This window comes from Stigmatopora nigra, chromosome 4 (assembly GCF_051989575.1).
Source record: "Stigmatopora nigra isolate UIUO_SnigA chromosome 4, RoL_Snig_1.1, whole genome shotgun sequence".
NCBI classification, from domain to species: Eukaryota; Metazoa; Chordata; class Actinopteri; order Syngnathiformes; family Syngnathidae; genus Stigmatopora; species Stigmatopora nigra.
The window spans coordinates 3,245,224-3,367,119 of record NC_135511.1 but is presented as its reverse complement, the minus strand read 5'-3'; the positions used below and the strand labels follow the sequence as shown (position 1 = coordinate 3,367,119).

The window sequence follows — 121,896 nt, the reverse complement described above, 5'->3', positions numbered from 1 at the left end:
TGATGCTCCTGCAATTGAATTGGGATGAGTGTCACGACTCATTGTCTTTTTTTTTTTTTTTTTTTACGAAGGGACCATTTGCTAAAAATAATATTGTGAATAGGAATGTATACTTGGAAAGAGCTATATATTTGTAAATATTGATCTTATAAATGCTTGTTTTCATAAACATCTAGTGATGCACAAATGGTTACCTTAGCTCATACACTGCCACTGACAGCAAGTGAGATCAGATTCATCGATAGTATGAAGGCTGCAAAGGTAGATCATGTTTTAGAGAATGATTGTATGGTTTGCTGATGGATTTAAAGCACATCTGGATGATTTTGATTTGTTTTTTTGCTTCACACATTTAATGGCATTTTTGAGCATTCAGACGTGCATTTTTCAATACTACAGAACAACAAACTGGATGTACAGTTTTGTCCTTCAAGAGAAAAGGAGTTTTGCGACACAGTTGAGCGTGAGAGGAGCCGTAATGGGGAAATCTACGGGGCCACTGGACGCAGTGCATGTGTTCCAAGCGCACAAAGATATAAAGCGCAAGATTCTCGCGCACAGTACCACAAACTGCACGACAGGATTCTGGACAATATTATTTGCCAGAAGTTTCGGGAATAGAAGAAAACTACATGCAGTCTTCTCCATCTTAACGCAGAGACATATTACACTTTTCGATCTGCCTAACCCAAAGAAAATAACTGATTGTATGTATGCCACGGACGATTTTACAGGAAAATCTCATTGACTTCAGAAAAATCTGAGTGAGCGCATAGGGCGGCATTAGTGGGATTGACAGTGACCATCCCCGTGTCCACTTCTTCTGTCGAACGGACATTTTCAGCCCGAAACAGAATCAAAACTTATGCCAGAAGTACAACAGAACAGACTCGACTGTCAGCATTAGCTTTGATGGCAATAGAAAATAACTTCTTGATGGACCTGAAACACACGTGTAATCTGTACCACAAAGTAATTGAAGTCTTCTTGAGAAAGGAGTATGGATTTTGTGTATAAATAAAAATATTTTTGGGTGAGTAAAATATGTCTATTTCCCTAAATAATATTTAAATTTTTCAGGTTATTATTGATTCTTTTTCATGTGTTGCAGCTGTCGCTGCATTAAATGTTTTATAGCCATAACATACTGGGTGGATTGATTCACACACAGCACTACTGAAGGCCTAAGTGTGAAATGCACGGCCCGTCACTGTCAATAAGGCAATACAACACAAAACATTGTGTGTGTGTGCGTGTGTTTGTCTTTATGTGTGTGTGGGGGGGGGTGGATATGTAGGTACGTCCATGGAGACAATGCAGGGTTGGACTGATTAAATGTCTGGCCTGAAAAAAGTCTTCAAGTACCGCTCTGGTTAAGTGCAAAAATCACCCGCCGTTGCGTCACACACACACACGCACACAAAAAAATCTCCGACGCAAGATGGCCGCGCGTTCCTTACGTCGACGACTCTACTTTACCCATCTAGCATTATATGTGTAGTACCGTCTACACGCGGCTGGAGTGTAGAAGATTGAATATCGGTGACCGGATTTTGGTTGACATCAGCTTTGTATTGGACTGCCCTCGATGGCCACAGTCATGCAGGACCGAAGCTAGCCACGACCTTGCTGGATCATATCGCAGCATCACCTGTAGTGAGTCGGACCTGAGAAGATCGCTTCTATTACGAGGATGGCGGACAAGAATTTACCCAGTCCTCGGTCAGCCTTGTCCGAGAGCCACGGCGGTTCCTCGGACGAGAACGGCCACCGACAACGCGAAGACAGCCCGGACGAGACGCTGTCGCCTACATCGGTGATTTACTTTAAAGAAGCGTTGAGTACTGCTAACATTAGGTTCGGAAAGCATACGAACTCGTCGCTGTCCCCCACGTCGACGCGCAAATATGACTTCCACATAGAGAGGGTCGACTCCAAACGGAAAAGTGAGTACTTTGTCGGTGTTTTTTTCCCAAATTAGACACTTTTTTAAAATTGCACATCGGCTTGACTTGCGGTCACCTGATTGGGTGTGGCTAAAATATTAGGTCGCTAAACCGCCAAACATTTGATAAACTTCTAAAACAAAATAAAAAGTCTGTTTTTATTTGCGTGTGCGTTTCACTTAAATTATTGTTATTATTCATAATTTGGAGAAAACGACACCGCTGACACCGCTACAGACAAATGTCAACAAGTTTTGTTTGTCACGTGATTGTCCTGTGGTTGACTTCCTGTTTTTTTTTTTTTTTTTGCATTTTTTTTTTACCTTTGCCTAATTAAACCGCGTTAATCTACGTTTTATCAGGATTATAAAACAAAAAGTGTTTATAGCTTTCCACTTTCAAAATTGTACAGTTAAATCTGATTTGAATTCGGGAAACATTTTGCTTGTTCATCATAGGGGTTCATAAGTATCAATGCTGAAATCTTGTGGCTGGATATGGTATTGGAGTTATCTGATTGCACTACTACCTGCCCCAGATGTTTAATCGTCCTGGAGTACATTTGATTTTGCACTATTAAGTATTGGTAATAGAGAATGTTTTTAAAGTTATTTTTGATTTATATTTGATTTTTAATTGGGGTATTCCTAAATAATTTACTGTAAATTTTGTTACAATTCTAGGATCGGGCATATTTATTTTTTTGGTAAAAAAAAGGCCACCCATGGAAAAACACTGAATTTGAATGATTCACATTCAGTGTTTTTCCATGGGTGGCCTTTTTTTAACCAAAAAATAAATATGCCAGATCCTACAACTGTGACAAAATTTACAGTAAATGATTTAGGAATGCCCCTATTAAAAATCAAAGCAAAAGCCTTTATTGTCATCATACACAGCTGCGTATAATAAAATTGGTGGTGCTAAGTGTTTTCCCAGTACTAGAACATAAGTAAAATAAAATTATAAAGCGTCACATTCTGTTAAGGTAAATTCTAAGATATTGCACATTTTTATTGTACACCCCAAAGTTATTGCACAGAAGGGACTGTGTGTCATACTAATGCAAGTTCAGCGTCCTGATGGCTGTGGGAAAAAAACTGTCCTTAAGTCTATTTGTCCATGCTTTGTGAGACATGTAGCGTCTGCCGGGGGGCAGCAGCTGGAACAGGTTGTGAGCAGGGTGCTATGGGTCACTGACTCAATGTTCTCGGTTGCTGAGGTATCGAGGGCTGGGAATGTCTTCCAGTGAGAGCAGAGAGCAGCCGATGATGGGTTGCCATTGGAGAGCGTGTCAGAAGAGAGCAGGAACTACAACAACTTCAACACCTGCCTCGCGTGCAACTACCAGCTGCCATGCAGCTGCAAAGTCTCCAGACCCCCCCTCTCCATCAAGGAAGGGGGTCAAGCTTCAAGCAAGCAGCCAATGATCTTCTGGACAGTGTTCATCACTCTCTGCATGGCCAAGTTGTTCCTCCTGTGTACCCTCAGGAAATGTAGTCGTTTTTGGGCCTTCTTCACCACTGTCGTGGTGTTGGTAGAATGCCATTTCTGATGCAACCTACACATGCGGGAATTGAACCAGGCCACAATGGTGGCAGCATGCATAGACCGCTGTGTCACTGTCAAGTTCTTCTCTACTTCCTTCCTTTTGCCCCAAACTTGAAAAGGGGCCCCAGTCTTCTTACAGTAAGAACAACTCAAATCCTTCCAGTTTACAATTTTATTGAAGTTTTCTGGTGATAGGAAATGATTAGCTGGTGGTAAGAAAGAATATGGTTAAAAACCTTAAAAAAGGGGGAAAAAAGAAGCATGTGACATCATTCAAGTGAAAGGAAAGCACAAAGAATGCAACTTATGGTTGTTGGAAACAAACTAAGCATCAATCAGCTGGCATCTAAGTGGTACCTATATTGGATCCTACCAGTTGTGTATGATTGGGTCTGAGGGGTATTTCTGGTTCCTTGGTTGCCTGTCTTGTCCTTCAAGGCTGGACTACTGAGCTTATATACTGGTCATGACCTATGACCTCAGGCAGGAAGTGAGGAGAGTTTGTTCTTATTTGGGGTTTTCTGCCCCCTGTTGGTCTGGAGGGTGAGGGCAGACGTATCTTCTGCATAGTTGACTTGACAGTCACCATTGGGTTTGCCAAAACTAACGAGGTAGTGACCAAAAACCCAGAAATGGCCAATGACCAGAGAAGCGACCCAGGCATTCCCTAAGTTCAATCATAAAACTTCTAAAATATACTAATAGCGACTCTGCTATTCCCCAAAATGATCAAGAAATTGGTGAAAATCAACAAGTGAACTCTAAGTACTCAGGATTAAATAGAAAGTAATGCCAAATTGGGCGGCCTGGTGGCTGGGTGGTTAGGGCGTCAAGCTCACATTGGGAGACCTCGACTCAAATCCTGGTCGGTCCACCCGTGTAGAATTTGCATGTTTCCTCCCACATTCCAAAGACATGCATGTTTGGCTGTTTGGACACTCTAAATTGCCCCTAGGTATGAGTGTGAGCATGAATGGTCGTTCGTCTCCTTGTGCCCTGCGATTTGCTGGCCGCCAATTCTGGGTTGCCCCCGCCTCTGGCCCGAAGTCAGCTGGGATAGGCTCCAGCACCTACCTCGACCCTATTGAGGATAAAGCATTTCAGAAAATGTGATAACCCAAAATTAACTAATAACTTGCCATAAACAACGATGTTATTTCAATTCAGAGTACTGGCTTTCAATGTTCATCCTTCAGTGCCATTGGTGGAAGTAGATGTCATTCGCCATCGATAAACATCAATGGCAGCCAGTGAGTTCAAGCTGTCGAAACGCCTCAGTCCTACATCACATCCACTACCACTTGATCGGTCTATAATTTAGCCCTTTTTGGGATTTTCCAACGTCTCCATTAGACATGGGGTGAGAAGCTCAGTCATCTGGGAGGGGCCACTTTGTAGAGCTGCTGTTCCTTCACAAGACTAGCCTGATGAGGTGGCTCGGGCATCTGATATCTCCTGGATGGGTCCTTTGTGGGGTGTTACAGGCAGGTCGACCCGGGAGGGTCCACTCCAAAGAGCTGGATGAAGTGGCTGGGGAGAGCATGGTGAGCTGGGGAGCATTCCCGCTGCAAGTCGCTGCCCTCGTGACCTGACCTCGGGATAACCAGGAGAAAGAAACAGTACTTTGGTAATGAGTGGGAGGAATCATTCATCCTTACCCCTCCCTTCTCCCCTCTCCCTCTCTCTCACTCTCTCACACCAACTGGTCACGTGACTCACCGCGCTGTCTGCTATGCCTGCTACAACGGTCGGCCATCTTGGTCAACACCCAGTGTGCATCCAGGCACCACCAGTTTGAGAATAGGGTGCAGGGAAATGCTTTTTTATTCTTCTTTGCCTTAAAATCCCTCCACTGCACAAAAGGGAAGACAAGGGTGGGAAAGGCGGTGGAGGAGTGAGCAAGAACATTGCAGCGTGACTGGGAGGAGGACCGACACCTGCTCCAGGCATCCTTTTTGTCCCCTGCTCGGGAATTTCGGGGGAGGAACCCTTAGCTGTCTTTTTTCTTTTTGCCAAGTCATCTTAGTCATCATGTCGGATTTGACGCCCCAGAGTGAGACACCAACACCCACCACCGACAAGATCACGCAGGCTGCTCGGGAAACCATTTATCTGTGCAACTTCCGTGTGTCAGTGGATGGCGAGTGGCTGTGCCTCCGCGAGCTCAATGACATCTCCCTCACGCCGGATCCTGAACCGGCCCAAGAAGGTAGGACAGTGAGCGGCCTCTGGATACCGTCGTCAAAAACAATCATGAGTCTGCACTTGAGGATGCGCTGCTTGTTGATGCTGGCCACGCCTTCCCAACAATCACCCGAATTAAAGTGTTTTTTTAACTCTTTGCCATGGCACAGTGTCGTGATGCAGTAGCATCTGCAAATGTCACAATCCACCAAAAACTGTATTTTTCTTTAGAAAATTCATTTCCGATGGCAAAAATGCAAATTTCCTAAATACTACTCGTCCTGCAGTTTTTGTCCCATTCACATAATCCACACATTATAGTATCCAGGCATACAAAGGTTACCAAGCCAGTTTTAGGCAAAACAATGTACAAACTCACCAAAATTTGACCAATATTTCTCAATACATTTTTATGGTCCAATGAAAAATTGTTTTTACTCCTTTTGTTTGTCAACTCAGACAAAATAATCTTCATTAGTGATGAGAGAATGTTCTCAAATCATCAGCGAGTGACTCAAAATAAAAGGGAAGTTAGTTGGAGTGGCCCCAAAATCAATATAAGGTGACCACGAAAAACCCTAAAATATGACTGAAGGAATACAATATTGAAATGAAAGTGACCCTAAAATTACCATAAAGTGATCAACAGCAAGTCATCTTGGAATGCTCCAAAATCATCATAAAGTTACCCCAAATCACCAGGAAGTCTCTCACAAATGTCTTCAAATCATAATGGGCATTTATATCGTAATTACCCATATCATTTTTTTCTGAACCGCATTATCCTCATTAGGGTGGGTGGGGGGGGGGGGGGTGTGGGGACGGGGGGGTTGTTGGCTGGAGTAATATTTCTCAACTGACTCTAGGCCAGAGGCAGGGGACATCCTGAGTTGGTGGCTGGCCGATCACAGGGCACAGAGACAAACAACCATTCACGCTCATACTCATGCTTAGGGCCAATTTAGAATGTCCAATCACCCTACCATGCATGTTTGTGGGAGGAAACCGGAGTACCCGGAGTAAACCCACGCAGGCCCACGGAAAACATGCAAACTCCACACAAATGTACATGACCTGGATTCTAACTCAAAACCCCAGCGCTGTGAGGCCGACGCGCTAACCACTCACCTCACCGGGCTGCCAGATAATTATCCAAAATGTACAATTAGTGAAAGGCCCAACATGAAGAGGAATTCCCCCTTAATCAACAGGAAGTTACCTGTACATAAGCACCATGAAATTAACAAGAAAGTGCCCCAAAATTAACTCTTTGACAAACCTTAACTGGAATAGGCATCTAATTCATTTAAACTGGGAGGACTGTTAGTGAATGTCCAACTGTCATTGCTGAGAGAGAGCAAAGCATCCACTAGCATTTCACAGGAAAAATGCTAATGCTAAAAATGTTAATATTTATATCGGAATGAATTGTGTTGTCTATGCTCTGTATGGATCATATGTGTTGCTATTTTCAATCACCTGCATGCGTTACGGTAGTATGGTAGGCAAGGGAACCAATTGGCCTACTATTGAGTGGAAATATGGACCACTAGACTAGGCCGATTAATGACACACAACAGCAGGGGTCTCCAACTCTAGTCCTTGAGGGGCCCTATCCAGTTTCTTTTTCATATCTCCCTCCTCTACCACACCTGAATCAAATGATCTACAAACTAGCAAGCTGTCCAGGAGCTTGATCACGATCCTGATTATTTGATTCAGGTGTGTTGGTGGAGGGAGACATGGAAAACAGGCTGGATAGGGTCCCTCGAGAACCGGAGTTGGAGACCCCTAGAGCACTACGGGCAATTTGCAATCCAAAAACATAGCAAATCATTGCTAATTAGGCGCCAACTGCTGTCCAAAATGTGTGTTGCATAAAACCAAACACTAGTGGTTTAGTCAGCCTTAATTATACTCACTTCCCTTATGAAAAAAACTAAAATTAAATGAACGGCGCACAAGACTAGTCACTTGTCAGAACTTTTAACTAGGTTGAGTCACAATGTACTCGTGTTACCGAATCAAACGCGGAAGTAGGATGCAGAAGCCAAAGGGAATTTCAAAACATTTAAATGGGAAATGTAAAACATTTCCGAAATGGTTGCTTAAAAAAATTCAAATTACATTTTTTTTTCTTGAGTTTGGGAAGTTGCGTTACTTTTCTGGGTAAATTCCGGAGTAGTTGGCAGCTCCGTGTTAATGATGGGCATGGTGAAGGTCAATAAAAAGTTTTATATCGATTTGCCAATATATACACTCATTGTACCGCACCAATCAGCAGATTTGCATTGTCCTTTGTAGATCCCAAGGACCCCATCACCATTGAGAGGCTGAACCTAATGAACATGGCCAAGCTGAGCATCAAGGGCCTTATCGAGTCAGCGCTCAATCTGGGTCGCACGCTAGACTCAGACTACGCCCCTCTACAGCAGTTTTTCGTGGTCATGGAGCACTGCCTCAAGCATGGCTTGAAAGGTAACCACGACTACATTTACGTCATTTTTTCTATCCTATAGACACCCCGTCCATTTGGACCAAGAAGGGTTGGTAGGCATCGAACAATCCAAATGGAGGGGATGTCTATTACCATGTATGGCAGATGCTTCTGCGGGAAATTATTCTTATATCCTTTTTCAGCAAAGAAGACCTTCCTGGGTCAGAACAAGTCATTCTGGGGAGCCTTGGAGCTGGTGGAGAAATTGACGCCCGAAGCCGGCGAGATCACAGCCAGCGTCAAAGACCTGCCTGGCCTCAAGTCAGTCCGAATTCCACCATTCCCAAATATTGGAGATCGCAAGTTCTATATTTTTTAAACATCAGCGATTTATAATAACCCCACATGAGTTATTATTATGAGTTATGTTGAACACAAACAAGTGAATTAAATTTTTGGCCATGTAACCTTTGATCTCCTGGCACCGAAATCTTATCACCTCTTGTGTTTTTTATTACAACCATATTAATCTGCTTTTTTATTCTTTTTCCTAAACATACAGACAAATAAAACAACACATTTGCGGACTCTGTCAACACATCCAATGTCAATGGAAATAATGGACATCCAATATATTAAATTAGCTTTTATTTTAAATAATTTGCGATTAGAAAATGTGAATTTGAATATAAAAGTAAAAAACAAAACAAAAAACAAATCATCTTATTTGATGGACCTTGTGCACATTTGATAATAATCTGGTTATTTGCTCTTGAATTATCAAGAATGCAAACAAATTTTGGCCCTCTGACCTTAGACCTCATGACGAAAAAATTTAATTACCACTTCCGTTAAATATTAAAAACATATCAAAACATTTCACTCGTTATCTTAAACATACCAACAGGTGAGGGCAGGGGTCGGGAACCATTTTGATAGAAAGAGCCATACTCAATTCATATTTTTTAAATGTTGATGCTTGAGATCCATGCTCCGAATTTTAGTCAACATACATGAAAATGTCTGCCTTTTTTAGTGACTTCACCACTTTTAATGTACAAAAAGTGTTTGAGTCATTTTGTCAACATTATTACGTTTTTGCTAATCAATGGATATCAATTAGAATATCCACGCACAAGAGTGTAATGGGAAAAAAATAATAATATAAGGTGCTAGAGGGAGTGTCAATGCCATCATACCAATGTAACGGTCCTATTCCTGCGCTTTCTCCCCAGAAGTTTTCATAGTTTACCTCATAGGTTAGCGAAGAGCCACATGCACCCATCAAAAGAGCCATATGTGGCTCTTGAGCCATAGGTTCCCTACCGCAGGTTCTCTACCCCTGGGTTAGAGGATTATTAACTCAGCACCCTGATGACACTAGATGTACAATCATGTAATTTATGAATTTGAAAAAATAAATACAATTCTTATTTGGACTGAAGAATACTCAAATTAATACATAAACTCCACATAATACCTACACCTATGATGAATAGTTCCATTTTCTTGTCTGATTTCACTGAATAATCTTGAATTCTGAACGGCAGGACACCTTTAGGACGAGGCCGCGCTTGGTTACGTCTGGCTTTGATGCAGAAGAAGTTGTCCGACTACATGAAAACCATAATCAACAGGAAGGACCTTCTGAGGTTCGGACCATGCAACCGAGTCACCTTCTTCTCACCAAAACACGGCACATAAGTCATTTTTGTACATTTTTGCAGTGAATTCTATGAGCCCAACGCACTAATGATGGAGGAGGAGGGCGCTGTCATCGCCGGCCTGCTGGTGGGGCTCAACGTCATCGACGCCAACCTATGCATGAAAGGAGAAGACCTGGACTCGCAGGTCGGCGTCATTGATTTCTCAATGTACCTCAAAGACGGCGGCCCCAGTAGCAAGAGTGCGGAAGGGTGAGCTTGCGCATCAACCAATCAAAAATGTAAAACTCAGAAAGCGTCACATTACCTCTTTGTCCGTCAGCGACGGTCAGATCACCGCCATACTTGATCAGAAGAATTACGTTGAGGAACTCAACAGACATTTGAGGTTTGTCGCACTGTGTTAACTCGCTCACTGCTAGTCCAGATTGTGTTTTTGTAGTTAGTCAAAGAACACATTCATTAAAAACAGCTAATGACTGTTACAGTCATACCTTGAGATACGAACTTAATGCGTTCCGGGACTGAGCTTCTACGCCAATTTACCCGTATCTCAAGTCAAGGTTTCCCATGGCAATAAATTTAATGAACTTAAATACAAATTAATTCATTCCCACCTTCTGGAAAAAAAACAAACCCACAAAAACTGGATATTACAATGGAAAGACATTTTTATTGGTAGTAATTCACCATCTACTAACAGAGTAACAAATAACTAGTGGTTGTGATTTTTAATAATAAAATGCTACAATACAACGGAGAGAGTGAGAGAGATGCGGTTAGAAAGACAGTGGGCTGAAATCATAAGCAGCCTCTCGCTGTCTCGTATGCTCGTATCTCAAAATTTGTCTCGTATCTCAAGGTAAATATTTGCTCGTAATTTTACTCGTATCTCAAGTTCTTCATATGTCGGGGCACTGGTATGTCAAGGTATCACTGCATTAATACATGTTTTATTTCACTAACAACTCTTGACTCCAATCGATTTGGACAGGGAGTCCTGATGGAGTCCCAGTCCAAACAGATTGGATGTTTGTCACCATCAATGGCAGCCAAAAAGTTGCATCAAAAAGGGTACAAATAATTAAGTGTGTTTCCACGTGTAGTGCTTCAGTAAATAATCTCCAGGCCAAAGTGGATGCGTTGGAGAAGTCCAACACGAAGCTCACGGAAGAGGTGAGAATGGAAAAAATGTTTCGGTCTAATAATGTAGCGAGCGTCACATCCTGTTTATTTTTGGGTAATTTTCCATGGGTTTTGGTTGAATTCCGTGTCACTTCCTGTTATTTAATTTTGGATTATTTCCGGGTTGTTTGTTCTTTATTTTGGTTTGGTTCCCTGTCAATTCTTGAGTTAAGGTCACTTCAAATTGACTTTGTTCACTTCCCATTGAGGTCACCTTCTCCTGGTTTTTCGGCATTTTGTGGTCACTTTCTGCTTATTTTGGTTAAATTCCAAGTAATTACTTATTGATTTTATGTCTCTTCTGGTTCCCTTCCCCATTTGATTTTGAGGGATTTTATGGATATTAAATTCTGGTTCTGGCTCCTATCAATTTGATTTTTGGGGGAAATCACTAGTATTGAATTGAGTACCCTATCAAAGTATAACTGTAATATTCAATAAGGTGCTCAAGACACACATTCATCAAACCAATTAAAATAATTTATTTTATATATAACCAAGTAAAATAATATATGCAAGTCTCATCTCTTCTCAATTCCGGAACCGCTTTATCCTTACTAGGATCGCAGGGGGTACTGGAGTCTATCCCAGCTGACTTCGGGCCAGAGGCGGAGGACACCCCGAATTTGTGGCCAGCCAATCGCAGGGCACAAGGAGACAAACAACCATTCATGCTCACTCTCATACCTAGGGGCAATTTAGAGTGTCCAATTAGCCTGAATTTATAAATGAAATCTATGATGAACAATTATCTGGTGCTCGCCTATTGAAGGCGTGCCTTCTCATTCGTAAAATATGTTACTGTGACATCATCATCCAAGGACCAAAAACATAGCAATTGTGTTATTTCTTTATTGCTCAGCTGGCCGTGGCCAACAACCGGATCATCACCCTCCAAGAAGATGTGGAGCGGGTGAAAGAGGAGAGTTCCTTTCAGCTGGAGTCCAACAGGAAGGTGAATAAAAGTCTGGTACTCTGCGATCATCTTGCTGCACTGCCTTCATTGCCCTTTTCCGACCTCTTAGGCTCTCCGAAGCGAATCGGGGGAAGGGCCGGCACTGGGCGAAACACGCAAGCAACTCAAGGAGGAGACGCTGCTCCGACTGGTAATCTTCTTGCCGTAAGCCAAGACAGATAAAATAGTAAAGGACATTACTTTTTCCTCTTTTAGGACGTGGAGAAGGAGTTGGAGGTACAGATTGGCATGAAGCAGGAGATGGAGCTGTCCATGAAGATGCTAGAGAAGGATGTGTGCGAGAAACAGGACGCACTGGCCGAATTGCGGCAGCAGCTCGATGACCTGCGTCTCATCAACCAGCAGCTCAGCCACAAGTCGCAGGTAATACAAAATACGCAAAATGTCAAACTAAATATATACATTTTTTTTCTTTTTTACATTTAAAAAAAAACAAAAACATTTTCAGGTTTCTCCCAGTGCTTTGCTAATCTAGCATACTGAATTACCAGATAAACATGTGTTAGAAAATAATTATTTCAAAAGTTTACCAAAAAGAAATCTCCATTTGGAAAACAATTTGGATTTTTTTCCCACTGGACCATCAAGAATATATTGAGAAATGTTTGTCAGAGTTTGGCTCAATTGTACCCTTTGACATTTAATGGCCACTGTGTTTTCATGTCCGTGCCTATGACACTAGGGGAAGGTAAAATGCAGACTTCTGACAGTCGTTAAAGATGTACAGTGGTACCTGGAGATATGAACGTTCCGGGATTGAGCTCGTATGTCGTAATGAGCATTTCCCATTGAAATTAACTAAAAACAAATTAATTTGTTCCAACCCTCTGGGAAAAAAAACCCCAAAACAGGATATTGGATTGGAAAGACATTTTTATTTGATCTAATTCGCCATCTATTAACAAAATAATAAATAACTTGTGGTTTAATAGTACTAAAATGTGTTTAATAGCACTAACATTAGATGGATTTCGTGGAGAGAGAGAGAGAGACAGACAGACAGACAGACTTTTTGCACGGCAACGCGCTCGTAACAACATAAACAAATTAAATGAACTTGGATTACGATGCAGACACACACAAAAATAAAATCAATATTACCTTACACTAAACTGAATTATGATTTTGTTTTGCATTTTTTTATACCCGTCTTCTCCTGGGTTGGCTCTATTTGCCCCGCCTTCACCCTGCCTTGCAGATGCAACCTCTTGAGGGTTGTTTGCTTTTGTCTTCCCTTCAAAATATTCCAAAGATGATGCACACAAATATCCACATAACAGGATAACGCACGACCACTTACCAACTTGCCCGGGAAGTAGTACTCCTTTCGTATTAGCGTACAAGCTCCGCCATTCGCACTGACTGACGGGATCTTTTTCGTAACTCGAGTTGCACCTGAACCTGAAACGTTCATACCTAGACGCATTCGTAAGTAGAGGTATGGCTGTATTATTTGTTGTTTTTCCACACATAGAATATTGCAGTCGAGGATTTGGGCCACTGCAGAAAAAAAGCCGGTTTGATGAAGGGTAGTGCGAAGAAAAGGCGTATGATGACAATTGATATTAAGCGCACAATAATTGATAAACATGAGTAGTGTACGCGTGACTGAGCTGGCTCGCCGATACGCATGGAGAAGCAGGTAGTTCGCCTCAAAAGCCGCGGTGGAATATATTAACCTCCTTGCCTTGGTTATTACACAAGAAAGTTTAAATGTAGTGTATCGTAAGATTAAAACTTCTTTGAGTGTGTGTGTATAGGAATCTATTTATTTAAGTTAAATTTAAAGTTTATGTTACGTTACGAGTGCATCCGTCAAATCTCTCTTTCTCTCCCTCCCATCCGCGAACTCCGGGTTCGATTTAATAATTCCTCATTTTATTATTGAACATCGTAACCACTCGATATTTTGTACTCTGTTAGTGGATGGTGAATTACAAACAACAAAATATTGTTTTTCCATTGTAATATCCTCTTTTGGGTGTTTTTTTTCAATGGGAGGGAACACATTAATTTGTATTTAGTTAATTTCTATGGGAAACAGTGATTTGAGATACAAGTAAATTGATATCCGGGCTCAGTCCCGGAACGCATTAAGATCATATCTCAAGGTATGACTGTACCAATTTTTAGTCACAAATTATGTGTTATACACGGGTGTTCATTATACTCAAATAAATATGGTATATGTCAGTGTTTTATTTCTGACTTCTGCCATCTTAACTAATTGCCTGCCATTGACAAGAATAGGTAGAAAGAGTGGCTGTGAAGCACTATTTTTCAGTGCCATTGACGGCACTGGACCAATCCATTTTGACCGGCCCATTCCAAGTCAATTGGACATTCGGTACCGTACGCAGCGTGTTAACAAGTGTATCTTTTTTTGTCAGAGCGCTGACAGCAGCTCCAAGCAGAAGAGCGATGCTGTGGCTCGCCTGGAGGACAAAATCAGCCAAATGTCCAGTACCATCAGACAGCTGGAGAACAGGTGAGCCCCTATCAACCATACCTTTGCAATGCCGGTGTCATATCTTTTCACTAAAAAATCTGATTGTTTTTTTTCTCCGACATCTCTTTTTTTTCCATCAACTTAAATTTTTTGGGGGGGTTTGGGGGACTTGCATTTTTGACCGATGCGGTTAGCGAGAAACATTTGGTGAAGCAGGCCAGAAACCTCAACTCGGCTGCGGAGAAAATCCTCCAGCTGCAGCAGTAACGCGCTAATCTAACCCCTCCACCCTTTCCCCTACCTTCGAGTAGAGCGGACTCACTGCGGGAAATACTTTGTGCTTCTGGTCAGACGCGCTCATCGTTGCCCCCTATGTCGGAGACGCACTCCGAATTTGGGAATTTAAAGCTGTATGTCAACATTCGTCCATGTAAGTGTTAGGCTAATAAAAACAGCGACTGAAAACAGATTTTTGGTGAGTTTTGACAATCTGATTTCAAAAAAACAAAACAAAAAATCCTTCAGTGCCATTGACAATGATTGATGCCCATTCATGTAGTTTCAAATTCTTTGAATGTGTTTATTACTAGGAGGCGTCCAATACTTTCAAAGTGGGAGGTTGGCAACGAATAAATGTTAAACCCTTCCACTTCAAATGGATTTATCACGTAGTGCTGTCAATGGCAGGCAATCGATTAACTTTTTTTGACACTCATTAAAATATTTGGAAATTTCAAAATAAAATTACTTTAGATAGTTTTCAATTCAACAAATCTATAGGATGTGGCCCAAAATCAACAGGAATGACAATGTCAACAGAACGTGACATAGAAATGTCAAAATGAATCGGATGTTTCAAAATATCAATGGGAAGTGGCTAATGTCAACAGGAAATGATGAAAAAAATGCCCCTTAATCAATAGTGACCAGAAAGCAACAGTTAGTGAATAATAAATGCTCACAAATTAATAGGAAGTGAGCCACTGTGAACAGGAACTAACCTAGAAATTCCCCAAAACCAACAGAAAGTGACCAGATATTAATACAAAGTGACCTAAAATGCTCCCAAAATAATAGGTCACCCATAAATGCCACATAATTTAGTGTGCCAGACTCTACTGGAAAGGGCCCATAAATGCCCCAAAATTATTAGGAAGTGACCTGAATGTTAATTCCCTGCCAGAACATTGCACTTTACATCGATTATTACATCTAATGCCGTCAGTGGCAGCCAATGAGAGGAAAGAATACACTTTTTTTTAAGTTCCCATACACGTGTCCACACAACATATCCATTTCAATTTTCGGTTTCTTCAGTTCTTTGCATTCGTTTTCATTTTTTTAAATTTGTTTTTAATTTCAAAGTTGTTTTTGCATCCTTCCATTGCAATTTTCCACCCCTGCCACAAAAAAACTCAGATGTAAGCAGGCTGAACGGGAAAAAGAAGTGGCATTGGAGGCCAACCGCCTCTTTAAGCGCGAATTTGGAGACAAGATTGAAAGTCTGGAGGTCGAGCTGGAGCAACTTCGGAAACGCAGGTGAGCGCCCATAGTTTAAAATGAGACAATTAAAAGAAAAAAAAAAACAATTTAATGCCGCCTCAACCACAACCAGGACCGAAGCTGTGGCAGAGCAGCGAATGGATCGCCACCTTGCCGTCGTTGAGCCACGGCAAGACCTCCCCCAAGTACAGCGAGGGCTTGCACTCGAATAGGCTGGACGGTGATCCGTCCGGCGCGGGTTGTTAATGAGGCTTTCGTGTCGTAGCCTCGCCCGGGATCACCGGCGACCACCCGAGAGCGGCAAGCAATGGCGGAGGACCAAAGTGGCCTCGATTCCAGCTTGTATGTACTTTGAATTGGGTGGTGGACATTTGGAACTATTCTAAATCGAGTAATTCCTGTTTGTCTCCTTTAAGGTCCCTTGGCAACTCTGATGATGTAGCGGTAAGAAACTTTTTGTTGTTTTCTGTATAAAATGTATACATTTCACCGAAATCAAGGCGCACAGAAGAAATGTACTCCACTAAAAATTGACAAAACTTCCCCACATTTTCAATGGCCCCATTATTTTCTAACTCCCACAAAACTCGCGTCCATTCACTCTGATTGACGTTTAATCCTCGACCTGCATTGGTGGTCAATTGTTAATAAATAAATAAAAAGTGACCTGTGAATTCCACCAAATCATCAGAAAGTGACCCCTCTAAGTGCCTTTAAATCAACAGGAAGAGGCCTGCAAATTCCCCATAATCAACTGGAAAAGATACAAAATGTGATTCTGTAATACCACACAATCATCAGAAAGTGAACTATCAGTGCCCCAAAATCAAACAGGAAGTGACAATTGAACAGAAAATAACAATGACCTGTTTTTAAATCAAAAGGATGTGATCCAAAATGTAGAAGTGACCCGTAAGTATACTAAACTCGTCAAACAAAATTAACTCATTGCAACAATAGATGTCCAATTATATTAAACCCTTAATCGTCATGTTTCAGTGCCCATGGACGCTTGTTCATTAGCCATCCTCTTAGTCAAAATAGATTGATCATCCAGCAGCATTAATGGGTTGGCATAAAATGGCATGTAATCTTTGTTTATGCCCAGGACGAGTCTTTTGAGAACATCAGTGATGCTTCCCTATGCAGCATGTGCCAGCAGGAAGCCTCTCTTGTCAAGACAAAGGTACCACTTGGATTATTGGCAAAAAATGTCCAATCTATCTAAACAAGCGAGGTCATCGGAGCAGATTGGAAAAAGCATAGCCGTTTGTTCCTTTTTCAGAGACAGTGCAAGAAGTGTAGCGGCGTCTTTTGTGAGGGCTGCGTCGCCAACGAGCTGCCGCTGCCGTCGTCCATCTTGCCAGCAGCTGTCTGTGCTGCCTGTTACACACTCCTTCTACAGCAATATGCCTCTACGTCATCGGTGTAGACTGAAGCGAGTGACAAAATGTTTTCCTGACACAACTGGAAATGCAAGGGGGCTTGTTTTGGGAGATCTTCGTGTCACGAGACGAAAAATGTAGTATAATCAACATAAAAATCGAACTTCTAATAAACGAGCCCAACTTGACAAAAAACCTTTTGTCAACAAAGACATTCATTTTCAATGCCACATTCAACACCCTCAAAAGTTTTCATTCACTCCTTTTGATTTTCAACATGCACCTGCAAAACAAAAACCTTTTGTTTTGATTGGTTGTTAAGAATTGATAGGTTCACCAATAGGTATTCCCAAATGCGCTCACAAATAAAACAGACATCTGACTCAAAACCGGTGTCTTGCGAAATAATCGATCCTGACTCGTCCTCGTCCTAGATCATTCTGCCATCCGCTGCCTCACTCGCATTTTATTTACATAACATTTTACAACATGCATCTCAGTTCTCAAAACAATTAAAGGTCTGCCGAATCTCCCCGAGAGAGCTCGTGTGAGCCAGTAATGAAGAAGTCGATGTTTCTCATAAAAATTGAAAGTCCTCCACATCTTCCCAAGGAAGTTTTGATGTGAACCACTTTCAGAAGTCCAGCTGCAGAAGGGAGTGACCTTCCCGTTGTTGATCATGGTTGCAAACAGATGTACAAAAAAATACCTTTTTTATTGTTAATAAGCTAAGCAACGCATTCTTCATTGTAAGCAAATATATAATAATGTAACATTAATAAACCTAAATAAAGCAAAGCATTCTTCATTGCAAGCCAAATATATAATAATATAACATTAATAACCCTAACAAGAATTCACTCCTTGGGCAGAATCAAACTTGCTTTATTTTGGGATGCAGTACATGGGGTGGATAAAACTGCATTTGTGTCAGCCAACATCTAGAAAAATATATTTTGGTATTAGGACGGAAATGCAACATTAGGGTTTGGGAGGAGGGCGGGGCAATCTTACCGCGTTTGGAATCTTTTTCACATTTGGTTTTCAGGAACTGAATTCAGGAAGAGCTCAAGATATCTTTCACCTAAAATAGGGACATCCATGCATTAAGTTGCTTTCCAAAAGGTGCTTGATTGACTGTACATAAGAGACTCACCTATGTACATTCGGTCTTTGGACATGGCTGCCACGGCATCCTGATGTCTGGCAAAGTAAATGTCGGCCTCGCCGCTAGGCCGGCCGTCAGGTCCCAGCTCCAGGCGGATCTTGGACACCGCCAGCGGGTTGAAAAACTGCCAATAACACTGTTTTACACAAAACGAGGGAAAGCAATAAGATGCATAAATCCATTACCTTGACGATGTCCTCTCCAGAGACGTGGAAAGGAAGTCCTCTCACGTGGATGTGGTGGGAAAGGTCGCGGACTTTGGGGGTTGAAACTGAACCACCGGCATACATGGAGCACAAAATCCGTATGTCAATGGGAGTTTGTTGAAAACGTCCATTAAGCATTTTAAACCTTTCAATTGGTGCCACCGTCCCATGTCACTTAATGCAAATTTACTTCTTGAAAAATATGCAGATTTTTTCTGCTAATAATTTAAAAAAAAGATGTATATTCAATTATTTTATCTTCATTAAACTTAAAAATCCACATTGAAACTCATAAGCAGAAACCACTCTTGCTACTAGGACTCAGGAATAAAGTAGATACTACTTGAAAGCCATCTGTCCGCAATGTTGCTTTCTTGCTTTTGGTATTTTGGCGCTTAAAGGGTTAAATAATATGTTTACCACGGTGCTAAATGTCCAATCCATTTGAAAATTTATTTTTTTTATGAACACTTTCAGTGCCAGTGATGATGGACATCTCGTGTCTTTAAATGCTACTAAATCTAAATGAATTTATTATTATAAAAGACATCTCATGCATGCCAACTCTCCCACTTCAAAAGAATGGATTGAACGCCAACTCATGATAAACCAATTTAAAGAATTTATATTTCCAATGCCATGTGATTGACATCAGCATCCTAATTGACTTTTTGTTATGACCTGTTATGAACAGTCATTCGCTGCCACCATCCCACAGTTCAAATGGATTGGATGTCCACTACTCCTCCTATTAATAACTTAATTTAAGTTCACAACAGAAAGAGAAAATAGCTGATAACAATCCATTGATGGTGCTAGAAATCCAATCCATTTGGCCTCCATCAGCATCCAAATTTTTGGTTAAATCCTGTAAATACAGTCTTCCCTCAATTATCGTGACTTCCCTTATCGTGAATTGACAGTAGCTCCAACAAGGTTAAGAACCACCGCTTTAGAACATTGTTACGCTCTACTGGGCTCTCGTTCTATCTTATATTATGACAATAATAAGCATTCAATTCAATTCAATTGGCTCTTTCACAACATTAATAAATCATTTCCTTATACGTTTCTCACATTTTTGTGTTTCCTCACATCTTTCATGCAAAATTGGGACACTGTCCTACTATAAAGGGCTTAGTTGGTAGTTGTGTAAGGACCGTGGAACAAAGTAGAGAATTTACATATAATGTACATCACTACTTACAAAATGTTCAAGTTACGAAAAAATTGCTGGAACCAATTTACTTCGTAAGTAGAGGTACGACTGTAAATAACTGAACTTTGTCAGGGGCCCGGAAAAAAAAATATGGTAGATCGCGAAAAAGTTGGCTCCTTGAAAAGTAGATTTTTGAGAAAAAAAAGTTTGAGCACCCCTGATCTTGTGCTTTCAATGGCAGCTTTGTCATCATGGTAATCTCATTCACTTGAACCCAGTACAATGACCAAGAAAAAAGACAAAGTTCCCCTCAAAGAATTAAAGTCTAACCAGGGCTGCTTCTCTTCACGCTTGTTGTGTCGTTTGCTCGGGAAGAAATCCTCCAGTTGGAATCAATCTCTCGACTGCTGCTGGGAAATACTTCAATGTATCTGGCATGGGTAGAAAAAAAATGACGGTAAATCAATGTTTATGTTGCATGTGTAAAAAAAAAATGGTCTGACCTGTTTCCTATGAGATCTCTGTCTCGGCGTAAAGCTTCATCAGCTGCTTCCTGCGTGGAAAACCACACAAAGGCCTCCCCGGTTCTTCTCCCTCTGTTATTGAGCACCATGGTGATGCCTTTCTCCACAATCTCCAAACCTGATAAACAAAACAAGTGGTTACTGGCAATATTCCCTCTAAGATGCTGGCAAGAGTTTTCTGATTTTGTAGAAAAGGGGCACCCTGACAAGCTGGCAAGTGGTCGCGCGTTATCGTATTGTGAGGACATTTGTGCACGTCATTTTCGAAGCATTTTGAAGGCAAGGCAAAACCAAACAACCCTTGATGCGTTCCTTTTAAAAACTCCCGCTAAAAGTCCGGGTGGAGTCAACCCCGAGAAGGAAGATAGAACAAATTAAAACAAAAGTAGAATTAAGATTTGTGTAAAGTCACATTATACATATGTTTGAGTGTGTCTGTAGATATTAATCCAAGTTTATTTGAATTTGTTTGTTCTGTTACGAGTGTGTTGCTTTCCATCCCCGAGAAGGAAGTGTGTTGTGTGAGTGTGTTGCGAGTGTGTTGCTTTCCTTCCCTGAGAAGGAAGATAGAACAAATTAAAACAAAACTAGAATTAAGATTTGTGTAAAGTCACATTATACATATGTTTGAGTGTGTCTGTAGATATTAATCCAAGTTTATTTGAATTTGTTTGTTCTGTTACGAGTGTGTTGCCGTGGAAAGCCCCCCCCCCTCTCTCTGCCTGTCTATCTCTCCCCTCCGTGAAATCCGTCCAATTTTAATATACTACTATGAAACACATTTTAGTACTACTAAACCACTACATAGTGATGCGTTACTTTTTTAATATATGGTGAATTAAAAGAAATAAAATATTCTTCCAATCCACTATCGTGTTTTTGGTGTTTTTTCGGAGGGTTGGAACAAATTGATTAGTTTTTAGTTCATTTCAATGGCAAACGTTCATTCGAGTTACAAGAATATCGACATACGAGCACAATCCCAGAACGAATTAAGCTCGTATTTTAAGGTACCACTGTATATAATTATTTTTTTCTTAAATTTTTTTTCCCATGAACTCATGGACGAGTAGGTAGTACGCACGACTCACAGTTCAGAGTTCGAGGGCACCTGATGGGTTAGGACTTTACTGTGTGGAGTTTGCATGTTCTACCCGGGCCTGCGTGGGTTTCTTCTGTGTACTCTGGTTTCCTCCTACACCCCAAAACCATGCAGGGGAGGGTGGTTGAACTCGCAATAGTGTCCCTAGTTATGAATGTGAGCGTGAATGGTTGTCCGTCTCCTTGTGCCCTGCGATTGGCTGCCCACCAAGCCAGGGTGTACCCTGCCTGCTGCCCATAGTTGGCTGGGATAGTCTGCACTACCCCCACGAACCTTGTGAGGATAAAAGGAATGGAAAATAAGTGACTAATTTGGTATCATTGTTTTTTATCTTTCTTGGCTTTAGGACTTTTCACTTTTTAATTGAGGATAAGCAGAACGGAAAATGAGTGAATAGTTTGTAGATTTTTTTTTTCAATTAAATTACTATATCTTTTAATTAAAATTGTTTTCATATACTTACTTGGTCCTTCAATGGATAATGTATATTTGTTAAATGTAAATTCATGTTGTTTTTGAAGGAAAAAAAACCCTTTCATATCCCTGGCATCTGAACATTAAAATAAATTGCAAAATGAAAAAAACGTGTTACCATTTTTTGCACTGGCCTTCAATTGAACAACAATATCATTACCAGAAAAGAAGCGCACAATCTCATCCTCGGTGCATGTGAAAGGAAGACCGCGGATTCGGACCACCCTGGTGTCGGCGGGGTGCAATGCCGCTTTCTTCAGGATTTCCTCAGCCTCGCTGTTTGTCACCTCATACACTGAAATGGCAGAAGAGGAAAAGCATGAGGCAAAGAGTCTTAAAAAAAATTAAAAAAATAAAAAATAAAAAAACATCACTATATTATTCCAAACCTTCCACGTAGCGAGGTCCGAGGTACTGCCGATGCTTCTCCAGCGCTTTGCCGACATCCTCCTCGTGCTCCATTTCCACAAAAGCACGTCCGGACGGCCTTCCCTGGTGGTCGACCGTCAGATGCACTCCTGACACGCCGTCACGGATGCGACAATCTAGAGACACAGGGGTTAAGTGGCTTAACGAATGTATGCTCCACGACGCGTTACTAAAGCTGTTTTTACAAATGTATTTCGCGATATATTGCGATATTACATTGCAAAGTTGATCACACTGGTCCTGTGTGGTCAGAGAGGTTGACTGTATGCCCAGACATATGAAAACATTGAGGAAACATTGCCCATAATTGAATCGAATCATGACCTGTTAATCTTGATACGAATCGTATTGCCAGATATGAGGCAATGCAAACCTCAATGTGTTACTCTCACCTGAGAAAAAGTGCAGCAGTTCCTGAGCTGTGCACGACCACGGAAGGCCTTTCACCTGTACAATGTACACCTCCTTCTTTTGGGTGGTCGGTGTCTCAGGTTGGTAGGCTGGGAGAGGAGGATATACTTCCTCACATGACGCCTTCAAAAGAATGAGGAGTAACAAAATTAAAAATAAATCCAGCATCACATTTCAAACTAAAATTTGATTTGAAAGAAAAAAAAAGAACAGAGCTTTCATGTTTGTGAGCAAAATGACATGAACTAAGCTTATTGGTCAAATAAATATTGCTGTTAAAGACCAGTGGTTATCTTTCATCGCTTCAATGGGAAATTTGCAAGATCAGGTCACACTGATACTAAACCCTTGGTCAAAGGTTTTGACTCTCACAAAACAGAATGGTGAAAAATCTCAAAATTTAAAACCGTGCGAGTATCATTTGATGTGACAAGTGTTGTTAAAGTAAGTTAAGTATAAATGTTGTAAGTGACCTGCTCAGGGGGGTGATGCGAGGTATCCATAACAGCAGAATGCCAAGTTATGAGTCCGTTACTATCACTTATTTAGGTTTTTTGCCGAGTAAACGCACTTTATGGAGAAGCACTACCAATTTCATCATGCGCAGTTTCTGAGTGCGATGACAAGTAGGCTTTCGTTGTTGAGGATGACGACAGGGCCTATGTCAGATTATTATTATGTTTAATAGGGAGCCACTGAACTGGCCCCAATTTAGACAATTGACAGCTTGAGCTCTGGCAGCTGGGGGTAGACTTAGAAAAATAATATTAAAAAAAAACAAAAAATAAATAATTTAAAAAAAAAGGAACATATGCATATATTTTATTTATTAGTTAAATTGTCCATAGGAAAATACATACCACACCATTATACTTTGATGTTAAAAAGGTCACACAAAATATCATTTTGAGTGATTGAAGACCCACAAATACATGTCCAGCAGTATAATTGTATTTATTATACTTCGATATTTATTAGGGGTGGCCCGTCTGGCTGAGTGGCCGGCGCGTCGGCCTCACAGTGGGAGACCTCGGTTCAAATCCATGTCGATCCACCAGTGTGGAGTTTGCATCTACTCTCCGGGCCTGCGTGGGTTTTTCCGGGCACCCCGGTTTCCTCCCACATTCCAAAGACGTGCATGGTAGGCTGATAGGACACTCTAAATTGCCGACGAGTGTGAGCGTGCATGGTTTTGTTTTCTTGTGCCCTGTATTTGGCTGGCCACCAATTCAAGGTGTCCCCCACCTCTGGCCCCAAGTCAGCTGGAATGGTCTCCAGCACCCCCTAATACCCTGGTGGGATAAAGTGGTTCAGAAAATGAGATGAGATATTTATTAGATACTTTTTGGAAGACAATTTAAAATAATTAAAAATGACTGATTTAAATATTAAAAACGACTTACTTTGAAATGAACTTAAGGAAGAAGGTAAACCTGACTGCGTACCGTTATTTGATTTTTTCTTTTTTAATCTTTGGTTGCTCATTGCCAGTAATATTAGAAATTGTTTAAAATGCTGCTGCATTCATATTAACCACACCATAACTATGATGTGTTACTACTTAGGACTCTAAGAAGTGAAAAAACACGTTAACGAACTTCCAACCATTCATTAAGGTTTAACTTGATTGATGATTTAGCGCATTCGCTGCCAATGACGGCAGCAGACGTCCAATCAAATTATAATGCCGTTAAGCAGCCCCGAGCAGTCTGAATGGATTTTATGTCTATCACCATCAATGGGATTAAGACAAAATGTTCTAAAAATCGATCGATCTAGCGTCTATAGCTGTCTATTTCAGTGAATAAATTAACAACTGACTGGAAACAGGTGATGCTTACGCTGTAGTAAACAGGTTACACTGACTCACCTTACTGCACAGGCTACGCTTGCTAGTTGTAGAAAGGGCAGAGTACCGTAGACGACAGAATGCCTGAGGAACTTGACCGACAGTTGTCCCGGTCGCGGTGAAGATCCACGAGGGTCGTGATAATAGAACACACTTGGTGCTCATGCGGGTTTGGTGACTAAGCGTCAGGCAACGTTGGAAGAACGCCATCACAGACCTACTACTTGCACACATTCTCGCTATCCTCGACTCAACAAAGCTCGTTTCGGGATTTTAAAACGACTCGGGTGTCAAATTTATACCCGATTTTTTGACGTCCAGCGGAAGATGGACTAAAAAAAATAGCAGACCGGAACTATTCACATGGGTCAAATAATCAAGGACGATACACACACGCGACGATCCTGGTGGTGTGTAGTTGATAAATACTTTGATTTCCGGTTTAAGATTCAAAATAAGACACATTTTATCCTAATGTTAAAACATATGTAGGTTTGAGTACTCATATTCCATCGATTAGATATGGTTTTCTTATTTTGATATTTACATTGTTTTTGTACTGTAAAAGTATTTCAAAAGATAAGATTAATAATAGTATTTGCTTTTATTGTGTACTTGAAGCACACAGAGAAGTGACGAACCACTCAGACGCTTGTCAATGTTTTGTAATGTCTCGGGTGTAAATATCATATTATGACGCTGGATTTCATATTCTTGCTATTAGTCAGAAATGACAGGAATTGTAATTTAGTAGCCATTTTACGCCATAGCCATTCGACAATCATCAAATTATAATCAACTGAACGTGCATTTTGATATAGCTATAGATTTCAAAGTGTTTTTTGTTTTTATTTTTCATGTGTTTTATCGAGAAAAAACATTAATTTCACAACCATCTCATTTTTATGATAAACCAGAACTTATGATGCCTTCATCTGTGCATAGTAAAAATAAAAATATTTTTAAATATATAATGACACTGTGCAAAAATTCAATGTGTATGGAAGAAGCCATAAATAATAAAATGCCGTTTAGAAGTCCCGGAATACACTTTGAATATTGGCAGTTGTTTCTCTACAGTAACTTTTATTATTTATTGCGCTAATCGAAACGATAATATTAAAGTAGTTTCAAGAAGAACTTCACCTCCCATGTTGCTTATCGGCTGATTGAGCTTGTTGCCTTTTGAGTTACGTTTGGGCTGGACACTTTCTCATCTGGCAACCCAAGGAGCGTCACAAGGCGGGACATTCAAAACTCCTGCGACGAACGCGTCGATTTTATCATTTTCCTCTTTCCATGTTAATATAATAGAAGTGTACGTTCTCTCAAATTAAGAGATATGGACGACGGGGACCCTGCCACCGTAAAAAGCAGAAAAGGTCAGAAACTTGCTTTAATTTCTAGACAATATCATTTTGAGGATTTATTAAAATTGTAATGCTAAGTATGCTAACCCGGAACACGGTAGTACTGAACGATACAACTTCGAAGAAAAGTCTCATTTCCATGGTTATACTATTCACTATTATGAATTTAACCGCCAATTTTAGTATAAAAAAAGAAACACTTGCGCTTGAAATTGATCATTTCTATCTGTTAAAACGGACTTAGGAGCTGAACTAGCTACATAATGGGTGTGTATACATGCATGTCTGATTGACAATGTATGAGGTAGATGACAAATACTACCTTATGTCTGTTTTAACAGATAGAAATGATACATTTTAAGTTCGATTGTTTCTTTTTTTCTTAAAATTGTGTATGTGTGCGTGCGTGTATTTGTGTGTATTTGTATGTCTTTGTATGTATTTGTACAGCTCTGAATTTCCAGTGGCATTGAGGTGTTAGTCATTCTGCTGCGTTTTGTTCACAGCTCGTCCCATGGCTGAATGATTCCAAAAAAGACTTAGCAGAAAGAAGCCATTTATATACTTCCTTTATCAATCAACCCGGAATGACAGCAAGCACACTAATTCAGTGAACTATATATACCAGCATGCACCGCGCACTACTTCTACGGGAAATAGAGTCGGCAGCTGCTTGCCGTATAGTTGCGAGACCTGTTGCAGCTCAATAATGATCCATATATACGGCGCAGGGTCAGCTTTTGATAAAAAAGGCTCTTAGGTGTGTCTTATAGTGCTGAAAATACAGTTAAAAAATAAGCCCAAAAATTAATTAATTAAAAAAATGAAAAAAAATATATTTTTAAAACAATCCCAGAAAATAAATTAATTTGGAAAATAGGTTTAATAAAAATAATTATAAAAACAACCCCCCAAAAATTACTTTTAAACATGTTTTAGTAATATTAAACCACTAGTTATGTGTTACTTTGTTAATAGATGGCAAATACATACAAACAAAATAAAACATTTTTTCCAATCCAATATCCTGTTTTTGGTGTTTTTTCAGAGGTTTGGAACAAATTAATTTTTGTTTTTAGTTGCTTTCAATGGGTAACGTTCGTTTGAATTACGATAACTTACTTATTTTTAAGGTGAAAGCAATAAGCTTATGTACGTACGGCACTAAAGGCCTAAAAGTCCCTCCATTTTGTCGTTCAGTACAGAGAAGACGTGCAAAGGAGTCTTTACTTTTTATTACTGATTTTGTTTCAATAGCGTAGCGAGGTTAGTTGGTGGAATACGACTGTCCGAATTGCCTTGCAATATCAGTCAATATGTCGTATGTTTGGACAGTCATTTGCATATCAAAGGGTTTGGTAACTAGAAAATGTTGTACCTATAGGCATTCCTACGTAGAGGTAAAGTTTCGCTATTTTCATTTATCTATCACGCATTCCGCAGTACAAATGGTAGGGGAAACATATTAAACAATGTGATGATAAACTAAAATGCCATTGATCTTTTTTTACACAGAGCTACGCAAGGAGAAGTTGATGGAATACTTGACAAATAAAGCCAAAAACGTCTCCAAGTAGGATGCTACATAATTTTTTGGTTGGAAGGTCCCGTATTGATCCAAATATAAGACGATGTTTTTTTGCATTGAAATTAGAACAAAAAAGTATCAGACGCCTTAAAAGCTGGCCTAGAATTTGCACCTTTAATGGCTTTAAAGGTCTTTAACCCTTTGATGGTTAATTGAATTAAATGCCTTTATTGTCATTATACAAGTATAATTAGATGTAAATCTTCACCATGAAGTGCACAAATAAATAATAACTAAGTAATAATTAAATAAGTAGTCAACACCAATAAGTAGTCAACACCAATAAGTAGTCAACACCAATAAGTAGTCAACACAAATAAGTAGTCAACACCAATAAGTAGTCAACACCAATAAGTAGTCAACACAAATAAGTAGTCAACACCAATAAGTAGTCAACACCAATAAGTAGTCAACACCAATAAGTAGTCAACACCAATAAGTAGTCAACACCAATAAGTAGTCAACACCAATAAGTAGTCAACACAAATAAGTAGTCAACACAAATAAGTAGTCAACACAAATAAGTAGTCAACACAAATAAGTAGTCAACACAAATAAGTAGTCAACACAAATAAGTAGTCAACACAAATAAGTAGTCAACACAAATAAGTAGTCAACACAAATAAGTAGTCAACACAAATAAGTAGTCAACGCAAATAAGTAGTCAACGCAAATAAGTAGTCAACGCGAATTAGCCGTCAACGCGAATTAGCCGTCAACGCGAATTAGCCGTCAACGCGAATTAGCCGTCAACGCGAATTAGCCGTCAACGTGAATTAGCCGTCAACGTGAATTAGCCGTCAACGTGAATTAGCCGTCAACGTGAATTAGCCGTCAACGTGAATTAGCCGTCAACGTGAATTAGCCGTCAACGTGAATTAGCCGTCAACGTGAATATGCCGTCAACGTGAATACGCCGTCAACGTGAAAACGCCGTCAACGTGAAAACGGCGTCAACGTGAAAACGGCGTCAACGTGAAAACGCCGTCAACGTGAATACGCCGTCAACGTGACTACGCCGTCAACGTGAATAAGTCGTCAACGTGAATAAGTCGTCAACGTTAATACGCCGTCAACGTTAATACGCCGTCAACGTGAATAAATCGTCAACGTGAATAAGTCGTCAACGTGAATAAGTCGTCAACGTGAATAAGTCGTCAATGTGAATAAGTGGTCAACGTGAATAAGTCGTCAATGTGAATAAGTGGTCACATAGATAAGTAGTCAGGTACAAAATTTGACTGAGGTGGTTAGCAGTCTATGGAGTTTCAGTGCATGTACAAGATAAGAAAATAGTGTAGATTAGGTCCTCCTAGGTGGAGAAGTCGTGTTGATGCAGTTATTTTTTTTTTTAAATCACAGTAGATTAGTTTATTCACATTTCAAATACCAGAACCCATTCATTTACAAATTTGATTGCGTTTTAGTTTGCATTAAATGTTCTTTCTGTCACATTTATCGTTATAATCATTTGTTTCAAATGTAGTTTCATTATTTTGTGTATAAAAATAGAATTTGGTGTTCGAAAAGTCTTTTTTCAAACGTGAGTCTTGAAAAAGAGGGGGTCGTCTTATATTCTGGCCAATACAGTACTTTTTGGGGGGGGGGGAATGAAATATTACTCTCCACAAGGGCTGCTCTCTGGCTACTCTTGTTGAAATTAAAACATTTGTACTCCACAGGCCAAATGTCAGCAAGGATCCAAGGAGGAAACCAGAAACTACAAGGCCTTCTGCACTCCAGGTGTGTCTCACAAATGAAAACAAAATGATTTGGATTATTTCATTCACATTTGGAAGTGGTCAGACTCTTATCTGAGGAAATAAGATTCCATGTAGTATTTAAAAACAATAGTCATGTTATGTTGTTGGAAAGGTTCCGTATTTTACTCACTTTACGACGCAACTTAAATTGTTGGCCTATTTTAAAACTTTCCATATAGTACAGTAAGTTCAATAAGTATTTGCACAGCCTGCTATATTGCAAGTTCTCTCACGAATAAATCATGGAGGGGTCAAAAATTTACATCATAGGTTTATTTGAGAGAGATAATCCAAAAAGCAAAGTCCAGGAATCACAATGTATAATCTTTAAATATGATTTTGTGTTATACAGTTGCAAATAATTAGTATTTGAATACTTGTCTATCAGATAGAATTCTGACCGTCAAAGAGCTTTTAGTCCACTTTTAAAAGTCCCCCTCCACTCCATGTATTATCCTGAATCAGAAGCACTTGTTTGAGGTTTACGTACATGCATAACGACACCTGTCCAACCCACATAATCAGTTAGACTCAAAGTTGTAACCTGGCTAAGACCTGTCCATTTCACCAATGATGTGCTTTTTGTATTATAAGTATTACCTGGTTGAAATCAACTGATTACATAGTAAAATGTGTCCTCTTTTTTGGTTTGAATGAAAACCTTCAGTCCAGTGGTTCTTAGCTCTGTTGGATCCGCCAAACCCCACCAGTTTCATATGCGCATTCACTGAACTCCACCAGTTTTATGTGCGCATTCACTGATTCAAGGATTATAGATTAGTTGATTGCGATCATCTGCTGCTTCTTTCAGCAGATTTCCTCATTGGCCTAACAGTCTGCACTGTTTCAGTTGAGAGGAAATCCTGCACCCTCTTGGCCATTTCTGGAATCAGTTTGACACCTGTGCACTAGATGGAGCTGCGCTAAAGGGAATGTTATACCATGATTTATCGATATTGATTCATATAAAAGTATTTTGCGTGCGCCTTATAGTGTGGAAAATGGTGTTTTCAAAAAAAAAACTCTTGAGCAATGCTTACATCTGGTGGCAGAAATTTACATTGCGGGAACTGGTCCATATATGGCAATGATGATAGACATGTAAAATGTTTTCTATTGTTTTGGCCATATATATGTTCCAGCACTAGCCCAAATTTTTTTTGTTGTCATAAATCAGCGTCATAGATGGCGCTGGACGTCTAATACACTTTAACATTCAAAGAATGATCACAATCACAGTCAACAAATAAAATAGGTGCCCTATAAATATGTATTTACTTAAATAACTTGTTTTACTTGCAGACTGTCAAAGGCAAAGAAAATATAGCTCCTGTCATCAGGTTTCATCAGGAAACTAAAAAAGTTAAACCCTTGGATCCTCTCAACAAGAAAAATCCTAACCGAAAAGTGCTTTCCGTTGCGAACAAAGAGAAGTTTCAATCGAACTGTTGTCAGCCCGCGCAGAAGAAAAAGCCATCTTGGACCGGAGCTTCCACAGTTTCTTCTTTGAAGGCGACCAGTCGTTTGAAAAAGCTACCAAATGTCTCTACCCAGCCTGTTGGAAAAACGGTTTCTGTTGCAAAGTCCTCAAGGGTTACATTTAATCCACCGCAGGTCAAGACATATTCAGCCAGGCTGAGTCTATGTCCTGTGGTCACCACTAGGACTGGGCTCATTCCTGCCATGCTCCGACCGAGGGTCACCAGACCTCTCCCGGCAGCAGATGCCAGAGTCGCCCCTTCGAGAGCTACCATTCAGTCTTCCAAGGCCACATTGAAGAAAATTCCACCACAGAGACCGACTGTACCGCAAGTGCCGCAACCTGTCCTTATTAAACAGCTACTTCGTAAAGGCCGATCCGAATCAACTGTGACCGCCACGTCGCTTCGTGACAAAGCGGCCAGCCAGCCGTTGAAGCCAACTGTACAGAACTCTCGAGTTGTTTTGAGTAGGATGCAAAAAACAGCCAGTGCTAAGACTGTTGATGTTCTTACGAAAAAAAACAACGTCCCCGTAGGGAAGCAAATGCCATCAAGGACTGCGGTCACTGTCAAAGGTCAAGCTAGGTTAAAGACCAACCTGCCAACAGCGAGCACTGCTGAGCAAGAAGAGCGAATGTAAGCTTTGATCATTGAACTTATTTTTTTTTTCACTTGATGCCTCTCCCAATCGAAACATATTGGACCTCTAGCCTGTCAATGGCAACCAATAAATTCTGTTATATATAAGCGCATCAATTTTGGTTCACATTTATCCTTAGGAAAAAACTGCAGGAATGGCGGGAAGCTAAGGGCATTTCCTACAAGCGTCCTTCCACGCTGGTGAAACCAACAAGCCGACACACTGCCGCTGGACCGGGACCATCCTGTGCAACCCTGAGGTCCCAGAAGGACTCTCGGTCGTTCATCTGTGATGTGGACAGCTGTCTGGCTGACTGCATCAAGCTGCTCACTAAGGTATAGTACATGGGTACTCGGACATTTGGTCGCCTGGACGTTTGGTCACTTGGATGTTTGGTCGCCGGACTTTTGGTCGCCGGACTTTTGGTCACCAGACGTTTTGTCGTCCGGACGTTGGGTCCCCGTTGGTGCCCGGTCTTTTGGTCGCCAGTCAAATGGTGACAGAGAATCAGTACTGTTGAAAACAAGAGTGTAATATCTAAATATCTACTGTTGATTCATGAGAGCGAGAGGTTAATATCTAATTACTGTTGAAACCAGATCTCAAAATTATATTCACAAGAGTTTAATATCTAAATATCTACTGTTGATTCATGACAGAGAGAGTTTAATATCTAAGTGCCATGACCTCCTGGCTTGGTCGCATCACAAAATTTTGATCATATCTCGGGCGAATTATTCGATCGAAATTTTCGTCGTAAGACAAGAATGTCGCTTGGCGAGGCGGTCTTATCACAAGGTTCGACTGTATATATGTGCTTACCGTGGCGGGCCGTCAGGGTCTTCAAGGCCTTCTCTGCTGGCCTAAGAAATATATGAATCATATATTTTGTCCATCAATACATTATCAAATAATTCCAAATTGTCTGTTAGCTTCCTTTCATTGCTTTTCCCCTGAATGCACTACTTTCAGACGTGTGTTTTCATATTGAAGCATTTAACCAATCACATTTCAGCCATTATTTGCTGCCAATCGATTTAAATTTTCGTTGTAAGACAAGAATGTTGTATGACGAGCAGTCGTATGACGAGGTATGACTATTTGATGTCTATCAGCATAAATCGCACTGAAAGAGTTAAGGACTAATTTGAAAAAATGTCGATGGCACATCATCAGGGTTGTCAAGCAGCGGAGGTGAGGAACATTCTATCTCGGTTGCCGCCCATCTCCCAGAAATTTGCCCAATTCTGGGTTTGTCAGCTTCGCCTGATGGAGCTTGAAGGCAACCTGGACGTTCTGCCCGTCTTTGAGGAGGCTGTACGCGCCACGGTGGAGGTCAGTGTTAATCCTTAGTTAAAGTGAAAAGTGTATTTTTGTTTGTACTTGGCTAAAAAATGTGCTTCTGCTTACTTATGCAGCCAGTGGATGAGATTCGTGCGGTGGTCTTTGAAATCCTGAAGAAAAGAGACACCCAAGGTAGCCTATATGTTCAAATTTATGAACTAAGCAATCTTTTCTTTAATTTGAGTTAAATGTATGATAAGGGACAGCACATATTAATGAACATATTTACAGTCATGCTTCTATTTATGAATGACTCTCGGTGCGACATTTTTAGGCTACAAAAATATTTAGATGCAAATGAGTGAGTCGAGATACAAAAAAGACCCAAGTTTCAGACCCCCCCCCCCAAAAGTAAATGCATTTCCTTTGTTATTTTATTTTGAAAATATTGTCGCGTATGCATTGATTCTCACTTTAGAGACCTTTAGTGGGCTCTCATTTCATCTCTCGCTCTCACTCTCTCGTGTAATGACAATAAAAGCATTCAATTCAATTGGCTATCTCACAACAACCACTATCCATGTTTCAAGATTCTCTTTTACCTCTCCATCTCGACTAATGCTTCCCTCATTAATGATTGCAAGTCCCCTGTAAGCGATTAAAAACCGCACAAATGCAACACGACACATTTTCGCGCGCTCACACTAATTTATAGAGTTTTAATTAATTTTGCATGATGTTTGGTCACTTTTTTGCAGCTTGCGTGGAAGGTGTAACAGAAATAGGTGCACAAACAGAGGTCGGTGAGGACAAGTCCCAGATGACAGTCCTCATCACCGGGGAGACTGGAACCTCGTCCAGTGTGAAGTACAAGATCACAGCCACTCCAGGGTGGGTTCTCGATCTAATCTGCCAGTTGAAACGATTTGATGAAATCATAATAACACCATGCCTCTGTTCCCGTAGAAGGCCCTCGACCCAGCAGCGTGAGCCAATGCTCGTTGACGGACACGAGGTGCGCTTCTTCACGCCAGTGCGGCGCTCAGTGCGCATCGAGAGCACCTCACGCCGCTACCCAACCGGTCTGAGAGAGCACGACCAGTGTGTGGCAAGCTTTGCTGAGCTTCTGGACATTGAAAAAGAAGAGGAGGAGGCGGGACGCGACACCATTTATGTCTACAGGGAGAATGAAGCGCTCAAAGACAAGGTTGTCGTCCGGGTGGTGACGGAGGAGGATGCCTAGCAATTAGGTGTGTGTCAGGACGTGTGGTGTGGCAGTTTGTAAACAAGAGAAATTGATTTAAAAAATCATAATAATAATAACACTGGTTGAAGGCAATAGACATCAGCAATAAAATGCCGTCCTCGGTATAGGCAATGCTGTGCAATCGTAACTTTTCAAGAACAAATTTCCAACCGTTTGTTGTATGGGTTAGGGTTAGATGGCTGCCATAATAAACATTCCTTGTCACCCTTCCCAAGATGATGATAACCGTTCAGCACAAACGTTCCTTCAGGCCATCTGCCAAGTTCAAATTACTATTTGGATGTCTACTAACTATATACCGTATTTTCACACCTATAGGAGGCACCACCTGAAAGGGTGCCATCTCAGTTGTTAGTGTATTTTCTGTTTTTTTGTCTATAGAAAAGGCGGTCGTTTCAAAGGACGCGCTGCAATGGTTGTGCTATCATGACACACGTTAGCATACATGCATGTTAGCGTGTGTTTTTTAAAAAGGCAACAGGAGCAAAACTGAGTTTGTTTGTTTTTTCTTCATGTAATGTGTATTCACAAAAATACAAGTATTCAAACCTCTATAAATAAAATCAGTCCTCATCTTCTGTATCCGACATAGAATTCAGCCAAGTGGGCGAGTTTGCCAACATTGTTGGGTGTCATCTCAATGTTAGGGTCAGCTTTGTCGCTGTGGGGTTTCGTAATAGTGATTCCAGCCTTGACGAAAGCTCAAACTAAAGTGCTTGCGGGTACTCAGGCATCGACAATCCACTCCGAATCGTCACGTAACTCGTGCGACGCTGCCTGCCCCTCTTTGTATGGAGGGTTTAAAGCGCTACACGGAAGTCAACTGCCTTGTCACTTGTCCCGGATGTTTTGAATGGATTTACCGTAATGCTTGGAATATGTGGGGAGGCTATTCTTAGGGCGAATGTTATTGTAGATTGAATGCAATAAGTAGCATGTCGACAAGAAATAAAACCAGCCAGTCAAGCTGTCAGGGCCATACACAATTTTGAAGTTAGTGCATAAACAAGATGCAACAAGGGCATTTATTCACGGCCAAACTCACTCAGAACAGTACGTGACAGAAGAAAAAAGTAGTTGTAACAATAAGTACTATAGTGATAGAAGAAAAAAATAGTTATTACAGGAAATTGTAATCCTACTCCAGAAAATTTACACCAGCATAGAAAACATTGAGATTAATCTTTGAATTAGGGTTCTCGGCAAATCATTTTGAATATGCCCTTGTTATTCGAAATGAATGCTATCTTTAACGCCTGAGTTTGAAAAACATGTACACACACACACACGACTGGGGGTGCAACGTCGTTCGGCTAGCTATCCGGTTGGCTAATTAGTCGTTCGGCTAACTGTACGTTTGGCCAGATGCCCCCTCGGCGAGATGGCCCTCGCCCACGTCAGTCGGTGTTATGGCTGGCAGCCTGGACACACTATGTAGGAGGTGTGTGCTTTCTTTTCTTTACAGGTATCTGCAGCTGTGGCTCCACCCTTGTGACAGAGCCCTGCCCAGGCCAACACAGCTGTAATTAATTCCCCAATCATCCCTCCTGCCCTTATTTAAACCCTTTTCAGTTGTCAGTTCACTCCTTGCCCTGGCCTTTGCCCTTGTCCTTGATGTCTTGCTGAGTTGCAGGCTTGTGAGTATGTTACTCCCTGTTATATTTTGTATGTGTTGTTAATGATTTTGGGTTGCCTAGGGGGACTTGAGATAAGTTTAGACACCTTTGGGTATACATATAGTTTGTGCATTTAGACACAGTTATTCCCCTGTCTAGATTATATTACATCAGTTTAACAGTGGCATCCTTCGGTCTTATTTCCTGTATTTTTGTGGGTGTTCATTTGGACACCTGTCTGGGAGGGGTTTTTACCGTGTTTATTTGAGGGTGCCACTTTAATATCTCGTGCTTCCCCTATGTTATCCCGTAGTCTGTTTTAATGACTTTTAAATGACTGAAGGCTACTTGCAGTGTTTGTCCGACCTCATCTTTACCAGAACCTGTCTGCTGTGATAGTTGCGACTCCCTGGTATATCATACGCCAGGGGGAGTCGTAACAAGTGGGGGCTCGTCCGGGAGATCATTAAGATCTGTTATCACAGCAGCAGTTTGGTCATTGGTGGTGCGGACTGCATGTGATGTAGGCCGGTGAAGGCTGGGCAAGCAGTGTTGAGGTAGGCACATTTAATAGCTATCATTCAGTCTAGTGTAGTGCTGTAACTAGCAGGATGGACTTTGATGCGGTAGAGTTCCTTTTTTAACTTGGCACTGTAGATCAGGTTGACCAATGTACGTGGAGAGATCTGTTAGGTCTTGCCGCTCATCTAGGGTTCACTCTGTCCAGGACTACCAGGCTAGCTGAATTGAAGCAGGAGGTTATCCATATATTAATAGCAGCGCAGTACTTAGAAGCCACAGGAGGAGCATCTGCGGGTGTTTCCTCTCAGTCCCTGGTCAATTCTGAGGAATCAGGCAGGATGGAGAAAGATGAGGTAGGTAGGTATGGTGTCACCTTGAATGTAAAGGCTCTAGTTATAAATCCCAGGGCTTGTTTAAAAGGAAAACCAGAGGGATATGGTGCTGTTTGGAGCAGGAAAATTTAGAAAGGGAAAAATTGGAGCAAGAGTGGTTTGAAAAGGAAAAGGCATTCGAAGAAGAAAGAAATAAAATAGCACAAGGCAAGAAGAAAATGCCCGCCACGGAGATCAGCCTGCAGAAAGAACCCCAAGTTCCGGTGCCGAGGCCACGCAAAGTACTCCTGTCGCCACTGGGGCCACCAGTCGCACCCGTGCCGAAGCCACTAACCAGGCTTCCGGTGCCGGCCGGCCTTCCAGGCACAGTTCTTCCTAGCACCGTTCTGGCCTGCGACTGCCCGCCCAGAAGTGGTAGCAATGCTCCGGCGCCCCTGGATGATGGTGCCGGCGACTGCAAGAGCGGCAAAGCTCTGGCACCCCTGGACGAGGGAGTTGGCGAGCCTCCGAGCAACCAGGGTAAGGTGCCTGACCGTTCTAAAATTCTAGTGTCTCCTAAAGGAAGGGGGCTTGGCCAAGACTCAAAGGACCGGCGCGGAAGCCCGCCAGATCGGCCATGGCTCATCGGCCGGCGCGGACGCCCGCCAGACCGGCTATGCCTTGTCACCGGCCGGCGTGGACGCCCGCCGGACCGACCACTTCCTCTTCTCATTTCTGGCTGGCGTGGACGCCCGCCAGATAGGCCACGGCTCATCACCGGCCGGCGCGGACGCCCGCCAGACCGGCCACGCCTTGTCACCGGTTGGCGCGGACGCCCACCGGACCGACCACTTCCTTGTCTCGTCACTGGCCGGCGCAGAAAAGGGACGCTGGCGCAGAAAAAGACGCTGGTGCAAAAGAGCGCGCATTAAAGCACGCCCGCACAAAAGAAGTCGCAGAAAAGCACGCTGGCGCAGAAGAGGACGATGGTGCAGAAATGGAAATAGGCAAAAAAAAGAGGGCGCATTAAAGCACGCCCGCACAAAAGTTGGCGCAGTAAAGCACACTGGCGCAGAAGAGGAAATCGGCGCAAAAAAATGGAAGCCGGCGCAGAAGAAATTATGTATGATGCCCTATCTCGGGATTAGGAGAGTTTTAACAGGAGTGTATTGATTGATTGAGGCAGGTTGGTGGTTCGATTTCGTCAACAGGTTGACTCTTGAGGGGGGAGGTGTTACGGCTGGCAGCCTGGACACACACTATGTAGGAGGTGTGTGCTTTCTTTTCTTTACAGGTATCTGCAGCTGTGGCTCCACCCTTGTGACAGAGCCCTGCCCAGGCCAACACAGCTGTAATTAATTCCCCAATCATCCCTCCTGCCCTTATTTAAACCCTTTTCAGTTGTTAGTTCACCCCTTGCCCTGGCCTTTGCCCTTGTCCTTGATCCTTGCTGAGTTGCAGGCTTGTGAGTATGTTACTCCCTGTTATATTTTGTATGTGTTGTTAATGATTTTGGGTTGCATAGGGGGACTTGAGATAAGTTTAGACACCTTTGGGTATACATATAGTTTGTGCATTTAGACACTGTTATTCCCCTGTCTAGATTATATTACATCAGTTTAACAGTGGCATCCTTTGGTCTTATTTCCTGTATTTTTGTGGGTGTTCATTTGGACACCTGTCTAGGAGTGGGTTTTACCGTGTTTATATGAGGGTGCCACTTTAATATCTCGTGCTTCCCCTATGTTATCTTGTAGTCTGTTTTATTGACTTTATTGTAAATAAAAATAACTGAAGGCTACTTGCAATGTGTGTCCGAACTCATCTTTGACCAAACCTGTCTGCTGTGATAGTTTCGACTCCCTGGTATATCATACCCCAGGGGGAGTCGTAACAGTCGGCTAAACATCTTTAGGCAACTCGACCGACCACGCTGAGTCAGGTAAGATCTTTAGCCCGAGCTCAAAGCCGACCCGACCTGAAATTCGAGTCTGGCCTAAAATGTCAATCATTACTTCGGGTTTGGGCCGGGCTTCTCTAGCTGATTTTTTTTTTATATACTAAAATGATGCGTGGTCTTACTTGCTTTTTTATTTTTAATGTGTTTATGAAAATGTATACTAAACATTGTTATCAAATAAATAATTTGGAATAAAACAGATAGTGTTGTAATGTAATTGCAATTGGAGGATGAGGCGCAGATCCAAAGGATGCTCTGGGCACGTCACAAGAACCCCGCCCTCTTAATAACCTTCCCCCTCCGCAATATGGAGAAGCAAGAATATAAGGATAAGGAAAGAGGAGAACTGAAAAGACAAACACGCACAGTTTTGGAAAATTCAAATTGATTTTTGAATATGTGAAATGTACTCTCTTTAAAACAGCCAAGCTGCTATGCTTCTTTTGTAACCAAAGGAATTGTCCACTAACACCGCCTACTTTTGTGTCACCACCTACTTTTCTGTCACATGATCTTGTTTTAATAAAACCTGTTGATGTAGAAGAGGGGGTCGGAGACCACCACAGAGAGCACAGGGAGATTGACCGGGCTCTGTCTGTTTCTCTCCGTGTTCCCCCTTAAAATCTCACTCCATCTGTCTTGGTGTGCTTACTTGTGTTCGACCGTGTTGAATGTTCAGCGTGGACCTGACAGAACATGCGACAGAAACTCGCATTGTGTTCGCTGAATGTAGTCAATATGGTGCTTCACTTTAATACAAAAAGAGGTTGGAATCATTAAACATAAAACATGTATAAATGTTTATACAGTCTTGTGTAACTTAGATTTCGTAACAAATTTATGATCAAATTAGAGTCTCCAATCAGCCTACCATGCATGTCTTTATAATGTGGGAGTAAAGTATCCAGAGAAAACCTATGCAGGCCCGGGGAGAACATGCAAACTGCACACAGGTGGATTGACCTATATTTGAACCTAGGTCCCCCACTACGAGGCCGACACGCTAACCACTCAATCACCGGGCCACCCAAACATGAGAGTAAAATTATACATATAACAATGAAATACATTTTTAAATTATTTAACAAAAAACATTTCAGAACTATATGTACTGACCAAAGAAAACAAACTGGTGTATGTTGGGCTGTGTATTTGGCTGCGAGTTAATCAGTCTGACCCTCAGGTTATATAGAAATCTAATCTAATCGTTTGTCTTCTCCATCAACACTGGGTTGTTACTCTTGTAAATTGACATCAACAGCACGATACAATGACAAGAAGAACAAATCTTGTGAAATTTGTTAACCAGCATTTTAGATTGATTTATGATCATGTTGTTGTTCAGTATTGGATGGCTCATAAACATTGTACTATTGTTATAAACTCTCCCAGTTCAAATGGATTTGACATCTATTGCCGTCAATGGTGGCTCATGCTTTTTGGGGTAGTCAGTTGTCCATTTATCCTGTCCGGACTTCCTTCTTTCTGTCCGAGCAGTTATTAGCTGTAAATTATTACCCTTTCCAAATGATGTCCTCTAAGTAAATTGTCAGTACAGTTTTTCAGGTCACAAAACCCCTTTATATGCTAATGACTGTTCCAACATACAAAACCAGATCCAAGTTACGAAATTCCCATAAAGATAAATGCATTTGCAGTGTCCATTATTTTATTTTGAAATTTTCCAGATAATAATCGGACATAGGCTTTGTCGTCATAATTGTCGTAATTGCCATCATACCCAGAAACTGCATATGATGAAATTGGTAGTGCCTCTCCATAAGGTGCGTTTTCTCGGCAAAATACCCAAATATGTGATAATTTGGACTTGTAATTTGGCATTCTGCAGGAATCTCAATTGTTTTGACCTGGACTTCGCACCAGGTAGTGATACCGCTTCCTCGGATCCGGAGGATTAGAATTGTTTTGACTTCTGACACTGTGGGGTGAAGGATCATAGTATTCTTTTTTTAACTTAAAGAAAAAACAGTTAGTGTTGTCTGTTTACTTTATTCTTTACATCTGTATTTGTTCATATCACAATTGTATTCACTTCATATTTCCTGTTAAAAGATTGAGTAGAAAAATCTTAGTAAAATTATCTACTTATAAAATGGGTGGATATTTTATTTTGATTTAAAAAAATATGAATTAAAACATGATTTACTTTTGAGTGTCACATAAAATGATGTAGTGGGCCAGGTCTGATCCACCATCCTTGAGTTTAAAGCCTGTGCCTTAAAGCCTTAGTATTATTTTATTTAAGGAAATTGAATGATTTAATTTGTATTCCTTTTTCAGTATTTTTTAATACTAAAAGAGGGAAAATCCCAATTTTCTTCTTTTATATATTTTTTGTTTGATCGCTGTCAATCTTTCAAGTTCCTGTGGATTGGTCAAATGCAAATACGTCATTCAAACTCCTTTTTGAGTTTGAGACAATATAGAAATGTTCCCATACAATTATGCTTTATCCTCTGTAAAGAATGTCAAATATTAGTGTGCATTATATCAAAAACAATAAATGTACCTATCATTGCTGTTTTTTGTTTGCACATATACAATTTATTTTTTTCAACATGCGAGAGCAGGTGGCTGAAAAGAGGCTGGTTCCTTTTAATTCACATGAGTGATCCTCTAAATTTCATTTAAATGGTCAGATTAACAAACCACCGAGAGGGTGGGAGGGGCTACATTGAAGTGGGAGTGTACGTATGAGCGGGGGGAGGGGGACTTCTTATTTGATGGAGAGGTGAGCATATGGGCCTAGAATATGTAAATTGTTGGACAGAACAAAGAGACAGCCCAAGGGTTGGCTATTGTCTGGTGTTCACCTCATTAATAATCCTGTTATTTTTTTTGCATTTGTTGACCCATTACCAATCTGAATAATCTATCAAATATTGTTATGCAATATGAATGGTTTTATATCATGTTTAAATATGCCACAAAGTAATACATTTTTAATTTGGATAAAAATTACACTATTACAACTGCGACTGTATTTATTTTAAATTGACATTAAATTGACTGTCTTCTAATGTATTCCAGTGATTCTTTTGCCTGATTCCTGAGGGAGAGGTTTTGGATCGATTCCCACTCGGTGACGGTGTAAATGGTTGGTGAAACTAAAATTGCAGTTTTATTTTCTGATGAATTCTCGTGTTTAAAATAATTCTGGCCAGCTAGCTTTGCCAAAAAAATTTAACTGCGTTAACAAGTCTGTTTATGCCGATAGTTATGATAGACATGTAAAATGTCAAAAGTTTGATATCATTCCGGCGATATATATCGTCATGTCGTATATAGTAATTTCTTGCATATAAGCCGTATTTGTAACAAAAAAAAGATGGCTGAATCAAGAGTACGGTTTATATGCACACAAAACTTACAGCGTTGCTATACTGTTTTTCAGCAGTTGATGTCGGTAAATCAACTTCTATTATTTGTTGTTATTTTCTGTTTTGCAGTTAGAAAACCACCATTACTGGATTAATTAATAACTATAATAATAACCGATATTGACCCAAGTAATATGTTTTTTCATTCATACACTATTTCAAAAATACTTTGTGTGATGGTTTATTTTAAGATTTTCCCTTCAAAGTAACACATTAGTCCTCCCTATTAAAACCATTAATATGGAGGTAAAAATTGTGAAACGGGGCTGCTTTTACACGAGAAATTGTGAAAGTCAATGATTTTAAGGCAATTTTAAGTGTGCAGTCTATACGCAGGGTGGGGTGGCTTATATGCGAGAAAATATGTTAATAAAATATGAGGGAATGAGCGCCCCTTCCTTCAATGAGTTAGCCCAGGTCAAAAAAAATCTTCAGTGGAGACAACGTGTCCTGTCATTGTTATGCGGGACTGCTAAGAGCTTTTCCGTGGTGTTGTCTTCACCCCTCCCAAACTCTCATGTCATGCCAACACCCCCCTTTGCTCTCTCCTCCTCTTCCCCCTCCTCCACCTTTCTTTCCCCTCCCCTATCCCTCGGTGGGATATAAGAGCATTTTCTCCCCAATGCCTCTTTCACGCACAATCTGTGTGTTTTCTGGGACAGGGACACTCCACGGGATTATTTGACTATCCTCACCTGACTACCAAGGAGCTCTTTTTCTCTCTGGGGTTTTTAATTTTACGGTAAATGAGGCCCATTGACTTATTAGGCATGTTGTTTTATGTTAGGAAAGTAAAAATGATTTGCGTTTTAAAAATATTTTCCTGTCTTTTGTGTAATTCACTTTGATACAGTAAATCTCTGTGGCTATTATGCTCAAAGTAGAGTTGTTTGTAGGCGACTGTATTCACATTGTATTTTTTTTTTTTTACCAATTAGCATTTTCTCCGAATAAATCTTATTTTGAATTTTTCCACTATTTTTATTCAATGTTAAAGGATTTATTAAATTGTGATTTTAAAGATGTTAGAGGGTGAATTATTTTCTTATCAAGGAACCTTAAATTTTCATTGGATATTTTGTTTTTTAATTGGTTATTTTAGATATTTCCCAATCTGAAATGAATATATATCATTTAATGTTTACTGTAATTTATAATCATAATTAATTAATTTATGTATATTCTGAACTGCTATATCCTCATTAGGGTTGCAGGTTGTTATTATAATTCAATTAAAATTTATATGTAGTATTATTACTGTATTGCCGTAAAAATGTTTGGGATTTTATATTTGGCACTCAATCAGAACATATTATTGTTCATTTTAAAGAAATTCTAGATGCATTTAAAAAATAGTTTAGTTTATTATTAGAATCTAGACTGTTTATTTCACAGTGTTTGTATTTGAGAATTTGTGTTTAATTATTTTCTTTCATTGATTAATTTTCTCAACCGCTTATCCCCACAAAAGTCGCGTGGGGTGCTGGAGCCTATCCCAGCTAACCACAGGCACCAATCAGGGCAACCTGAATCGGTGGCCGGCCAATTGCAGGGCACAAGTACATGGACAACCATTCGCTCTCACACTCATCTAGGGGCAATTTACCGGGTTCAACCAGCCTTCCCTGCATGGTTTTGGGATGTGGGAGGAAACCACAGTGCACAGAGAAAATCCACGCAAACCCGGGGAGAACACACAATCTTACACAGTGCCATGCAAATCTTCATTTTATTTGTTTTGCCTTGATGAGTAAAGCATACTCTGCTTTTCCTTAGCACTTCTCAACCTAAGGAAAACCATGAGCACCAACTACAATGTCACTCTGTCTGGCCCCGCCCCCTGGGGCTTCAGACTACAAGGTGGGAAAGACTTCAATTTGCCCCTGACCATCTCTAGGGTAAGGAAGAAATCTGCTTCCCTTTGATTCAAGCCAATGAGTTAGAAGTACATACCGTGCATACAGAATGGGCCCGAACCATAAACGGAGTTTGCCTGTTTATTTTTATCAAAGTGGATGCAATTCAAAACAACTCCCATACTACAGAGGCTCTATCAAATGTCTAAAATTGGCAGCAAGCAGGCCGATGGCAACGCGAGACCGATGGTGAACAAGCCGCGGGGCCCTCTTTGGGTTGCTGCGTTGTGTTGTTATTACTTTGGATGTGTTACTTTTCCCACTAACTCAACCCATGTGACTTTTTAGAGAGTTTTTGACCACATTCATGTGTTTGCGTTTTTGGAGGTGTGTGGCATAAAAGCAGGAGGCAGTTATTAATTGGCAACTGACTTGGCCAATAAATCGGCAATTATTTTCATAGGCTTTTGGTTTCCAATTACGGTGAAAGATGACCAGTCCAGTCCGATTGGATTGAGCTGCTGACGTTGTCAATGGCAATGAAACATTGATCATTCAAAAATAGCCATCCCAATTTAACCCTCTCAGGGACAGTGGTCACTACATTGGACAAATATTAAAAGTTGACACCCGATGGGCCTCAATATTGGTGTGTATATTTGTGAGATTTGGGTGATAAAAAGTTATCAAAACAGTGAGTTTTCACTAATGGTGGTGGGCTTTAGGAGGGGTGGAGTCAAAGTTAAATGTAGGTTTGGCAACGTGCCAAACTCACTGAATAGTTAACAACGCCCAGGGCCAACTTTCAATTGATTTCCGATCGTCTGTGAAAATGCCCCCGAAGGGCCAATAAGCTCAAGGAATAAGGTGACATGACCACAGTGGCCGAAAAAGTGACGTTCCTATGCTAAAGGTGTAGCATGCCATTGCAGCATGAATGAATCTACCGTGTGTTTTACCAAGAAAGAAGAAGTGAACATTGGGAAGATGGCCCCAATATCCTTTTCCAAGGACCCTAAGGGAGTGGTAACCACAATGATTAAAAAAATGAAACAGCATTATGAGGAATTTGCGCCGTAGATACGGCCATGAAGCTTCCATGACGAGACATCTGCAGGTGATTTTCAACATGGCACATAGTTTGCAACAAAGGTTCCAGGAGATTGATGGCAACAAGGTCAGCGGCATTCTATAAAAGCATGTTTGTACAAGAAAAGATACAGCGGTCGCCATGTTTCTTGTGCGCCGAAATCCTCTAGAAAGAAGCTCCTCCTGTTGCCCCCACACTGCCTCGGGAAGATTCCATCAACGAGCCAATGACTCTCGAATCTGAGGAAGAGGACTTGAAATAAAGCTCACAATATTTTTTTTTTATTCAGTGAAGAGGAACTATTTTCGCTGTGAGTATTTACAGATTATTTTTAGATATTAATACATTACAGTCTTTTCCTATGCCTATAACTCTAATCTTTAATAAATACAAAACTTCTTGATAATTGTACTTGTGTACTTGTATTTTTGTATTGGCGCAAAAAGGTTTTAGTATGGAATGTAGTAAAGATAGGGATGATCTTACTTTGCGGTTTTTCGATTATAACAGCAGTGTCTGGTTTAAATCATCCACGATGTTCGAGGGATTACTGTAGTCAATGTAGACAATGGTCATGCTATGTTTTGATATCCATGTTCACGGGTTGTTGCTTTTTGCCGTTGGCTACAAATTGTTCATCAAAAACAGGAAGTACTTTGGTCTGGCTCTTAGAAGTACATACAAACATTAATTTTTGCATATATGTTCCCATCAGTCCATCAAATTTTTGCTGTGTGTTAGGTACAAAAAACAGCTCCCCAACAGCCCCTCTAAAGTTTTAAAATGGCGTTCCCTTTACTGATTTTTCAACATAGAGCTAAGAAAAGAATTCATGCTGAGCCACAAACTCCACAAAAATGTCTCTGGTACAAGTCCCAAACCAGACAGAAAGTCAGACATCTTGGACTGAAGTTGGAAACATGAGCGATTTTTGGCCATTTCTGCACATTTGAAAAAATGAGTTCTTGAGACTTTTACCGATTGGACCGGGACAACCATTCACACTCATACTCATCATACCTATCCTGCATATTTTGGAGGAAAACCATACAACCCCTGAGAGAACATTCAAACTCTACACATTAAAGATCGACCTGGGATCGAGGCCACAGAACTCTGAGCCCGACGTGCTAAACACTCGTTCACCGGACCTCTATATGTTTAGGTTGCGCAGTGAGGTTCTTTGAATGGTTTCATCATTTCACAGTTCAGTTTTTACAGCCACACCCACCCACTAGTGAAAAGAGTGCCCAATTTTGGTCCTCAAGGCCCCCTGTCCAGTCTGTTTTCCATGTCTCCCTCCACCAACACACCTGAGTAAAAATAATCAACTCATCATAAAACTGTCTAGAAATTATAACGATGCTGGTTATTTGATTCAGATGTATTAGTGGGGGGAGGCATTGAAAACAGACTAGATAGGGGCCCTCGAGGGCCGGAGTTTGGCACCCCTGCATTTCAGTCTAGGCCAGAGATGCCCATCCTTCCACAAATTCGTCACAAGGCAATGACCAAAAATATTCCTAAGTTCCATGAGCAGTATGTGTGCCAAAATAGAGGATATTTTTGCATCGATAAGAAAACGGTATGTTGTGTGTGTATTAATACATGATATATTCATTCATGGCTCCCCGATAGTGCAGTGCTTCCTCCACCTGACTTTGGTGCGGGCAGTGAGGGTTTGATTCCCACTCGGTGGCACTGTGATTGGCTAACAACCAATTTGGGGTGTCCCCCACTAGCTCCCCTCGGTTGGCTGGAATAGGCTCTGCCACCCCCAGCAACTCTTATGAGTATAACGGTGGATGAATGAATTAATCTAAAATCTTATTCTCCATATTAGTGTAAGCTTGTGCGGCAAAAGGATGCGGCACTCCGTGCAATGTAGACATTTATTTTTGTGTTTTGGTTCCACGTGGAAGATCATAACTCAATTTCCTCGCATAGAAAATCTGTTTAAAGTTAATTGAAAATACTGATGTACGATATAACTAGTGATCTTCCGATACAATACTCAGGATCGGTGGCCTATACAAATTTTTTTGGAGTATCGGACAGTAGAAAATTTGGTCCAAACATCCCATTCAATCCAGTAGTCTCGTGTGTTTTCATTACGACAGTGCTTTTTGGATGTGTAAATCAAGCCACTGAGACAAAGTCCTACATCTCATTAGAAACTAATAACAGTAACAGATCATTGTGTACTATCGTAAACAAAGCCTTTTTTTAGTGATTTCTCATTTACCGGTTAAATTATATTTTGTATTGTATTTAATACTGTAAAAATATGAGCATCGGTTTGGTATCAGCAAATATTAATTTGAGAAAAATCATATTGATCAGAAGTAAAAAAGTTAGTAGTGGGACATCCCCATATATGATACTATATTCTTTCATTTTCTGAACCGCTAATCCGTATCACTAAAATTTTGTAAAACTTTCTATTGATATTTTACGTGTCTGTCATCATTCCTCACTACAGTACACATAATAGAGACTCAGTAGTATACTTTTGAAGCATTTTGTAACGTTTTTTCCTCTGTCTAGAACCAAGACACAAGCTAATAGGTCATGTAAGCATATTGTAATATAAACCAGAGCACTTCTTATCTGCAGACTGAGGGCGGACAGTAACGAGCATAGGATGTTACACCCTGCGTTGCCAAATAAATGAGCTCCTGAACGCAAATAGAAGTCATCAGGATTTCATTCCTTCGCGAGGGTGGCTTTACTCTACCTTAGCTTTGCAAACCGTTCAAAATTAATCATTCTGCGTTTTAATTACTTTTAGAGTATATTTAAAAAAATACAAATAAAAAAGAAAAACGGGGCTGAGAAAAGGGCCCTGACCATTTAGTGTCACATTTTCCAAATACACACAACTCTGAAAGCAGGAATGGGATTAAGTCCTTTATTGCCATTGACGGCGATAGACCTAGTGACAATCTACTTCAAATTCACAACAGAAACATGAAAATAAGTCACGTAATTGGACGCTTATCATCATCAAACACTGAAAGAGTAAAATATTGGCCGTTGCTTTGAACAAAGCAGCATCTCGAGATGATGACGTCAAGGGAGGGAGTAAAATAAAGAGGGTGCCCTACTTATATATACTAACTATGTGTATATTTTACTATTAATGCTGTCCAGCTTGTATATTGTATCATATTAGCTTGAGCCCTTTGTGAAGAGATATACCTGATAACTGAAAAGAAAGATTTAATGATAAGCGGTACGGATAATGAATGAATGAATATTGAAATTCCATTTGCTGCTACTTTTGAATATGTTATTGCTTTGTGTGCATGCAGTTTTGTAAACTTTAATTTGTGCATTTGTTGTGAAAACTTAGTTTTATTACTTTCCTGGGTTGTTCACTTATTGTATTTCTGTGTATTTTAATATGGTGGAATTTGGAGATCAGGAAGATTACTGTATTTATTTGTGTATAACGTACAGAATGTTGTACCAAAAAACTGAAGCCAAATTCGGGTTTGCGTTATACTCGAATCCCCTCGGCAGCCGTTATAATGGGAAACGTACAAACTGTCTTTTGTCCGCCCGATGGGGTGCGAGAGTCCGTTCTATGGGCCAGTGCTCACACTTAAAAAAAATAACTCAAGAAGAATGGAAACATTGTTTGGTGAGTCTGATAATGATGAATCAGACATAGAAAATGTTATTATATTATGATGATCAATTAGACTTTTAGGATTTAAAATTGTAAATTCCATTTGAGAATTGTCTTCATACTGGTTTGTCTTACCAGATTTTCATACCATATGTTGTAATTATATATTTTGTCATAGTGTGTTCAGCATTTTCCAGTTACCAGCACCTGTGCAATCCTTTCTGTGAGCTGAGAAAAAGTGGGAAAAAAACAAATTATTACACAAATTATGAGTGCCCGTTATACATGTGTACTCGAATAAATATGGCAGTGTTCGTAGTTAATACTAATAGCTATTCCAATAAATGTGACGAACATGATCAAGCTTGTACTCAAACAATTAAAACTCAGTTTAAATGAGTTTTAAAGGAGTTCATTTTCCTTTCCATGTATGGATAAGGAGTGTAAGACAACCATTGAAAATAGTAATGAGACAGTCAACAGTCATTGCAAAGCAAGACTTACATGGTGTTTCTTTAAACACTATAAACTAGTTTGTTTCCGTATCCCACCCCATAAATCGCCCGTCACCATTTTACAGCCAGTTTTAATGTTCTTGCCCTTAGAAAGACTATGCCTGTTTAGCTGGGGATGGAAAACTTGTCAATTGGGTGGTATTGGAAGGAGTGTTAACCTTTCATAAGTTCTGATTCAGTTAACCTTTTTTAGAGCAATTGACTATTTTTATCATAAAAATGTAATAATATTAATTATTATGATATAATTATGTTAATATTCCTGATTATTGATCCTTATTTATTCATCCTCCAAGTAACTCAACCTCAAGTGGGTTGCAGGCATGTTTTATAGGATTATTTTTTTCAATTAGTAAATATGTTTATAAGATAATATGTTACAAGACAATAAAATTTACAAGAAAATCTGGGGACTCTTTGTTCTACTGGGTGGTAAACTCCTGCAAGTCATTTTATGTTGATTTTGGGGCTTTACTTAAATCTCTTTTTGTTGATTTTCGGCCATTTCCTTGCAAATTCCTGATCATTTTGGGTCAATTCCTGCTATGTAGGTTCAATTCACTTCCTGTTGATTTTAATGCATTTCCGGGCCGCTTTTTTTCAAATTTGGCATCATTTTCAGAGGTCTTTCTGTTCTGTTTTTATTTGTCACTTCCTTTTTTTGTATTTTTAATTGGGGGGGGTGGGGGTTGTACCCTTGTACCATACATGGTAGGCTGATTGGACACTCTAAATTGCCCATAGGTATGTGTGTGAGAGTGAATGGTTGTCCGTCTCCTTGTGCCCTGCAATTGGCTGGCCAGCAGTTCAGGGTGTCCCCTGCCTCTGGCCCGGAGTTAGCTGGGATAGGCTCCAGCCCCAAAAATGAGGATAAAGCGGTTTAGAAAATGAGATGAGATAAACTAAATCAACATTGTAAACATGTTTTGGTTTGATCTGTTTTATTTAAATGAGGCCATTACATAATTTTTTTGCCCTTCATCACATTCTTCAAATTGTGCTCACTTTATTTCTGCAGCTCAGCGATGGCGGGAAAGCAGCCAAAGGCGGCATCGCTATTGGAGACATGGTTCTGTCCATTGACGGCGTTGCCACCGAGGGAATGAACCACCTTGAAGCCCAGAATAAGATCAAGAACTGCACAGGCAACCTCCGCCTCAGCCTCCAGAAGTACGTTGCCAATTTAGTTTTTATAAGTCATCTCAAAAACTGAATTAGCTGATATTTTCCAATTGATGTCAGCCCTCCCATTTCATATAGATTGGACATATATTATAGACGATGGCACTGGAAGAGTTAAATCTTTCACAAAGCCTGACAGCAGGTGCCTGAACAAAGTACAACTGCTAATGGAGGGAAAAATAAAACACATGGCGCGCATATGTGGAATTAATGGTATACAATGCTTCTCTTATAACCACTGCTCAACAACTTTAACGTTTCAATAATAAAATCCACAGTTTGGCGGCCATTCTACTGAAAAAATGCAGTCTTTTAAAGGCTAATAGGATGTACCTTTTTAGTATTAATGGCAACTTTTCTTTTTTGTTTTTATTTGAGTTTACTTACCTCTGACTCACACTAGAAACATTTCCATGAAACACATTCCGTATGGCAATTAAACTTGATAATTACATTTAATACTCATGAAAAATTGTTGTGGTTCCACATTTTCATTGGGCTACTTAGCAAGCAGCATTTAAAAAAAGTATTTATATATATTACTTCCAAGGAAATGAACACTGATTTTGATTTAACATACTTTGCAAAGAAGTTTTTTGTAGGGAGGTGTTTCAATCACATCATCACTGTGCGATGAGGATTCTTTGTGGCTACAATTGGTAGACCTGTCACATACGTCTCATGAGGTGGCTTGGGGTTGATAGTGCGCTTTTACTAAAACGACAGGCCCTGATAATAACAAATGAACAGAAACTGAAACACATCCACATATATTTGATCTGGAAAGGCAAGCACTAAATCGGTTTAGCAACTCCGGTCCTCAAGGGCACCGATCCAGTCTATGTTCCATCAGAAAAATCATGATCTTTATTAGACTTCTGGACAGCTTATTGATGAGTTGATCATTTGATTCAAGAGTAGTATAGGAGGGAGGTATAGAAAACAGACTGGATTGGGGCCTTCAAAGACCAAAACTGGTGACCCCTGCACTAAATGATCATGCTTCAGTGCAATAAATTATAAAAAAAATACTGCAAACCAATACAATAAAATATAATTATAAGGTTAGGGAGAGATCTACTCCTCCACTTTATTTTGGTTGAAAATATAAAACAATTTTCAGTGATTTAAGATTAGTGTTTTAAAGGGAAAATATTTAAATTTAAAACAAAGGAGGCCTCACAGCCCTGGGGTCCGAGGTTCAAATCAAGGTCACGTCCACCTGTGTGAGTTTGCATGTTCTCCCCGGGCTTGCGTGGGTTTCTTCCAGGTACTCTGGTTTCCTCCCACATTCCAAAAATATGCATGGTAAGCTGATTGAACACTCTAAATTGCCCCTAGGTATGAGTGTGAGTGCGCATGTTTGTCCGTCTCCTTGTGCCCTGCAATTGGCTGGCCACCAGTTCAGGATGTCCGCTGCCTCTGGCCCGGAGTCAGCTGGGATAGGCTCTAGCACCCCCACGACCATAATAAGGATAAAGGTGCCCAGAATATGATATGAAGAACATTACAAAAGCAACAACCAAAAATTAAAAAGGTACAGAGTGTCAGCTAACCTGTTGTGCCAGTCGGAATGTTCCACATAGCCACTACTTCAGTATTTAAAAAATGGAAAGCTATAATTGTGACTGTTTTAATGAGAGGAACCTTGAAAAACGATATAGCTGCTCATTGGACAATGGCTCTTCTCATCACCTACTACTGCACATCCAGCCACAGTTTGAATTATTGGTCCGGAATAGATAAAAGCATGTTTTTTTTGAAGTTCTTCAATACTCCGAGAAAATTGAGTATTTCTGACAAAACTTCAGAAATGGACCAAAGTACAAGAACTGCCTATTGTCACGTCTGCATCTGATTGATATCTCCCTGAATCGGCTTGGACCACAGAAGGTTCAGAGCGAGTTGGACGACTTGTGGTTGCCAAACATGCATGATGAATCAGGCTGGGTTGTTTGGTCTGCAATGTATTCTCTCAGCTCCTTCTCGTTAGAATGAATTAGATGCTTAGTTCCATCAATGGCAGTCAGTTACTTGGATTGGATTGGATTGGACAACTTTATTCATCCCGTATTCGGGAAATTACATTGTGGCAGTAGCAAGACAATCAGACATTTGCAGTATTTGTAATCACGTACTTCGCCCAGTTTTCACGGTTTGATATTTTTATAAATATGCTGTTGTCTAAACACAATGAAGTTATCTGTGACTGTTAATGGCTTATGCACGAAAGCTGGCATAACATGAATGTGTGGCTCCAGCTTTCAAACTAACAGCTGACAATCTTATTTTAGTGCAAAAAGTTGGCATGGAGACTTCCCGAGTGAGGGGTTCTGTTTGGGAAGTTGATGAAGGCTGGAGGTGTACGCTTTCATTTTGTTGACATTGTGTTCTTGGAATAGAGACGTCGAGATCCCTGGGTTTGCGTTTGAAGCTCATTCGTCCAAGCCTAATCGTGTTGCCATTTGTGGCAGTCATGTGCGTCATGCACGTGGAATGAAGATGCTGCCTGAAAACCTAACCTCATTGAAATTTAAATCTGTGACCAAAAATTGTATAGAATTAGTTAAAAAAAAACTCAAGCAACAGAAAATGGAAACAAAAAAATAATTATGAATCACTTTGTTTTCAATTACCATGTTTTCTTGCATATTATCCACCTCAGTGTATAAGCCATACAGTGAAAATTACCTAAAAAATTTGAATTTTACATTTTCTCTCCTATAAGACGCCCCCTGATTCACCATTTTCAGGTTCATGATTTTAATAGGAAGTACAATAGTGTTACTTTGAAGGGAATTCTGAAGAAAAATCCTCGTACGTGGTATTTCTGAGATACTGTATGAATTGAAAGGATCGTCTGCTGGATTGCACATTGTTTGGGTCAATATCATAAAGAAGATTACATGCCTGTCTTTCCAAATGCAAAATATCAAATTATTCAATTTCAAAAAATAATTAGGTCTATCTTGACGAGACCTGATGCTTTTTAATGACAGATATTACAATTTTCTTCCCAGAAGTTTAAGATGTTGTGGTGGCCATATTGTTTTTTATGTCAAAAAATCTCGATTATTTCGATGGTTCGTTCATATTGCTGCAATAGTTTTCAGTTCTGAACAAGAAATAAAAAGAAAAAAATTTACAGCAGAAAAAGTAAGACACTTGAGCACTGCTGACATGGTAAACACTGCAAACACATGTAGTATCAAGGTTACTCGCGTCTGGTCTTGATGAACGGTAAAAAGTAAGATGGGGGCGCCCTGCGCAAGCAATGGCAAGCACAAGTAAGTGATTTTTATCACAATTTATGCAGGATACATTTTTTTCCCTTGAATTTCATTCATAGACAATAAAATAAATTTTGTTTAGCGTTTTATCTGTTCAACTTTGCTTTATTTTGAACTAAATGATCATATTGGGTGCATTGTCCTGCGTTATGCCGTTTCGTCTTTGTCACCTTGCAGTTTCATGCATGTCACGTCTAATTTGTGTGCTTATAAGCAAGCCGGATCCTGATTCAGACATAATTTTTTTGATGCTACAAATACAAGAGAAAATATGGTAGTCAATTATTGGCAGTTGGCTAGTCCAATTGTACAGGAATACAAATATTAAGGCTATCGCTCAGCCAGTGAGCCTTTTTCTTTGGCTGCAATTGCCTACGCAGCTGCTGTGGTCACTTAGCCTCTGCGCTGGCTTGTCACTGATGTTCCACGGCCAAAGCTCCTCACCTGTTCGTGTCTTTCATGAAGCCATAGTTTTTGCCAAAGATCATTTAAAACTCCCATCGCCTGCGTATTGGTCGGTACTATCCTAATACCAGGAGAATGCCGCCATATTTAGACGCACCTGTTGCCGCCTGTCTTTGGGAATAGCTCCATTTTGCTGAGTACTAGTGGCATGGTAAATTGTATATCGTCATTACCGTATTTTTGGACGATAAGGCACTACGTTTTTCCTCTGCTTTGAACTCTTATAAATGGGTTTTTACAGGCCAATGATCTCTATGTTTTTGGTAGGGATTTTAAAAGTATCCAAGTATCGAGCAATATAGAAATGTGGAATCTGGATACCATAGTTAATTGCAAAAGTACACGACAACAGCTCACCAGAAATTTGCTGTCATTGACTATTTTTGATAGTAATGCAGGATATTTTTGCAATTTCCCTGTTAGCAGATGGTCTGCTCTTGCCGTGCTAGACATCTAATCCATTTGAAATAGAAGGGCTGGCAATGAATGACAAATGTTTGATTCACTTCAGAATTTCAATTTAGTTGTTTAGACCCACACATTCTAATGGACTGGACGTGTCCTATTGATGAACTTATTTAGTGGAAGGGTGCATTTGTCCAGAGGAAGAATAAATTAGATTGTTTTTTTTTTCCTATTATACCTCATTGGCTGCCATTGATGGAGCTAGACATCCAAGCCATTTGGAGTTAGAGGGTTACCAGTGAATAAACATCCATGTGTTGCCACTCTCCCTCTTCAAATGAATTGGACACCTAATAGTGATAAACTAGTTGGTGGCAGGTTACATTTCGTCCAAAGGAGGAACACAAGAAAGATGTTGTAGGTCTCTTTTAAGTGAATAAACACAAAAATATTCACTACACTGATGCTAATGCTCAAATATTACTTAGATCGTTGCCTCCTGGGTTAATAATAACTGAAAAAAAGCTTGACAAGGTTTTGACCTGTTTTTCAGGTCATCAAAATGAATGATCACATTACCTAATAATAAGAAATGCCCTTAAGCCTGTAAAATATTTGATTAATAGCATGGGTTAGCGCTTGTCATCCAGTTTGGCATGCTCCACAAACATATTAAAGTATTTTAGATTTCATTGGCAACAATGTTCCTGCGGAACTTTTTTTTTTTGCCGAACATAGGCCTTGTATGGATTATGCACTGATATTGACAAAGACGTAGTGGAATGGTATTTTAACCCATTCCCTGACAATGGCAGCAGTAGACATCCAATTTATTCATTCACCTTCCGTACCGCTTCTCTCAACGGTTGCTGGAACCAATCCCTGCACCCTAGATTGGTCGCTAGTCAGCCATAGGGCACACAGAAGTGGGGCGAGTGAACCCATATACCATCAAGTTGCTCCTGTCCAATTTGTTTGAACTAATATGCTTTATGCTAATTTAACTCATATCATCTCATCTCATTTTCTGAACCGCTTTATCCTCATTAGGGTCGCAGGGTTTGCTGGAGCCTATCCCAGCTAACTCCGGGCCAAAGGCAGGGGACACCCTGAATTGGTGACCAGCCAATCGCAGGGCACAAGGAGACGAACAACCATTCACTCTCACACTCATACCTAGGGGCAATTTAGAGTGTCCAGGCATGATTTTGGAATTTTGGAGGAAACCCACGCAGGCCCGGGGAGAACATGCAAACTCCGCACAGATAGACGTGATCTGGATTTGAACCCAGGACCCCAGAGCTGTAAGGCCGACGCGTTAACCACTCACCACACCGTGCCGTCCTATGCTAATTTATGAAAAGTAAATTCAATTGAGTTGAGCCTGATTTTATCTATCATTAGTGTTAAATATATATATATATATATATATATATATATATATATATATATATATATATATATATATATATATATATATATATATATATATATATATATATATATATATATATATATATATATATATATATATATATATATATATATATATATATATATATATATATATATATATATATATATCGATATATATATATATATATATATATATATATATATATATATATATATATATATATATATATATATATATATATATATATATATATATATATATATATATATATATATATATATATATATATATATATATATATATATATATATATATATATATATATACATTTCATTCTGATCCCAATACTTTGATGATAGCACATTTTTGAAGACATTTGCAAAATATTTGTTTTCATTTTGTGAACCACTTTATCCACATAATCACTCGCGCGAGGTGCTGGAGGCTATCCCTGCTGACTTTGGGCCAGGGGCAAGGGACACCCTGTATCAGTGGGCAGCCGATAGCAGGGCACAAGGGCAATTTTAAAATGTCCAATCAGCCTTCAATGCTTCTTTTTGGGATGTGGCAGGAAAATGGAGTACTCAGAGAAAACCCACACAGGCTCAGGGAGAATATGCAAATTCAACACAGGTGAACCCAGTACCCCAGAGCTGTAAGGCCGACGCGCAAACCACTCATCCGCCGGGCCACACATTCATTGATATTATTTATGACATTTTATTATTACCAAATCATTTATGTGTAGTAGACATACACCTGCTAATGGCAGGTGTGATACTGGTGTGTGCCCATAGCGAGCAAAAATGATGTTGCTCACACTGGTTGATGTATGTGTGTGTGTCTGTGTGTATGTATATATATACAGAGGTACCTCGACTTACGATCGTAATTAGTTCCGAGACTGTGATCGTATGACAAGCATATCGTAACTCAAGTGGACGTTTCTGATTGAAATGAATTGAAAACAAATTAATTCGTTCCAACCCTCTGAAAAAAACACCAAAAACAGGATATTGGATTCGAAAATAGTTTTTTTCTTTTAATTTGCCATATATTGACAAAGTAATAAATAACGAGTGGTTCAATAGTAATAAAATGTATTTAACAGATGTAAAATTAGACGCATTTCGTGGAGGGGAGAGACAATGACACACACGGAGGTGGAGGTGGGGGCTGTTCCACGGCAACAACGCACTCGTAAACCAACAAACAAATTTAAATTAACTTGGATAACTATATAGAGACACTGAACTTTTAATGTAACTTCACACAAAATTGAATTCTAATTTTGTTTTAATCTTTATTTACCTTAGTTCTACGGGTTGACCCCACCCGGACGTTTTGCCGGATTTCAGCGGTGTAGGGCACATTTTCATATGCTTAATTTATTTTAAAACATTAATAAATCATTTCCTTACAATTCTCTCTGATTTTGTGTTTCCTCACATCTTTCCCGCAAAATTGGGACACATTTTGACCTCTTTTAAAGGATTTAGTTGGTAGTTGTGTGTGGACCATGGAACAAAGTAGAGAATTTACATTTAAAGTACACCTCTACTTACAAAATGTTCAAGTTAGTTCTGGAACCAATTAATTTTGTAAGTAGATGTACAACTGTACTCCTATGCCACCATCTTCTACCTATAGGTATTATTATAGATCTTGTCTTTTCCTTCAAAATTATTTGATAATTGGAGTTAATGGGGTAATATTTTCCCCTCCTGAAGCAATATGCTCCAACTGCGGCCCACGGCATTCGCTTTGTTGCCTTCCGTGCCCCCGCTTTGAAGGACCAAGAGACAGGGACTTGGGTTAGGGGTTAGGGCAACAGGAGTTTGTTTGAGGTTAGGGAATAAATGGTTCGGTTTAGGGTTGGGGTTAAGGAAAACACGTTTGGAAAGAGAGATGGTTGAGTTTAGGATTGGCGCTAGGGTAAAGATTAGGGCACAGATGGCCCCAAAGGATCGCAGGGATTTTCCTCTTAAGGCAGTGATTTTCCTCTTAAGGCAGTGATTTTAAACTTCCATAGAACCTTAAATGCAAAAAAAGAATTAATTGAGCAGGATAGCTGCATTTTTGTTAAATGCTAGGAACTCTCACCCTCTTCCTCACGTTTAGCGGTCTACACACCCTCTTTTGAATGATGGAACTAACCCATGGAGATTTTAACACGCCTTTTTATTCACACACAAAATAAATTACACTTAGTGGTGAAGCACACGTGGCAATGATTGGTCCTCTGGCATCCTTTCCACGTCACGTTGGTCTCTCTGCTATAAATTAACGTACAGCTAAACAAATTCTTTCGAGGTCAAAAAGGAGAAAACATTACTCAATCTCGAGTACATGTGAACTATTGTAAAATCTTCTTAATGAGCTTGTTGAAAAGTATAGAGGTATCGACTTTTAAATGTACAACACAAAAGTATTTATCCCCCATCTATTTTTAAAAATTTTTTTTACAGAACCACAGGACATTTTATTTTGAAGATAGTAATGGAAAATATTTGTTGCATTTTTCTTGTTAACTCATTGTCTGTCAAGTTAACTGTCCATCAATTTTTGGACAAATCAACACAGTGATTTTAGAAAAAGACTGAAAGACATAAAGCAAATTCATATTTAAGCTTGTTTTATTTTATATATTTAGTTTAAAAAAAACTAGCATTATTCAGTAGGGGAAAAATTTGGTATTATGACAACAGCAATGAGTTGCTTCTGAAACATGACTGCTGTTAGATTGGTCTTTCACAAACCTGTGACATTCCACCACTTCATGAAACATTTCCCGAACTCAGTCACCCACGATTTTATGATAGGGACATGTTTGGGTGTGACCATGTGTTTTTTTTATTTTTATTTTTTAAATTCCATACTGTTTGAATTGACTACACACAAAAAATAAAGTTCCTTACAAAATCGGCAATTTTTGCAAAATTTTCACAAACACTGAAGGTTTGTTTACACGATAATGGTAACAAGGGGAAACATTATCATTTTGTCATTTATATATGTATTTATTAATCAAAGTACAATTATTACCTTTAAATAAATATGATATAATGGTGCTGTTTTTAAGCATGTTCATAAGATAGTTTACACCCTAGAACTTTAGTCCAAAGCTGCTATGTGTAAGGGTGAAAAAGTGGACGCGATAGCGAAGGAGACAAGGCGACACAGACAGGCGTGACATTCATAACTCTTGAACCCCCAATGGAAATATGTACCGAGGTCTTCTGCTATGCGCCACACTGAGAAAGGCTTTACTGAATGCTTGGAGATTTTTCTGCGTGAACTGTGGAGTAACTGTTAATTTGATCCTCGGGTCTATAAGTGGGAAATACACAGGTTTTTATTCCTACGTTGTTTACTAGTTTTAGCATCACAGATTGACTGTACTTGACAACCATTACCCTTTAATTATTTTGTTTTGTAATTAAGATTATTTTATTAAGATTTAAATCATTTAAAGAAAACAGCTGTCCTGCTAAATATATATTTACTATTTATTTTTTTTAATATATATTTTGAAATTTATTATTTAACTCTTACGGTCCTGAGCCTTGTGTGTGTCTCAACGTTGTGTGCAATACACAAAAAGTGCAACATAAACTTTGAGGAAAAATTCTTTTAAAGACAAACCATGTTTGCTGCATTTTTTGTTTGGTCTTCCATGGTGGCATGTGTTCATCCGTTATCTCCATGACAACTGGCAGTAGCTCAACCATTGAGATGTGCAGGATTTTGTATTTTCATCGTCATACTACTATGCTCGTTGTTTACAAAGCAGTTGTGGCAGGGTAACTATCTGCGTCTGCATATTCTTAAAAAGAACTCTACCAAAAGACCTTTTCCTTAGCGGATTAAAGGGTTGAATCCAGGTTGGTCCTCCTGTGTGGTGTTTGCATGTTCTGCGTGGGTTTTCTCCCACATTCCAAAAACATGGTAGGCTGGTTGCACACTCTAAATTGCCCCCTATGTATGAGTTTGAGCGTAAATGGTTGTCCTTCTTGTGCCCTCCGATTGGCTTGCAACCAATTCAGGGTGTCCCCCATCACGTGTCCAAAGTTGGCTAGGATAGGCTCCAGGAGCCCCCGTGACTCTTGTGAGGATGAGCGGTCCACAAAATGGATGAAGGAATTGTCAAATAGGAAATAGCGCTTCCCTTTTAACCTCAATATGCGAGACATGCTTTTGTTGTTTCGGAATACAAGACAATTCTGTTTTTCAAGGAATGGTTGTCAGCCTGAACTACAGTCGCGCTTCATCGTCTGTCCTGATCACATTACCTTTAAGGAGCTTTAACAGATGGAAAAAATAACTTGCCTGCATTCAAAATAGGTCATGTTCTGGCTGTAATGTATGGAATCACTAATATTATGTTGGCCATTCGATATGCTGTAATGTGTTTAGGCCAGTTAAACATGGCATGTAGGAAACCGAACGATCTTGTAACTATATATTTATATATATATATATATATATATATATATATATATATATATATATATATATATATATATATATATATATATATATATATATATATATATATATATATATATATATATATATATATATATATATATATATATATATATATATATATATATATATATATATATATATATATATATATATATATATATATATATATATATATATATATATATATATATATATATATATATATATATATATATATCTCGATGTGCGTATATGGATAAATGTATATATGTTTTGGTTGAGCATTCGGCCTTAAGTGGCATCGACCATATTGCAGAGTAAAGAGTATCACATTGACGTACTAAAAATAGATGATTTCAGGAGTATGTTGGAGGACACTTTAGAATTGGCTCCTCATGTTTTTATAGTCTGGCACTTAGCGAGCTCAGCTTGAATTGATGGCATTTTTCCCTCACAGGGTCACCAGTGCTTCCAAGGCTCCACCAGTGGCACCGAAGGTAGGATCGTAAGATGATTTTTTACTAAGACTAGGGCATGCCAGGTGATTTTCAGACTTTTCAAATGTTAGATAATAAGTCTGGAAATGATTCACCTGGACTCTCGGCGATTGCCGCTCATAATTTTGGATGGAGTGCATTGTAAAATGTGTTTTAAGTTATTTGAATCAATACCACTTGCATGATGCGGAATGCATATAGTTTTGTTTATCATGTAATAATTCTGGACAAGGGCTGCCAGGATGACTCGTTGATTAGCAAAAAGAATCAACAACCAATTTGAAAATTTATACATACGTTTTTCATCACATACAGTCATGGCCAAAAGTTTTGAGAATGACACGAATGTTACATTTTCACAAAGTCTTTTTTTCAGGGTTTTTATGAAAAGCTTTTATTGAGAATTACATGCAATAGGTCAATATTTGCAGTGTTTACCTTGCTTTTTCAAGACCTCTGCAATTCTCCCTGCCATGCTGTCAACTTCTGAACCAAATCCTGACTGATGGCCGTCCATTCTTTCATGGTCAATTCTTGGAATTTGTCAGGATTTGTGATTAAGAATGTCTTTTCAAATCAAATCAATTCAAAAGCCTTTATTGTCATCATACACAGCTGCGTATATAACAAAATTGGTGGTGCTACTCCACAAAGTGTGTTTTCCCACTAAAAAACTAAAAAACAAATAGTAATATAAAGGTATAAAAAGTCACATCCTGTCTTGGTGAATTCTAAAATATTGCACAGTCTAAGATATTGCACATTGTTATTGCACAGAAGGGATTGTGTGTTGTGCTAACGCAAGTTCAGAGTTCTAATGGCTGTGGGGAAAAAAAACGGTCCTTGAGTCTATTTGTCCGTACTCTTTGAGACCTGTAGCGCCTGCTAGGGCAGGAGCTGGAACAGGTTGTGAGCAGGGTGGTATTGGTCCCTGAAAATGTTCCTGGCTCTGCTGAGGTAGCGAGGGCTGGCATTCGTGACTATACAGGAAGGGCAGAGAGCAGCCGATGATCTTCTGGGCAGTGTTGATCACTCTCTGCATGGCTGTTCTGTCTGCTGCCGTGCTTCCAGCGTACCATACTGTAATGCAGTATGCCAGGATGCTCTCCACAGTGGCTCAATAGAAGGTTACCAGAAGCTTCGTGTCCAAGTTGTTCGTCCTGAGTACCCTCAGGAAATAGAGTTGTTTCTGGGCCTTCTTCACCGCTGCTGTGGCTTTGCTTGACCTGGAGAGCTTGTCCCTGATGTGGACCCCCAGGAATTTGAAGAACTGGACCCTGTCTACACATACTCCATTTATTAAGAGTGGGGCCAGATCTGTGCTGTGTTTGCGAAAGTCCAGAATTATTTCTTTAGTTTTTGTGGTGTTCAGTGTGAGATTGTTCACCGAGCACCACGAAGACACTTTGTTGACCTCATCTATTTAAGCAGACTCGTCCCCCCCTAAGATGAGTCCGACCACAGTGGTGTCATCGCCAAATTTGATGATGGAGTTAGACCGGTGGTTGGTGTACAGTCGTTTGTGTATAGGGAGTACAAAAGAGGAATCCGTACACAGCCTTGAGAGGAGTCAGTGCTCAGTGTAATGGAGGAAGAGAGTTGGCGACCAAGTCTAACAGTTTGTGGTCGGTTAGTTAAGACAATCTTAATCCAGTAGCAGGTAGAAGAGGAAAGTCCAAGGTGGGATAGTTCGTCAGCCAGAATGTCCGGTATTATAGTGTTGAAGGCTGAGCTATAGTCAATGAAAAGCATCCTCACGTAGTTCCCATGGTGCTCCAGGTGGCTCAGTGCTGTGTGTAGAGCTACAGTGATGGTGTCCTCAGTGGACCTATTTGCTCCATAGGCAAACTGGTGAGGTTCAACTGAGGGAGGGATTGTATCCCTGATATGGCGGGTGACCAACTTTTCAATGCACTTCATGATCACAGGCATAAGTTCAACAGGCCTATAATTATTCAGGCTGTCAATGATTGGCTTTTTAGGGACAGGGATAATGATGGCAAATTTCCGGGAGGTTGGGATGATGGAGTGTTGCAGGGAACAATTGAAGATCTTTGTGAAAACACCAGTCAGCTGGTCAGCACAGGCTTTGAGCCCCTTCCCAGGTACTCCGTCAGAGCCAGCAGCCTTCCTGGTGTTCACAGTCTGCAGTACTTGTCTCACTTCATGTTCCTGAAGCTCCAGTGTACTGCTGCAGGGTGGTGGTGGGTGTTGAGACTGGGTCTGATTTGTCAGTCTCACAGCGGGCAAAGAAACGGTTCAGTTCCTCTGCTAGTGAGGCATATGCGTTAACAGACACTTTAGTGTCATTGTAATTGGTAATATGTCGTATTCCCTGCCACCTCTTCTTTGGGTTATTTCCTGTAAAGTGCTCCTCAATTTTCAGTGTATATGCTGCCTTGGCCTTTTTAATTTTTCTCTTCAGATCTGCTCTGGTGGGGCTGTACTGTACCCTGTCCCCTGACCTGAAGGCAGTCTTACGGCATTTGATGAGTGCCTCTTTCTCATTGGTCATCTAGGGTTTTTGGGTAGGAAAAATCCATATCCGTGACTTTGTCCGTGCATTTTTTGATGTAGGTAAGTACAGTGTCCGTGTAGTCCTGGAGGTTTTGGTGTTCCAAAAGTTCCCAAATGGTGCGGGAAAAACAGTCATGCAGCTAAGAAAGGGCGTCCTCGGGTAATGTTTTTATTATCTTTATTTGTGGCCTTGTTAGCCTCCGGAGTGGGGTGTATGCGGGGGTGAGAGACAGGCAGAGATGGTCTGATCCAGCAAGGTGAGGGAGGGGTGTGGCTCTATAAGCATGTTTGATATCAGCATAAACATGGTCTAGACCAGGGGTGTCAAACATACGGCCCGCGGGCCAGATCCGGCCCATCTGGTGGTTTGGTATGGGCCGGGGAAGAAAGATGCATTGTATAAAAAAATATTTCTTTAAAATATGTAGTTATTTTATTATCCGCTAGGGGGCGCAGTGCTTTAGTACGTGCAGAACACGTCAATTGACATTTATTTATGTTATGTTATTTTCTTGTTCATAATATATTGTTCATAATGTAAAAGGAAAAATCTGTTAATAAACATTTTGATAATTTACTGATTCTTTGCACTAATTATTAGTATTAGTGACTAATACAAAGGAAAAAAGTGGGCTTATTGCTAGTTCTATGTAATTTTGCAATGAGTTTACTGGTCCGGCCCGCTTGATCTCAAATTAAGCTGTATTCGGCCCGCAGACCAAAGGGAGTTTGACACCCCTGGTCTAGACTCTCTAGAGTCTGATGTGACACTTTATGTACTGGATAAACTGAGGCAAAACAGTCTTTAAACATGCATTGTTGAAGTCACCAGCGTCAATAAAGACTCCATCGAGGTGGTCAAGCTGCTGTTTGTTTACAGCCGCTAGCAGCAGGCTAAGTGCCGTGCTAACATTAGCATCCGGTGGGATTTAGACAGCCATTGCAATGACAATCCTTAGCTCTCTAGGTAGATGGAAGGGCCTGCATCGTAATGCCAAGAGCTCTAAATCCGGGTAGCAGTGAGTGTTAATGATCCTACTGTTGCAGCACCATTCATTGTGTATGTACACGCAAAGTCCCCCACCCCCTTCTATTTTCCCTGCTAATTCTTTCGAACGATCATTTCGGAATAGCGTCCGGCTAGCTAGCGATACCCCGGCGTCGGGGATTTGCAGGTGTAGCCACGTTTCCGTGGTGAAAATGATGTTGCAGTTCCTGACAAAGGTGTTGGTAGCAAGCTGAAGTTCCAAATCCTCCATTTTGTGGGTGATGGATTCTTGCATAGTCAATTCTTGGAGTTTGTCAGAATTTATGATTAAGAATGCCTTTTCCATCCTTATGGAGCAACTTGCCATAAAGCATAGGTCATAACAAAATGGTTTAGGTAACAAAAAAAATAGGATTTAGGGCCCTTGGGCAGGAAACTCTCCAGGTTAATGGGATTAATGTATTTCTCAAAAAAATCTTTTGATACTTGTGAAATGTGTGTAATTGCATTTCATGATACCTTAGAAACATCTGGCAAACACCTGTAAAACCTGAAGGAACTCACTTTGTGAAAATGTAATATTTGTCTCATTCTCAAAACTTTTGGCCATGACTGTAGTTTTGGCAGACAAAAGTTAATCTATGAGAGCTATTACCATAATTAATATGTCAATAATATGCAAACCTATTATTTGGCTAATCACAAAAACAATCAGTGATTGATCGGTTATCAAAGGAAATCAGTGGCATCCCTATCCTAGCAAGTGTTATGCGTGTGCTATGCTGTGTGTATGTGCATGCCAGGTGAACCAATGTGACATCATAAATCCTGTGCACCTCCCCGGACATTATGGAAGCGGCAGCTCCGAGGCCTCCGCCTTTATCTCGTCCCCCATGTCCACCTACACCCCCCCTGGTGCCCTTTCCCCACCGTGGCCGTCCAAGTACAATACAGCCAATCGCCTCTACTCGGCAGAGAATGCCTGTGAAGTGGCCGAGGGCCAACGGCGAAGCTTAGTTGACGGTCAAGGTGAACATGCTTTCAATGGGTGAGTGCTAGACAAAAACACTTCAATCAATCATGAGGCAGAAATTGAGGGCAGGCGGTGTGCATGGAAAATGCATGCTGGTGTTTTTCAATTAAACATCTTGTATTAGGGCCAAAAAAAAGAAAGGAAATGGGCCTGCGATCTAAGAATAAAAGTTGTCTGAAATGGGGACCTGGAAAAAATTAAAACGGAATGTACTAATGAAATTATGTAAAAAAGAAGAATGGCATTCAAATGTTGCTGTCTTTTATAATTGAATATCTATTCCATTACCAAACAATCTGGGAACACACTTTGACATCACAACCATTCTAACTTTGTTCTTGAACAATATACTATATATATAACATATAGCATATGTCTTATTATTCCGACTATTCTGCCTGTATTCTTTCAGGCCTTTTTTCATCTTTTTTTGTGGCCCTAATGCACCACCATATTCAGTCTTGACTGTGACCATCTGAATTTGATAGTTTTATGGTGTTTGCATGATTCCTTTTTTCAAACTGTTTTGACCATTTTACTTGATCTCCTTTTCAATCTTCTTCCCACTTCTCTTCAGATGACAGGAGCTCCTCTGCTCACAAAGTTAGTTCCAAAATGCATGTCCAGTACATGGTTGTTGTTACAAGCACCTTTTTTGAGTATGCATTCATTTAACAATACCGTATTTCATCTAAATGGGGGGCCATCACTTAGGCACTGACTCTTGGGTCAGTGGTTTGAATGCCAATCTTAGGCAAGCTATTCAACCGAATACACACGGTATGTCGATAATCTGATATTTCACCACTTTGCAACTTCTACATTCGCAGCTTCAGTACATCGCATATTTTATATTAAGCATAAAAAAGTACAGAAAATGTCAAAATTCACACTGAAATTGCAACGGAAAGTTGGAAGTTGAAAAATGGCGAAGGTCAGAGCTTTGCTTCTTCTTCAGCGCTGAATTGGGTGGCAATTGGTGCCAAAGAAGAACTTTACAGTATAAGAATGACGTGCCGAAAAAGAAGAATTTCACCACATAAGAAGAATGACGTTATGAATATTATAAAAGGGCAAGTAGTAGAAAATCTTGCCTTGTCCTGTTTTGAAGCGAGTGAATTTCCCATTGTGCACATTATCTGGATATGGCAAAAGCTAAGCCTTTCCAGCTTTGTTTGCATTTCGAATTGCCATCTAAAACGCCTCCTAAGCGTCCACCACCGCCTCCCTATTGCAGACCAGGGACTTAGGGTGAAAAGCGTAGACACAGCAAGCCGAGAGGTGGCGCAGGCGTGTCGCTTCGAGTGTTCCGTCGGTCAATGATGCGGCGGTGCCTGCCGCCGGCGAGCGAGGTCTTCCCCGTGACCCGGCCCCGGCCAGAACAGGCAGCACCACACTAAATCGAAGAAGAGTTCCTAAACATAACTGAAGAGAATGGTTATATTCCAGATCATTTTTTGGGGAGGAAGATCCCTGGCTGGACATTCTTTTTCAAAGATGAACTGAAAGTCCCAGGGTTCACATGGATCCGCTGACGCTCATGCTGACGTTAGCTATCTTACATTTCATGGTGCTAACAAACAATTGCAAGGCCGGCTAGTTAGCCTAACCTACATTACACTGTCTTAACAAACCACTTGTAAAACCACTTTGTCCACATGGCTCGACATGAACAAACAATTATTAAGCCAGTTGGCAGGTCTAACCCACAAGAGGCACCACTGTAGTCTGTTGAGCATTAATGGCACACCTATAGAAAGCCTTGTGGTGATTATTTGCTAGAATACGGCATTCAATCAGTGGTGTGCTATCAGGGCCTTCAAGCCCTTCTCTGCTGGCCTAAGAAATATCTGAATCACAGACTGATGTTAATTATATTTTGTCCAGGCTCTGCTGCATTAAACAAGCATCATTAAGAGTGTTGCTTTAACCAATCAGAATTTGATTTGGTGACACCAAGGTCGTCTTCTCGTAGGCGTAGAGATACGTCATTGCTTTCACCAACTATGATTGGATAGGGATAGAGTGGACTAGCCAGGGACTACCAAACTGTATCTGGAGCGAGCTGCACAAGCAGATATATTGTTGTGTTGATTTAATAGCGTTTTTGTTAACCCGAAATGGCTGAAGGAGAAGAAATAGATTTTTTTTTTGCACATTTACTGTCAAAGCCATTTTCAAGAAGAAAAAAAGCTGGACATTATTAAGAAAGGTCGGAAACCTCCAAAGCAAGCAACCCTGTCACAACCGGGAACGAATATTTTCAGCACTAAATCCAATAAATACATTTGCCAGAAATACGACAGGATAGGCTCAACGTTCAGCATTAGCTTCGATGGCGATAGAAAAAAAGGAGCATGGATATTGTGTACAGGTAAAAATGATTTTTGGTCAGTAAAATATGGCTATTGATAGGTTCATTAATAATTACCCATCTTTGTAATTATCAATAACTGTAGGGAGACATCTTATTCAATTATTGACATTTAATTAAATAGATTGGATCACGCATAAGAACCTTAAGGGAAGATACATCTTCAAAAGTATCCTCCCGAACAGTATTTCGCGTACGGCTCTAAGGCATTTGGATAAAAACAATCACGCCTTCATTTGACCTAACAATCATATAACAATTACATAAAGAAGCCCAAAGTGCGTCACGAGTGTTATGGAAGTGGCAGATATGCCGAGTCCTTGCTGCCTCCCGATCAACAGCCCTGAGAGCCCGATACTGGGTGAGATGTAGCATAAACAATCCTTGGATAAGAAGTCCACGTGAGAGTGGACCAGGCGGCTGTCTATGACCTCGAGCCGAACAATAGAAAGAATGATTTAATGATTTAACAAAGAAATGAATTACTACACATATATGTATAATAGTAATGCAGAATAAACCCAACAGCTATATTCCTAAATAATATATCAATTGTATGAGGTTATTATTATTATGTTTTTTTATGTGCCGCAAGCTGTAGCTGCAGTAGAGGTTTTATAGCCATAGAATATTTTTTGAGGGTTGTATTGATTCCGACAGCTGAAGGCGTCACTAGGAAATTCACGGACCGCCGTTGCGTTTAATATAAATGGGTGCATTTTTTTTCTTAAATCAATTTAAATGAAACATATAGTGCGTAGTATGGTAAGACTTGATATAATGAAAGTCTCAGTCACATGTTAGCCTACCCCTCTCACATACTGTGGTAAGCATATCTGTCAGTCCACTCTAATAATGAGAATGTGTTAAGATGGCCTCTTAAATCAATTCAACAGACTTCAAGTGAGTGCACTTCAGGATGATTTATGAACCTTCTCAATGTTTTCTATTGATTATATCCCGGGGGCAGCAATGTTAGGAGGACTAAGTGGGCCAGAATTAAATAAATAAGTATATAAATACATCATCATTTAATTAGAAACTAGCCCAGTTAATGTAAAAAAGAACAAATATAATTATTCACTTTAACTATTTAATTCCTGGACTTAATTTCATGGACACATGTTGCAGCCCACCCTGTGGTTGTTTGGCCATCGATTAAGGGTGTCCCCTGCCTTGTCCCCATAGGTGGCTGGGATAGGCTCCAGCACCCCCATGACCCCTTTGAGGATCAGCGGTTTGGAAAATGAATCAATGAATAAACGTTGGAGAACTTCATGAATTTATTTCAACTGTCAAACTCACCCAGCAAATTCAGTGGGTGGGACTAACACTTGATTGGTTACCCAGCACATGAAGCCAAGATGGAGAGTCGAGATGAATTCACGCCAAAAACGTCAATAAAATCCTCTGCTTTGCATACTATGTTCTACATGGAATAAGTCCCGCCCATTGACTTTGACAGATAAAATAAAGTAATGAAGTGCTGCAAATTAATTCGTTTTCAACACCTCTTATCCTTTTCAGGGTCATTGGGTGCTGGAGTTTATCCCAGCTGACTGCGGGCGAAATCCTAAAAGTTGGGGCCCATATAGAGAATGAAAACCATTTATACTTACAGTCACAGCCAGGGTGAAAATCCCCCCCCTTGCAGTCAGGTGAAATTAATTATTTATGACACATTTATAAGTAAATTTATAAGTTAAGTACTTATTTAAAGATGGATTTACATATTTCAAATGTCCCATTTGATCCTCCATGATAGCAAGACTGAAAATTCACCCGTGTTCCTTTGATTATTTCTTTTTTGAAATCAATTTTATCTGCCATCCATTCTTTAATGTATTCATTCATTTTCATGCATTTTTGATATTTTTATATTAGATGTGTTTGCTCATTCCTGAGATTTTTTTTAAACTAAATACCTGTTCAACCTTTCAGTCATTTACATAGTTATGTACATTTTATTAAATGGGTGTCAAAATTAGCTTAATTGTTGACTGATTTTACACACTGGAATTCTTCAGCAGCAATTAAGTACAGTACACATGACAGTGTCCCTATTTTTAGTTTTCTGTTTCTGTAGTGGTCTAAAATGTGGCACAATTGCTATTATTTTTCTTTGTGTTGTTACTTTGACTGCAAAGTCTTTGTTGAAAATACTAATTTCCAACCATTTTGCATAGATAAAATGCTAAGTGATCCTTGTACTATTTTTCTGTGCACCACTCTAAATTATAATTTACAAGAATTAACATGAAAGGGTTTAAAAAAATATATTTTTTTAACGTGCAGTAGTTTTCAGAACACTACTAAACAAAGCAGGTTTACCTAATTTAAAGCCCCAAATGTAATTTCTGTGCTTTTGGCTCCCTCTACTGGCAATTCATCTCATCTTTTACCTCTTTAAAAACTTTACTGTCTTTTCTTCTTTTGTGCTTCCTCTCAAGTGGACCCAACAGTATTTTGAAGTAAGTTAGCTTTTATACATCTACATGTTCATTTTTTGTCAGCAGGGTATTTAGCTTGTCTTCTCTCTCTTTTTCCTTCAAAGAAAACCCCAACCACCCAGGTAGTTAAAATGATATTCATCGTGACGTTTTCATTGTACTTCATCATTGTCATACCATAGTACTTCTCTTTAATTTTCGAAGCATTTCATTCCCATTTTTCCATCTGTAACAGTGTGTGTTGAGAAATCAAAGATCATGTTAACTCATTGTATACCATTGAGACCGATGGATGTCAAATACATTTAATTTTACCGGATTTACAGCGAATGAACGTCTCAGTTCAAATGAATAACACCTCAACTACTGTCAAACTCATTTATAGGAGCAATATGTAAAATAGTTGGTGAAAAATGGTACTGCAACCATTATCAAAATATTGAAGCTCACAACTTCTCATAACAATGTTACATTTCAATCAGAAACTTCAAAATTCAGTTTCTAGAGAAATTGTACAATTAACTTTCTGTTTTTAGTACATGCACTTGTAGTACAAGTGTGCATACTTGTCATACAAGTGTTAGTAGAAGACTTTTAGTCCTAGTAAGGTGATTTTAGTACAGGTACACAAAGGTACACTTTTAGAGTTGCTATGAGTCTGCATGTTCTCGCCGGCCTGTGTGGGTTTCCTCTGGGTACTCCGGTTTCCTCCCACATCCCAAAGACATGCATGGTAGCCAATGTTCCCTCTAAGCTGCGCACGTGCACAAGTGCGCATTCCTCTCGTCTTCTCTGCACAGCAGTATTCATATGGCGCGCAGTAAATAAAATCCAAACTTTTTATTTTATTTTTTTAATTGTTTTTTTTTTTACCCCTTTCCCCATGATGGCGCCGTTTACGCGGCAACCAGTGGCAGTAGCTCTGTCCCCTCCCATGTTTTTCATGTTTTACAGCATGTTTTACATTAAAAATTAGAGGGAACATTGACACGCACCTGCTTATGGCAGGTGTGATACTGGTGTGCCCATAAGGAGCAATGATGATGTCGCTCACAATGGTACTGAGTGCGCTCAGGGAGGTTGTGTTTCTGCCCAGACCAACAAAAAAATAGAGGGAACATTGATGGTAGCCTGATTGGACACTCTTAATTGCCCCTTGGTATGAGTGTGACCATAAATGGTTGTTTGTCTCCTTGTGCCCTGTGATTGGCTGGTTACCAATTCTGGGTGTCAGAGCTCTGACATCATATTTGACTGTTAAAATGAGAATATCGTAATTTAAACAATTAGAAAAGCATCAGAAGTATTTTCCAAAAATATGTTTCTTTAATGTCTATAAACATTTTTCATTTACAATTGGTGTGCAAATCTTACATATTGCTCCATTTAATTTACAACAAAAGTAGTTGTAATATAGGTGCTTGAGCTTAACCTCTGCTCTTCTTTCAGGCCTCCCCGTAGACACGTCGTAGATACTGACATCCACTTCTACCACGTGCCCACGCACGCTGACGCCAGCCGCAAACGCATCATGGAAGACACGGAGGATTGGCGCCCACGCACCGGGACCACCCAGTCCAGATCTTTCAGGATTCTGGCTCAGATTACAGGCACTGAGAATGGTACGTTGCTCTAAAAAGTACTCAATTCTTTTTTGCCTGTAAAGTTTGAACTCACACAATTCAAATGAGTCGGACCACATCAATGACGTCAATTAGTTAATGTATTTTAAAAAAGTACAAACTTATAGACGATTGATCCAAAATAATGTTTGCGCTGAGTTGACTTAACAGTGTTATATAAATCACTTGACTGTATTTACTGTTATCATCAAAATATATGGACTATACGTTGTACTACGAATACTTATTTCGATCAATGTATTATCCGCATAATATGGCACAACTAAAGGACTTAAATTTTCTCAAAGCGATGGATGGATTTAACTTACATATGGATCAAAATTGGTTAATCATTGTATGAAATTCATTTTAGCATAGATCCATCTTGTTGATTTAGAATAGAATCCCCTTCTACTACTATTACTATAAACTCTACTTCTACCACTACTGTGTTTTATAATCCGATGCACTTTAAAGTATATGACGCAATTTTTTATTTTTATTGAAGGTACGCCTTATATTGAAGTAAATACGGCAAATACAAAGACTTCTATCAATATTACTGGAAAGCCTCCTTTTTAATTTTAATCTTAGATTTCATTTAGAAATTAATTAGCTTTAGTTCAGTTTCAACTAAACTATTTAATATTGTCATATTATACATAAAATACATTAATATTTAAATGAAAATAAATTAAAATTGAGTAATTTAAATGTTATTGCTTAATTTTTAAATTTTAAGATAAATAGTTTTTAAATAAGATAACCCTACTACCAGAAATAATCAAAGTAAATAGTAAATGTATTTTTTTATCCGTTTTTAGCTCAAGAAGAAGAAGCCGACACAGCCACGAAAACAAAGTAAGTACTTGCCATTCATTCAATACTAAGTGTTTGCTTGTTTTGTTTGTGTGTTTTTTCTTTTTTCTTTTAAATAGATATATTGGTTAAAAATAGAAATTCACAGAAAATGTGCAAAAATAACAATTATTTTGTCAACACTGAATTGTGTAGCCCAATTATCCACATGCTATGGCAATAGAAAATAGAAGTTTGGTGTGGTTTGTCATCGGTCTTTGACTCAGATGGTTGTTTTTTGAGCAGCGAAGGCCTCGCTGTGAGTTGCATGGCGTTTAACCTTGGAGTGCCTTTTCCATGTTTAACACAGTCACACTTTGCTAAAAATTTAAGGAGACATAGATCAATTTTAGAAAAAAAATACAAATAAGAATTATTAATCAATGTTGTTTTCACGATACTACCCTTAAATGATTTTATGCATAATTAATTTGAATTGAAAGGGTGGCATTAAATTAACATCCTCCCACTTCAAAAGAATTGAGCAATAGGTGCCATCAGTGGCAGACAGTTATATGCAAAATTACCAAAACACAGGAGTTGTGAAAAATAAATAACTGAGTACTCATACTTTTGCAATCAACTATTGTATCTAGAAATAGCTTTTTAGCCTTGATAATTTTATTTACATTTAGATACATTTGAAATGCCTATTAGAAGATAATTGCTTCATAAGAGTGTAGACAAAGGCTAATGTTTACCTTCATCAATGTTGTCTGTCCTTCATTACCTTTACTCAATTGAACTACATTGAAATAAATTAAAATACTAAAATACTAATTAGAGAAAAAACCTACAAAAAGTCAGAATTTTGAGCAATGCGATATTTTCACCTGAAAAAAACGGTTATTTAATCTGACTATTTTATTATATTATATTATTATATTTAGTTACGTTACTTTACGTTACTTTACGTTTCTTAACGTTACTTAACGTTACTTTACGTTGCTTTACGTTACTTTACGTTGCTTTACTTTACGTTGCTTTACGTTGCTTTACGTTACGTTACTTTACGTTACGTTACTTTACGTTACGTTACTTTACGTTACATTACTTTACATTACTTTACGTTACGTTACTTTACGTTACGTTACTTTACGTTACGTTACTTTACGTTACTTTACGTTACGTTACTTTACGTTACGTTACTTTACGTTACTTTGCGTTACTTTGCGTTACTTTACGTTACTTTACGTTACTTTACGTTACTTTACGTTGCTTTACGTTACTTTACGTTGCTTTACGTTGCTTTACGTTTCTTTACGTTTCTTTACGTTACTTTACGTTACTTTACGTTACTTTACGTTACTTTACGTTACTTTACGTTATTTTACGTTACTTTACGTTACTTTACGTTACTTTACGTTACTTTACGTTACTTTACGTTACTTTACGTTACTTTACGTTACTTTACGTTACTTTATGTTACTTTACGTTACTTTACGTTACTTTACGTTACTTTACGTTACTTTACGTTACTTTACGTTACTTTACGTTACTTTACGTTACTTTACGTTACTTTACGTTACTTTACTTTGCGTTGCTTCGCGTCGCTTCGCGTCACTTCGCGTCACTTCGCGTCACTTCGCGTCACTTCGCGTCACTTTGCGTCACTTTGCGTCACTTTGTGTTACTTTGCGTTACTTTGTGTTACTTTACGTTACTTATGTATCATATCGAATTATTTTATATTATATTGTATCGTATCATATCGTATAATATCATTAATTTATATTTGCTCCCAGTTTGATGAACTTTAAAAGAAAAATTGCCCTGTATTTTCTAAAAACAAAATTAAAATTTGTAACATTCAACAAAGAGACGAATAAATAGCTTCATGAATGAAAGAAAAGAACAGTTTGCCCTGTATTTTCTAAAAACAAAATTAAAATTTGTAACATTCAACAAAGAGACGAATAAATAGCTTCATGAATGAAAGAAAAGAACAGTTTGCCCTGTATTTTCTAAAAACAAAATTAAAATTAGTAACATTCAACAAAGAGACGAATAAATAGCTTCACGAATGAAAGAAAAGAACAGTTTGGGCTGAGTTGACGGCAGAGGTTATTTTACTACCATATTACCATACTTTGAGTCATGTGCCTGTAATAACACAAGCATCTTCCCTGCATCTGAGTGGTTCTTGTGTTGTTGGTTAATTGGACCTTGTGATGCTGAATCCTTGTTCTTTTGCGTCCCGGTTGTTAGAGTGAACAAGACCACCACGCGGTTGGTGATTGGCCCAAAGTACGGCGAGCTGAGGGACTGGCACCACGGGGTGTCCGCCCGCACCCTAAATGTCCAGTAGACCTGTCTGTGTGTATTTTTATGGATATATTTAATATATGTGTCAGTATGATTAACTGCTGAAGTGGCTTGATGGCATGACAGAAAATTATGGTTCAGACATATGGAGCGAGAGCTAATACTACTCATCCATGTTAAATACTCGTAGTTGACTGGTGGCTACTCGTGTGTTTTCCTGCCTCATCTTCCAAATGGTCAATTTATGTCCTGTTTTACAACTTTGTTGGCGGTAAAGAAAGACAAGACAAGGAATAAACATGTCCAACAATTTAGTCGAACCTCCAAAGTGGACCACAGTGATACTGGTTGACTTGCAAGTTCAATGAAAAACTATAGGAGCACTGTAAGAAAGCAGACTCCCACCAACACATCGCCATATTTGGTAAAGTGGGAACTCCCTTTAAGTATCATTCAAGTTATTGCTGAATTCCTTTTCCGACCTTTGTGACCTATGATCTCAGTAACCTCAAATTTTGAGTTATCTCGAACACTAAAGTATTTATGTCTTCTTTAGCCTTGGACCCTGTGACGCCAAAAATATCCCTCAAGTTTGGATACTAATCCCTGTGTTCGTTTTTGAGTTATCTTGAACTCAAACAGGCATATGCACCAAGCCAAATATGTAGAGTAAGTGTTGCTAACAGGCGAAGATAAAAACATAGAAAAATTTGGGAGGATGTCAATGCTTAATGCAAGTTAACTTTATACAGTCTGTTAGGATGTGTATATATGTGCATGTGCTTGGTTGGATGTGGGAATCCATGATGGGACATAAGTATATGCCACAATAGTGCTTTAGGACACTTGGAGTGACTGAGGAAAAAAAAGATGACAATGAAAGAAATTAGATGTGGAGGTGATTTTAGGAGAGACGATGAAGTGGAGTGATTGTTTGAAGGACAACCCCTTTAAAAAGACCCTGGCTTTGTAAAATATTCCTCATGTTCATGTTTACTTGGTGTCGGCTTCTGATATTTGAAGTGGTGTTTAAAAATGATTTGATTATCTCTTATAGCTAATAAAATTGCTGCATATATTCCTTCTTCTTGTTCTGTCTTCTCTTTTTTTCCCTCTCTGCATTATATTGTTCTTGTCCTTAATATTGGACTTAATGTATTATAGACAACATGAATGATAACAAAAACTAAGAAGATGTTGAACCAATTTCAAAAGACCGTTTTTTCTTGATGATGGAAAAATACGAAAAAAGTCAAATGTTCACAGTTCTTCATAATGAACTATTCTAAAAGTATTATTATTAAATAGTATTATCATTAATAAGTATTATTATTAAATGGTATTATTATTAAATAGTATTATTATTAAATAGTATTATGATTAAATAGTATTATTATTAAATAGCATTATTATTAAATAGTATTATTATTAAATAGCATTATTATTAAATAGTATTATTATTAAATAGTATTATTATTAAATAGCATTATTATTCAATATTATTATTATTAAATAGTATTATTATTAAATAGTATTAATATTAAATAGTAAACATATTTTTCTCAAGGGTGGCCCGGTGATGGGGTGGTTAGCGCTTTGGCCTCACAGCTCTTGGGTCCTAGGTTCAAGTCCAGATTGGTCCACCTGTGTGAAGTTTGCATGTTCTCCCTGGGCCAAACACATGCATGGTAGGCTGGTTGGACAATCTAAATTGCCCCTAGGTATGTGTGAGAGTCAATGTTTTTTTTGTCTCCTCGTGCCCTGAGATTGGCTGGCCAACAATTTAGGGTGTCACCCGCCTGGTGCCAGAAGTTATAGGGATAGGCTCCAGCACCCCCTGCGGCCCTAGTGAGGATAAAGCAGTTCAGAAAATGAATGAATGTTTTAATTTATTCATATGAATAAAACTGAAAACATAAATGCTAACTCAATTTTATTAACAATTAAATAACTGCGCAATTAAAAAAAATGTGACTTTCAGTAGTATCATTGATTCATTCCCATCCTCTGAAAAAAACCCACCCAAAACAGGGTATGACAAAGCTAAAACATTTTAATTTGTTCTAGTTTACCACTTACTCACAAATACTTCCTCTTATTAATGCTTACAATTCTCCTTATAAGTGATAATAAATGGTAAAAATAGGATGTGGTACATACTGTGATCTTTCTTCACTTCGCAGCTTCAACTTTCTCGGCTTCACTACATCGCAGATTTCCTTTCTGAAAAAAAATGTAACAAATTAAAATAAATAAATCTAATCAAATAATTGCTGAAATTAAAAAAAAATAAAATGGAAATAAAAACAGCTCTGGCATTCTATTGCCTTAATCCTTAAATGCCAACCACCTCAGTTCAATTGGACTTGATATCTATGCTGTCAATGGCTGTGAATGAGTTAAAAATAGTGCAATAGTTTAAGTACAGTCTCAAATGGAATTGGGTATTTAATCTTTGGTCAGAGACATTTTAATCACAGCTGTAACATAAGATAAACAAGTTTAACAACTGGGAGGTTCTGGCAACAAATGGCAGCCATTGTGTTGATTGGTGGTGCTGCACTTCAAGCCAACGTCTGGCTTTTATTTGACCGTCCGGCAAATGGTCCATTAACGTTACTGCCCCTCACTTGTCCACACAGCAGATGGTCTTTCATTGAACATTGTCACATGCTCTCCATTCTTTAGTGGTGTACAGTTGTGTCTAGGAGCCAGCGAGTGGTCTCTGTAAGACCCTGCCAAAAGCTGCGTGGAGTGTGAAAATTTGTCTCCAGGGACATATGGAGACTGGCTTCTACTGACAAGTCAGTGGAAACACATTTGCTTCTCTGATATCAAAAGACTTGAAACAATTGAAGCAGCAATTTCTGTCTTCAAGCAATATTAAGATACTGGTTTATTTATTTAATTTTGAGATAATAAAGAGAAAAAAGGCCGGTGCGAGTAAAGTAAAATGAGTTTTAATATTATCAGATTAAAATTGTAAGATGAGAATTTTTTTGTAATGTTAAACTTGTCACAATACGAGAAAAAAGTCATAATCTAAGTCATATTCTTTTCTAATTTAAATACTAGGAATTACTATGACATTTAAAAAAGGAAAATAACCGTACTGTTTTTTACCCGTAATTAGTTAACCAACATTCATTTAAGTTTTTATAAATGTTTAAGTTTATTTGTATTGATTTAATTTCATTACCATTTTTACAAATGTATTTATTTTTCTAAATAATGTAAATTTGAATAATCATTTTCTCTGCAATTGACTGGCAACCAATGAGGGTGTCCCTTGCCGACTGCTCATATTTGGCTGGGATAGGCAGAAAGCGAATTCAATACAGTAGCTAACGGTGATAGCATTATGCTGACAAAACAGTGTTGATAAAATCACACACTTCATCCTTCCTCTTGCAATATTCTAGCTTGAGTCAACAAACTCATTCTGTGTCCAGATGGGCCACGAATGGATGCAAGCAGCAGAGCTTTCTTTGTTAATCAACCAATCAGTCCGGCCCAATGGCATAAACCTTAACCCCTAATTGTCCGGGATCGTGTAGAAAAGAGCGGGAGGGTAATTGTGCTTGATGAATGAAGGGTCAGTGAGCCTTATGAGATCCTGACGACAAAAGATGGTGAATTTACTTGAACCGAAGTTGATCATGTTTGGGTGGCTTTTTCAACTCCCACAAAAACATCATTCACTCTGATTAATTTTCAACTTGGACTTGAAAACTAATCGCCACTGGTGGTCCTAGTTTTTGACAAAACACTGACTTTTTTGCCACAGTAAAACAGTCATTCTGGTTGCAAAACACTCATTAGGGTATGTGTCACATTTATATTTCAAATTGCTGACCTGGCGGTAGTGATGCAATAATAATTAGGAAAAGTAATATTGCATGAGATGCCATTTAGTCCAGCTTCGAACAAAATACTATAGAAACAGCCTTACAACTTAGATGCATCACATATGAATATCGACTCCAATCCAATTGCATGTCAGTGATTTAATTTCCTTCTCACAGTGAAGAAGAGCCAGAGCCTACCAGCCACAATTCAGCTACTCTCAAGACCATGATCAAATCACCCCCAACAACCCACGGTAATTCTCTTTTTATGCATGTGTGTACAGTTTTCTGCTGTAAGACATAATTACTTTTGTCGTCAAAATTATATGAAACTTTCTATCGACATACGAGTGTTCCAACATATGTGAAATTTGAGATACAAGGCAAATTCCAAGCAATTGTATTGCCTTGCGATGCGAGAGAAATTTGAGATACGAGCAGACAAGATGGTTCCCGATGGGGCCATCAGGTATACGAAAGACTGCTTATGAGAGCAGCATCGCTCTGTTTTGGTCGCGTAAAGATGTCTACGAGTACCGGCCGTAGAGGTTGCCTTTTCTTCGTTAATCAGTGCAAAATTAAGGGAAAAACAATGGTCCAAATCCACTGCAATGAAGGGCTATGCATATTTTTTAAGCTGTGCAGTGCCATTCATAAGGAGATGGAGAGCCTTTGTTTAATATGGTGTTAGACAGGATAAGACAGAGTTAAGCAATTGGAGTAAGGTGCTAAAATTATAGTCTAACATCTTCAATGGTTAAAAGATAAACAGTTTGCGGGAGATAGTGTGAGCAAGTCGATAATTGCGAAAAAGCCTGCAGAATCTACATGGACTTAAAAGGAAAGCAAGCATCTTAAAAAGACAACAGTTAAACCCTTGAAAGGGAGTTGTGGCTGGTTTGATAATTAAAAAAAACTAATTGGGATTCAGTTCTGAGGCGTGGAGAAACAGGAAGTTCTCACTCAAAAGCCATGGTGGAATGCATTAACACCTTTGGCTCGGTTATAGCACTACAAAGTTACACCCATTTACGTGTGTATCGTGATCTAGGTTTGTTTAAGTTAAATTTAAAATGTGTTATTGGGTGTGTTGCCGTCTGTCTGTATTGTATAATTTCAGATTTTAGTATTGAAGATCATAACCACTAGATGGGTATTTGTTACTTTGTGAGAAGGTGGTGAATTAGAACAAATAAAAAAATGTATTTCCATTTTCGCATTTGTATTTAGTTCATTTTTTTTGGAAAATTTGATTTCAGATCTGAGTAAGTTGACATAAGAGCTCTATCCCAGAATGCATTAACCTCGTATCTCAAGGTATTATTGTATGAAGACCTGCTACTGCATTGTACATGTTGGCCAGCAAATGGTGCCCGTTTTGCACTGACTTGGTACATTTTGGGTTTTCATAAGCCATAGTGAAGGGAAGAGTGGTTAGCATGTCTCCTTCACAATTGTGAGATCGAAGGTTCCATCCCTGGCGGGTTCCAACTTTCCTTTGTGGAGTTTGCATATTCTCCCAGGTTCTGTGTGGGTTTCCTTCTACATCCTAAAAACATGCATAGTGGGTGGGCTGGAACAATCTACATTTCCCCTAGCCATGAGTGTGAGGGATTGTCCATCTACCTGTGCCCTGTAATTGGCCCACTCCCAAATCAGGGCTCCATGATAGTAAGCGGTACAGAAAAGTAATATGTCAAAGTAGTAACAGCAATTGGCCTCAAGATGTCACTATAATCACAAAAAAGTTAGCTAATTGACTCCCTCCTGCCATCCATGCGTGTGTAACGCATAGACAGTGAACACAATTCTTTCCAGTGTCAATAATAATTCATTCATCCGTTCATTTTCTGAACCACTTATCCTTACAGGGGTCGTGGGGATTGCTGGCACAAGGAGACCACCATTTAAGCTTACACTCATATCTCGGGGAGTGTTCCATCGATTTTGTTACTTCGGTGTGTGATATCGGCGTAAACCACTTTTTAAAAATCATAATAAATACATAACTGTCAGCGTATAAATTTTTCCAGTATTTTATGTTTTTTGATCATTTCAAATTATGTACAACACGTTTTACCCATTTTGGCTCTGATTCGGATTGTCTCGGTCACTGATAGCAGATGAAAACAGCGTCGTCTACTTTTAGGTCGCTGGTTCAAATCTGGCTTGAAGGACCAAATGATAGGTTCATAAATAATTATATATTAATATAATTATTAAAACACAGCAGGCAGACATTTGATTAAATTATTGACATTTAATTAAATAGGACAGTTGGTGAATATACTTATAAGTGAGAATACATCCAGACTTCCTCTCGGTCTCTGCATTATCATCCCGAACAGTAATTTCTCGGACGGCTTTTAAGCCATAAATCATAACAATTACAAGGTAATTGATTAATCGAACTGTGTAAGCAAAAACAACAACGACATAAATATTCCATAAAGAAGCGATGTAGGTGATTGATAGCCATCTGGTGGTATCAAGAGTTCTTCACGGCTCTTCATTGCAAACCCAGATCAACAGTCCTCGGAGCCCAGGACTGGGTGAGATGTCAGGTCAACAGTCCTTGGCACGAGGATTCTGTGACTTGTTACAACCCCGAGTTCTCTTCAGACAATTTAAAGAAGATTTCATACAAAAATGATTAAATGCACACATATAAAATATCATTACAGAATAAACCCAACAGTTAATATTGTCATATTTTAAGCATGATATGCACAAACGCATTCCCCTTTCACACAGCGCGCCAGCAAGCAGGGTACCCAGAGAGTCAAGCTATCAGTATCATACAGCAACATCTACAGAATTTTGAATTTGGTGCATACAAAAGGTGCACCGACTGGTTTGGCACTTTGGGGAAAATTTTAGACTTTTAAATGCACCCTATGTGAGTAAATACATATGTGCCGCATTGCATTTGTACAGTACATTGTTGCTTAATAAGTTAAATTGCCCTAGGTTGACAGGTATGTAATTATATGTTTGTTTTAAAACTCAGTTTTTGTATACTCACTTGTAAAGTACTTCTATCCTTGGTTCAGTCCGACACTGCTTAACTCTTGGACTGCCTTTAATGGCATTTGATGTCCAATAGTCACATATTGTTGGGGTTGGGGGTTGTCCTTGTGTGTTCTGTCTACCTAATTTGTATGTTTTGCCTGATGTGTCCCTTTTGGCTCTCCTTCCCTTGTGGGACCCAGGTGTATATGATTGTCATGAACTCCCGTCTGTGTATTTAAACTCCGTGTTTTTGGTACGTTTTGGGAGCATTATTGTTTTCTGTTTCCTGTGCGTAATAGTTGCATATTCGACGGCATGTCTCCCCTGTTTAGTTTGTATTTCCCTCCCATCCCTCTTGTTCTCTTGCTTCCTCCTTGCTGGGTTCTACTCCAGTCTGCAGCCGAAGGCAACTCATGACAGATTGAAGCTGGAGGGTTTATTCGTTCATTCACTACCTTCACGCTTCAAATGGATTGGATATTTACTAGAGAAAAACTCAACTAATTTCAATCATTAAAAGCCCTTTCACCACCCTTACTACTATTGCATCAGTGTACCCATGTATCTGTCAATCCATCATTCCGATCAAAGATAGTGCATTGATACTAAAATGAAGTCAACACTATCCTATTTCGCAGCCAATTTTTTAAAAGATTATTTTATCAATGTTCAAGCATCTACTAAATACTCTGGCTGTCAACGACAGGACTCAATGGCTAATATGTTTGAGTTGGGCCGGGCACAATGAGACGAACGAGTCACGCTCACATCTAGGGACAATTTAGAGCATGAATCCCAAAATTGTCCGTCAAGGGCTGCTGTGTGCTGGTTTTTGTTCTAACCGATCCAGAATAGACAGTTTAACCAATGACGTTTCTGCTAAAACAAGTACCACAGGACTTCAATCAAATGAATATACAGTGGTACCTCTACATACAGCCTACAGCCAAGTGTCTACTCTCAGTGAGCTTGAGCAACTGGAGTTTGTTTATGTGGTTTGGCATATGTGTGGAATGTTTCTTTTTACGACTCGTGTGGAATTTCTTAGTTTTGAGTTAGCTGGCCTTGCTGACACCTGCTGGGTATGCAACGCAAAAGGGCAAAAGTTAAACAACTCGCGCACTTGGAAGGAAGCTATCACACCAAAACACAATATGCATAGTTTCCTCCCTCAGGAAATTGGTATTCTGGAGACCTCAGGCTCAGTTTGAAATCCACTTCTTTAAAAGGATGGAAAACACGTTATCATGAAGAAATCATGTTTAATAAAAAAATATATATAAACACACACACACAAATGTTAATTTTTCATTCATTTAGACATTTAAAGTCACTCATGGTATGGTCAGGGTGAGATTGATTCCCATTCAGTAGGATTATGACTGTAGTTGTGAATGGTTGTCCGTCTCTACGTGTGCCCTAGAACTGACTGGCAAACAGTTTAGAGAGTATAGTCCGCCTTTTGCCCAAAGTCAGGAATGATGGGCCGCACTAACCCATGACTTTGAAAGGAATAAACAGTGTTGGGAATGATGGAACGGATCAGTTTCAATTTTATCAATGCTGGTACTATTTCAGCCAGTCAAATGTGAGTACCCCATATTTCTCATTTACTGTGTGTGTGTGTGTCTAAATGGACTATTCGAGTGTTTCAAACTTAAGGTCCAAGGACGCCACCCTATATATATAGACATACGTATTTTCACACCTATAAGATGCGCCACACCGCCTGAAAGTGCACCGACTCAGTTGTGGGTGTATTTTTTTTTGTTAACGCACACGTTAGCATGCATGCAAGCACATGTTTTAAAAAAGGCAACATGAGTAAAACCAAGTTTGATTTTGTTTTATTGACTTAATGTGTATTCACGAAAATATCAGTAAAAGTATTCAAACATCTACAAATCTTTCAAAGTCCTCATCTTCTGAATCCGACATATAGAGAACAGTCAAGTGTGCGAGTTCGCCAACAATTCTGGGTTCCATCTCATTGTAAGGGTCAGAGTTGTCGCCGTTGGGTTTAGTAATAGTGATTCCAGCTTTGACGAAAGCTCAAACTACAGTGCTCGCCAGCACTTTGACCCGGCATATACAATCCATTCAAAATTGTCACTTAAGTTCTGCTATGCTGCCTGCCGGTCTTTGTTTGGAAAGTTAAAATGGCTAAAACCACACGGAAGTCAATTGCTTTGTCACTCGTCTGGAATCTTCTGAATGGATTTATCGTAATGCTTGAAATACGCGGGAAGGATATTTTTAGGATGAACATCCGCTGGGTTGATCGCAATAAGTTTCATGTCGGCAAGAAATGAAACCACTCAGTCAAGCGGTCAGGGTCATACAAAATGTTGAATTTCAGTACATATAGGCGCACCGACTGATTCGGCGCCCCGTCCATTTCAGAGAATATGTTAGACTTTTGAGTGAGTCCTATAGGTGTTAAAACTTGCCTGACTTTGGTGCGCGCAGGCGCCGACTCGATTCCCGCTGGTGGCGGTATGGTTGTGAGGGCTTATGGTCGTTTGTCTGTGTGCCCTATGGCTGACTGGCGACCAGTCTCGGTTGTTTTGCTCTGCCTTTCGCCCGAAGTCAGCTGGGAAATCCCTGCAACCTTTATGAGGATGCGTGCTATGGAAGCTGAATATTTGTCTAGCATCGTTAATTGGAACAAATGAAATGTTTTAATAGGTTTTTTTCATGCTGTTTGAAGTCTTACACCCTCACTGAATTCCCGCCATCTTCCCCTCAGGAATCATCTCACAATTTTGCGTGAGGTCCAACGGGGGCACGGCTGTGTGTCCCACCCCTGTCCGCCCCGAGCCTGTTGCCCACCCTAATGACAATGACTCGTTGGTTCAAATGGCAGAGCACTACCCTGCCGGGACTCGAACGCCCATGTGCGCCCACTGCAATAATGTCATCAGGTAAAGAGAAAAAATTGAATTTCCTGTCACATTGCAGCCGTACTTTCTATAATTACCACAGAGCTTTCTAATTGTTGTTTAGGGGCCCATTTTTGGTTGCGATGGGGAAATCGTGGCATAAGGAAGAATTCAATTGCACCCAGTGCCGCACCTCCGTTGCTGATATCGGCTTCGTGGAAGAGCAAGGCTGCGTTTACTGCGAACACTGCTACGAAGAATTCCTTGCCCCCACATGTAGCCGCTGCCAGGCCAAGATACTCGGAGTGAGTATTGCTAATTCATTGGCTGCCATAGATAGATTGAATTTGATTGACTTGTTCAAATTCAGCCCATCGGATAAGTGCAGTGGTCTCAAACCGGTTCCACATAGGGCCGCAGTTGGTCCTGGTTTTTGTTCCAACCGATCCAATGCCGACATTTTAACCAATCAGGTGTCTTTAAAATAAGTAGCACCTGACTCCAATTAACTGATTGCACTTGCAAAAGGTATCCTTGTTGAGTTGGAATGAAAACCTGCACCCACTGCGGTCCTTTGAGGACCGGTTTGAGACCACTGGATAAGTGGTTAGCGTGGCGAACTCACAGTTCTGTGGTCCTGGATTCAAATCCAGGTCAGTCCACCTGTGTGGAGTTTGCATGTTCCCTCCCAAGCCTACGGGGGTTTCCTCCGGGTACTCCTCCCACCTTCCAAATACATGCATGGTAGGCTGGTTGGACACTCTAAAATGCCCCTACGTATGAGTGTGGGCGTGAATGGTTGTGGGTGGGCAAACTTTTTGGCCCGGGGGCCACATTGACTTTAAAAATTTGACAGACAAGATACGATAAATATAAACACACAACTTTAACAGTACATATGAAACAAACTGAAAAAAGGACTAAAGTATTAACATACTCATCACTCATCATTAAAGTAAAAAGCATAAAGTGCAAAGTAAAGTAAAAAGGAATGTATTAAGAAATATTAAAATGTAATTTAAAAAGATAGAAGGGCTGTAAAACACGAAAAACAAATAAGAGTGGACAGAGCTACTGCCATTGGCTTCCGCGTGATGGCGACATCTTGGGGTAAAAAAATATATATATAAATTGGACAACGTCACGACTATAAGGCGCACCCCATTATAAGGCGCACTGTCAATGAATGACGCATTTAAATTTTTTCCCATATATAAGGCGCACCGCATTGTAAGGCGCACCGCTCCGTGTTACACTGGTCTACTGCACTGCATTAAACATGTCTACAGTAGAGGTTGGGGTTATGTTATGCATCCACTAGAATAACTAGATGGTGCTGCGTTCTAGGGAATGTCAACAAAACACTCAGATAGGTCAGCCAAACTTTTTTTATAGACTACAAATCATATTTCATCCTAACTCAATTCACTCTGAACTCCGAAGTTAAAGTATTAGTATTTTTGTGACAGCGAATGAGGCATCCAACACGCGCGTCTCCGTCTCACCTAAGTCGTCATTAATCGTGTCAGTAATTTCTGCCTTCTTGAAAGGTCGGGCCACAGTTGAGACTTCCACTGGGTATGACGGTGAACATATAATTAATGTGGTAGATCGAGCTCAACAGAAATAAAACGCTGTTTTATATATCTCAGCATTCACCGCACATTGGAAATACAGTCGGGGGCTGCTTGCCTTAGTTGCGAGAGTTGTTGCGGCTCAATATTGATCCATATATAATATATTTATATATATATATATATATATATATAGTACACAGTCTAGCTCTTAATGCTCTGTTGCCTATTATTGATTACAATAGACGTCCAACTCATTTAAACTGGGAGGATTGACTTTGAATGAATGTTTGAGTGTAATTTATGGTGCTCGATTTCCAATTCATTTTAAATGGTAGGGGACAATAAAGGAATTCAAGTAATGATTTCATTGACACTATTCAACATTTTTGTCGCATAGAAAAGGTTGATTCCATTATTAAGCAGTGACATCGTTTCTTGTCGGGAGCTATTCGATAACCTATTGGAATACAAAATATCACGTTAAAGTTTTTGATTCTGTCACGCGTGTGATTCATGTTTTGTGTTTCGATTGGTTTGGTTTTATTTCCACTACTTTCATAACCATGAATCGATTCGGGGTATTGTTACTCTCCTTGTAATCACTAGTTGTAGTTGGGCCCCCTTGTCTGTTCAGCTGTAAAATCCATGAGGCCGCAGGTGTAGGTTTGAAGCTAAGAAGCTCAGATATGTGAGTTCTACTGAGAGTTCACCAATGTTCACCGTTCACGTGTTCTAAAGCTCTTGAGGGCCTCCCAAAGCCTCCATTTCTCACACATCTCCAAGCGGCTTAGGACGTCTTATTAACCTGTTTTCTCACCCTTTCGCTCCTAAGCCCCTCCATTTTAGTGTGACCCTGCAGCTTTTTCATTGATTCCTGATCCCAGTGGTGTTCTCACACTTTTCAGAATGGGGAATGTCTATTTTTAAGACGAGTCATGAGCCCGTAGAAAAAGCAGGAAAAAGTTGGGGAGTTATGTTGGTTTTAATCGTACACGTGTGATGTTATTCATTGTGGGGGGGGGGGGGGGGGGGGGGGTCGTTGTGCGATTAACATTACCTTCACTTAATAAAAATAGTAATACGGTGGATTACGAGTAGAGTTTTCAATAGTAGATTTTCAGCCATTGGTTCTGGGAATGCATTGTATCCCCTATCGGTTTAACGCAATCTGTATGCAAGGGTACATTTTGTCAGTTTTTCTTTTTCCTGATTTAACTCTTTTGGTATATTATAAAGATGGAAATTTGGAGTTTAAGATGGGCGACACAGGATGTGTAGTATATATATATACATATATATATATATATATATATATATATATATATATATATATATATATATATATATATATATATATATATATATATATATATATATATATATATATATATATATATATATATATATATATATATATATATATATATATATATATATATATATATATATATATATATATATATATATATATATATATATATATATATATATATATATATCATATATACATATACTACACATCCTGTGTCGCCCATCGATTCATTGTTCTTGTTCATTTCATTCACCGTTTTATATATTATATTATAAAGATGGAAATTTTCAGTTTAAGACGGGCGACACAGGATGTGTAGTCCAAAACATTAATTCATTCATTTTCCTCAACGCTTTTCCTCACAAGGGTTGTGGGGGGTGCCGGAGCTAATCCCAGCCATCTTTAGGCACCAGGCGGGGACACCCTTAAGTGGTACTGGGTACTCCGGTTTCCTCCCACATTCCAAAAACATACATGGTAGGCTTAATTGGACACTCTAAATTGCCCCTAGGTATGGGTGTGAGTGTGCATGGTGGTCCGTGTCCTTATGCCCTGTCCTTATTGACCACCAATTCAGGGTGTCCCCCGGCTATAGCCCGGAGTCAGCTGGGATAGGCTCCAGCACCCCCTGCAACCCTAATGCGGATGAATCTGTTCAGAAAATGAGATGACATGAGATGAGATCACCTAAACGGGCCATTGCGATTTTTCAGGAAATGATCAATGCTCTGAAGCAGACTTGGCACGTCTACTGTTTCCTGTGCGCCTCCTGTCAGCAGCCCATCCGAAATAACACTTTCCACCTGGAGGATGGAGAACCTTATTGTGAACGAGGTAAGCCAGAAACAGAAGTGAAGTCAAATGGGTGAATACAGTCACCTGTGCCATTGACAGAGAGAGATCGTTTGATCACTGCCAACCCTTCCCTGTCCAAACGGACTGGACATCCATCTTGATCAGTGGAAGGAATTACTTCAACTTCATTGTCTTTTCCAGATTTTTACAGTTTGTTTGGCACCAGTTGCCATGGTTGCGAGTTTCCCATTGAAGCGGGAGACAAGTTTCTGGAGGCCTTGGGATACACGTGGCATGACAACTGCTTTGTCTGCGGTGTAAGTCTCCAATTATCAGCTATATTTGATCTAAAAAAATATTTATTTTCCTGCCTTTTTTTGCATCCCTAGGTGTGCTCCACCAGCCTGGAGGGCCAGGCCTTCTTTGCCAAGAAAGACAAACCTCTCTGCAAGAAACATTCACAAACATTTAAAATATAACTTTCTTTGGAAGATTTCTTTTAAAAAATGTTATGGGGAAAGAGTAAAAAGCTTCATTTTGTTGGTCTTTTTTTTCTTTTACTTGAAACACAAATCGTAGTAATAGTTAGGCAGACATTTTTAATAAATATAGTAGTATTACAATTTACAAATCTGCACACATATTTGATGTATCATTTCCATTCTGCTGTTTCAATTTAAAAATGTCAAAAAATGCATTTAAAAAAGGATTTGTGGAGATAACCATTGGAAATATGCATGCATGAAATACTATATTAAAGGCTACATCAGGGGGGTCCAACACGTGGCTCTTGAGCCGCATGCGGCTTCTGGCCAAAATAAATCTGGCTCTTTGCTTAATACAATATTTCTTATATACTTTGGCTTTCTTGTTTCTCTTATTTTGATTCTCTCTTAAAGTACACTCAAATTTATCGCAGCCCATTAAGAATAAATAATAAATAATATTTAAGAAATAGCTTGGCAGATTGTATTTTTTTATGCTGCTTCTGACGTAAAAGACCGCCAATCATCTCCGAGGGTGTGGCTCTTTCTCACAGTTTACAATTTTTGCTCTTTTGTCTAAATTGTTCGCCACCCCTGGTCTAAATATTACCTTTTTATTTGAGTTATTTTGATTTTTCAGTTTACACTTCATTACCACAAACTGGAAAATATTGCTTTTATTTACTATGAATATTCCTTCTAAAGTATATATTTTAAAATAAACTGGGGATTTTTTTATTTAAATAATAAAGTCACTTTACTTCAACAAAAAATGTTTAAAAAAATGACGACCCATAAAGGAACTACTGTATACTGCTTTTGAAAACCTATTTAGCCATCTATTTTGACATATGTAAGTTGTCACAGAAATCTTTTTTTTTTTATGTGTGTACAATGTGAAAGTGGTAGAAAAGATTGAAATACAATTTGACAATAAAGTTAACCTTGGCCACCTCTTGGTGTAGTGACTTTGGTGCGGGCAGGCATAGACTCCATTCCCGCTGGTGGCGGTATGATTGTGAGCATGGATGGTTGTTTGTCTTTGTCCGCCCTATGGCTGACTGGCGACCAGTCTAGGGTCTAGTCCAGACATAGGCAAACTACGGCCCGCGGGCCACATATGGCCCGGTAGCCTTTTTAATCCGGCCCGCCGACGTTGTTCAAATGTTTTCTTTTCCAAGTTGGCGCCGTCACGCGGAAGCCAGTGGCAGTAGCTCTGTCCACTTTGTAAATTACATTTTAATATTTCTTGAAAAACTTGTACATACACACGACTGGGGGCGGGGCGAGCACGTCGGCTGAATGTTCTTCGGCTAGATAGTCGGTCGGCCAAATAGTTGTTCTGCTATTCTACGTTCGGCCAGATGGTCTTTCGGCAAATTGGCTGTCGGCCAGATGTCAGTCGGCTAAATGTCTTTCGGCAAGTAGACCGGCCACGTTCATGAATAGTGTGCAATCACCTTACCTAGCATATTTTTGGGATGTGAGACAAAAATGTACCTGGAGAAGACCAATGCAAGCCACTTGGGATAAAATCATCGACCCCAGAACCGTGAGGCAGACGCCCTAACCACTTATACACAGGGCTGCTTTAGTTAATAACAATTGAAAAAAATCCAAACTGGTTTGCAATTTTTAAAAGTATCTTCTTCAAATTGGCGTGGATGTCTCGTGCTGTCAATAAGTAAAGAATCCTTTTGTTCACATGCAGCCAAAATGAAAAGTCAGAGAAAAAGCCAAAGACAGCAGTTAATGACCAATTTCGATGCACGTGTATGCCAGCAGTTCTTTGGATTTAAACAAGCAGCAATCTTATTTGGGTTAGAACATATGGTGTAAGTCTGCCATGCGGCCACATTGGCTCAATTGGACGCCTAATTGAGTTTCACGTCACATCTGTAAACATGACGCTTGCCTCGCTAAAACTTTACTGTTTGTGTGTGCATGTGGCTAATGGTATCAACTACCCCGTGATGTGAGATGAGGTGTCTGATTCTGACAGATTAAACCTTGCGTGGCCTGCTCAGACACGCCAAGAAAGCAGAATGTAAATAGTACCGAAATGCGTTATAAAAAGAACACTTCTTTTTTTTTTTTTTTTGCAACGCTTCACTTCATGTTTGATATGGTCAAAGAATATGGAGTCAAAAAAAGAATGTCAAAATATACTGGTCAACTCGATGGCTGCAATTGACTCTCATAGATCACTTTCTGTTGAATTCCAGGCAATTTCAAATCATGTTTATTTTCATTCACATCTGCCTCGTTAACCTCCAGCCCTAAGAAATTTCCAAGTGACATGATATTATCCATGACCGCACTCTCATCATTTTCAATTATTTTGCGCTTATTGTTGATTGTCAACGTTGGCCTTTTCTTTGCACAACTCTTCATTCCAGCTGTTTGCTTTGGATCCATTGTTGTTCACTTTGCATTATGCATTGACTAACGAGTGGAAAAAACACGGGAAAACGCAAGCTCCGCCCAGTGCTCGTAGCGAAAGAGATCCGACAAAAAAAGACAATCATAAACAGCTTTTCATGTCTTGGCCACCTGGCTTTCTCGCATTTCAAAATTGTTCTTGTATCTAGAGATAAATATTTGCTCGAAATTTTCTTCATATCTCGAGCTGCTCGTATGTAGAGGTACCACTGGATATATAACATGAGAAAAAGGTAAGCCACCTAAGGGTGCAGTGGTTCACTCGCCTGACTTTGTGGCAGTAAATGATATATTTATATATATCATCTCAATTTTATCGGCTGGTTCCAGGACAGAGGCAGGGGACACCCTTGCCAGACGATCGCAGGGCACGAGGAGACGAACAACCATGCACACTCACACTCATAACTTGGGGCATTTTAAAGTGTCCAATCAGCCTACCAGGAATGTTTTTGGAATGTGGGAGGAAGCCGGAGTGTCCGGAGGAAACCCACGCAGGCCAGGGGAGAACATGCAAACTCCACACACGTGACCTGGATTTGAACCCAGGACCCGAGAGCTGTGAGGCCAACGTGCAAAACATTTGCATCATCCGGGTGAGTAGCATCTTCCATTCTACGTATTCTCATAAGGGTGGTGTTTGTGCCTATACCAACCAACCACTGATAAGAGGAATGGGATGCCCTGAATTGATTGCCAGCCAATTTCAGGGCACAATGAATCTAACAACCACTGAAGCCCCCAAACACACCACCACTGAGTGGCATCCAATCCATACTGCCCCCACCAAAATAAAGCGAAAGGACCACTGCACCGAGTTAAAATCAGTTTTTTTTCCTTATGCATTCAATTCAAACAGGATGTTGACAATGATTCCCATAGAAAGTCATTTTTCTCAATGATGTCTTCTTGAATTCTAATGGGCTTTCCAATTTCACTTGAATCGCAAATTCATATTGTGCCCAGCCAAGTATTTCATGAAGTCGTTCATGCGTGTTGATTTAATCTGATCAATGTAAATTAAATTTTACCCATGCAATATTGACTTTCAACCATAGAAAATCAAATCTCAAAGGGTGCTTTTTCTTCATTGTTGTGCACAGGAGAATGATTTATTCTCTTTTGCACAATTATTGCGCCACCGCTTAATGCTTTTCGGATCACCTTATTGACCGATTGCATCAAGCCAGGTTGCCTCGTTCATCTAATTAGGCAATATTATGTTTATGGAAGTAGCTTGGACCAGATGCCTGATACTAAATTAGCTTTGCCAGATTCCCGAATGATGATGAAGTAAGATCATAGCCAGATTCGTGAAAAGCAGAGTCACCACTGCAACTAACATTTTGTACTAGATTTTCACTATTGGCCTGAAAAAGAAAAAAAATACTAAACTAGAAAGATTTCAGTGTCAACTTGATTTCGATTAATTCTTGCACAGTGGTACCTCAACATACGAGCACTACGACATACGAGGATTTCAAGATATAAGTAAAATTTGGAGCAAATAATTATCTCTAGATAAGAGAAAAATTTCAAGATATATATATATATATATATATATATATATATATATATATATATATATATATATATATATATATATATATATATATATATATATATATATATATATATATATATATATATATATATATATATATATATATATATATATATATATACATATATATTCGTCTCTTGGAATCAATCCAACCCTCAAAAACTATTTTATGGCTATAAAACCTCTACTGTAACTACATCTGCCACACATAAAAAATCATTAATAATAACCTCATGAAATTGAAATATTATTTTAGCAATTATAGCCATATTTTACTCACCAAAAATCCTTTTTACCTGCACACAATATCCAGCATCCTTTCTTTCCTCCTTCTATTCCATTGACATAGAAGATGTTACTGAAAGTCGAGCCTGTCCTGACGTATTTTTGGCATACTTTTTTATTCTATTTAGTGCTGAAAATGTTTGTTCCTGGTTGTTACAGGCTTGCTTGCTTTGGAGTTATCTGACATTTCTTAATGATGTGCAACTTTTTTTTCTTGAAAAGTCCGTCTTTAAAATGGCTTTGTAAATCTATAAACAAATCAATTTGTTCTCCTGCTTCAGCCATTGCGGGTTGACAAAACCGCTATTAAATCAGCACAACAATATATTTGCTTGTGCAGCTTGATCCAGATACCGCTTGCTAGCCCTGACTAGTCCACTCTATCACTAGCCAATCATAGTTGGTGAAAGCAATGACGTATCCCTATGCCTGCGAGAAGGCAATAATGTATCCCTACGCCTGCGAGAAGGCCTTGGTCTCACCAAATCGAATTCTGATTGGTTAAAGCAACACTCCTATAGACGCTTGTTGAATGCAGCAGAGCATGCAGAACTGATTATGAAGGCCTTGAGGCAGATTTCTGACCCTGGCAACAAATAATGGCTGAAATGTGATTGGTTAAATGCTTCAATATGAAAACAGACATCCGGAAGCAGTGCAACCAGGGGGAAAGCAATGAAAGGAAGCTGACAGACTATTTGGAATTTTTTAACAAGTACTCATGGGCAAAATATAATTAACATAAGTCTGTGAATAAGATATTTCTTAGGCCAGCAGAGAAGGCCCTGACGGCACAACACTGCCTCCTACCTTATTCATGTACCTTTGACCCTCTTTCGTCACTGAGTTGTTTCCTGAGTTTTTTTCTGAGTGTGCATAACATAATTTGAAGTTGTTGAGTTGAGTGTTTAGATGTGTCTGAACATATCTTTTCCTTTGTCGCAATTCTACCCCATCAGAAAGTTTTTGCATTTGCTCTTCTTTTAATGGTTTAATAAATGATTTACAATGATTTACATTTATAATGGTTATTCCCTTTTGTGTTATCTTGAACACAAACATATAGGTGGAGGTGTACATCTATTTTTTTGGCCTTTTTAGAGATTTCTATTGTACTAGCTTTCACTGCACTGGATAATGCTAATACTCTATAAAAACGCATCTCAGTTGAAGATAAAAAGGACAAGGCAGGTTGTCAGAGAGTGCGCACACAAAGAAAAGTCAACTCTCTGGAGTTGCCCCAGAGTTCAAGTTCTAGATCATCACATGTGCACAAGGCTGTGACTGTTCAGTTCCACGGCAATGGAGATTGATGGGGGGAGAAAAACGGCTTTCGGAAATCCAGTTCAGCCAATCGTGGTAACTCACGTCCGATCCATTTTCACTCGGAGGGGCTGTCAGCGAATGTCTGCCAGTGATCAGACGCCTATTGTCGTCAGTGGTACAAAATAATGAAAGTTTAACTTTCGTTTTTGTCAGACAACAAAGGAGCCTCATTGGGGGAATAGTTTTTTTTGAAGGTATTTTTCCCTTCAGGCGGTGAGCGGCCGGCCTCATAAATGTCTCCAGACACAAGGGCACTGGTCGCCATCTGACAATGATTAAGACGCATACTCACTCAATACATGTCATACAATACAAGCATGCATACCCAATGGCACTGCAGCACACCTTTTAAACACACTTAATTTTTTTGGGAAGCAGGAAATACCAATCAGCGGTGAAGTTGTAGTCTTCAGAGCTAACTATTCATATGATTTGAGTTCGTTTACCTCAGCACTCTCAAATCTGACTTGAGTTATCAAATCTAGAATGGCTAAATAAACCAATATCAAAAAGTGCTGAAAAAGAGGTATCATGATTCGGTCGATTTTATACTGCGTCATCAACATGCCAAGATCCAGTATATTGCATTTTTAATAATTTGCTGATAAACTATATAAGAATTTTTGCCCCACTCCCTTTTTTTTTTAATTGACATTAAACTGACCCACCACAAATGTTAAATGCATCAAGTATGACAGCAACCTAAAAGTGTAAATAGAATCAATACTGTTGCTTATCTATTTTTGATCACATAAAAATCGAATTCTACATATAATTATACTTAGCAGTGGTTTTGGATGAACATTCATCCGTCACTCCCAGTCAAATGGATTAGACGTCAAACGCTCTCAATGGCAGCAATTGAGTTAAATGAGTGACCTATCTTACATTTAAAAAAAAGTAATAATTGTTGTGGTAAAGGGTTGAAATTCTATTTCTATTCAGTGTGTGGCAAGTGCTAAGTGACCATCCAACTAGTGGCCGTGATGAAAACTACCAGTAAAATGCAATTGAATTTGATTGGATAACTTTATTCATCCCGTATTTGGGAAATTTCATAGTTAGACAGTAGCAATAGGGTGAGAATGCAGATACAGGAAAAGCATAGTTACACTTAGTTACACGTTAGACAATACAGTCGCAAAGGCCGCAGAACAACAAAGCAAAAGCACAAAGTACAAACCAAAGCAAAGTATATGGGATCATTAAGAATCATTAAATCAAATCATTAAGACAGAAAAGCAGCAAAAACACAAAACGAGCAAGAGTGGACGGAGCTACCGCTACCGACTGCCACTTGAGCGGCACCATCTTGGTTGCAGTATCCAAAACGAATACAGACTCAAGAAAAAGACATAGTAGAGTTGGATAAAACTGGAACCACACACAGGAAGTCTTCCACCAGATGGGGAGCTTCTGCAGACTGTGACCGAGGTAGAGAATATGCAGTCACTCCTCCAAGCTTATCCGCACAATTCCTCAGTAGTCCACGTATCTGTTTTTGAGGGTTGGATTGATTAGTTGAATGCGCTGCGACAAAATGCACGGACCGCCGCTGTGTGTACATGTATATATATATATATATATATATATATATATATATATATATATATATATATATATATATATATATATATATATATATATATATATATATATATATATATATATATATATATATATATATATATATATATATATATATATATATATATATTATATATATATATATATATATATATATATATATATATATATATATATATATATATATATATATATATATATATATATATATATATATATATATATATATATATATATATATATATATATATATATATATATATATATATATATATATATATATATATATATATATATATATATATATATATATATATATATATATATATATATATATATATATATATATATATATATATATATATATATATATATATATATATATATATATATATATATATATATATATATATATATATATATATATATATATATATATATATATATATATATATATATATATATATATATATATATATATATATATATATATATATATATATATATATATATATATATATATATATATATATATATATATATATATATATATATATATATATATATATATATATATATATATATATATATATATATATATATATATATATATATATATATATATATATATATATATATATATATATATATATATATATATATATATATATATATATATATATATATATATATATATATATATATATATATATATATATATATATATATATATATATATATATATATATATATATATATATATATATATATATATATATATATATATATATATATATATATATATATATATATATATATATATATATATATATATATATATATATATATATATATATATATATATATATATATATATATATATATATATATATATATATATATATATATATATATATATATATATATATATATATATATATATATATATATATATATATATATATATATATATATATATATATATATATATATATATATATATATATATATATATATATATATATATATATATATATATATATATATATATATATATATATATATATATATATATATATTCAACTCCATAGATTTTTCATTTAGTTTTGAAGAACCACATGATTGGACGGCTACTATATTCAATGGCACTGAAAGAACATTCCTTGTTTTATTCCATTATTTATTACCAGTCACTTCAATTCAAAAGGATTTCACATCTACTAGTGACAAAATAATTTCAGTTTACCACAGGACGAATAGAGCCACATGAGTGAATGTGTGTCATTGTCAATGGCACTAAAACAGTTCTCGATGAAGATGACGATTCGTTCTGACGTTTGATCCATTTTTCAACGTATCCCCAAGGGGGTGCTATACTAACAGCTGTCCATCAAAGCAACCTTCCTACATCTCTTATTGTCTTGCGAGTCCGACATGGCTATCTGTTGACTTGAGGGCTCCTGGCAGCCGTCAACAACAGCAGCAAAAAGTACTTAGCGCTCTAAAAGTGGGAGCAGCAGATTTTGTCCTAATCCCTCTTTGCGCCATGACACGGGCCTAAATAAACCACTGTAACGGAACACCTGTTTACCAACAAAATGTGGGGAAATACATAAAAAAATAAATTTTCTTTGAACGTCTATGGACATCAGTGGTATTGAAACTAGTCCGATCACTGGCACACTTTGTGTTTACTTTTCATGTCTGTAAATTACTGTGCCATCAATATGTGTGGGCTTTGTGTTTTCTTTATATTTTCTGCCTTTTGGAACTTCAGCCCAGAAAACATACAATAATTAACCTTAATACTTAGGGTTATGTGTTAGTTTCCTGATGTTTGTTTTTGTTCAGGATAACTAAAAATAGTTAGGGGTTATGTTTGTAATATGCAACGTCGAGGTGATTGAATTTTGCGGTCATGAGGGAAGATGGTCAAAGCGCCAAATTAAATTTGCATGTTCGTGTTCAGGATAGCCGCCCGGCAGCTTGAGTAGTTGGCACATCAAAAAAACAACCCTTTTGACGCATCTCACAGCTCTGAGGTCCCTGGGTTCGAATCCAGGTCGGTCCTCCCGTGTGGAGTTTGCATGTTCTTCCAGGCCTGCTTGGGTTTCTTCTAGGTACTCCAACGTTCCACAAACATGCATGATAGGCTGATTGGACACTCTAAATTGCCCATAGGTATGGGTGTGAGTGTCTATGGTTTTTCATCCCCTTGTGCCCTGCGATCGGCTCGCCACCGATTCATGGTGTCCCCCGCCTCTGGTCCGAAGTCAGCTGGGATAGGCTCCTTCACCCCCTACGACAATAATGATGATAAAAAGGTTCAAAAAAAATTAATGAATGGATGAATTGAATGTTCAGGATAACTCAAGAACGAAGAAAGGGATTATCAAACTTTCTGGACATGTTTGTAATATGAAAACGAAACAGGTGATAAAATTGGAGAGTAGTGATTTTTGTAATAACTTCATTTTGCAGACATTGGTCGACAAATGTGCTGTACGCCACAGCATATAAACACTCATTCACTCAAAACATCTAAAAAGTAGGTAAAAAAGAAATTTAAAAGTGGCAAACCGTCCTTTCTGTTTCCAGGCATTTCTACCATTCTGTTAATGGAACATTACTGAAGAGACGGCATTCATTAGGCGCTGCGAAAACTTGAGTAACAGGATAACATTTTCCAGATAAGCGTTAGGTTTGTATGACATCATTATTTTTCAGCTTGTTTGCCAATTGCTCCTGAAGGTGGAGCCTCCATTTCCCCACCCACACATAGATAGTTTAGACGAGGTGACCTTGAGGGTGTTAGGAGTGTTGACGTTTGTTTGGACGTTGCGTCGATTCCTCGAGCTTCCGTGGGGGTTGAATGGCACTCACATCAAAGGGAAGAATTTCTTCCGGCGGCAACCGGAATCCCAAATATGCTTCTGTCTCTCCAACTTTAACTCCTATTTCTCTCTGTCGGGTTTTGTGTCTGCACGATCATGATTGACAGAGATAAGCGACCAATCCATTTGGACCGAGAAGGGCTGGCAAAAATTGAGTTGGTCATTCGTAGATCCTAAGTCCATTTGAACAGATCAGACGTCTACCACCGTCAATGGCAGGCAATGAGTTACTTTTTACTCCCTGCACAGGCTAAGCTGTGCTGTGAGCTTTTTGTCCTTTTGATATATATATACTTATATATATATATATATATATATATATATATATATATATATATATATATATATATATATATATATATATATATATATATATATATATATATATATATATATATATATATATATATATATATATATATATATATATATATATATATATATATATATATATATATATATATATATATATATATATATATATATATATATATATATATATATATATATATATATATATATATTTATCTTCTATTTCATTTAGGTCTACAATGTTTTTTCCTGTGTCTGTGTTTTCGAATAAAGTTTAATCTAATCTAACCAGATAAATGCCCACATGGAGAGCCCCAGGGTAGGGGAGTCGGCATGGTGAGTAGGTGCTTTAGACATGATAAAGGACACCTGCGGGGTGTTAGTGGGGCCTCTTCATGATGGACAGAGTTCCGCTTCAGGTGGCAGTAATTATTCTTACGCTTGGGGAAGGGACACCGTGGGTATCTTTGTGCATATGCCTGTAGGGAATAACTATACATGTCTCCTGGCTATTAGGAGACACAACTTCATTATTCGAGGGGACAACTGGTTTAAAGGGATACACCTGATAACACAGAGGAATGACAGGAAATACTAGTGTATGATAGGCCACAGGTGTGTGCACAATGCACAATGAATGTGTTTTTTTAAGTATCTATACTAAACAGTGTATGAACTCTCTGTACAAGAAAAATGGGAGGGAATAAACACTGTGACAGCTTCTGATCTGTTTATCCTTACAAGGGTTGCATGAGGTACCGGAACCTATCTCAGCTATCTACGGGTAATATGTGGGGTAAACCCTGAATCAGTTGCCTGCGGGGCACAAGGATGAACAAACATTTGTGCACCCACTCATATGTACGGACGACTTGGGGTGGTCACTCAGCCTACATTGCATAATTTTGGAATATGTGAGCAAGTTGGAGCACCCTAAGAAAACCCATAGAGGTGTTTAGGGAGAACATGCAAACTCTATATAGAAAGGTCAGAACCCCTCCGGCGATTTAACCCTTCACCCCCACCATGTCGCCAAAAACTGTAACAATACATATAAAATTATATTTTCATCGAACAAATATTTCACAAAAAGTAAACACAATTCCCTAAAGTTGTGGTAATTTAACATTTGCACTAGGTGCGACACAAATCGTTTTCAGTAACTTATTTTTAGTGTTAATATTTCACCAAGTTAGGACTAATCTGGTTTCTGAGGTAACATAACTTTAAATATAATTTGTGGTAATTTGAAATGCAAGTTGTGCTGACTAGAAATGTTAAGCTGTTTTAATTTAAATTTTGTGGGAACCCACGCATTATGCCTTTAAAACAGGGCACTGTGTAATGCTCAGGAAGCCTAGCTATGTTGCTCACTTGACTATACATTGGGCTGTCATTCAGGATTCCTAGATTCAAAGATCTCCTACATACTGTAAGTTCTTTTTTCATTTTCTGAACCACCTTATCCTCACTAGGGTCTTGGGGGGTGCTGGAGCCTATCCCAGCTGACTTCGGGTCAGAGGTGGGAACACCCGATCGCCCGGCACGAGCAGACAGACAAACATTTACATGCACACCCATACCTGGGGGAAATTTAGAGTGTCCAATCAGCCTACCATGCATGTCTTTGGAATGTGGGAGAAAACTGGAGTACCTGGAGAAAACCCATACAGGCCCAGAGAGCAAATGACGCCGGGCCGCCCGCTTTACAGGTATATTACCATAAATTTAAAAAAAAGTTTGAATAAAACAAAACATGAATTCTAAAGAAATAACACCTCATTTCATTTAAAATACTTTTTTTGGAATACTGTGCATTCACCTCATTTTCATTTTTTTTTTAATGGCAGTAGATGTCCAATTCATTTAAAGTCGGAGGGATTACAGCCAATGAACAAACACGCATTTGTTGCCACCCTCACAGTTCAAACGTCTTGAACCCTTACCAGTGACAAACTCATTCCAATTCACAGCACAAGGATAATTGGAGACCACATGAGTGGATGTCGGTCATCAACAATAGCTCTGAAAGAGTTACGAGGTTAGGCTTGATAATATGTGACATCATTGACTATGCATTTTTCCACCTTTACTTGTAATTAATGCTGGTATGTATTTGCTGTAATCTAAACACATACATACACAGAGTATTCCCTTGCTCACATGCCATTGCTCGTCAGGGAGTAATGACAAGATTGGGTTACACTGAATAAGTACGTGCGCGCTGTCATTGATACTTTAACCAACTTAACTGTTGTTACCCTCACTGTTCCCCTGACCTTAATTACCTCAACCTCCCTCTTATAACAAGAAGCTTATGAGGTGGTTGCTACCATTGCGCTGAAAGCATTCTAAGTGCACACAACTAATGTATGTGATTAAACTAGTAATGCACGATATGAAAAAACATCCATTACAAAATGGACCATTTTATATCACGATATCCCAGTTGTAACAGATTGCATGTGGAGCACTATAAATGGCAGTCAATGAGTTAAAAATAAAGTTTGTTCTTCATCTTAACAAGATGCACCTTACTCTCCACCAATTAGATTATCATTAGTAGAGCTCCAAACAATCCGAAGGGGGAGGGTGGCAATGGATAAATGAATGTTCATTTATTCAGTGTAAGCTCTCCCGCTTTGAATGGATTTGACATCTAGCACTGTCAATGGCAGACAATGAATTAAGCAGTGTCTGAACAAGCCATGATATTAATTGCAATAAAATCAAGTGTGTATGCAGGAAATTATCGTGGAGTGTACAATCGGTATTTGGAGCCTAGAAATAGTATTGAAGCAACACTGCATTTGACAAAACTATAGCTCCTATTGTTTTCTGATCTTGATTTTTTTTTGGTTACCGCACAGCCCATAAAAAGTATCAGAGCCTTGAACCCGATCGTTTTTGCCCCTTTTGATCCTCTTAAGATGCCCTGTTTGAACACAATTTTTGATCAGGTGATCGGATCAGGAACATCTCAAGTTCATGCAAAATAATGTAGAAGTGGTCTGATGCATTTGCAACATTGACACATGTATAGTGGCATGCTTGTGTGAGACGTGTTACCTGGAGGTCCACAGGTCATCCTTTGGGAAAAGGAGGGTCAAAATGTCATAGTGTTATATTCCATCTACAGAAGGCTCCTCTGTTCTATACTGAATGGATTCTGTCACTAGTATCTCCTCATAAAGGAAAGACGGAGAAGCGGAAATCAGATGTAATGCTTAAAGATGATGTTATGATAGAGATCTGAATGATACGCTAGGTTAGGTTACCCTCAAGGTGCCAATGTTTTAATTATACAGCTAATCGTTTACAAGTTGTATACACTCCTGTTTCTACGAGTGTTTGTGTATGCCTTCGGTCATTGGAGACGCTTTTCCAGCATCCTAACACAGTGTTTGCTCTATATTTGGGAGCTGGAGCGAAGCTTGCGACCCCGACGCTCACCCCACACCTGCCCCGTGTGTATGTGCATGCCTGTATGGAGACACACACACACACACACAGCAGCTTGTAAGCTTTTGTGTAGACTACCGAGCTGCTTTTAAAGCTGCCGTGTCCTGTTACGCATCTGTTGGCACTCGGCAACGTGAAAAGAAGTATGATGAGGGAAGCATTTGAAGTGCCCTTTTACAAAGTTTCACATTTTATCTCATAATTTGTTAACAAAAAAAAACGGTTCTGTGTTCTAAATCACTCTTTGCTGATTCCAGTTAGAGTGGAATGCACTTGAATTAATTTACATTATGTTATTGGAGTATGCAGTAAAAGATCAACTATTAATGCTCGGGTCGTCAATCTGTGATATTCTCAGTATGACTATTAAAGAGAAAATATTTTTTTTTCGAAATAAATAAATCCTCATGCATGTGTGACATTGACAGCACTAGACGACTAACCCTGTGCCAGTTAAAAGGGATTGGACATCTAGTGAAATCATTGCGAGCTAATGCCTTAATCTGGACAGTATTCTGGTTAAAACATTTGGTCTAGTCTAGTGGAACATATTGATAGAATTCCTAGGTCTAGAACTGTGACATCTTTTTAAAGAGATATTATATCGATTCTAGGTAGGAGTGTATTGATAACCTAATCGGATACAAAGTTAAGGGATATACATTCGAACCTCTACTTAAGAATTTTTTTGTTCCAGAACTCATGTAGTAACTTGCAAATTTTGTAAGTAGAGCAGCACTTTATACGTGTGTACATTTTAGACTTTTACGTGTGCCTTGTGTGTGTTTGAAAATATGTGCCGCGTTGCATTTGTAGGGTTTTTATCAATTAATAAGGTGGGTAGCAATCAATAACAGGGATGGGGCATGATATGCCCACGTGCATTCCCCTTTGACCTGTCTGTATCAGAAACCCCTCCAATTTGTACTACATTTTTGACTTTTATAGAGAAGATAAAGCGGTTCAGAAAATGAGTGAATACCTTTTTTGTCGCTTAATAGGGGGTATTTCAATCATTATTTATAAGCAGAACATTTTAGGTATGGAAGAGAGAATCTTGAAACATGGATAGTGGTTGTTGTGAAACAGCCAATGAGAGATCAGTAGAAAGTAGCGAGGTACTAAAGTGAAAAGCATCCGGGACAATATTTTCAAAACAACATAACGGATAAGGAAATGCATTTACTTTTGGGGGGAATTTCGTAACCTGGATCATTCGTGTCCCGAGACACTCATTTGGATATAAAACACTTTCATAACCTGAAAATTTTGTGCCTAGAGGCATTCATTATTAGAGGCATGACAGTATTGCCATAGCCCTGGGGTGGGCAAACTTTTCGGCCTGGGGGCCACATTGACTTTAAAAATTTGACAGAAGCGCCGGGTCAGCACATGATACGATACATATAAAAAGACTGCATCCGATAACAGTACATATAAAACATAAACAGAAAAAAAGGACTAAATTATTTACATACTCATTGCTCATCATTAAAGTAGAAAGTCGAAAGTACAAAATAAAGTAAAAAGGATTGTATAAAGAAATATTAAAATGTAATAGAGGAGAAGATTGAGGGGCTGTAAAACACGAAAAACAAATAAGAGTGGACAGAGCTGCCGCCACTGGCTTCCACGTGACGGTGCTATTTTGGGAAAAAATAAAAAATAGAAATAAAAACATTATTTGGACAACATCGGCGGGCCGGATTAAAAGGCCAGGCGGACTGGATGTGGCCTGCGGGCCATAGTTTGCCATATATGTCACGCTTATTTATAAAGGCTAATGTATCGATGTCGACACCCACCCACATTCCGGTTGTTCAATTTAGCATCAGTGTTATCAGTGCACCTCATATTACCAAATGAAAATTAAGCATCAGCAAAATTCAAGTTATGGGTACAACAAATAATCTAATAACTGAAATGGGAAAATTACTGAATATTAATAATAAAACCCAACTCTTAAACAAAATATTTTGCATTTATCAGGCTTGCTATCAACCAGTTATCAGCCTAACATCTCAATCTGGCAAAGGTTGGCCTCTATAAACTGTACATCCGCAAATTACAGATATTACAGTAGAATATGGACACGTAAAAAGTAATACATGCCATTGTTCACCTCAGTGACAGGTTGGAATGTGAAAAACTGTTGGGGCTACCGGCCAACACTTAAATAAACTCGAACACAGGAACACACACTGAGGCGGATGGAATGAAAGTTAAAGGCCGCGTCTGCAGAGGCGGGGGAGTTGACAATTCAGAGGCCCGAGAGTGTGACTACTATCCAAGCTCCTCAAGGCTGTTTCCCGCTGAAAAGCTGCTTCAACGGTGGTTTTATTAGAGATAAGACAAGTCATAAAAATGGGAGGCGTTAATACAAATGAAGGAGGTGGAGTACAGAAGGTGTAGTGCACATTTTAACCAATAGGTGTAAATTAATATTCTATTCTAGTAACCTTTAATATATCATAGTGAAATGGGTGCAAGATTATATATAAGCATGCAAATATATTTCACAAAAACAAGTTGGTTGAGATAGATAAAGAAGTCAAGGTACTGTTGTATGCAACAAATAGGCACTTGTATCATGACTACATGATGGCATGTTCAAACCACCCTATGTCATGTGTGTCAGCAAGTTCGTGACCCATCTCCCAGTTTGCTGTTCCATATTTAGGTTTAAGGGCTGTATGGGTCGAGAGGCCACCCAGTTAACAAGTGGCATTTTTTTCCTGACCACAAAGAAATTCTTTTTTAATTGATTTTCTTGATTGGAGGAATAAGAACTACAAAAAATAAGACAAGATTTAAAAAAAAACTGCACAATCAATCTGTATATGAAATTAGAAAAAAATCTCCCCCTATTTGTGCTGTTAGTTCCAAAATATAAAGCACATTAAGAAAAAGCGTTTGCATGGAATCTCTTAGGGAACTCCCAAAATATAAAGCACATTAAAAAAAAAAGCGTTTGCGTGGAATCTTTTGGAGAACTCCCAAAATATAAAGCACATAAAAAAAAGCGTTTGCACAGAATCTATTGGAGAACGTGTTAAATTTTCATTGTAGGATAAACAAGGAAATGAATTACGCACCAAAGTCAGGCGGAATAACAATTTCCACCATCGACCTACTGAATCAAATTCATTTTTTTTCAGGGACTATTTAATAACCCATTGATTGTCAATGACAAAAATGGACTTCATTTACTTCTTTCAAGGACACATACCTGTCAACCTCGAACCATTTGTGATCTTACCAAATTTTGTTTTCGCCCTTACATATATGTATAAATACATGGAAAATCTTACCACTTTACTTTTTTGTAAAAAATCACGAACAACAAGTAGAAAATGAAAGTAAACATAAACAAGGGAACAGGAAACGGAAATCACATGGTGAAAGTGTTACAAAACGAAATGTTTATCATGATCTTTTTTTTTTAGCCAATCAGAGGCGCCGGTACATATATCACTTGGCAGACATGCGTTTCCGGGAAGAAACAATGGCGGATGGTGAAAAATGGCTAGAAAGTGCCTTAATTTTTTTTTTTTTCTCAAAATCACCGTTTAGCGTACCATTTTCATGTGTACAGCGTACCAATATAAAAATGGGCTTTCAGTTGTACCAATTACGGCGAGAACGTACCAGTTGACAGGTATGAGGACAGAAGTTACTACAGTGGTCAGGTATTCCAAAGTTTCTTTCTCATTTATAAATGTAATTTCTTTGTCTAAAGGTTTGATATTTCATCCTCATGAAATTGGTGATTGCACTACTTCTACTCCATACATACTTTCATTGAAGAGCACAACCACTGTTATGTCTTAGTTTGTCTCTCCATACGTATTATAAGAGTGTCACCAGGGCAACCGTAAAGATGCTTTTCTCGACACTTCAAACTGATATCACGACAGCGGGAGGCGATGGGAGTAAAATGGGGTGTCGGAAGGGCAACGGGTGAGGTCGGGGGGCCCACATTAAGGGGTGAGTGGCACAGTGGGAGAAGAGCGTGGAGAGTTCACGGCCCTTTTCGCACTGCATAAACAAAGAGATTACAGTGAGAAAGGGCTGGGGACCCCTAACGAGCAGTGACATAGAAACGAGGGCACGTGCACGTCCACGCGCGCACACAAACACTAACAAGAAGCATCATAACATTGTGGCGCCACCTGTCTCCTCTTCACCAATTAATGAGCTCCCGGGATTCTCCCAACAAGTGGCAATTAGCACAGTGATCGAGGGGGAATGCAGGGAGCAATGGAATGAGGGAAAAGCACTGCAGAAAAGACAAGTGCATCTCTGCTCGCGTAACATGGTTTTTAACAGGGCACTGTACAAAAATATATTTTTTTAATTTCACTACAATTTTAGCTTCAAGATTTCAAAAAAACGATGAATGAGAACTAATAAATGAAGACCAGCTTCATCGTAAAATGACAGCAAATATAGATGTATTTTCTTAGTGGCCCGGTGAAAAAGTAGGTAGCGCTACGGCCCCACAATTTTGGGGTCAAGGATTCAATCCCAAGTCCTCACTGTGTGTAGTTTGCATGTTCTCTCTGGGCTTGTGTGGGTTTTCTCAGGGTGCTCCAGTTTTACAAAACACATATTCTCCCAAGGCGTGCTATGGGCACCAGGTAGGGCATACCCTGAATTGGTGGCCACCTAATAGCAGGGCACAGGGAGACAGACAACCATACACACACTTATACCAAGAGGCAATTTAGGGTGTCCATCCAGTCCTCCATGCATGTTTTTTTTTATTTTAGAGGAAACCCAAGCACCCGGGAGAGAACCCATGCAAACCTTTGGAGAACATGAAAACTTCACATAGTGAGGACGAATTTGAGATCAAAACCTCAATTACAGAACTGCCAGACCGATACGCTAACCACTCAACCACCGCGCTATCTACTATCCACACATATAAACTTGAAGTATTCTAGATCTTTGAGTTTTCATCCAGGGTCAAGTACTATGTCTGTTTTTGTGTCCTCTTTTTGGGTGGAATTGATAACATGACCACCATGGATAAACATACAATGACCCAGTATTTGCAATCATTTATTTTCATGCTTCTGCAAATACGGGTCAGTGTCTTCAGCGATTCTGGACAGCAACTCTACGAACTAATACGCATAGAAAACGGCAGTCTGAGTGGTCACTCTAAAAGTCCAGGAAAATTTAAGAGCTTTAATCAACTATTCAGCAGCAAATGTTCACTGCTAGCCCATCCCAGTCTAAATGGTTTAGATGTCTATTGTTGTCAATGGCAGCAAAAAGCCTCTGCCCTGTCATCATGTGATGACAACTGATGCATTTTTCTTCTATCTTACATAAATTCTCCACAAATTCCTAATTTTAATGCTGCCATTTTAGTCATGATCAACATTTGCCGAGGTTTAACAAACCTTAAATTGGAATGTGGGTGGCCACAGCTTGCGTTTGCCTCCATTCTGTGTGGAGCCGAATGAATCAGAGAAGTTGTTGTTCACAAAGCTCCCACTCACTTCTGCCCACTGTTGCTGTTTCAAATTGCTAACATTCCAGCCTTTTGGCCCCCCAAACCTCACGCTTCCTCACGTGAGGGGCCTCCATTCATTTGACATCAACTTTGTAAGGCTTGGGGCATGAAATACAATCTCCATAGTCACCTCTAATTGCATTTGTGGTGGACAAGGCCACTTAAAGAAAAAGACACAAAGTACATAATCATTAGTTAATCATTAGCTGCCTCTGATAGTATAACTATAATTCTGATAGGTTCATTAATAATTACAATTGTTCGTAATTATCAATAACTGCAGGCAGACATCTTATTCAATTATTGACATTTAATTAAATAGATTGGATCACGGATAAAAACCTTAAGGGAGGAGATCTTCAAAAGTATCCTCTCGAACCGTATTTCGCGTACAGCTTTAAGGCATTTTGGATGAAAACAATCACGTCTTCATTTGACCTAACAATCATATAACAATTACATAAAGAAGCCCGAAGTACGTCACGAGTGTTATGGACGTGGCAGAAACAACATCTTTGTTATGGGGTCCGTTGGACAGCCCGATACTGGGTGAGATGTAGCGTCAACAATCCTTGGAGAACTCCATGTTAGAGTGGACTAAGTGACAGTTTATGACCTCGAGCCGAACAATAGAAAGACTTTTAATGATTTAACAAAGAAATGAATTACTACACATATATGTATAATAGTAATACAGAATAAACCCAACAAATTCCCACAACTGAAATTAGGGAAACACATCAACAACATTTAAGCCTTCATTTTAGTTCCAATACAACATTTTACATTGGCTATCATTGACGGTGCGAGACACCCATCCATTTTGACAGGGCGTTCATTCATTACCCCAGTCAAAATGGATAGGTCATCAATCACCCTCAATGGCACTGGAATTTGACCATTCAATAGGAGCCATTCCAGTTCAAATGCATTTGATGTCTATAGTTGTTAATGCGTTGAATGAAGAACAAATCATTCTCTGCAGGGTCTGAGATAAGGTGAGAAGCTCGGTCATCCTATTCTTCCAGATCGAGAGGAGTCAGATGAGTTGGCTCATGCATCTGATTGGTATGTCCCCTGAGCGCCTCCCTAATAAGGGGTTCCAGGCATGTCCCACTAGTAGGAGGCCACGTGGCCAATCTAGGACGCGTGGAGAGAGTAGTCTTTAGGATTCCCCTGAAAGAGCTGGATGAAGTGACTGGGGAGAGGAAAGTCTGGCCTTCCTTGTTTAAGCTGCTGCCCCCGCGACCCAATCTTGAATAAGCAGAAGTGTTAGGATCTGGTTTTGTTATGCTTTTTTCCTCTGTGCCCTATCCATGTGATTCCCAATTGTGTTCACCTGTTGTTTCTCTGCCCCTTGTATATCCACTGCTTGCTCCCTCTTGTGTAATAGGTCTATTGAAACCCTGTGTGTTTGTCAGTCCTTGGCGCATCGTCTGTGTTACACTGTATTGCAATGCCCATGTTTTATGATCCTCGTTTATCCACGTCAGGTTTGGTTTGCTTATTTTATTCTAAGTCCTTGTTATTTTCTGAATATCCTGCCTTAGTTATTAAAGTTTTTGTTAGAGCACTTCATGCTCTGTCCCTATTTGCTTCCCCACATTTGGGTCCTTCTAAGCTCCCTGAGATGAGACATAAAAAAGCAGGTGGCCTCGCAGTTTCCCGAGTCGAGTGTTCAATCCCATGTCGGACCTCACTGTGTGGAGTTTGCAAGTTCTCCCTGGGCTTGCTTGGGTTTTCTCTGGGTACTCCGCTTTCCTCCCACAGTCCAAAGACATGCATGGTAGTCTGATTGGACACTCTAAATTGCCCCTAGGTATGGGTGTGCGCGTGAATAGTTGTCTGTCTGGGTAAGATGGTTGAAAACACAATATTTTTAGATTGAATCTATGTCTAATATGTGTCATTGTTTATCTTAAACCTACACAAGGGTTCAAGATGTTAATCAGCCATTAGCTACCATCTTACATATTTTTTATATATATATATATGTCAATTTGTGGGCATCCAGGCGACTTGGGTGATTAGCATGTCGGCCTAACTGCTCTGGGGTCCTGGTTTCAACTCCAGGTCGGTCCACCTGTGTGGAGTTTGCAATTTCTACTACGCCTTTCTTGGGTTTTCTCTGGGTACTCCGGTTTCCTCCCACATTCCAAAGACATGTATGGTAGGCTGATTGGACACTCTAATTGTCCATAGGTATGGGTGTGTGTGTGCATGGTTGTCCGTCTGTTTGTGCCCTGCGATTTGCTTGCCACCGATTCAAGATGTCCCCAATCTGCCGCCCGTAGTTGGCTGAGATAGGTTCCAAAATGAATGGATATAATTCAGCGGGGAAATACAACTATATTAAACCATCAAATAAAAAGAAATGCATTATTACTGAAATTCACTGTGTCAATCTCAACTAATTGCAAGCAGGGAGGCTGTTTACCCTGAAATGTTTGCCAGGAAATCTCAGATCAAACTCTTTAAACTCTCTAAATTTCCAACTTTAATTTCTTATTTGAGTTGATAGTTTAACGATGTTTTTGCATATTCATGAGTTTTTGCTCTATTTTTCAATGTATTAATTTCCAAATTTGGCAACGTATAATGAATACTATTTTTACGGAGTTATGTATTCCTCCTGTGCTTTATTTGTATTTGTTCTATTTAATTCAGGTTTCAAGGGGTCACAATCCAATCTAAAATATTGTGTTTGCTGTAGACCTGTGGTCAGTGAGTTTAGCAATTAAGGAAAAAGACAATATGTATAATATAAGGATCAAAGTGGTGAACTTGTATGTGCACCCACACCTCGATTTTGTTGGGCCTAACTGGGCTCCACCATTCAACATCAAAGTTTTTACTACCGGTTGTAAAGTGATCTGGTGAACAGTTTCACAATGACAAAAAGACGCAGTAAAAACCACTGGTAGTCGATAATTAGGTTCTCATTAACTTTAAATGTACTGACACGCTGAGGTGTGAATTAGTGGGAGTTTGTCGCATGGCGGCTTACAATGGCTCTGAATGACTTAGGCTTTCAGAGACAATCAAGTTTTTTGTGAAATCACAAATATTTTTCCACGGGAGACGTCGCGGTGAGGTTGGAGGGATTAGGACCTAGTCGCAGGGAAGCAGGTGAGTACGAGGCAATTTGTCCTCATAACAACAACTTTAATAATTTAAGAGGGGGACCATGCATAACAACAAGGACTTGTGAAATATAACCGAGGGAACACTGTTTATATATATATATATACAGTGTTCCCTCGGTTATCGCTGTTAATGGGGACCGGGACCCCCCGCAATAGCTGCGTTTCCGCGAAGTAGGCGTGCCCCTTCAAAAATGCTTAAAGAAACGTGTAACACGTGCACAAAAGCACCACCAAGCAAAAACATCATAGTAGTCCAGATGGAGGATATTCTGCAGTTTTTTGCACGTAAGAAAGAGTTATTGGGAGTTGTGAACATTGGTTTTTTTGGGTGGTGAAGATGCGCCTACAACAGCCATGACGTCTACAATGCAATTCCTGAACTCTCACCATGTTTTGACCATTTCTTTGGCCTTTTTTTGATGCAATTACTAATTCTTATTCAATATTTTGTTTACACCTCTTGTAAAATGATGTAATTTATAATTTTAATTTAATATCTTTAAATTTTGTATTTATTTTTTCCTGAAAAAAATCTGCGAAGCTCTGAGTCCGCGATAGCTGAAGCGCGAAGTAGCGAGGGATATATATATATATATATATATATATATATATATATATATATATATATATATATATATATATATATATATATATATATATATATATATATATATATATATATATATATATATATATATATATATATATATATATATATATATATATATATATATATATATATATATATATATATATATATATTTTTTTTTTTTTTTTTAAATCACTTTTCATTTAGAAACCCATATGTGAGAAATAGAAAAATGGTTGTGCCTCCATAACCTTTAACCCATTTTTTATCCATTGCATTTAAAATGCATCCTTAATAATGTCTTGAATTAGTTTCTTAATTTCCCTCTCTGTGTCCAAAAGGATTGGGCGTCTAGTGACGCCAATGGCAATTAATGAGTTAAATAAGTCAAGGTGCCCACACAGTCATAATTTACTTTTCATTTTTGTCTCCTCTCCAAGTTGTCTTTCATCCTGAGAAAAATCCTCCAGTGATGGCTCTGAGTGTTTTTTCTCACTTCCAGAGTTGAAAGGTCAGTCGAGAACAAATCAGTAACGGGCTCAAAGGTCAAACCTGTCGACTTGTTTTTTTTCTTCTTACATCTTCTTTTCTGTCTGCCTCGGATTCGTTGACATTATCCCTCATTTCCTTACTTCTCTCTCCAATTTCCTGTGAGGAAATTTGGAAGCTAGCAAACTACTAACAATAATGCTGTTTTGCTCCATCATACACATGAAACCAAAATTCAAGCATTGCATTTGCATTGCTAGCCCCAATTCCTCATTGGTCAGGGAGTGTTCATTTTAAGGTGCTGTAAAGTAATTTTGTTGATTTTCCTTTTAAACATTAAATATATTTTGAAATTAAGTGTTGAAAGTAGTGGTGGGTCATTTGATGAATGATTAGCGTGTCAGCCTGACAGTTCAGCAATTGAGGGTTTGATTATATGTGTGGCCCTTCCTATGTTGAGTTTACATTTGATTCTGTATTTCCAACTGATTTACAGCCCTCAGTCCACCTTCAGACGATGACGAGATCAGTTTTTTGAAATTGTCTGGGTAGCAACAGCTCTGGAGGCTATGTAAACAAGTTTGCTACCACATTCACATTCAACATTGACAGTCTATGCCAATAAATAATAATAATCTCTTTCTGTATGTCAAATGAGTCGTGATAAATTCTATAAAAACAGGAGGATTTGCCCTGGAGATGATCTCGAAGAAAAAAATCTGACGAGAGACACTTAAATTGCCACAACTTCTCTACGGTGATGCTCTTTGGAATGTTCCTATCTTGCTTTTCTTTATAGTAAATTGACATTTCGAACCTGAAGATATGTTGCATGTTCCGGCTTACGTTGCAGAGCATCTGGGTCCAGGGCAAAGATATCGTCTTCATGAATGCATATATACATTTTATCCATAATTGACCTAACAAAAACTCCACCCCAAAACAGACCACTCATCAATCATACATCCTAGCAACCGTTGTTAAGTAACAACATCTGACAAGCGCTACCTTTGCGCGATTGTCGCAATTCTTATGTCTATGCAAGTGTTACCTAACTGCCAACTATAACAACATGGTCGCCTAGGGAAACATCACAAGCAGCGGACGTCCAAAATGGCTAATCAGTGTGCCTATGGCGCATCTAAATAGGATACAAGCAGCACAATTTTTTTGGCAGGTGGGGGAGTGTAACTTTTCATTCCCAAATCTACCCCCCCCCCCCCCCCCCAAAAAAAAGTATTTCGAATGCACTAAACAGTCTGGAGGTACGGCGTCACTCCCTTAAGTGTTTAAAAAATAAACAAGTAGACATATTTCTTAAGATAAGATTAAGGTAAAACCATAGGCTAATTATTTTTCTTGCCTAACTTGCACGCTGTCAGACCCAGGGCTAGATATGTAGGTGGATGCGCCTGTCATGCAATCACAGGCCAGCAGATGGATCAATCAAAACCATTAGAATAGACTGTCGACTCAGGGAACGCCGACGGCAACAGCGAAAAGACTCACTTGTGGGCCCCACACACGAGTCCCAGCGGTCAGTTCTGGGCTCTCATCCGGCTGCGGTAACGTCGCCCCTTCTGATGACATCAGAGCCCATCCAGCCCGGTCGCCCCAGGCTCTCAGAAAAGGAACGTTCTTTTCGCTCAGCTTCATGTTTTTATTTCGGCGAGAAATATCATCTCGTATAGACGTGTCCAGTTCGGCAGGTAAAAGCAATAGAGAAGGCAGTGTTGGTGAGCCTCGCTACTGGTCAATACTCCCATTGTCTTCTGCTGCCTGCCATTCTCTCCTTTGAGGAGTAGACGCACGAGGCCTACACACTGTTTGATTGTGGAGAACCCGAGAGCTTCATTGTCCACTCCGTGGTGTCACAACTGGGAATCAGGAATCGGCTATTAGACTTCCCTTTAAAGATCACTGTGCTCAAGGGGCAGCACCTAGGATGAGTAGAATTCTGAATGGAGCCAGTTCTCCTCCGTTTATCTGAAAACCACCAGGAGGTTATTAGTTTTTATGTTCTGGACCCATAGTTCTGGCCCTTCCATGGCTTAAAGAACACAATCAGTCATTGAATGGTTGGCCCTGAAGGTGACAGCCTGGAGTACAGCTTGCCACACTAGGTGCCTCCAGTTGGCTTGTGCACCTACGAGCTCTCCACCAAGGTCATCCCCTCAAATCTGGCCACATTGCCAGACTGTTACTATGACCTTGCGAAAGTTTTTAGCAAGGACCATGCAAAGTCGCTTCCCCCGCGTTGCCCCTATGATCATGCCATTGAACTTTTGCCAGGTGCCTCTCTCCCCAGGAGGCAGCTATTCAACATTTCAAAGTCTGAGCCTGAGGCACTAGAGGGATAAGTATCTGGCTGCAGACCTCATCACGTCATACACCTCCCCAGTTGGGGCAGGATTCTTCTTCATCGGGAAGAAGGGTGGCTCGCTGCGATCCTGCATCAACAGACAATGACATCAACGTCAAGAACGGGTAGCCCTTGCCTCTCAATCATTCAGTTTTTGCTCCCCTTCACAGGGCCCGCATTTTCACAAAGTCGGAACTTTGTAACGCCAATCACCTAATTTGCGTTTGGGAGGGAGTTGAATGAACAACGGCCATCACCAACCCCCTAGGCCATTTTGGGTATCTGGTCATGCCATTCATGCAATGCACCAGGGGTGTTCAAGGCGGTCATCAATGATGTCCTTCAAGATATGCTGGTCTGTGAGATATGTAACTCGCCCTTCTCAGCCTTCTCCAAGGTAGCCAGTCGCTCCAGGTGGGTCTGGGTGGTGCAGCGGAGTAAATATTACACCAATTAAGTCATGCTATTCATAATACTACAAATTAAAGGGAATAAAATCATACTATTTTTAATCAACGCTGTAATATTATGAGAATAAAGTAGTTGTATTGCTTATTTTTGTGTTACATGAATCAATCGTTTTTTTAGGTTTACGGCCTTTGACTTTTGGTGTCATAAGGTCTGTGTGAACACGAAACTCCTGTCACAATAATGTGAGAAAAATGCAAGAGCGGGGGATTTTTTTTGCACCAGTGAATCGTAATGTAACATAAGCAAATTTAAATGAACTTGGATTACGATGCAGACACAGTCAAATATAAATTTAATCCAACCTTACACTAAACTTAATTCTAATTTCGTTTTACATGACACAATCCCTTCTGAGTAATAACTTCGGAGTGAGGTAACATGAAAAGACGTTGGGTGGTGATCTGCCTCCTATTGGCTGACTGAAGGTAAGTGAAAGACAGTGAGAGGGAAGTGATCCGCTCGGGATGTGATGCGATGTATCCATCACGGCAGAATTCCAAATTACGAGTCTGAAATTATTTTCACTTATTTGGGTTTTTTACCGGGAAAACACACCTAATGGAGAAGCACCACCAATTTCCTCATACGCAGTTTCTGGGTATGATGTCAATCAGGCCTTTGTCGAGTCAATGATGATGAAAAAGCCTATGTCCGATTATTATTATTATCATTATTACGTTACCGTTACCCTCGCCGTCACTGCCACCGCCACCACCACTGTTACCGTTACCTTTACTGCTACTGTTTTTATTATTATACCATTCTTCTAATGGCTTTTTGCCCGCCTCCACCCTGACTTTCACTATCGATGGGCTGTTTGCTTTTCTATTTCCTTCAAAATATCCTGAAAATGATGCGCACAAATGTCCTCAAAATAGGATAACGCCCGACCACTTGCCATTGAGAAGTAATATATACTCCTCGTATTAGCGAACTCCCCGCCATTTGCGCTGAGTGACGGGATAAAAAACACTGAAAAAAATGCAATGCTCAGCCCAGTGCTCGTAAATATCTGTTATACACGGAAGAGATGCGGCAAAAAAGACAGTGTGCTAAAATCATAAACAGTCTCTCATGTCTTGGCCACCTGGCTTTCTCGTATCTCAAAATTTGTCTCGTATGCAGAGATAATTATTAGCAAAATTTTTTACTTGTATCTCGAAATGCTCGTATGTCTGGGTGCTCGTATGTCGAGGTACCATTGTATTGTTATTATTATTACTTTTACTTTAAATTGTTTGGATTAGCAGACTTCAACTTTTGGTGTGACTGACGTCAGGTCTGTGGGAATACAAAACAGCTTTTGGCGACGGGCACAGTGCAATCCGGGCACTTAAAATAGTGGTTATATAAAAACGACTGGTTGTAAATGGTAAAGCCATTTCTTAACTCTTAATTGGGACCTCATGCATTGGCTCCTAAAACTAAGGTTGTCAAAACTCATGATGCATACATTTTTGATCTGCGCGGGATATTTGATGGTCCTATTAATGCAGAAATAATGCTTAGTTTTGCATTTGTTTTTACATGACCACGATTCTCCAGAGATTTTTTGTCATGGAGTAATTTTGTTGCTGTTGTTTTGTTGATCGTGGTAATGTTTGGCGTGTTCCTTGTTTATTCATTGCCTGGCATTGATGCTGTTAAAATAGAAAACTCAATTAAATTTGATGTCGCTATCTGCTTCATTTCCACTTACCTGCAGGATTTGGAAGTACTTGATGTTAAATTTGTCCCAAAATGTGAACCTTAAAAAGTATGTTATTAATGGAGCCTGATCAATGTTGTCTTTGTTATCACAGTTCCTCAAAAAAATCTTGATTTCCATATTTAAATACTTGGAGCAACAATCATTTATTTCAGTCCTGCGCAATTAATTCTACAAAGGGCCGCAGTGAGTGCAGGTTTTCATTCCAACCCAAAAGAGAAAACCGTTCCACCAATCTGGTATGTTAGATATGTTGGATTGCAGTCAGGTGCTTCTTGTTTCAGCCGAAATCTAATTGTTCAAACTGTCTGTGCCGTATCAGTTGGAACAAAAACTTGCACCCACAGCGGCCCTCGAGGATCGGATTGCCCACCTTTGATTTACATGAAGGTCATTTATACCCAAAGATTACTAGGATTGCTTTGACTGTGACATTATTATCAGTTGAAACAATGTTCTCAGTATCTGCTTGAATTTTTAGTCTGTCCTCATTAAAGAAAGGTGACTTATTCCTGGAAGGTCATTCCACCTTGCCGCCCAGGACAGTTTCGAGCCCGATTCTTTTGACACCGCTCTGAGTTTGCCACAGACCAAAGTAATTAACACGGCTTGCAATTGGCTAGACACCACTGCCGCGGGGGTGCGTCAACACCTCGCCGGAAACTTTAGCAGAGGTTCATTTCTGATGTGGGAAAGGACGCCTGGGTGAGCGGCCCTCTTGTTTGTTTACGTAGTGATTTTTCTTCTCATGAAGTAGAGTGTCTCTTTCATTCGCAGCTAGTGAACAATGCAAACAGGGTGTGAGAATGAAAATATGCCTTCATTTGCTACAAATGAGTAAAATTTGCACGAAGACAACATTGCGGGTTTGCGTCAATGTTGCGATAGGCAGTACAGGCTTTTTGCCCCAAAAAGTTGTTATTTTTTAACACAAATTTCTTCTCTTTCTTCTCATCACAATTAATTGATGGACAGTAGTGAAATCATTGTGGACAGTACGTACAGTTGTGGTCAAAAGTTTGCATAGACTTGTTAAGAACATAAAGTCATGGCTCTCTTGAGTTTCCAGTTATTTCTACAACTGATTTTTCTCTGATAGAGTGATTGGAACAGGTACTTCTTTGTCCCAAAAAACACACATCAAACATACATCACACACATCAAAAGTGGTAATGGAATGGATGAATCAGGCTTGAATTAAGGTTTTTGAATGGCTTTCCCAAAGTCCTGACTTAAACCCCATTGCGAACTTGTGGACAATGCTGAAGAAACAAGTCCATGTCAGAAAGCCATCAAATTTAACTGCACCAATTCTGTCATGAGGAGTGGTCAAAGATTCAACCAGAAGCTTGTGGATGGCTACCAAAAGCACGTAATTGAAGTGAAAATGGCCAACTGACATGTTACCAAGTATTAGCGCTGATATATTTTTGACCCAGCTGATTTGATCACTTTTTTTCTGTTCACCCATAATAAAGTCATAAAAGAACCAAACTTCATGAATGTTTTTTGTAACAAAGAAGTATCTGTTCCAATCACCCTATCGGAAAAATCTGAGTTGTAGAAATAACTGGAAACTCAGGAGAGCCACGACATTAGGTTCTTCACGAGTGTATGTAAACTTTTGACCACAACTGTATGTTCTATGTGTCAGTGATGTCCCAAGCAGGTGATTAGAACTCAATCCCAATTCCGTCTTTTTGAGAGGAAATGTGTTCATTTATTTTAAAGAGTTTTTTGTTGTTGTGATTTGTAGTTTTCATATTTGATTTATTATTTATTGAAATGTCTTCTTGTCTTGCTTTTTTTTTAAACATATTCTGTTCTTTTCTTGTTTCTTGCAGTTTTACGTTTTGGGGGATTTTTCATGTTTTTTTACAAGTTTTTATAGGTTTCCATGATATTGTTTTTTTTTTCTTCCAGTTCATAAATTCTTTGGAGGGGGTAGAGATTTATGGAATAAAATATTAAATTGGCTGCTGTTAACTGTGAGAGACATCCAATCCATTTTGACTAGGAGGATTGGAAGTCTCGCTGCCAATTTGTTAAATTATCAAGTAAAGTGAACGGGCAAGTGATCTTAGAAAGATTGCTTGTCTTTAATTTCAGTGTTTTAAATGGTATTCTGACAAAGTTTTAGTGTAGTCAATGTGGAAAAATAACAGACTTTTGAAGCAACTTTCTTAACTCCATTAGTATCTATTAAAAAGGTCCTGAGCCGATACTACACAGCTATTTTTGGAATATCGGACACCATCGGATTTATTCAAGATGGGGTCCGAGGAAGTGTGTGTGTTACGGCGCCTAATGTTTTCCACTGCTAGGCAAACATATCCATTGAGTGACACAATTTCTTTTTCGACAGGTGTCAAACCGATTCCACAAAGGGCCAAGTGGGCGCAAGTTTTACATCCAACTGAAACAGCACAGACAGTTTGACCAATGAAGTTTCTGCTAAAACAAACAGCACCTGCCCGCAAACCATTAATTCTAGTTGGAAGGGAACAGATTGGTCCAAAGGTGTCGTATTCATTGGTTGTTAGGAAAACCTTCACCCACTTGGCCCTTTGTGGAATCGGTTTGAAACCTGTTCCTGAGTTTAAAAACTAATGATCGTAACATCATGTAACATTTGCAAACCTATGTTTTTTTTTATACATTTTTTGATCATTTCAACCAAATTGTGGTACGCCGTATAACAATATTTGTACGTGAAAAAATGTTTTTAAAAAGTACTATGTTTTTTGTAAAAGTGGTCTCGTCTTTCCCATTTCGGCTCTAATTCAGATCGTCTTGCTCACCGGTAGCAGACGAAAATGTCATCGTCGATTGCAAATGTTGTCATGTTTTGAGCATGATATGCGCACACACATCCTCCACTTCCCCCCTTTTCACCATATAAATATAGCGCGTCAGCAAGTAATGTACCCAGAAAATCAAGCTTCTCAGTGTCATACAGCAACCGAATCTTGAATGTAATGCATACAAAAGGCGAACCGACTAATTGGGCATCTGGTCACGTTGGGGAAAATGTTAGACTTTTAAATGTGCCCTAAGTGAGTAAATATGTAACACATTGCATTTGTACTGTTTATTATCACCTCATAAGATGAATTGCAATCATTAATAAGGAGAGCAATTGGCCAGGTTGACATGTATTTAACAGTGCATTACTTGAGAAACGACCTGCAGGGCTAACTTTAATGTCTGAGTTTAGGTTTGTAATATGCTGCACCTGATGGTGCAGTGCTTCTTCCGCCTAACTTTGGTGTGGGCAGTCTGGGTTCGATTCCCATTTGGTGGCAGTGTGAGTGGTTTTTCTGTCTCTGTCTGCCCTGCGACTGACCGGTGACAGTTCATTGTTTCAAATCCAGGTCAGTCCTCCTGTGTGGGTTTCCTCTGGGTACTCCGGTTTCCTCCCACATTCCAAAAACATGCATGGTAGGCTGGTTGGCCACTCTAAATTGCCCCCAGGTATGGGTGTGAGTGTGCATGGTTGTCTGACTGCTTGTGCCCTCCAATTGGCTGGACACCAATTCAGGGTGTGCCCCGCTTTTAGCCCAGAGTCAGCCGGAATAGGGTCCAGCACCGCCTGTGAACCTACTGAGGATAAAGTGGTTCACAAAATGAATGGAATCACAAGTCAAAAAAACAATATCGGGCCATCCCTAATATTTATTCGCCATCCCAGTCAAAAGGATTTCGACGTCTACCAACGTCAACTGCAGCCAATGTGTTAACATAGAGACCGTTGGCAGCACTAATAAACTGTCAAAATTTCCCAGGCATCTGGGTCAAGTCGGTCACGCTTGGGATCTGGTAGTAGTGCGAGCACCCCGAAGACTGATTTCTTTTCCTTCCCGCCCGCTTCACCCCCGCCGCTCCTATATCCCCCTTTTGGGCTAAACCTGGTCTTTCTCCTGTCTGCTCCCTGCCCCCGTTTATTTTCCTCCCACGGCCCCCCTCCGCCTCCCAGCCCTGGCTCTCTCCCTCCCTCCTCACCGACCAAGTATATAACACTCCCTCTCTTCCCCTCAGTGTGCTACTGTCAGTTCAGGACCGAGGACGAGCTGCCCGACCTGTCGCCGATGCGTTGGTTCCCCGTGGACTTTGTTACGTCGCCGCAATACGGAAGCTCAGCTTCGACAAGGCTATCTCGCCCCCCGTCGTCCTAGGCGATCCAAAGGAGTGCGTAGCCAGTGTGGAGGGGCAGTCGAGCGGACCATGCCAGTATGGGGAGGAAGGCTGCCTCTCTGCCTGCGGAGCCACTCTTTGGGGCTCGTACTTCTACTAATCGGACTCTTCTGGTTGAAAACGCCGGTGCAAGGTAAGAGCTATAGGATTCCCATTGTGAATATTTTACGTTGTGAATAACTATATCAGACAGTGGTACCCACTTGAATTTCCCATTTTCACATTTCCAACTTGAGAATATCTGCTTTAGAACATCTTGGAACAATTTTCTTCCAAGATGGAATTCATTTTTACACATTTCTCCACGTATCCACCCGATGATTCAAACCATTCCCACTCTATGTTCACCTTATTCAGGGCATCATGGGATCTATATAGTAAATCATTCTCAAAATTCCTATTTTTTTTATCCAAAGTTCCAAATTCCCAAATCAATTCCAGTTACAAATAAATCAGATTTTTCAGGGTGTCTCGGAAATGGTTAAACTGTTAAGAACTTTTTCCAAAGTCCTAAAATATCCTATGCTTACATCTCAAGTAATCCCTCAGCATTTTATTTGAATGTCACTCCTTCAGCATTCACGTGCCCTTTATACACGAACTACTTTCTAGCTATCATATTTTTCGAACTATAAATCACTGCTGTACTCTCCAGATTAGCCTCTACATATTTTTCATATGAGCTATTAATATTAGTTACATTAACAATATGCCATGATGTTGTACATTTTTAATTATTTGCTTAAAACTGATTCATAAATAATATTAACACAGCCCCCGCCCACCACTGATTTTATTTTTGTATTCACATTTTATGGTTCTGCTCCAAACTTTAAATGCATCAAGTAGTGCTGCAACCTAAATCTCTCCAACACAATAGCATACTTTTTTTTC

The 121,896-nt window shown here is 39.3% G+C and overlaps 5 protein-coding genes across 11 annotated transcripts in view; 4 read left to right on the top strand and 1 right to left on the bottom strand.

The window, feature by feature from the left end:
- The first annotated feature begins 1,431 nt into the window (after nucleotides 1–1,431).
- rufy3 (RUN and FYVE domain containing 3) lies at nucleotides 1,432–18,029 on the top strand. 4 transcript variants are annotated; one of them, XM_077714518.1, is made up of 17 exons: nucleotides 1,432–1,946; nucleotides 7,986–8,159; nucleotides 8,322–8,439; nucleotides 9,669–9,770; nucleotides 9,846–10,034; nucleotides 10,105–10,170; nucleotides 10,889–10,958; nucleotides 11,830–11,922; nucleotides 11,993–12,073; nucleotides 12,139–12,306; nucleotides 14,334–14,431; nucleotides 15,812–15,931; nucleotides 16,008–16,080; nucleotides 16,161–16,237; nucleotides 16,312–16,339; nucleotides 17,004–17,081; nucleotides 17,181–18,029. In XM_077714518.1, the coding sequence occupies exons 1-17, from the start codon at nucleotides 1,694–1,696 to the stop codon at nucleotides 17,325–17,327; spliced, it is 1,935 nt and encodes a 644-aa protein (XP_077570644.1). In that variant the 5' UTR covers nucleotides 1,432–1,693; the 3' UTR covers nucleotides 17,328–18,029. The 4 variants fall into 4 exon arrangements, with proteins under 4 accessions (XP_077570644.1, XP_077570646.1, XP_077570645.1 ...); XM_077714519.1 differs by lacking the exon at nucleotides 1,432–1,946 and adding an exon at nucleotides 5,196–5,706 and having other exon boundaries at nucleotides 17,181–18,024; XM_077714520.1 differs by lacking the exons at nucleotides 15,812–15,931; nucleotides 16,008–16,080; nucleotides 16,161–16,237; ... (1 more) ...; nucleotides 17,004–17,081; nucleotides 17,181–18,029 and adding an exon at nucleotides 14,587–14,861 and having other exon boundaries at nucleotides 1,437–1,946.
- Nucleotides 18,030–18,149: 120 nt separating this feature from the next.
- On the bottom strand, nucleotides 18,150–25,028 carry grsf1 (G-rich RNA sequence binding factor 1). The gene is made up of 10 exons (XM_077714522.1): nucleotides 24,624–25,028; nucleotides 22,735–22,876; nucleotides 22,303–22,458; nucleotides 22,074–22,208; nucleotides 20,317–20,455; nucleotides 20,144–20,244; nucleotides 18,634–18,719; nucleotides 18,437–18,572; nucleotides 18,295–18,364; nucleotides 18,150–18,221 (listed from the first exon to the last, which is right to left on the bottom strand). Exons 1-9 carry the CDS (start codon nucleotides 24,834–24,836, stop codon nucleotides 18,312–18,314), a joined length of 1,161 nt encoding a protein of 386 aa, XP_077570648.1. The 5' UTR covers nucleotides 24,837–25,028; the 3' UTR covers nucleotides 18,150–18,221; nucleotides 18,295–18,311.
- Nucleotides 25,029–25,778: 750 nt separating this feature from the next.
- On the top strand, nucleotides 25,779–34,532 carry ckap2l (cytoskeleton associated protein 2-like). The gene is made up of 9 exons (XM_077715164.1): nucleotides 25,779–25,984; nucleotides 27,488–27,545; nucleotides 29,243–29,303; nucleotides 30,626–31,440; nucleotides 31,584–31,779; nucleotides 32,621–32,779; nucleotides 32,863–32,920; nucleotides 33,487–33,619; nucleotides 33,695–34,532. Exons 1-9 carry the CDS (start codon nucleotides 25,945–25,947, stop codon nucleotides 33,969–33,971), a joined length of 1,797 nt encoding a protein of 598 aa, XP_077571290.1. The 5' UTR covers nucleotides 25,779–25,944; the 3' UTR covers nucleotides 33,972–34,532.
- Nucleotides 34,533–42,413: 7,881 nt separating this feature from the next.
- Nucleotides 42,414–89,547, top strand: LOC144196003 (PDZ and LIM domain protein 5-like). Of its 4 annotated transcripts, XM_077715965.1 has the most exons (15): nucleotides 42,414–42,547; nucleotides 43,582–43,703; nucleotides 49,919–50,070; nucleotides 60,587–60,626; nucleotides 65,742–65,767; nucleotides 69,989–70,009; nucleotides 70,093–70,110; nucleotides 71,438–71,610; nucleotides 72,435–72,471; nucleotides 78,759–78,835; nucleotides 84,343–84,517; nucleotides 84,600–84,780; nucleotides 88,078–88,198; nucleotides 88,361–88,476; nucleotides 88,549–89,547. In XM_077715965.1, exons 2-15 carry the CDS (start codon nucleotides 43,605–43,607, stop codon nucleotides 88,636–88,638), a joined length of 1,326 nt encoding a protein of 441 aa, XP_077572091.1. In that variant the 5' UTR covers nucleotides 42,414–42,547; nucleotides 43,582–43,604; the 3' UTR covers nucleotides 88,639–89,547. The 4 variants fall into 4 exon arrangements, with proteins under 4 accessions (XP_077572091.1, XP_077572092.1, XP_077572093.1 ...); XM_077715966.1 differs by lacking the exon at nucleotides 70,093–70,110; XM_077715967.1 differs by lacking the exons at nucleotides 69,989–70,009; nucleotides 70,093–70,110.
- A 31,286-nt stretch (nucleotides 89,548–120,833) lies between these two features.
- Nucleotides 120,834–121,896, top strand: part of bmpr1ba (bone morphogenetic protein receptor, type IBa) — a 27,848-nt gene continuing 26,785 nt past the window's right edge. The window contains exon 1 of the mRNA XM_077715532.1: nucleotides 120,834–121,135. Coding sequence (XP_077571658.1) covers nucleotides 121,033–121,135 — 103 coding nt within the window. The 5' untranslated portion in view covers nucleotides 120,834–121,032. The remainder of the gene's footprint in view (nucleotides 121,136–121,896) is intronic.

Coding starts and splice junctions, on each gene's coding strand:
- rufy3 (XM_077714518.1), top strand. CDS start 1,694: ATGGCGGACAAGAATTTACCCAGTCCTCGGTCAGCCTTGTCCGAGAGC. Junction 10,959..11,829: donor ACACGAAGCTCACGGAAGAG/GTGAGAATGGAA, acceptor TTTATTGCTCAG/CTGGCCGTGGCCAACAACCG. Junction 17,082..17,180: donor CCTCTCTTGTCAAGACAAAG/GTACCACTTGGA, acceptor TTCCTTTTTCAG/AGACAGTGCAAGAAGTGTAG.
- grsf1 (XM_077714522.1), bottom strand. CDS start 24,836: ATGTGTGCAAGTAGTAGGTCTGTGATGGCGTTCTTCCAACGTTGCCTG. Junction 22,459..22,734: donor ACTGCTGCACTTTTTCTCAG/GTGAGAGTAACA, acceptor CTGTGTCTCTAG/ATTGTCGCATCCGTGACGGC. Junction 20,456..22,073: donor GATTGTGCGCTTCTTTTCTG/GTAATGATATTG, acceptor TTTGTTTATCAG/GTTTGGAGATTGTGGAGAAA.
- ckap2l (XM_077715164.1), top strand. CDS start 25,945: ATGGACGACGGGGACCCTGCCACCGTAAAAAGCAGAAAAG. Junction 25,985..27,487: donor CACCGTAAAAAGCAGAAAAG/GTCAGAAACTTG, acceptor TTTTTTACACAG/AGCTACGCAAGGAGAAGTTG. Junction 32,921..33,486: donor GAAGAAAAGAGACACCCAAG/GTAGCCTATATG, acceptor ACTTTTTTGCAG/CTTGCGTGGAAGGTGTAACA.
- LOC144196003 (XM_077715964.1), top strand. CDS start 43,605: ATGAGCACCAACTACAATGTCACTCTGTCTGGCCCCGCCCCCTGGGGC. Junction 71,611..72,434: donor GATTACAGGCACTGAGAATG/GTACGTTGCTCT, acceptor ATCCGTTTTTAG/CTCAAGAAGAAGAAGCCGAC. Junction 78,836..84,342: donor ATCACCCCCAACAACCCACG/GTAATTCTCTTT, acceptor TCTTCCCCTCAG/GAATCATCTCACAATTTTGC.